This window comes from Pelodiscus sinensis, chromosome 1, assembly GCF_049634645.1.
Source record: "Pelodiscus sinensis isolate JC-2024 chromosome 1, ASM4963464v1, whole genome shotgun sequence".
Classification (NCBI taxonomy): domain Eukaryota; kingdom Metazoa; phylum Chordata; order Testudines; family Trionychidae; genus Pelodiscus; species Pelodiscus sinensis.
In genome coordinates this window covers 286700479-286830391 of record NC_134711.1, presented here as the reverse complement: position 1 = coordinate 286830391, position 129913 = coordinate 286700479, and the positions used below count along the sequence as shown (strand labels likewise).

At 45.2% G+C, this 129913-nt stretch overlaps 2 protein-coding genes and 2 long non-coding RNA genes across 9 annotated transcripts; 2 read left to right on the top strand and 2 right to left on the bottom strand.

Moving 5' to 3' along the window:
* Positions 1–19352: 19352 nt before the first annotated feature.
* LOC142827121 (uncharacterized) lies at positions 19353–24940 on the top strand. The gene is made up of 2 exons (XR_012901555.1): positions 19353–19688; positions 24758–24940. It is a non-coding gene; the product is annotated as an uncharacterized LOC142827121 (long non-coding RNA).
* Positions 24941–33897: 8957 nt separating this feature from the next.
* GPALPP1 (GPALPP motifs containing 1) lies at positions 33898–69042 on the bottom strand. 6 transcript variants are annotated; one of them, XM_075918993.1, is made up of 8 exons: positions 68875–69041; positions 62760–62902; positions 59753–59851; positions 49404–49512; positions 39793–39930; positions 39456–39620; positions 36164–36262; positions 33898–34228 (listed from the first exon to the last, which is right to left on the bottom strand). In XM_075918993.1, the coding sequence occupies exons 1-8, from the start codon at positions 68908–68910 to the stop codon at positions 34013–34015; spliced, it is 1005 nt and encodes a 334-aa protein (XP_075775108.1). In that variant the 5' UTR covers positions 68911–69041; the 3' UTR covers positions 33898–34012. The 6 variants fall into 6 exon arrangements, with proteins under 6 accessions (XP_075775108.1, XP_075775104.1, XP_006124468.3 ...); XM_075918989.1 differs by having other exon boundaries at positions 49404–49501; positions 62764–62902; XM_006124406.4 differs by having other exon boundaries at positions 62764–62902; positions 68875–69040.
* On the top strand, positions 69039–98244 carry NUFIP1 (nuclear FMR1 interacting protein 1). Its single transcript, XM_006124407.4, has 10 exons — positions 69039–69450; positions 70107–70195; positions 70766–70870; positions 74158–74220; positions 74545–74621; positions 83610–83702; positions 87403–87623; positions 89115–89249; positions 91388–91629; positions 94950–98244. Exons 1-10 carry the CDS (start codon positions 69213–69215, stop codon positions 95283–95285), a joined length of 1599 nt encoding a protein of 532 aa, XP_006124469.2. The 5' UTR covers positions 69039–69212; the 3' UTR covers positions 95286–98244.
* On the bottom strand, positions 76720–81029 carry LOC142826485 (uncharacterized). The gene is made up of 3 exons (XR_012900650.1): positions 80977–81029; positions 80267–80363; positions 76720–76854 (listed from the first exon to the last, which is right to left on the bottom strand). It is a non-coding gene; the product is annotated as an uncharacterized LOC142826485 (long non-coding RNA).
* Positions 98245–129913: the final 31669 nt, after the last annotated feature.

Here is a 129913-nt window from a genome sequence, read left to right as displayed (position 1 = left end):
TTGCCACAAAATTAAAAGGCAATTAAAGAGAAGCATGATCTATTATGTTGTTGGGGTAAATATGAAGCTACTACGCTGAATGAATAGGTTTTATATGCAATAATTTGAGAAAATATTGGTATCAGCAAGAATATATACCTGGGTAAAGATGGTACATGTAACAATAATAAAATATCTCTTTGCAAATATTTTTTCTGATTTTTCCCCCAGCTTGTAGATAATTTATTTCATCTCTCAAAGCAGCCTGAGGGTTTTCTTGGCATTAATACTATATTGGAAAAAGGAGTAATACCAGTAAACTACTCACAGACCGTATTAATTGCAATACAAAACCCAACCCACTATTGACAAAAATGGCTGCCTACAGACCAAGTACCTTTATCCTGTCTGTATGACATTATGGAGGGAATAGTGAAAGAAAGGAAACCAACGGCATTGCAGATAAGGTACAGAATGGTTTTAGGAGAGTTAAGTGGCACTATTGATCATGTTGCTAATTTAGAAACTGAAATACAAAAAAGGATGAGACACAAGGGTTTAAGACAGTTGTTTTTCTATATATCAAAAAGTAATAGAAATGTAGCCGTGTTAGTCTGGTGTAGCTGAAGCAAAATGCAGGACTATGTAGCACTTTAAAGACTAACAAGATGGTTTATTAGATGATGAGCTAACTCAAGCCATGCTAATCTTATTTAGTATTGTGATATATAAGGTCCCCAAATAAACAAATGCTCTGGTTAATATTACTCTATTTGTGGAAGATAGTGCTCTGTGGGTTAGGATCAGGAATACTCAGGTGGCAGAAAACAATCAATACAGTGTCATGAAAGACCTCTGAGGAAATGCATGAGGTTTTAAATTCTCCATTTCTAAAATCAAAGGACTGATTATTACAAAACAATTACAAAGGAATGTAAAACTATCTCTGTGGAGAATAGATATAATTAAAATTTCAAGGTCTTAGGCATAATATTTGATGTTAAATTACTTTGGAAAGATTATATCAATTATGTTAAAGATAAATATAGGGCTTATCCTGCTTAAAAATCTTGCTGGGACTAATTAGGGGGCAGATAAGAAAATATTACTAATGGTATACAGAGCTTTAACCAGACCAATTATTGACTACAGCTGTAGATTTAATACAAGTCAGGGTACTATAAATTGCACGTGAGACATTTATTACAATGCCTATGTGAGTTACAGATAGGCTATTAGTGAAACTACTGGACCAAACTTTCCAGGCCAAAGTTAATGGATATTGCAATGATGAAGTACCAAATAAATTGGAGGACTGTTGGAAATTCAATAGCTGAAATATAGCACACCAAGTTAGAATGCCACATGCTGTTTGAGTTAATGTGTGGCTGCAGAAGCAGAAAGACCAAAAAAAGCTGAACTAAATGGTTAGTCATTGGAATATTAATTATGGGTGGGAATTCACTTATCCAAACATGGATTTAGATTAAAAATAAAAGTATAGCATTATTTAAAATTTAGTATAAATGAAAATGGAGTTGCTTTTATCAAATATATAGATATCGGTCCAAAAAAAAAAGAGAGAGAGAGAGATTAAAAACAGGAAAACTAGGAGTTAGTACATCTAAAAGAATATCTTACTATGTAGCGGTCATGACAGCCAAGCTAGTAGCAATAATGATAGCATTAAATTGGCTTTGGGATGTGCACCCAGCATGAGCCATCATTTTCAGATTCAATCTCAGGCCATATGGCAATAAAAATGGGTGTTTCAATATGTAGAAGTGATTTAATCAACAAAGTTATATATCTAATAACAGAGTTAGTGCCATTGGGAATACAGTACATGTAGCCTTCACTTGAATCCCAGGGCATATTGGGATAGCAGAGAATGAAATGGCAGAAAAAGCAGCTAAAAATGCTGTATAAAATAGAAGAACAGACATAAAAATAGTATTGAGAAAACAGGAATTCAAAAGCCTACTACTGAAAAATTGAAAAAGAAATGATAATACTTGTGTTAATGGAAAAAAGATTTTTTAATTGTACCCTGGAATAGAGGATTATGACATATTAGAAGATTTACCTGGTATTGGTAAACCAACCAAACCCTTATCTTGTTTTAAGTTATGATAAAAGGTGGTCCTAGCACTGACCATCGAGGAGTTCATTAACAAACAAACTCTCTCAAATATATAGTAAACTATAGGACCTGAATAGGACTAACGAAGTGCTTTTGTTTAGAATACTAACGGGCCATTGTGGCTTAAATAAAAATCTTCAGCGCTGCAGTGAAGTTGTAATATTATCCCCCTTTTACAATTAGGGAACTGAAACATGGCCCTAACAGACAGAAGAGTGTACTGATTTTGACTGTCCAACATGAGACACTTGGGCCCAATGTTTTTTTTGTCATACTACTTAGCATTTTGAAGTATTTTATATCAATTGTAGGATCTTGAGATTTTAAGAGTCTATGCCAGGTCTATGTGGTAAACTAAGAAAGGTTCCTTTTCTACTAACAAATTATCTGCAAAGCCTGGCACAGTGGAACTGTTATGAGTGGCAGAGAGGTTAGTGAAGCCTCATTGTCTCTGAGTCGTTGCTAAATCAAATTTTTCCTGGCTGTGAAGAACTTTCATGTGACTTTACAGATACAATTGTTCAGATTCTGACTGAGCTATCTGCTGCCGTGGAAACAGAATGATAGCTTGACAAGCCAAATACTACGTATTCTCTGTTTGCTTTTCTGCCAGTATTGTTCACTATCACAATACAAGTGTAAGCAGGGGCTGAACTGCTGCTTGCTGTCAGCCAGCTGAAAGGAGGGGTGGGTGTGCCCACTACAGTTGTTTAGCTCTACAAGGTTGTTAACTGTTAACTGTTGACATGTAAATACTGCTCAGGAGAGAATCCAAGGTGTGGCTATGTAAATCCCATTCAGCCAGGGCTGATGGAGGGTCAGTGTTGGAATGGAATGTGGAGAATTGTATATAATTTGGGACTGTTGTGGGGGTCACTAATCATGCTACCCCTAAATGTGGGAACTGTCAAACATGCCACCAGTGCTTGCAGGAGAGACACCACCATCATGGTAAGAGGTCTCGGAAGAACAAGCCTCCCCCCTTCCAGAGTTGAGTGAACAGAGCTGGGGGAAAGGGTTAAAGGACTTGAGTCAGCCTGCTTCACACCTACCAGGTGTGAGCTATAAGACTGGCCCAGCCTGCACCTTTCCCCCTTTGTTTTAAGGACAGACCTAAAGCAGACTCCCTGAGGAGTCTTTTTGTTTGCTAGTCCAGTGAAAGCTGGATTCATTTGAGAGCTGAAATCACTGGTTTGGCTGAGAGTTGAAATCACTAAGCTGAAAGCCAGACCTACTGCAGCCAGTAGAGTGGCAGCAGGCAAGGAGCGGCGACTAGCGGCATGGCGTGGAGCGGCGGCAGGTGAGGAGCGGCCATCAGCGGCGTGGCGTGGAGCGGCGGCAGGCGAGGAGGGCCATTAGCAGCGTGGCGTGGAGCGGCGGCAGGCGAGGAGCGGCCATTAGCGGCGTGGCATGGAGCGGTGGCAGGTGAGGAGCGGCGACCAGTGGCGTGGCGTGGAGCGGCAGCAGGCGAGAAGCGGCGACAGGTGCCCAGCGGAGCGTCCAGAGGTGTGGGACGAGACAGCTGGTGAAGCGTAGCGGAGTTTCGTATAAGGTGCCCCCTACCTATCTCCCCACCCCCATTTCTACCCAGGTTGGGAGGTGAAACCCTGTGGGTGAACTTTGGGACTCTGGGTGGCACAGAGACTTGTGGGGACAGAGACTTTTGGGGAGTCGGTGGACTTCGAGCGAATCTTGGCCGGGGTGGGGGCTCATGTTTGGGTTATGAACTCTGTTTGTGGTGTTTTCCCCCAAGCTAATGCCGTATCAATTCTTCCTCTGTTTCATTAAATGTTCTTTTCCTACACTCAGACTCAGTGCTTGCGAGTGGGGAAGCATTGCCTCTCAGAGGCGCCCAGGGGTGCGTGAATTTCCCAGATCACTGGGTGGGGGCTCGAGCCGGTTCTTTGTGAGATTGACCCCAAGATATTGAACCCAGCCCTGGTTCCTGCCAGGCCTATCCGGCAGAAGGGCTACATTTTGGGGGCTCGTCCGGGATTTACTGGGTCAGTACCCCTCGCAAGCACATGTTGAGTGAGTTGCTGTTGTGGGAAATAATTGTGATTTGTATTTGAGGGCATTACTGTTTGTATCATGGCTTGTCTGTCAGGTTTGTTGGGCCCTGGCCCAGAAGCCTCTAGCTCAGAGGCAGCAACCTCAGCAGATGATTGGGCAAAAGCCCTGGGGCAAATCTTGGAGAAATGTGTGCTATCCCATGCTATGGCAAGTTCCTATTGTAAGTTAAGATTATTCCCTGGGGAAGAGGAGTTTGAACCCTGGCTGGAACACACCACTGAAATGCTAGAGCATTGGGCTGTGCCAGACAGAGAAAAACGAAGATGTTTAGTAGACAGTCTCCGGGGCCCAGCTTTAGATGTGATTCGCACCTTGAAGCTCACTAACCCTGAGGTCAGTGTAAAGGACTGCCTAGAGGCCCTCACACACACCTTTGGGAGCATGGAGGGTCCTGAAGACAGTTTTTGTAACTTTCTCAATGCTAAGCAGCACCGAGGAGAGAAGCTCTCAGCCTATGTACAGAGGTTGGAGAAGTTGCTGCAGAGAGCTGTCATTAGGGGAGCCGTGACTGCTGAGCAGATGGACCAGACCAGATTGGCTCAAATTGTAAGAGGAACTCCATATTACAGCCCGATTCTACTACACCTCCGGCTAAGAGAACGACTGGAACACCCCCCTGCGTACTCCCAACTGATAAAGGAGGTCAGAGAGGAGGAAGAAAGGCAGGCTACCAGTGGGCTTTGGGAGGCCCAGAGGCCTAAGCCAACCAGCGCTGCACCCCGACAAACAGCCGGTGTGCTCATGATGAACACCAGAGGAGACATTGCCCAGCAAGTTCAGGTCCTGACAGAACGGATTGCTGAGTTGCAGAGAGCCATTGACCAAGCGCGGATTTGCAGGGATGAGGAACCTCAGGCTGTGTTGATGGATAAGTCAGCGCCTGGAGCTGCCATCCCACCCAGCCAAAAGAGGAGAGGTTCATTCTTCTGCTACCGGTGTGGTCAAGATGGGCACAGGGCTGCACATTGCCCAAATGAGGAAAACCCCAGTTTAGTTTATGGAAAGCTGAGAATCAGTCATGAGACGGTCGGGGGACAGGGACCACCCAGGCCCCCAGGATTTGACGGATTCCCCAGAAAAGACCACTCAGCTAGGATCCCTTCAGGACTGATAGGGCCTCGAGCAGAGGTCACTGTAAGGATTGAAGGGGTGGAGTGCAAAGCAGTGCTTGATACCGGATCTCAGGTGACAATTATATTCCAGTCATTCTACCAACAGGTGCTCAGGCACCTGCCTATCCAGCCATTGACTGGCCTTGGCCTGTGTGGTCTCAGCATGAACGAATATCCCTACAAAGGGTATGTCATAGTGCATTTGGAATTCCCTGAGGAGGTGGCAGGGGTAAGAGAAGAGGTGGACACAGTAGCCTTGATATGCCCTGACCCTAAAGGGGTCCCTGATGTGTCAGTACTGATAGGGACCAACTCCAGTCTCTTCAAGGTGCTCGCAGAATACTGCAGACGACGGGCTGGGGACCAATATCTGGATACCCTGATGATCCATACCCTTTGTGCTGAAGCCTATAGGAAGATTGAAGATGCTAAACAGGAGATGTCTGAGCTACCAATGGGTACTCTAAGGTATGCAGGCGCAAACCCTTTAGTAGTGCCTGCAAGGACAGAGCAGGAAGTGCTCGTCATGAGCACCTGGCTGAAAGGCAATAAACGAGTGTTCGCCATGGTAGAACAACCAACTGAGGGAGAGCTTCCTGATGGGGTCCTGGTCCCCTGTGGAGTTATAACTTTACCAGCAGCATCCCAGGACACAGTCACAGTACTGATTGCGAATGAAACAAGTCGTGATATTATTGTGAATCAAGGGCAAAAGATAGCAGATCTTTTCGAGACTGAATCGATTGTGAGTCCCCAGTGTGAACCGCACGTTCAGACTATAGATCCATCAAGGTTTGACTTTGGAGATTCACCCTTGGACGAAGAGTGGAAGGATCGCCTGAGGAAGAAGCTCTCTGAAAGACCCAAGGTATTCTCACTGCATGAGTGGGATGTGGGGTGTGCCAAAGGGGTTGAGCATAACATCAGACTACATGATCCCCGACCTTTCAGGGAGAGATCTAGAAAAATTGCACTTTCAGAGATGGATGATGTGCGACATCACCTTCAGGAACTGGCTGCAACTGGCATCATTTCCGAGTCCCACAGCCCCTATGCTTCACCCATTGTGGTAGTCCGAAAAAAGAATGGGAAAATTCGGATGTGTATTGACTACCGCACCCTGAACCGCCGTACTGTGGTTGACCAGTACACAATGCCCCGAGTAGAAGATGCATTAGATTGTTTATTGGGAAGCCAGTGGTTCTCAGTATTGGATCTTCGAAGTGGATACTACCAGATCCCCTTGGGAGCAGAGGACAAGGAGAAGACCGCCTTCATCTGCCCATTGGGGTTTTATCAGTTTGAACGCATGCCTCAAGGGATCTCTGGGGCCCCCGCCACATTCCAGCGCCTCATGGAGAAAGTTGTAGGGGATATGAACTTACTGCAAGTCTTGGTCTATTTGGATGATCTGATTGTATTTGGAAGGACCTTGGAAGAGCATGAAGAGAGACTTCTTAAAGTACTTGACAGGTTGGAGGCCCATGGGCTGAAACTTTCCATTGATAAGTGTCAATTCTGCCGAACATCAGTGAAGTATGTTGGTCATATTGTGTCCCAAGAAGGTGTGAGTACCGATCCGGATAAAGTAGAAGCACTCACTACCTGGCCGCGCCCCAGAAACTACAGAGAGCTTAAGACTTTCCTTGGATTTAGTGGCTACTATCGGAGGTTTGTGAAGAATTATGCCACCATTGTAAAGCCTCTGAATGATCTTACCAGGGGATACCCGGCCATCAAGAGGAAAGCTAAGACCAAGAATAAGGGGAGATCCCCCCGACCTCCCGATCCAAGACAATATGGCCCCCTAGAGCCTTTTGGACCACGATGGGAGGAGGGATGTGAAAGGGCTTTCCGAGAGATCATTAGCTGTCTAACTCATGCTCCAGTCTTAGTTTTTGCTGACCCAAACAAACCATTCCTCCTACATACAGACGCCAGTTTGGATGGTTTGGGAGCAGTCTTGTACCAAGATGTGAACGGCAACCGTAAACCTGTGGCCTTTGCCAGCCGAGGGCTGTCTGACAGTGAAAGTCGTTACCCCATCCACAAGTTGGAGTTCCTGGCCTTGAAGTGGGCCATCACTGAGAAATTTCGGGACTATTTGTACGGTGCTAATTTCCAGGTATGGACAGACAACAACCCACTGACTTATGTACTGACAAGTGCTAAGCTGGATGCTACTGGACAACGATGGGTGGCCGCCCTGGCCAGCTATGAGTTCAGCATACAGTACCGATCAGGGAGAAACAATGTAGATGCAGATGCGTTGTCTCGGCGTCCACAGCCAACAGAAATTGGTGAGATTCCTGTAGACGGAGTGAGAGCTATCTGCAACGGTAGTTATCAGAAATCCAAGGCACATGAGAGTCCTCATGGGTGTGTTGCAGAAACACTGGGCCTACCCCCTGAGAGTGTACCCTCTGTCTCCGTGAACTACATTATGTTGGACCAGTCCCCCTTGCCCAGGCTCAATGCTTCTGACTGGCAGAGAGCACAGCTGCAAGATGTCGACATCCGTAACACACTACTTGCAAAAAGAGAAGGGAAAAGCCCTAGTGCAGTTGCCACATCCACCCCTGAGGGTAAGCTACTGTTGCGGGAGTGGTGCAAACTGGAACTAATACAGGGGGTGCTGCACCGGATCACCGTAGATCCTTTGCAAAATCGACGAACGCAACTAGTGCTACCAAAAGAGTACAGAGCCTTGGCCATGAGAGCCCTGCATGATGATTTTGGGCATTTGGGAATGGAGAAAACCCTGGAACTTATCCGTAGTAGGTTTTACTGGCCCCGAATGGCTGAAGATGTACGGAAAAAATGTGAGACCTGCGCCCGATGTGTTCATAGGAAAACTCTGCCTACCAGAGCTGCTTATCTGGAGAATATCACCACCAGCAGGCCTTTGGAGCTGGTGTGTATCGATTTCTTGTCTTTAGAAGTGGACAGGAAAAATATGGGGAACATTTTAGTAGTGACTGACCATTATACCCGATATGCACAGGCATATCCCACACGTGACCAGCGAGCCACTACTGTGGCACGAGTTTTGTGGGAAAGATATTTTTCAGTGTATGGTCTCCCAACTCGGATACATTCTGACCAGGGGAGGGACTTTGAGAGTCACCTCTTGAAGGAGGTGCTACGATTGTCCGGAGTTAAGAAGTCCAGAACAACACCTTACCACCCCCAAGGTGACCCTCAGCCTGAGCGGTTCAATCGGACTCTACTAAATATGCTGGGGACTTTACGCCCAGACCAGAAAGCATCCTGGAGCCAGCATGTCGCATTTTTGGTGCATGCCTACAATGCTACAAGAAATGATGCTATAGGGGTCACCCCATTCTTCATGATGTTTGGACGAGAGCCGATGCTGCCTATAGACATATGCTTTGGAGTATCAGGAGATGGCGAGAGTTATGAGACACACTTGCAATATGTCTCCCGATTACGAGAAAAACTGCAGAATGCCTATCGCTTGGCTACTGCAGCTGCCCGGAAAAATGCAGACCGTAATAAACACCGATATGATGCGCGAGTGCGCCCACAAGAGCTCCAACCTGGGGACAGAGTTCTGCTACGAAATATGGGTATTGCTGGCAAACACAAGATTGCCGACAGATGGAAGGCAATGCCTTACCGGGTGGTGGAAAAACTTAGAGATCTACCGGTCTACAAGATTAAACCAGAAAGTGGGCCAGGGCAAGTAAAAACAGTACATCGGAACCTTCTGCTGCCTGTGGGAGAATTGGTAGGCGCTCCTTACGAAATGGACCATGACATGGGGCCTCAGCGAAAAAGAAGTGTCCGGCCAAGTCAACCACCCATCATGTGTGGTGAGTCCAGTGAAGCTAATCTGCCTCTATCCAGCACCTTTGAGAGTGAATCTGAAGAGGAAGATGATCCCATTGAGTATACTGGGATGCAGACCAGATTCCGGACTCCATCAATGAGACATGGAGAGAGCTCCACTTCTTTGGCTCTGAATCCTATGGCTGAGGCATTTAGGCCTGTGGAAGGAGGTTCGGTGTACTCACCTAGACAAACCTCGGAGGATGAGTTTGTCCCATCTACATCTTCAGAACTTCTGGGAGAGGAACAGGCTTGTGATGACACACCTGTGTCAGTGGACAGAGAGTATGTTCCAGGGGAAGGTGTCCCCAGTGCCCTGGACATCCCAGCATCTCAACAAGAGGTGCAACGGCATGTATCTGAAGAGAGGGTACCTACACATAACCCCTTGTCAGCCCTACCCCCAGAAGAAGTCCCCACAGTTCCTGCTGTGCCTGTGCTCGATAGGCGTGACAGGGTTATAAAACCAGTGAACAGGCTAACTTACAATGCACCAGGAGTGGTTAGTGAGGATGTGATACACCTGGCACACAGGCTGGTAGAGGCCATAGTGGGGTTCCTTAGACCCTTTGAAGAGAACTCACGTTGCTGGTATAATCAGGAACATATTTTGCCGGGACGGCAAATTTTTGACTGGGGGGAGGATGTAAGCAGGGGCTGAACTGCTGCTTGCTGTCAGCCAGCTGAAAGGAGGGGTGGGTGTGCCCACTACAGTTGTTTAGCTCTACAAGGTTGTTAACTGTTAACTGTTGACATGTAAATACTGCTCAGGAGAGAATCCAAGGTGTGGCTATGTAAATCCCATTCAGCCAGGGCTGATGGAGGGTCAGTGTTGGAATGGAATGTGGAGAATTGTATATAATTTGGGACTGTTGTGGGGGTCACTAATCATGCTACCCCTAAATGTGGGAACTGTCAAACATGCCACCAGTGCTTGCAGGAGAGACACCACCATCATGGTAAGAGGTCTCGGAAGAACAAGCCTCCCCCCTTCCAGAGTTGAGTGAACAGAGCTGGGGGAAAGGGTTAAAGGACTTGAGTCAGCCTGCTTCACACCTACCAGGTGTGAGCTATAAGACTGGCCCAGCCTGCACCTTTCCCCCTTTGTTTTAAGGACAGACCTAAAGCAGACTCCCTGAGGAGTCTTTTTGTTTGCTAGTCCAGTGAAAGCTGGATTCATTTGAGAGCTGAAATCACTGGTTTGGCTGAGAGTTGAAATCACTAAGCTGAAAGCCAGACCTACTGCAGCCAGTAGAGTGGCAGCAGGCAAGGAGCGGCGACTAGCGGCATGGCGTGGAGCGGCGGCAGGTGAGGAGCGGCCATCAGCGGCGTGGCGTGGAGCGGCGGCAGGCGAGGAGGGCCATTAGCAGCGTGGCGTGGAGCGGCGGCAGGCGAGGAGCGGCCATTAGCGGCGTGGCATGGAGCGGTGGCAGGTGAGGAGCGGCGACCAGTGGCGTGGCGTGGAGCGGCAGCAGGCGAGAAGCGGCGACAGGTGCCCAGCGGAGCGTCCAGAGGTGTGGGACGAGACAGCTGGTGAAGCGTAGCGGAGTTTCGTATAAGGTGCCCCCTACCTATCTCCCCACCCCCATTTCTACCCAGGTTGGGAGGTGAAACCCTGTGGGTGAACTTTGGGACTCTGGGTGGCACAGAGACTTGTGGGGACAGAGACTTTTGGGGAGTCGGTGGACTTCGAGCGAATCTTGGCCGGGGTGGGGGCTCATGTTTGGGTTATGAACTCTGTTTGTGGTGTTTTCCCCCAAGCTAATGCCGTATCAATTCTTCCTCTGTTTCATTAAATGTTCTTTTCCTACACTCAGACTCAGTGCTTGCGAGTGGGGAAGCATTGCCTCTCAGAGGCGCCCAGGGGTGCGTGAATTTCCCAGATCACTGGGTGGGGGCTCGAGCCGGTTCTTTGTGAGATTGACCCCAAGATATTGAACCCAGCCCTGGTTCCTGCCAGGCCTATCCGGCAGAAGGGCTACACAAGTGCTGGAGCAGCTTTGTGGTACAACATGTCACATAGGCGCTGGTCCTTCTTGGCTAGTGAGGACCATCAGGAAAAGTATTGGGTAGACTTGTAGTTGAGAATGTCAGTGTTTCTGTATGAGTCTGATGGGGGCCCCCATTTACTGGTTGTCAGGTGCCTTCTCCTGGTTACATGAGGGATTAAATCTCAAGGCAGATGCCCCCCTTTACATGGTTGCATATTGTCACACCATCTCTCTCAGGTCTGCAGCTTCTCTCTCTTCCCATGAGCCACAGGGTTCTCTTCATGACTCAGCCCTCCAGCAAGTCACTCAGCATTCCCCCTTTCATGTATATCAAAGTCTCCCTCAGCAGTCCTAGGCATTCCCATTCACTGCCTCAGGTGCCACTCCTTCAGTCTGATAGGGGACCCCAGACCCACCCTGTACTCCAGGGCTCCAGGCTAGGGACCCTCAGCCTAGCAGCTCTGGGCTTTACTCTCCCAGTCCTAACTGCTTTTTTCATGAACAGCGTCCTACCACTCCTGGTTCCAGTGACAACTGCTGGGGAGGAACACAAGAGGGTCACGGGTCACATGACCACCCCCTACGACTTCTCCCCACACCAACACTAGCCCAGGGGAGGGCCCTGCCTTTTCCTACCCCATTCCCACCCGCTCAAGCCCCTTCCCACCCTATCCCCATTCCTTCCCCCAAGCCTCTGCTCTGTCCCTTCCCCATCCCTGCCCCCTGTCTCCCTCCCCCAAGTGGCCTGGGGGACTAGCTGGAAGGAGGCCTGGCACAGGTCACAGGAGTCAGGGCCCTCTGCACTCACTGGCACCGAGAAACAGAGTGATCCAGCCCAAGCCCGCTCCACTTCCCCCGCTCCCAGCCGCGTTACTCCATTTCCCGCTGCCAGTCAGTGATGTGGCTGGGAGCCAGGGCAGCTTGTTTGATCTGCTGCCCGGATGGCCCCAACCTCTGCAGCCTGTGCCAGGCCTTCCCCCAACTAGTCCCCTGGACCTCATAGAGCCACCCTGTGAACTTACTGGCAGCAGGAAACCTACTGATACAGCTGGGAGCCAGGGGAGCCCAGCAGGTTGCTCCTCTTCCTGCAGTTGCTTGTGAGTGCAGAAGGAGATGTGACCCCTGCTGTTAATACCAGGCCCCTGCTAATTGCCTTGGCCCCGGGGTGTTGAATGAACTGGGGTCTGTCTGCTAGCTGCTCCTCCCCTCAAGACATGCACTACTCTGCGCCGTTCCCCCATTTGTCAGGAAGTACTAACGCCAAACCCACCTCTTTCTTCCAAGGGAATGGCTGCTGTGTTTTCCAGCACCCCCTGTCTGTTGTCAGCTTCCTGGCTTTATAGCCGCACCTTGTTCCTGCCCAGCTGAGCCTGCTAGCAGTCAATTCCCTGCTCCCTGGGTCCTCCTCCACATGCAGCCTATGGGGTTAATAGGCCTAACTGGCCACCATTATCCTCTTCTCCTTCAGCACAATGGGAGGCAGGATTCGAACAGCTCTGAAAAAAAGCTGTCATGAGGCTTGTGCTTAACCTCCCCCCCACCCCAACTCTTGGCATTGAAAGCCTGACTATAAACTTGGGTCCCATCTCTCATGTTTAGGGAAGATTATAGAGCATGTTATGGCTAGGGTTGCCAGGTGTCCGGTATTCTACCGGACAGTCTGGTATTTGCGCTCTCTGTCCAGTAAAAAAAATCAGAAAATACACGTGCAATGTCCGGTATTTTCTGATTTTTCCGGCTGCGCACCAGAGAAAAGCCTGGCGTGGGCGGGGGGAGTGGCTGGAAGGTGGGGCCATGATCAGCGCTAGGAGCCTGTGATTGCACAGAAGCTTGGTGGGAGCAGGGGGAGTGGCTGGGACTCCCACCCATTCCCCCTGCCCCTGCCAGGCTTTGGTGCAATCACAGGCTCCCAGCGCCGAACGTGGCCCTGCCTCCCAGCCTGAGAGTCCCAGCTGGGAGGCGGGGCCACAATCGCCGCTCTGGGCACATGAGAAGCCTCGGCGAGTCAGAAAATAGCATGCACATTCACTTCTAAGCCTCTTTACATAGAGATGGTGTAGGATGAAGACTGTTTATAATAACACAGTTTATAATAAAGGTAAGTATTAAACATAGCATGTGTGTTAGCGGCAGTGGTTTTTTTTTTCTCGACTACAGGCAGTCCCCGGGTTACGTACAAGATAGGGACTGTAGGTTTGTTCTTAAGTTGAATTTGTATGTAAGTCGGAACTGGCGTCCAGATTCAGCCGCTGTTGAAACTGACCGCCAGTTCTGACTTACATACAGAATCAACTTAAGAACCCCAAGCGTCCCCAAGTCAGCTGCTGCTGAAACTGATCAGCAGCTGATTCCAGGAAGCCCGGGGCAGAGCAACTCTGCCTGGGGCTTCCTGTAGTCAGCCGCTGGTCAGTTTCAGCAGCGGCTAAATCAGGACGCCTGGGGCAGAGCAGCTGGGGTGCTGCTGGGTTGCTCCAGTAGCACCGCTCCTCGGCGCTACTGGACCAACCCAGCAGCACCCCATCTGCTCTGCCCCAGGCGTCCTGATTCAGCCGCTGCTGAAACTGACCAGCAACGGCTGAATCAGGACGAGAACAGCTGGGGTGCTGCTGGGTTGGACCAGTAGCGCCCAGAGCGGCGCTGCGGGACCAACTGGCAGCACCCCAGCTGCTCTGCCACAGGCGTCCGGAGAAAAGCCAAGTCTGCTGGGGGGGGGGGGGTACTAGCTGCGCCCCCCCCCCCCCCACCCCAGCAGACCAGGAAGACACGGGCGGCGGACCGAGACGCACCGCGGTCCTGCCGCCTGGGTCCTCCGCGGCTTTGCTCCCCGTCTCCCTGGTCTCCTGGGGTGGGGTGGAGACCAGCAGACCAGGGAGACGGGGAGCAAAGCCTCTGAGGACGCCGGCAGCGGGACAGCCGCGGGGCATCTGGGCTGTCTCGCTACCGGCTTCCCCCGCGGCTTTGCAAAGCCTCGGGGAAGCCGGCAGTGGAGCAGCCAAGGCGCGCCTGGGGTGCCCCGCTGCCCGAGCCCCCCCCCCCCTCGGCTTTGCAAAGCCTCGGGGAAGCCAGCAGCGGAGCAGCCCAGGCGCGCCTGGGCTGCCTCGCTGCCCGAGCCCCCCTGCGGCTTTGCAAAGCCGCGAGGGGGGGGGAGTGGGGCGGGGTGGGGGCTCGGGCAGCGGGGCAGCCCAGGCACCCCTGGGCTGCCCGAGCCCCTCCGCGGCTTTGCTCTGTGTCTTCCTGGTCTGCAGACCAGGGAGACGCAGAGAAAGCCCCAGAGTACACGGGCGGCAGGACCGCGAAGTCCAGCAGTCCGTGTACTCTGGGGCAGCCCCGTTCATAACTGCGGATCCGACATAAGTCGGATCCGCGTAAGTTGGGGACTGCCTGTATTTTTAGCCTGCGTGTTCGGTATTTTTTGGGAGACCATCTAGCAACCCTAGTTATGGCTAGGGTTGCCAAATGGTTTCAACAAAAATACCGGACATGCTTGACATTACATCACAGCCTACATGACATCTTAGTTAGAAAATACCAGACATTTACATTTTCTCAGTTATATTTTCTCAATTTGTTTCTCAAACAGAAAGCTCAAATACTGGACTGTCTGGTTCAAAACCAGATTCCTGGCAACCCTAATTGTGGCAAGGCAACTTTTGCTATTTCTTGACTTCCTGGACTCTGGGCAATCTAGTTACAAGCTCTGGCATATGTTAGAAACTGTACTGACTGATTCTCGTCTCCTAGCAATGGATTAGATGAAGCAGCCATGCTGAATTTGCAAACCTGGGACCTCTAGAGCCGTGGTCCCCAACCCGGTGCCCGTGGGCACCATGGCGCCCGCCGGGCCCTTTCCGTGCACCCGCGCAGCAATCTGGGCTGGCCCCGCCCCCGGGCGTGCGGCAGGTGGCAGCCTCGGGCGCATGGCCGGCCCCGGCCCCGGGTGCACCACGCGTGCCCTTGCCGGCCCTGGCCCTGCCCCCAGGTGCGCCACGCATGCCCTGGCCCCGGCCCCGGCCCCGGGTGCCCTTGCCGGCCCCAGCCCTGCGGGCGCCGCGCATGCCCGCACCGGCCCCGGCCGCGCGGAACCTGGGCAGCCCCTGCCGGGGATTGCAGCACATGCTGCTGCCAGCCTCGGGCGTGCGGCGCATGCTTGGCCCCGCCCCAGTCACGTGGCCGGTGAGCGGCCCCGCCCCCTTACGCACAGCGCGTGAGCGGCCCCGCCCCCAAGCGCCCGGAAGCCCCAAAAGGTTGGGGACCACTGCTCTAGAGCTTAGTATAGGAGCTTCTACCACTTGAGCTATAAAACCAGCTGACTCCCAGTTTAGGCTGTAGAGCTCACTGGTTCTTATCTCTCACTGTAAATGGTCTAAGTGCCACTACGTGGGACAGTGAACCACACCCACTAAGTGAGCCACAGGTGCCTACTTTGTCATTTCCCTAAGGGCAATAAACCTCTTAGCCTCAGGCCCCACTCCCCATTCCACTTCCATCAAAGTCCCACCCTACCCTGCCTCTTCCTGCTCCCACCCCAACCCCCTCATTCTGCCCCCTCCCTCAACCACACTCTGCCCTCACTCCTCCCCTCCCCACACCCCCTCCTCCCAGCATCAGCCCACCGCTAAAAAGCTTATCAACAGCGGATGGGAGGCACTGGAGGGGAGGGATAGGAGCTGACTGAGGGCTACCAGTGGGTGCTGATAACCCACTGTTTTGTTCCATGGGTGCTCCAGCCCTAGAGTATGCATGGAATCAGTGCTTATGAGAGCAAGGATGTTTTCCTTTTCATGCTCACTGGCAGCAACACCACTGAGAGCCCAGGAGAGAGTCTCCCAACTACATCCACACTGCAGCGCTATTTTGGGATTCCTCAGGTAACCCGAAATAGCTATTCTCTGTCATTTGAGCGCGTCCGTTATTTCAAAATATAACAGGCTCGCTGTTCTGACATCCCTGTAAATCTCATTCCACGAGGCATAAGGGACATTTTGGAATAAGTGGTTTACAGGCAGTCCCCAGGTTACGTACAAGATAGGGACTGTAGGTTTGTTCTTAAGTTGAATCTGTATGTAAGTCGGAACTGGCGTCCAGATTCAGCTGCTGCTGAAACTGATCAGTTTCAACAGCAGCTGAATCTGGACGCCAGTTCCGACTTACATACAGATTCAACTTAAGAACCCCAGGCATCCCCAAGTCAGCTGCTGCTGAAACTGATCAGCGGCTGATTCCAGGAAGCCCAGGGCAGAGCAACTCTGCCTCGGGCTTCCTGTAGTCAGCCACTGGTCAGTTTCAGCAGCGGCTGACTTGGGGACGCCTGGGGCAGAGCAGCTTGGGTGCTGCTGGGTTGCTCCAGTAGCGCCACTCCTCGGCGCTACTGGACCAACCCAGCAGCACCCAAGCTGCTCTGTCCCAGGCGTCCTGATTCAGACGCTGCTGAAACTGACCAGCAGTGGCTGAATCAGGACGCCTGCGGCAGAGCAGCTGGGGTGCTGCCGGGTTGGTCCAGTAGCGCCCAGAGCGGCGCTACGGGACCAACCGGCAGTGCCCCAGCTGCTGTACCACAGGCGTCTGGAGCAAAGCCGCGGAGCACGGGGGCAGCGGGACAGCCCAGACGCGCTGTGGCTGTCCTGCTGCCCTCGGGCTCCGCGTCTTTGCTCTGCTTTGCTCCCCGTCTCCCTGGTCTGCAGACCAGGGGGATGGGGAGCAAAGCAGCGGAACACGCGAGCAGCAGACATCCCAGATGCATCTGGGCTGTCCGCTGCCCGCGTCCTCCGCCGCTTTGCTTCCTCTCCCTGGTCTGCTGGAGACCAGGGAGACGGGCCCCGTTCGTAACTGCGGATCCGACATAAGTCGGATCCGCGTAACTCGGGGACTGCCTGTATTTAAAAAGAAGTGCTGTGTAGACAGCGCCAAATTTCAAAATAAGCTATTTTGAAATGACACCAAAATAAGATATGCAGTTTGTGTAGCTCAAATGGCATATCTTATTTCGACCTATGGTGCAGTGTAGTTGCACCCACTGAGAATATTGTAGAAAGGCAACTCTGGCTGTTGCACCACTTACCACTGTTCGGGCATCTCCTCTTGGTAACAAGGGGGATTAAATCTTGAGGCAAACTCCCCCCTTCACATGGTTGTCACATTAGTTGCCCGGTACTGCAGCATCTCCTGGTACTGCAGCATCTCCTGGGAGCAGCAGCCCTTCCCTCTGGACTGCAGTATGCCCCGTGGAGATGGAATCTAAAAAGAAGTTAGCTGACAAACTCTAACCAGTCTCTACGGAGCAGGTACAACCTTAGCTCTTCAGAGGCTCTTTATTTTGGCCAAATGCCGGTAGATTTTCACAAGGACAGCAAAAGGAGAGATTCCCTCCTCACCAAATCTGAAGTTTCTGCTCCAATGGATGGAGGTGCGAGAGCTTCTCAAAGAAAGGGGTATAAGAATTCTTTAACATGGGCAAAACAATACTGACTCTGTTCTCTGAGAAAATCTTTGGGAGAGAAAAAAATTTAGTCTGAGGCATTGAACATTTCAGACCAAACAGTTATTTGGCAAAGTTATATAGGCAACTGAAAACAGAGTCTTCAAATAGAAAGTGTTAGGCAACCTTAATTGCAGGCATGACTGTTAGTTCGTATAATTCATGAACTCATACAAACCCTATGCACCAGAGTATATCCTCCCATCTATTTTATGCAGAACTCTCCACTGAGTTCACTGACAAGTTCTGGAACAATGCCCAGAACACAGCCCATCATTTGCAACTTATGCCATTTCCAAAATGAAGTATCATTGCCTTGGTCTTGTTGCCTGGCTCCTCTTTTGCAAACCCAGACTGGTACTTAACTTGTGTACCTGCCACCCTTGTACAGTCAAGTCCCCAGGCTTTAGGAAAGCAATTAAATGACAACACTTGATTAGGAGACAGTGTAATTGCCAAACAACTCAGTGTACGTTCACAGCTCTGTCAGAAGCTTACATTCACATAATAAGCTCTGCTCGTGTATACAGCATAATAATGAATACAGGCATTGTATGAAGCTTGCAAAGCTTTTTGCATTTGTCTTGATTTCATTACCCTTGGGAGCATAGTACTGAGACATTTTATAATAATATGAACTTTAAAAAATCACACACAAAAAATTACATTCACTGTGTGCCTATGTGTGCCTACTTTTGTCTCTCTTGTTTTCCTCTTTCCTGCTGATTTTGAAGAAGCAATTAAAATCCCAGTGATTTTTGTAAAAGACAGGAAAGAGATAAACAACATCTGACCCATGTGATCTTATGAATAAATAGCTATCTAGATTTCATTTTATAGCAATGCGTTTTTTTGATGGTTGCTAGGGAGACGATGCCATCTGCATCACATTGCCTGACACAAAGTTTTGGTGGCCTTGACTTTTTTCCATTCCCTGAGACACCCCGTGGAATCTTCAGGCATTCAGTGTCTGCACACTCTCTCAGCTCCTTTCATATCCAAATGACAAGTTCTGCTCGTTCAAACCCTAGTATCATTCATGTTACTAAGGGGATAGGTGAGTCACATTATTCCTGTTACATTTTAGTGCTGTCTAGGCAATAGGATGTTTCATAGTTATCGGTTCTGGCAACTTAACCAGAATAGCACCTGATCACATGCATTTTGTTTGAAATGTATAGGTGCTCAACAGAATTCCCAGTGAATTCAGTGAGAGCACAGTTTGTAGCTTCAGGCCTTTTCATTTTAAGTAAAATCTTGAGCAAGAAGTGCCATGTTGTATGCAGGTTTACAACCTCTTTGAAAGTTTTTTCATGTCTGTGTCTGCACGTATTGGGAACAGATTTGTACTTACATGAAGATTACAGGCAATGCAATGTTTTATAGACAGTACACTCTCATGCAGTGTTAGGTTAGACATTAGGGAAAACTTCTTAACTGTCAGGGTAGTTAAGCACTGGTCTAAATTGCCTAGGGGGGTTGTGGAATCTCCATCAGTGGATGTATTTAAGAGCAGGTTAGACAGACATCTACCAGAGATGATCTAGACAGTACTTGGTCCTGCCATGAGGGCAGGGGACTGGAGTCAAAGACTTCTTGAGGTCCCTTCCAGTTCTAGAATTATATGATTCTGTGTATCTGATTGGCCTGAGAGAGGTGCAAAACTTTTAGATAACCAAGTGTTTGGATAAACGTAAGTGATTGTGACCGGGCAGCCCCGCCCCGCACTCAAGCCCAGAGAAACCACCTGGTGCCGGGGGTGGAGAGGGCCCCACCCACACAGCCCTACAGGGCATGCTCCAAGGGGAGCATAGGTATAAAAGGCTACTGGCCTGCTCAGAAGAGGGAGACTGTGGCCAGAGGTGGAGGGAGCACCCAACTGCCGAGGAGGGAGTCGACGGGATGGCTGAACGCACCGCTGCCAGGCCCAAGCCGGGCCCGACCCCGACCCCAACGAAGGAGCCGCTGGCCGACACCCCGGGACCCAGGCACCGAGCCGGACACTGCCGACCCCGATGCTGACTGGGGAAATGCCGCTACAGCCACCCGCCCAATGCCGACAGGTGGGACCGCTACGGGCCGGGGACAGGGGGTAGGAAGTGACCCAGGGCAGGGAGCTGGAAAAGCCCCTGAGGGCTCGGTGTGTTGTGGGGAGGAGCCCCCGCCGAGCCAGTGGTGGGAGCCACCCGCTGCTCATAGGTCCCTGGGCCGGGGCCGGTGGAGAGGGAGGGCCTGGGCCCCTCTACCCCTCCTGCCCTGAACCCCGGGGGGTGGGGAGCTCGGCCCGAGGACTAGGCTGCAGAGCCAGCATCTGGAGGACTAGGCCAGGAGGCCGAATTTCCCCTAAGAGAGGGGCATTGTACTTTGGGGGCTAGGCCCAGGTGGGCCGAACTATGCCCCGGATGGGGGTGGCAAACCCAAACCAGGGGGGAGCCCCCCGACAGTGATTAACAGGGTTAGAGGGACAGGGGGACACACATTCTGGATGCAGATAACTAGGATTTTGAAGAAATAAAATTTGGATACTGGAATCATACTGGATCAGGGCTGTGCAATAATTTTTGCCGGGGAGCTACTTAATGAATTTTGGTACTTGGTCACAGGCTGGACCTGAAGGGGCGGGGTTTGGGGCCGGGAAGGTGGGGCTGGGGACTAGCCTCCTCTCAGAATTGTCTGGGGCCAGAGGCTTTGAATTAAAAACATAGCAAAGGGCTTACAATTCCTGGCCCCACCGCTACCACATTGCCTGGCAGCTGCCCAGGATTGCTGTGACTATTTAGAGGGCTTGCAGCTCCAGCCAGGGTAGCGCCATGACCAGGAACCCTTTAAATAGCCACAGCAATCCTGGGCAGCTCCCAGTCATTTTGAAAGCAGCAGGTTCGCGAGCCACAAGCCCTTTAAATTGCTGCTATTTAAAGGGATCACGGCTCGTGGCCTTGCCACTTCTGTGTTGCCTGGCAGCCGCTCAGAGTTGCTGCGCCTATTTAAAGGGCACATGGCTCCGGCCTATACCGGGATAGCACCATGACTGAGAGCTGGGAGTCATTTAAATAAGATCCTGATGCCTGAGCCACCACCTGGAAATTTGATGGCACCGGTAGTAGGATATAAATAAAAAGCGGCTAGACACAGTCCGCAGGCTGGATCAAAGTGTTAGGTGGGCTGGATCCAGCCACAAGGCCGCATCGTGCCCAGCCCTGTACTGGACAGTTACATGCTCTCCTCTGAAAAACATTTTAAGGAAACAGAACTTCCTAGAAGCAAGGAGAGGTAGAAGAGCAGAAACATCACAACGACTTTGTTATTACAGTCTAGTCACCTGGGAGGCATTCAAATATTACCCTCATTTCAGTACAACACCCTAAAGCAGATAATCCATATAAAATCACACTCTTGCCATTCATTTCAGTCAAATTATTTGCATCCTGTACATGTGCTTTGAATGTCTGAGCCTCATCTGGCTCACAGAAGATACAAATTACCTTAGAAACGAGAATGAATCCTTGGCTGCAGGACCATTTCCTCCAGACTGAAATCATTTTGTAAAAATCAGGAAACAGGTTGTTAGACAAAGCTGCTGTTCCCTACTGTACTCTTTTTCTCCTGAAAAACTATACAAAATGGCTGTGCTAATTGGCAGTGGTGCTACCTTGCAATGCCTTTACCGTCCCCCGAGAAAGAAAGCATGCTACTGACCAAGGATGAGTGCCGCATTCCTGCACCAGATATGCCCCCAGTGCAGGGAAAGGTATTGAGAGGAACCAGGAACAGGTAGTATAGAATAGGCTATGCTATTTCAGTATCACCCAAGCACTGGCGGCAAATAGCATCCACAGCTGCCTCCAGCCGACATGCCATCTATGTGCGCAAAGCATGCACTGCAGGCCTGATTGGTTGTGTATTCCTCAACCGGTGGCCCACTGCACAATTCCATCTGCCCTCCAGAACAAAATGGCATCCTTCACACAGCATGACCTCACGTTCACCACACGAATGGGTCACACTGCATGGGAGACATCCTTTTGGACCCCCTACGGCAAGTGAGTTGTTGCATGCCTCACTAAAACTGCCATCACACGCCTCTGGCTCCCTCGTAAGGAGCAGTGCAAAGCAACTACAGCCCAGGAGAAATGAGGTGGGGAAAAGATCAGGCCTTTTAACTAGCAGAATGGTGTGAACGGCTTTAGTGTAAACAAGAACCAGACCCTCAGTTAGTCAAATCAGTTAGGTGAAATTCAGAATAAGACAGAAACGACAGGCCATATGTTCCCCTCTCTTTTTCAGGGGGATATAGAATAGCTGGACTTGCTCTGATGTTAATGATGCCAACAACTGAGCTTGCTCCTACAGGGACACACAACAGTGAAATGGGGCTGTGCATTCAACTCCCATTATACCTGAGCAGAACAACGAGAAGTCCAGTGGCATCTTATAGACTAATGCATCTGACGAAGTGGGTCTTTGCCCAATAAATCTGTTAGTCTATAAAGTGCCACAGGGTTTCTCGTTGTTCTGGTAGATTCAGTCTAACATGGCTCTCCCTCTGCTACTGGATACCTGAGCAGGTCCTTCTAACATATGGAGTGGCTATGCAGAGTTGCCAGCGATTCCTTCACTGTATTTACATGGTAAAGCCATTCTGCAGCAGGAGGAGGCTACAGTGAGACAGAAGGGGAAAGTGACAGGGAACTGCTGTTTGATGTTCCAGGAGCAAACTGTTGTGACTGATGTCAGAATCAGCAGTGCAAAACAGTGCTGCTGGCAACAACTCACACCCCACCTGTGCTGCCATCAACAGGGTTATGTGAGCACCTTGCCCAGGGAGTACAAGTGACAGCTGTGCTGCCAGAGCAGAGAGAGGAAGTGGGAGGCATATATACAGACACAGAGCAAGCTGACAGGTTTGGTCTAGAAATCAGGCCATGAATGTTTGGTGCGTGATTGTGCACAGCCCTGCTCCCTGCTACATTTATGGTCCTCCTGGGGAATGTATAGCAGAGTTTAAAGACAAGGTTCAGATTTCTCTCTGGGATACATGAGTTTGACATAGGGAGATGGAGGTGGCTAGTTTGACCACCCACTTCACTTCCTCTCTGTGCAGGATTGCTCCCTGCAGCACAGTCCCCCTTGTTCTTTATGAGGTGTTCTTTGCTACAAGCCAGAGATTTTAAAGGGACTATTTGACTCTAAAACCACAGGGGAAAAAGCATGCCCCTAACAAGAGGATCTCTGCATGACAGGCGGTCTCAGCCCCATGCTTTTCATGTGACCATTTAAAAGCAGTGCTGAATGTGCCATCAGGATGGCTTTACCAACACCACCGGCAGCCAGCTGTTTGCTCTTTGGTCACCCTTGTCCTACGACAGTGGAATCCATCGCACTTGACTCTGATACTGTGAAATTGAACATCCATGTTGTTTTTGGAACTTAGATGCTTTTAAACAAATTGTCAAAAGTTTATGCTAATTCTATGTCTACAATTGAACTTCAGAGGGGGGCGCAACTGTTACCTTGTCACCTAATAGGGTAGATCAGTGTTCTTTAGTAGACATCTCAAAGCAAAGGAAAGGGTTCCGCAGGCAAATGATTATGGAAAACTGTCTCTGAACTCCAAGTGATGGCCAGCTCCTGAGAGGTATCTGCAGTAGCTGCACCTCTCCTCGACACTCCACCTCTCAGGAGCAGGCTAAATGAGCATGTTAAAATCCAGGCTCACGTTCTGAGCTGGTGCAATTCCATGTGATCTAGAGTGCTGGGAGCGCCAGAGTTATGCTGATTGACGCCAGCTGGGAGTCTGGATCATAACTGCTTTCTCAAAGTCCACTTATTAGAGTTGTACTTGGAATATTTATAAATTTGGTTGCTCATTTCTAAAAAAATTACAGCAGCAGCTGCTCTTGGTAGCATGATTGCATTCTCTGCTGCTATCTAGCTGAGAAACTTTAAAATTCAATGGTAAAAGACTGGTGGGGGAAAGTAAAAAAGTCTTCACTACTGTTACACTGATTAAACCACTGCATTTTCCGGGACTGAAACAATATATTCTGGATTTAAAACCAGACTCAAAGAGTGGAGAATCAGGCTCTCTAATGTATAGCAAAGGATGAGATCTCTTTTTTGGAGACAGGGCTTTAGCAATTCACTTGGAGAGTTGTATGACACTGTGCCCCCATATTTTGTATGGAAATGTGTTTTAAATATAAGTATGCATAACTCAAGTATGCTTTATGCATGAGGCAAGTGACCTATTATTCAAGAGCTTGTAAGTCCCTAAATATGTATATTCTGTTTGCATGTATCTTTCTTGTATGTGAAGTTAAAAATATAAAGTGTAAACCTGTTTGTTAATCTAGGTTTTCTAATGAAAGCCACTGGTGGTACTTATGGGACTTAATGGCCCAGTGCTGAAGACAAGGATCTGAATAGTCTTGTTTTTCCTCTAAGCCTAAACTGTGGTTGGCCCTACAGTGACATGTGACCAAACCACCTCATACTGGAATCCATCTTGAATTTGATATTTTTCCTTCTGGGATGGGAAAAAATGGAACAAAGACTTCCTGCCCTGGGGAAATTCTATTTTAAAAGGAGCTAAAACCATAGAAAAAGCATGTCCCTAACAAGAGGATCTCTCCAGTACAGGCGCTCTCAGCCCCATGAGTCTCATGTGACCATTTAAAAGCAGTGCTGAATACCCTACCAGAATGGTTTTACCAATACCACAGGCAGCCAGCAGCCTGCCCTTTCATCACTCTTGTCCTCAGGGGCGGCCCATGCGTATAGGGCGACTAGGCCGTTGCCTAGGGTGCCACGTTAAACAGTGCACCCAATGATGATGTCACGCCATTGAGGGCTGTGGAAGCGGGGGCGCCGATCGCGCAATCTGCCTGGGGTTCGGTGGCGCCGATTGCACATTCCACCTGGGGTGCCAGCTGCCGACAGCCAGCTCAGGCCTCCCCTGCTTGTTCTATAACAGCAGAATCCATCTCACTTGGGTCTGATGCTGTGAGATTGAACATCAATTTCGTTTACGTAACTTTTAAATTGTCAAAAGTGTATGCTAATTTTGCATACATGACTGAACTCTGGGAAGGGATGGGAAATAAACAATGATTGTCTTCGGTTGGCTTCACAGACGGCGCCCCATCACAAGAGGACACAAGAAGAGACCTGGAAACAAAGGCCTCTAATGAGAAGGAGAAGCAGTTGGGCAGAGGTCAGAAAAGAGATAAGCTCTGGCCTGAAGAACTTCACCTTGAAATAAAAATAAGGAGAGAAATTATAATTTGTAACAATTTCTCTTACTTTACTAGGCGCAGCTGGTGTGTTTTGTTTATTTTATCTTAGTAATTTACTTTGATCTGTCTGTCACCACTTGCATCCACTTAAATCCCACTTTTTACACTTAATGAAATCACTTTTGTTTATCATCAAACCTAGGGTAAATTATTGTTGCATTTGTGTGCATGGAACAACATCTGTGCATCTCTCTCATTAGTCAAGAGGGCAAACTTATAAGCTTTCTTTATGTAAAACTTTTATACAGAGCAAGATGGATTCATGTGGGTTTGTTAGCCCATTGGGGCTATGCTCTTGGGTGCTGTCAAGTCCCTGTAACTGAGCCCTCCCAAAGCTGAGCTGTCACCAGTGTCTGTTATACTCTGCCAAGGGGCTGTGACCCAATCTCTGTGCCAACATCAGAGCATCTATCTCAGCAGGACAGGGCAGTAGGGAACCCCAGAAGGCAGCTAGGTGATCTCAGTAATATGATCAGCCCATCAGGTGACAGTCTCAAGAGGATCTCTGTGATCCAAACCATCACACGTTGGTTACAACTCACAAGAGAATATCAGAAAAATAACTCAACTATGATTAAATAAAGTAAATGCTGAAGCTCCGTGTCAGGGGAAAAAAAAATCAACCCTAGACATCTGGAATTTCTGTGCTTTTCCCAGAACCACCGTTCCATTTGGTTAATGAGACTGAGAGCTTAAGAGGAGATTCTAGTGCATTTAATAGGAATGTAACTTTAGGGCAGGTTTAGAGTAGTGAATTCAGGGCTGAATGACCTCGGATACAAAGGCACCATCTGCACTGGCAGAATCACACAGGAAAACTTTACAAGTGCCTGTCTAAACAATGCCAAGCCTTAGCCAGAAGCACTAGTTTTATTATTAGACTGCATTCTCCACATTTTTCAAACAAAAAACCGCTTTGCAATCTTTTCTGATAAATAGCTGGGAAAAGAAAGATGACATTGAGACATGCTTTCCATTGTTCCTGTGAAAAATGGTGTAGATTCGACTGAGCTTGGAGACTTTGAAAACTGAATGTGAAATATGAGGCCACCAGGAAAATTAAAATAATGTAAGCATACAAGCACATTACATCCAGAGTAATAAAAAACATATATACTCTATTTTATTTGAGAACAACATATAATTATGTAATTGAAGACTCATAATGCATACGCACAAGGGGTAGAGTTAAGGCTGCATATGCCCGACTTGAACTTTGGTAAATTCTGATTTTAAGTGCTATATTCTCATGTTCAGTCTTAGTGTACAGTTGATACAGTTGTATACAGGCAGTCCCCGAGTTACGCGGATCCGACTTATGTCGGATCCGCAGTTACGAACGAGGCCCTTCTCCCTGGTCTCCAGCAGACCAGGGAGAGGAAGCAAAGCGGCGGAGCACGCGGGCAGCGGACAGCCCAGACGCGTCTGGGCTGTCCACTGCCCGCGTGCTCCGCCGCTTTGCTCCCTGTCCCCCTGGTCTGCAGACCAGGGAGACGGGGAGCAAAGCAGAGCAAAGCCAAGGAGCCCGAGGGCAGCAGGACAGCCACAGCGTGTCTGGGCTGTCCCGCTGCCCCCGTGCTCCGCGGCTTTGCTCCGGACGCCTGTGGTACAGCAGCTGGGGCGCTGCTGGTTGGTCTCGTAGCGCCGCTCTGGGCACTACTGGACCAACCCGGCAGCACCCCAGCTGCTCTGCCGCAGGCGTCCTGATTCAGCCACTGCTGGTCAGTTTCAGCAGCGGCTGAATCAGGACGCCTGGGGCAGAGCAGCTTGGGTGCTGCTGGGTTGGTCCAGTAGCGCCGAGGAGCGGCGGCGCCACTGGACCAACCCAGCAGCACCCCAGCTGCTCTGCCCCAGGCGTCCCCAAGTCAGCCGCTGCTGAAACTGACCAGTGGCTGACTACAGGAAGCCCCTGCCCCGGGCTTCCTGGAATCAGCCGCTGATCAGTTTCAGCAGCAGCTGACTTGGGGATGCCTGGGGTTCTTAAGTTGAATCTGTATGTAAGTCAGAACTGGTGTCCAGATTCAGCCGCTGTTGAAACTGATCAGTTTCAGCAGCGGCTGAATCTGGATGCCAGTTCCGACTTACATACAGATTCAACTTAAGAACAAACCTACAGTCCCTATCTTGTACGTAACCCGGGGACTGCCTGTACTTATTATTTTATATTTAGTTAGTATTAAAATTTACACTTACAGAAAGAAGTTCCACATAGTATAAATACATCTAAAAGTAATTCCTGGAATAATCTTTTATTTCGAGAGGAAAAAATTCTATGGAACAGAAGAAGTACATAATTGAAAAACAAAACACTATGACACTGCTAACCTAAAAAATTTAAATTAACCTTTATTTCCAGACAAAAATGCACTCTCAGAGCCCAAAATCTGCATTTCCTCACTAGCTCTTTATTATTTGTAAAGTTCACATGAGCAGGTAAAACTGACATGAGTAGTACATACATTGTAACGACATGCAAGAGATGTCATATTTATAACTGGAAATGCAGAGCAACACCTCAGACTACTTGAGTCTATTTTTCATGGGATCTCACTGGCTTCTAGTGAAGATGATGCAAACAAATTACTTAAAGTCTCTGAGATGTCTTTTTTTCTCCTTCATTGTGTCCTGGTAACACTGTAGACCCACCAATTAAGGCTTCTGATAGAAACAATGTTCTTATTTTATTTGTGTATCCAGACAGTCATCTTTAATATTGCTTCTTAACCCTCTTCATTTACATCATACCTGCCATAGTGTATGCTATTTGCTATTGGCTTCACTATAGTTAGATTTCCAGGTCTTTAAAAACAGTTCACAATAGTGAGAGTTTGCTTTTGTGAACTATTTTTTTATTAAGACATTTACAAATACACTCTGCAGCTCCACAAAACCAACATAAGCATTTTAAACTCTGGGTAAGTCCATTTTAACCCATCTTTCACATTTTCTGACCAGTCGTAGATTGATATGCCACCATACAGCCTGGCAACATACCACAGAATAGGAATAGAGGCTATTACATATGTTTTAAGAGCTGGTTACTACAATGTTACACAGAAATTATGCTGGGAGTATTTTGTGACCTGTTAGTTTTTAAATGAGATTCTAAATATCACCCAGTAGAGTTTTAGCACAAATGCTATTTGGCTTGTCCAAATGGTAGATAACAGCTCATCTCTTGACATAAAAGCTTTCAAAGCTTTTAATTTAGTGAGTTACTGTTTATTTTAATGAGTGTCCTAGGAGATAATTTGGCATTACTAGGAGGTGATTAATTTGTGTACTAACTCAACACGAAAGTTCACTCAATTTACACAAAGAAATGAAAAGCTTAAATTAAACTAAATACAAATTCAGCTATTTTCCCCCACCGTGGCTTACAGCATGTGCTTCATCAGAGCCAAGATAAGTGAGGCATCAGAAAAAAAATGAAATCAGAGAAAATGACTTCCTAAATTTATATCAAGGCTTTGATAATTACAATTGTGTACCCCAGCCCTCACAGCACACTGGCTGAAGCAGTGCAAAATGGCTGTGATGCTCTCTCTATTTGTGCCGCTGTAGACTCGGGTCTGTCTGTTTTTTGTATAACCTTCCACTTCAAAACCAAATTAAATGCAGTCCCCACAGAAATCACTTCAGCATCAAGAGACTTTTTATGGTGAAGGACCTGATCCTGCAAATCTTACTCATATGAGAAATCCTTACTCAAGGAGCCCTCAGTCAAGTAACTTAGGGTATGTCTACACAGCAACATTATTTCAAAATAACCAGCGTAATTCAAAATAACAGTCCGCAGCTCCACAACAGGCAGTTATATTGAAATACGGTCAAGTTGGAGGACTTCTTACTCCAACTCCTGTAATCCTCATTGTACGAGGAGTAAGAGAAGTTGGAGGAAGAGTGCTCTATTTCAAAATAAGTGCTGTGTAGATGCTCCCAATTTCAAAATAACCCCTACAGGATGCAGGACCAAGTAAACCTAACAACTCCAACCAATTGTGCAATTGGTTTTTAAAAACCATTTATGATGAGGATTCAACAATCTCCCTTGGTAACTTATTCCAGCCATCAATTATCCTTATAATTAGAAAGGATTTCCTAATTAAAGCATAGCTTCTGTGGTACAGCTTAAGCCAATTACTTCTTGTCCTACTTTTAGCGCACACAGAACAATTGATGGCTGTCCTCCATGTAACAGTCCTTAACATATTTGAAAACTTATCAGGTCCTCTGAGTCTTCTTCTCTCAAGACTAAACATGCCTGTTTTTTTAACCTTTCCTTGCATGTCATGTTTTCGAAAAATTTCTTCATTTTTGTTGCTCTTCTCGGGACTTTCTCCAGTTTGCCCACATCTTTCATAAAGAGTGGCACCTAAAATTGGACCCAGAGCTCCTGCTATGGCCTCATCATTGTGTGTCACAGACCACATACCACCTGGACCTTACATTCAACACTCTGGTTAATACACTTCAGAATATTAGTCCTTCTTCACAGCTGCATCACATTGGTGGCTCATATTCAATTTGTCTTTTGCTTCTTTTTCAACAGTCCTACTGGCCTAGCCAGTTATTCCACAATTAGCATTTGTGCATTTGATTTTCCCTTCGCAAGTGAAGTACTTTGCACCTGTCTTCACTGAATTTCATCTTACTGATTTCAGACCAGTTCTTCAACTTATCAAAGTCACTTTGAAACCTTATCTCCTGTCCTCCAAAGTGAGTGCAGCCCTTCCTAGGTTGGTCTCGTGCTCAGATTTTATAAGCATACTATTCCCTCCGTTATCCAAGTCATTCATGAAAATATTGACTAGCACCAGACCAGGTACATGTATACAATCCAGACCAATGAGTAGCTGTGTCACCCGTCCTGTGCCCTGAGGTGGCCATTACAATGGCTTTCTGATGTGGCAAGCAACTTGGATTGTTCACAACCAGCCTCCAGCATGCAAGTCACGCCCAGTTATGTCTGTGTGTGCTGCTGCCAGTCAGCTTTAAAGATTATCAGAGGCTAACTCATACAAAGCCCCAGTTCCAGATTTCCCCTCAAAAATATATGTCCTGTACTTCCCAGCCCTGTTCTGGATAGTGCAAATATATTACATCCATTATTTCTTTAAGGGAATAATGTGTACTCATTTTGTTATCCCAAATGGAGTTATCTGGACACTTACACACATTGGATTAAATGAAACAAAAAATCAAGTTTATTAACTACAAAGAGATCAATGGTGAGTACAAGTAATGAGGTTTAAGAGTCAAAAATGGTTACAAGAATACAAGCTGCAATGGGGGCACAGAAGTTTTTCCTGTCTTGGAGCTACAGGTGGGAAGGAAAAAGCAAGGGAGGAGCCACAAAGGGAGAGAGGTGGAAACCAAACATGGGGGGGTGGGTTGGGGAGAATTATAGGGGATGGGATGGAATGTGGTGGGGCCAGAGGCAGAGCAACTGACAGAAAGGAGAGTAGGGTACCTCCAGACTCAGAGCTCCAGTCAGGGCAGAGAACTGCCCCAGCTGACTCTGAGAGCTTGACCCCAGCCAGGGCAGAACTCTCAGTCCTCCCATCCCGGCTGGAGCCATTGGGGGACAGGGAACTGTGAGCAGAAAGTAGGGCTGAGGCCTTGGCCAAAAAAGGCAGGGCAGGGGGCTAGTCTCCGCAAGGGAAAGCTTCACCCACAGCCCATGGCTTGATCAATACGAACTCAAAATAGGCTTGGAGTTAAACGCACTTCTTTCCTTCTCATAGATCACAACACTCTGGCTACGCCTAGACTACATCTCTTTGTCGGCAGAGGGATGTAAATGAAGCACTTCGAAAGTGCAGATGAAGCCGGGATTTAAATATTCCACACTTCATTTGCATAATCACGCAATGGCGCTTTTTCAAAAAAGCGCTATTTTGAAATTGAAACCGCAGTCTAGAAGCGGTTCTTTCGAAAACAGGGTGCTTTTCTGAAAGAACCATGTCTAGACTGCGGTTTCAATTTCGAAATAGCACATTTTTGAAGGAGCGCTATTGCGTGATTATGCAAATGAAGCGCAGGATATTTAAATCCCTCAGGTTTACAGGATCTTTCAAAAAAGCGCCCTGTTTTCAAAAGAACCGCGCCTGATATTTAAATCCCGGCTTCATTTGCACTTCCGAAGTGCTTCATTTACATCCCTTTGCTGACAGAGGGATGTAACCTAGATGTAGCCTCAGATTTGCAGAGCAAATGATGCCTTGTCACATCTAGGCAAGCCAACTGAAGGCTAACAAAACCACACTTCAGCATCTGCCTTGAATACTTGAAGAAAAATTATGACAAATTACATACAATACTTCATGATTTACACACACACACACACACTTTTCAGAAAACTTCAGAAAACAATACCTTTTCATTAGGTGAAAGCTATTGAATGAATGCCTCTCAGCAGCAGCTCCAGTTAGGTGATACAGAGCCTGGGGCTTTCAGGGACCATCAAGACCTATCAGGCACACCATGACTCTTTAAACGATCTTGGAAACTGGCAGGTATTACAGGTGGTGGCTTGTTAGCCAATTAGCAAGAGAGAAGCTGAGTTCTATATAAAGATTGCCTGCACAACATAAATAGGAGACTGTGCAGGTAGGGAGAGAGATCCCAGATGTGAGGAAGAAGGAAAGTGGTGTGCCTACCAGTTAGGGAGAACCGGTGCTGGCTTATGTAGGAAGTAGCCCTGAGTTATGGTTTAGAGGTAAAAAGGAAAGCCTCACAGGAAGATAACCAAGCCCAAGGGCGACAGTCGTTGATGCTTGCTGTCAGGTGCTTTTAGAGAGGCTCACCAGTTTGGGGCTGGAGAGTTGAACAACAGAAATAGAGCTGGGAGGAGATCCTGAGGGTTGTGAGCCAAGAAGGGAACAGAAGAGGCCCACAGTAAGCAGGGTAGACTTCTGTGGGGAGCTCTGAGTTAGGGCTTTAAAGAAACAGGGAACAGAAAAGCACCCCAAAAGAGGCAGTGCACCACTTTGCTGTATTTGGGCTGACAGCAGGGAGAAGCAAGGGGTGCTGGCATTCTGACAAGAGAAAAAAATGAGTTAAGCCAAGAGGGTTGAAGAGCTTTTTGTCGATTGGGACTCTGAGTACTCAGAAAGGGTTTGAATTCTGGAACTTGACTGGATGGCTGAGCCATGGAAAACCTGGGGAGAGGCAGGAATCCTGCAGGAGGTGCTGGAATTAAGGATATTGGTAACATCAGGTACTATGCAAAGGGGTACTCCAAGGAAGAGTGTACCCTACAATAGCCTGATTGAAAGCCCACTGGAATCAATGGGAGTCTTTCCATGGACTTCATGTCAGACCCAGAGTTTCAGAACCCTTGTAAGGGTTCCCTGGAGTTCCCTGCTATGGGGCAATGAATCTCAGTTGGCCTGACCAACTCAGTGCACCTCATGCTGTTGTGACACTTATTGAAGGGGGGCATTTAATATCGCAAAACTAGTAAATCACCGGTTATATGAGGGGGGATATGATAGAGGTCTATAAAATCATGAGTGGTGTGGAGAGGGCGAATAAAGAAAAGTTCTTTATTAGTTCCCATAGTAGTAGAACTAGATGACACCAAATGAAATTAATGGGTAGCAGGTTTAAAACTAATAAAAGAAAGTTCTTCTTCACACAGTTTGTAGTCAACCTGTGGAACTCCTTGCCAGAGGAGGCTGTGAATGCTAGGACTACAACAGAGTTTAATGAGAAGCTAGATAATTTCATGGAGGTTAGGTCCATAAAAGGCTATTAGCCAGGGGATAGAAATGGTGTCCCTGGCCTCTGTTTGTCAGAGGCTGGAGAAGGATGACAGGAGACAAATCGCTTGATCATTGTCTTGAGTCTACCCTCTCTGGGGCACCTGGTGTTGGCCACTGTCGGCAGACAGGCTACTGGGCTAGATGGACTTTTGGTCTGACCCAGTACAGCCGTTCTTATGTTATGTTCATAATACGATGTACAATTAACCTGTAAAGATTTATACCAATGTACCAGAACGCCAGGAATATTAGGGTAAGCTGAGAAACAGGTTTTTCCAGATAAAGGAAAGGAGCTGACACCTGAAGCCAGATGTGGTGAAGGAAAGTGGGCCAGCCATTTGTATTGGAGACTGCAAGAGGATCACAAGCAGGGGAGGAACTAGCAGGGGAAAGAAACTTTAACTGGGGATACATTTCAGATTTATACATTTCAAATGTTTACTGGACTATAAAGCAGGAGATGGGGGAGGGGGGGAGAAATTTCACCAGTTGGATCCTGGGCAAAGACTAGCCAATCAGCTGGAAGAATAACTATGTTGAGAACTCTTCGGAACAAAAACTCTCTTATTTGTTGCATTTGAGTTTTGGCATAATTTGAAAACAATTTCCATCACTATTTCTGTTGTTAAACTTTTTATTTTACCATAAAACAACTCAGCACTGTGATTGAAGGAAAGGTAAGATAACCCCAGTTAAGTTAATCAGCTGCTGTGAGCTGCCTTGTTAAAGGAGCAGCAATCTTGATAGTGTTTTGTGGGTGCTACAATAAGAGGGGCCAAACACTGCAGAAGGACAACTTTTGGGGAGAACGTGGGGCTGGCAGGCTGTGGAGGTCCCTCTGTAAGGAGTAACTGGGTGGTGGAAGCCAAAGTGAGAGCTGCATGCTTGTAGGCTGGCTGGTGTCTGGGCTATGAGCCACAGCAGCACAGCATTCAAGGCTCCCAGAGTTGCAAGGCTCCCAGAGTTGCGGTGATGAACCCTTTCTTGGCCTAGCTAAATTTCAGTGTCACAATAACCACACTTAAAGTTAGCCTTTTTGAAATGTTAAGTTGGGAAACAACACTTAAATAAGTTGATTTATTTAGAAACAATTCTGAACTAAATATCTTTTCTGATTTTTACACACTACAGATAAGAAATATGCACAACAAAAAATTACAAAATAGAATATTTACATATAAAGAAAAATAATTCTCATATCAACATGCTTTTTAAGCATAAGGAAATTTATTTTGCAAACAAATATTTACAAAAAATGTACTAGTTTTGGAAATCACTGAAGTTTTGATTGATTTTTCCTAAAAGAAACTTCACATCTTTGTATTATAAAAACATATTGCTTTTGCTATGTGAAAACCTGGTGCTTAACTCTCTGGATTTCTTTATTAGAGCCTTTTTTTGAGCTTCATCAAATCGATTGACTTGGAGGTCCTGATCTCGGTCAAATGGCCTTCTTTCTTGAGGCTTCTTATCTTCAGTTGCTTTGATCTTTAATTTTTTCTGATGCATGTCCATAAGAGATTCTGATCTTTGAGAGTCCTGGAAATAGGGGAAGAAGGAGGATGAATATTGCAGAATAATGGTGAAATAGAGAAAAAAGAAAAATGACTTAAGCTGTGCCAAGAATTAGGATGGTTGAGGAAAGACAAGGTTAAGTAAGCAACATGGAAGTAAATGAAAATCAGTGTAGACAAGTGCAGGATAATACAAATTAGAAAAAATACACTTTTTTATGCACAGTTTAAAAATGGATTTTTCAGCCTCAAACTGTCACTGTATGTAGTTACAGGAAAATAGTACTAAATCTTGGTTTTAATGCAGCAAAACACTTAAGCATGTGCTTTAAGTTTACGCATTTGACTAGTTTGCTATAGTCAAAATTTCACATGCTTGAAATTAAGCAAAGGCTTAGAGGCTTTGCTGAATGAGAACCTAACTGTGCTGACAGTCAATGGTAAAACTCCCACTGATTTTAAATAGGGGCAGTATCAGGCTTAAGTAGAAAATGTTGCACCATCCTCTGAGAGCAAAGTGTGCCTCTCCTACTATGGCTAGCCAGTTCTTTGTACTCCCATCCCATCCCATGGGTTTGCAAAGGCCTGGCACAAACTAGTCTAAATATACGCAGACTTGCTTATATCTCGGTCTGTATTTTTAATGACCTCTACATGAAAACGAGCTCTTTGTTAAACTCTACTTTTCCTTCTGTGTATTCCCCGTCTGTAGTCACCATCTTCCAGTAATATCAGGAACTGGATATCTGAAAAAACATCAGATCACAGGCCAGATTCATTCCACTAATTTTAATAGTTACACCAGAGGATTGGTTACTTGGTACTATCACTGCAGATGCTAAAATTAAGAAACCATTTATAGATATAAAGCACTTTCAATGAAAATGTCCCTGGTAGGAAGTCAATGGAGAAAGGAAGAAAAACCATCTGAAAATGACCAAGGTCTTGTTTTTACACAGAATATTTTTCAAAACATGTGAAGAGACATCAAATAACCATGCAGAGTAATAGTATGTTTCTCCCTGGTAGGGGAGAGAACAGAATACAAAATATAGCTTATTAGCAGAATTGCATTTATGTAATGTCCACAACTGAACAAGGAGCAGGAAATACAGAGAAATTCAAGACTGAACACTAATAGATCTGGATCTGTAAGCCCTATAAATATAAAAAGAGACGTCACCTAATGAACTGCAAATAAATTAAGAGTGCCCCATATACTCAATTATTCTAATATAAACCAAGGTTGCTGTTCTCTAAGTTAATTGTTTTCTCTCAGGAGATTTGACTGTCTTCCAGCTAATGTCTGTAGACAAAATCGAAGAGAAAGGAGCAGCTGTAGGACAGACAATAACCCATGCTCTGAGACATAAGTGGATGGGGGAAGCAAAGTAATTGTGAGGCTCAGATTTTTAATTACCAATATTTATCCATGAAAACTGAAACTACTTTTGCAAAAACTAAGTATTATTTCAAACTAGAAACATTACCCAAAAGACAGACATTATGGTACTGATCTCTTAGGCACATCTAAGCCTCCTTTGGATGAATCTGTATTTTAACCTTTTAATTAAACCTTAAATGTTGTTTTCTTCCAGGGATGCCTGTGATTCAGTGAAATCTTTTACTGTTTGAATTGAAACTGTTTATTCCCAGCAATGGAAGTTCTACCCTGGGAATCATTGAAGTAAAACACAAACTGAAACTGATCTAAGAAACTGTATATAAACACCCCCACACCAAAGCAGACACTTTTTCAGCAGCAGTGGAAGGATCCAATATGCTCTTGTTGAAGTCTAGGGCAAATTCTCTAATGGCTTAAATGGTTGCAGATTTGGGCCCTAGAAGCGAAGGATGTAGTGATATTACCATGGAAACCAACAGTGCTAGGAATGAGAAACTCAAAGAGTGAAGAACTAAAGGAAACCTAGAAGAAAAAGCATTTTGTACTTATACTTGCATTATATGAAGACAGCTGCTCAGCCAGTATCTTGTCTCTTGCCGATAATACAATTTCTTCATCACCTTTACTGGTTGACTTCTTTGCCTCTTGCGTTTCCTAATGAATGGAAGCAGACAGCAATTAGCAGTAGGCAGCATGCTTAAAAATGATGGCAAATCTATACTTCTTAAATATTAGAGAAGCAGGTCAAGATAGAACCTTTGTACCTGTGTCCCGTAGCATCCCAGGCATTTTTGTTCTGCTTGATAAGAAACAATCTGGCCACATGGTAACTGATTGATCGAGAACAGTGGACTTCCCAGGCAATAAAAGACAGATGTTATATAATGTAAGCATCAGAGGGGTAGCCGTGTTAGTCTGGATCTGCAAAAGCAACAAGGAGTCCTGTGGCACCTTGTAGACTAACAGTTGTATTGGAGCATAAGCTTTCGTGGGCAAAGATGCATGTAGTGGAAATTTCCTGAGGCAGGTATAAATATGTAGTCCAGAATAATGTTAGGGTGTGTCTAGACTACCTAGTTTTGTCGACAAAAGTGGACTTTTGTCGACAAAACAATACCAGCGTCCACACTATCGCGGAGTTCTGTCGACATAACGTCGACAGAACTCCGCGGTTTTGTCGACGCTGGTATACCTCATTTTACGAGGCAAAACACCTTCTGTCGACAGACTTCTGTTGACAGAAGGCGTTATTGCCTGTAACGTTGCGTCCAGACTATGGAGTTCTGTCGACAAAGCGGCTTGCTTTGTCGACAGAACTCCATGTGTCTGGACGCAAATTGTCGACGGAAGTTTTGTCGACAGTATCTGTCGACAAAACTTCCGTCGACAAAACGCGGTAGTCTAGACCTACCCATAGAGATAACAAGCTTAATGGAGTCAGGGAGTGTGAGGCCCACTTCTTGCAGCTGATCTGGAGGTGTGAACACCAAGAGTGGAGAAGCTCCTTTTGTAGTTGGCTAGCCATTCACAGTCTTCGTTTCATCCTAAACTGATGATGTCAAATTTGTAGATGAACTATAGCTCATCAGTTTCTCTTTGAAGTCTGGTTTTGAAGGTTTTTTGCTGCAGGATGACTACCTTTAAATCTGCTACTGTGTGTGCATATAATGTAAGGAAGACAATAACTACCTTAGGTTGAAATTTTTGTGTTGGGTAACCAAATGAGCAGGGCTCGACAAATGTACTCGCCCGCGGTGAGTAGATTTTGCCAGCTGGCAAGTGCAGGGGCAGACTGGCCCGGTGGGCCATTGTGACGGGCTGGCTGAAGCCCGCACTACAGGCAGCACGGCCCCATCCAATCTGTCAGCCCGCGGAGGAGCAGAGCGCTGCCAGGGAGAAGGAACTGTGGCGATACTCAGTGCCGAGCTGCCCGTGTGCAGCTCCGGCGCGAGGAGGCAGGGCGCCAGCAGACGCCAGGACGCTGGCGTGACGTGGCCCACTGATTGTAAAGGGCCGCAGCAGCTCGGCTCTGGCTGCATGTCCCCGGCAGCTTGCTGCGGCGCACGGCGGAGCCAGTCCTCGTCCCACCAACTCCAGTCCTGCCACAGCCCCGACCCTAGCCCCAGCCCCTCGCCAGCGAGAGACCACTCCCTGCCGACCGCTTGGCTCGCTGCGCCCGCCCTGCGCCCCGTCTGGCTCCCACTGCCCATTCACCATGCCACCCCTGCACCCCGGATCCCCTGCTCTCCCTCTGGCTCTGCGCTGCCCTTGCACCCTGATCCCTGCTCCCCCCCCAGCTCTGTACTGCCCGTTCCCTGCACTACCCCTAGACCCCGATCCCTCTGCCCCTCCCGTTCCCCGCGTCCCATTCTCCGTGCCTTTACTGCACCCCGCTCCCCACGATCCCTGCATCCCTCTGCGCCTCCTGTCCTCCCCCCCCCACACACTGTTCCTTGTACCCGTCTGGCTCTGTGCTGTCCCAGCACCCTGTTTCCCCTGTGGGTTGGGAGTGAGGGGTGCTTGCCCATAGGGAGGGGCTGGACAGGGCAGGGAAAAGGCTTCTGTGACCCAGCAGCAGTGAAAGGGGGAGTTCACTTGAAACGCCTTTGCCTTTATGGAAAAAAATGAATGAAAATGCTATTTGCTATTTATAGCGCTAAAAGGCTGGGACAAAAATGAAAACAAACAAACAAAAAACCCATTGCAAAATGCAACTGTGTAAAAGACAACAAAAAAAGGGGGGGGGATGTTTTGCTTGGCCCTGGGGGAGGGGAAGCAGCTGGGCTGGGCTGTGGGGAGGTGAGGGGGGAGGGGAAAAATATGGGGAAGGGGCTTGTGCTGAGAGGAGGGGCAGGGAGGAGGTCAGGAGGAGAAGAAGAAAGGGGAAGGCACCAAGCGACAGGGGTACGGAGAGACAAATCCCAGGGGACCAAGAGCAGACAATGAGGAAAAGGGCAGGAGGGGAGGTGTCAGTGGGGGGGGGGGGGAACAGGATGATGCTGGGAGAGGAGAGGGGAAGGGCACTGGAGGCTAGAGGGAGGAGGGGGAGGTGCTGGGAGAAGGCTTGAAAGAAGGGGTGGGCATGAGGAAGGTGGGGATGGAGCAAGGTATGTGTGAAGGCACAGGGGCATGAGAGGGATGGGGGCTGAGGGATGGGTATCAAGGAAAAAGAGGGCAAATGGGGCAGGGGCATTGAGGGAAGGGGGAGGAACCAGGAGGGTGCAGGTGCCAGGAGATTCTGGGGGTGAAGCAGAAGGGCAGACACCTGTAGGGGAGGGACCAGCCTCAGAGGAGAGAGGCAGGGCAGGTGTGTAGAGGTAGATATTAGGAGAGGGGATGAGGAGGGGTAGCTCACTTGATCAGAATGGGGCTACTGGAGGAGTGGGCACAGGAGGGAGAGAAGGGCTGGTGGAAGGGGGCAGGTCTCAGGAAGGCTGAGGGCAGCAAGAAGGGCAGGAGTCAGGACAGCAGAGGAGGGTGAGGGGTTGGGGGGCAGCAGGCACCAGGGGAGCTGATGTAGCAAGGGGAGGAGACATGGCAGCAGAGAGAAAAGTAGAAATTTATAAGATATTTATTAATAACTTGGGTGATATTTATTAAGAACGTATTAGTAATTACTGTTCTTATTCTTATTAGGAATTTATGCCATTAAAAAAACCACTGGGGGGCGGGGAGAGAGGGTGGTGAGTCCCTTTTTTGTCTGGCCATTAGGGTTTTCCATAATTTGTCGAGCCCTGCAAATGAGAGTACTTTTATTAGGCTTGCCCTGGATGGCAGAGATGAACTTTAAGAAGACTGAGAAAATAAACAACATATAGACTGTCTGCATGTTTATACGAAGGCTCACTTTAGCTTTCCTCTCTCTGTCAGCTGGAGTATCTGTCCAAATTGACTTATCTCCTGATTTCTCATCTGTTCTTCTCTTGAAAGTTCTTGGGCCCAAGCCAAAGCCTTTCAATTCTGGTGGAAGCTCAGTCATCCAAGACTCCCTCGTAACTTGTGTGGACCCATCCTTTAAGGAAAGAAAAATATGCAAAAGTTTAAAAAAATGTCGATTTTTCTAGACAACATTTTCTTATGCAAGACAGACATTTAGCACCTTCAGTTCATATGGCTGGACTCATCTAAAGGTTTGTGTAAATTTTAGCCACAAAAACAGTGTACAGTCAAAATTAACAACTTACATGGTCTGAGGAAGTAAGTTTTTCTTTCATTCGCTGAGCTCTGCGTTCAAAGTCTTTAGCTACATTAGATTCTATTGGTCCTTTAACAGGCATTGGACCTATAAGGGTGTCGTCCTCGTCCTCACTACTATCTGTTGCCTTTCAAAAATAAAGAGACATCAACAAACCATAAAAGATCACTACAGACATTTTCATAGCTACATATATTTTATACTACTGTCTGTCTAATGTTTCATATCAATCTCAATAGTCTTGTCAAGCAGGCCAAAACCAATAATTTCTCTGAATGCTTAGTTATTAAACATATTGAACTGTAAAGACACACAACTTATGTATCCAAGCATTTAAAAGTTGTGTAATCCCAGCTCTACTTCCCTTTGCCTTTATCAAAAATTAAATTATTTCTAACCTCTACACTTCTGAAAGTGTGAGCAGAATTCATGCCCGTGAGATATTAATAATACACTTTTTTGTTAAAGATATGTAGGATATTCAACATCAAGGATCTCATCTTTTGATCCTCTGCTCATGCTCCTGTAGCTCCAGTAATAGAAGATTAAGATCAGAAATAAATGAAGGGTACATGCACTAGGGATGTTAAAATTAGATTAACTGGCTAATCGAATAGTCAGTCAATGCAATTTGCATGGACTATCTGATTAGTTGATAAGGGTACCTGTGCCTTTATCAGAGCACCTTTATCGCCTCAGCCTCCCTGGGGCTATTGCTACACTTCATAGGCAAAAGCGCTGCATGGAGCAGGGACCAGCGGGGGACTCAAGCAGTGCCCTGCTGGCCCTATGCTCTCTGTGGAGTTTCAAGTGGCAGTGCTGCATGGAGCCTAGGGTCAGCAGGGGACTCAGAGATTGCATGCAAAGTGCATGCAAATAGTATCTGGAGGGGTTATAGAGTATTACAAACTTGACTGTCTAATCCAGTTTAAGACCAATTTGGAGAATCTCGAGGCCAGTATAGCTGAGCCCATGGATCTCTCTACGACGACAAGAAAAAGTCCAGGAGACATTCTAAAAACCTTTGTCCTATCCAGATAGAAGGCTGGGGCTCTCCTGATATCTACTGTGTGTAATACCTGTAGACTTGGTGAAGGTTGGTGTAGGAGGCTGAAAGGTAAATCAGTTGGCTCATGAGAAACAAAGAGGTTACCTTGGAAATGAATTGTGGATGAAGCCTGAGCATAAACTTGGCTTCAAAGAACACCATGTGGGGGGGGGATGTGCCATGAGAGCTGCAGTTTCCCCTATTCTTCTAGCAGAGATAATTGCTATTTGAAAGGCCATTTACACTGAGAAGTAAGTAAGCAAACAGGTGGCCCTAGATTTGGCCACATTGAGAAGGGAGCTGGGGTAGCAGGCAGGTGGTGGCCTACTGGCAGAGCATGAGTCCAGTCACACCAGCCTGTTTGGGGAAGCACAACCTTCCCTTGTCTATGCTACCTATTGCCCATGTTGGCATAGTAATCTCTCATGAAAAGAGTCCTAAAAAAGGTAGGAGGGAAGGGTGTTGTGAAGGAAGCAGAGAGGTAAAATGGAGAGAATACCCATTGTGAATGATCTCTAGGACACACTGGTCTGCTATTATGCTTTCCCAGGTGCTATTCCACCACCAGGTGGCCAAATAGGTGGTTAGTGGTCGTTGGCTGTAGCAGTTGTGGGAAGTGGTCTATCAATACCTCAACCAACTAGGGATGTTAAAATGAGTTTATTTAGGTAAACATGTAACTGCTGAAAATTTCAGCGGTTACACATTTACATGCAGGGGAAGGGGAGGTGGCTCCCGTACAGCCACTTGCCACCCTCCACCTGCAGTCTTGGATAAGAGAGGCAGCAGAGGGGGTAGTGGAGAGGGGCAGCCTGGGCTGGACTGCACAACTGCTCTGGCCTTGGATGGCCCACAGGCTGTGAGTTTGAGACCCTTGCACTAAGACCGTAGTGCATTCAACTACCTCTTTGGAAAGCCTGACAGACGGGGTCATGCCGCATGTAGCATCACCACTGCCATAGAGATGGAGTTGGCCACTGTGTCAGCTATGTAAAGGACCAACTGTGGTTTTGTCTTTGCTACTAAATGTCCCTCCTGGTAATGGCCTTAAATGGGTTGCAATGTAACTCAGGCAGATAATCAATAACATTGTTCAGTTTACATAGTCGTGTTTCGCCATCAGGCTCAGTAATTAGCAATTCAAAACTGAAGCATGGCCACGCAGTGCACCTTCCTCCCAAAAATGTTAGTTCCTGCCTCTATCAGCACCAGATGAGGTGTACTGCTCAGCTGTGCTTCAGGTTTGAATGCTGGTGATATGCATCCCAAGAATCCTAGTATGGCCCCTGAGGTGGTTGGGCCAACGGGTGACTGTATCAAAATGATGATGGTGGGACCAGCTGAGAGCATGATCGAAGGGCCTGTTGCTATTGGACACTGTAAGGAGCCGAGGAGGAATACTATGATGCTGCTATCTCCTTGGGTGCACTATCCAAGCCCTCACTACAAAGTGGGGCAATGTGGCAGGGCAGCGGGGAAGACTCCTGTGCTAAGCAAAGTTTTGGCACAGATGTCCCAGGACCAAGAAGAGGAGACTCTGGTATATCAGATACATGGAGGTCCCTAGAGAGATGGAATTCTGATAGGACCACCTGACATGGTGCAGCTGGCAGTAATGGAGGAAACAGAGATCTTGTCTGTACTGGCTGCTCTGGTGCTGGGTGAGATGCTGATACTGATATTAACTTGTGTACTAGCAGTTCTCTTAACAAAATGCTTTTTTTCTGTCCTTATCCCTTGGTGCTGTTGATCCTGCGCCCCTGCCCATTGGGCCCACAGGCCTGCAAACTTCTGTGAGCCATGGGTAATGGACTGGAATGCTATCTTGGGGCTCCTTGTGGGGACTTCCTGCTTCAACAATTTGGGAGAGAGGGTTGTGGCTTGTTTCTTTGACCTGCAGTGTTTAGACATTGAGGGTTGTAGGTAAGACTCACATCTGTCAGGAGACTTATGGTGAAGGGCTGGAGAGGGCCAGAGGGCTACCTCCATGAAGATAATTATCTATCTGAGCATTCTATTCTTGTGAGACTGAGGCCTGAGATAACTGAGACCACGTTGTCATTCGATGTTGCTTTCCCAGAGGCAATAAATACACTGGACGTTCTTGTCTAAGAAAGGGATTGTTTCTTGAATGCCAGTGTATCATGCATACCCCATTGGGAGAAAGGTCTCCAACAAAGGGAAAAAGTGGGGGAAGAAGTATTTCATTTTAAAGAGAAAAATAAAAGGGAACTATACTAAGTACTCTAGAAATGCACAATGGAAAGTAATGGTCATAATGGTCTACACCCAGAGGCTCTGCCTCCATCCAGGGACAGTTGAGAAGGAACTGTGGGGGTTTAGCCCAGGTACACTAACTAGCCTTGTGGTTGGGAACAAGGAGAGACAGAACATGTGTGGGCCTAACAGACACTGCTACTGAAGTTCTCTGATTGACAGCACAAGGATGCAAGCACTTCTACAGTGGCGCTCTACTTGAAGAATAATGCAATTGGAGACCACTAGTGTGGCTAGGGTCTCCCTGGGCTACAGTTCAGAGGGAGGAAAGAAAGGCCAAGGACCGAACCTTGTTGGAAACTGACCACGAGTGGGAACAGACAGAGGTGGAAAAACTGAAGCAACAGTCTAAAAGTTAGCCATCCAGAAAGAGAGAGAGAGAGAGAGAGAGAGAGAGAGAGAAAAATCAGGTATAGCAGTGTTTCTTAAACTTTTTAAGACCAAGGAACACCAAACAATTTTTTTTAAATGAGGAACATCAAGGATTTTTTTGTTGAGGAAAAAAAAGTTGGGGGGGGGGGGGGAAGGGTTGAGGGGGAAGTTATTGAGGAAAAAAAAGGACAGAGGGAAAGTTATTAAGGAAAAAAAGGTCCCCTGCCCCGTTAAGGGTGGCCATTTTGAATTCTGTTGTTCTCCACGGCACACCGCTGACTGCCTTGCGGTACACCAGTGTGCCGCGGAACACAGTTTAAGAAACACTGAGATACAGGGTCATGAAAATGGAGAAAACGTTGAGAGAGACATCATGACTGCCTGCATCCAATGGAGTTGAAAGGCTGAGGAAGACAAGAATGATTATCCTTTCATAACCCAAACAGTGCAGCTATCTAATGGCATTATTGCCTGTTTTTTTGCCTTACAGCTTTTTCACTGATTTATACTGAGAGTAGTGACTTAACAGACGTGGCAATATACAGTAAAACTCCATTGGTCCAGCATCTGATGGTCTGGCATTCCTGATGGTCTGGCACCATCAGGAACCCGGAAGTGCTCCAGGCAGCCGGACCATTGGAGCTACTCTGCTCCCGGCTTCCCCGATTCAGCTACTGCTGAAACTGACCAGTGGCTGAATCGGGGAAGCCGGGGGCAGAGCAGCTGGGGTGCTGCCTGGTAGGTCCCGTAGCGCTGCCCCTGGGGGCTGTGGGACCAACCCGGCAGCACCCCAGCTGCCCCCATTCAGCTGTCCCCATTCAGCAGCTCTGCCTCGGACTTCCTGGAATCAGTCGCTGATCAGTTTCAGCAGTAGCTGACTTGGGGACACCTGGGGCAGAGCAGCTGGGGTGCTGCCGGGTTGGTCCCGCAGCGCCGAGGGGCGGCGCTACAGGACCAACCCGGCAACCACCCCTGCTGCTCTGCTCCAGCTGACCCCAATTCAGCCACTGCTGAAATTGACCAGCGGCTGACTCCCGGAAGCCTGAGGACTGCCTCGGGCTTCCCGGAGTCAGCCGCTGGTCAATTTCAGCAGCGGCTGAATTGGGGACAGCTGGAGCAGAGCAGCTGGGGTGGTCTTGCAGTGCCAAGGAGCGGCGCTACCAGACCAACCCAGCTGCTCTGCCCCATGCATCCCCAAGAGTAGCTGGGGTGCTGCCAAGTTGGTCTCGCAGCGCCAAGGGGCGGCGCTACTGGACCAACCCAGCAACACCCCAGCTGCTCTGCCACAGGCGTCCCGATTCAGATGCTGCTGAAGCTGACCAGCAGTGGCTGAATCGGGGATGCCCGGGGCAGAGCCGGACTATCGGAAGGGGGGCTATGAGGGGTCTGTGGTGGCATCCCCCCCACGCCACCCCAGACCCCTCATAGCCCCCTCTTCCAATAGTCTGGCATATCTGATAATCCAGCACCCCCTGGGTCCGAAAGGTGCCGGATTATCGGAAGTTTACTGTATTGTTATTTGTCAACAGTTGGCCAGAGAGACTAGAAAAAAATCTGGAACAAAATTTTAAAAGATTTCATAGGTTATCGCAAGATGGTTGAAGTTGAAAGAGATAGAAACTCCATACTTGGTTTCTATTGAAGTCCATCTCATTTCCAAACTGCTTAAACATTATTTGTAGTGAGGAGTATTTTTAAACATTACACTATCATTCTTCATTATGACTACACCTGTTGAAGGAGGTGGGAGACTGGTAAATGCACAAAGTGCTGATAAAAAAAGCTTTGTTTCTGAACTGTACTTATAGTCCAGCATGCTAGGACCTTACATTGCAAATTGACATGCTTCAGAAAAATAACAGAGTAAGGAAAAGTTGGTAGAAACAAGTACTAATGATTACATTAAATGATTACTTGGGTTGTGATGCTACACACATCGTGGAACGAGGTGTACAGCTAGTTCGGATTAGGAAGCCTAATCCGAACTAGCTAGTCCATGCCGCGTGTAGCCGCGTGGCACGGGGTCCGACCTAGCCGGCATTTAAAAATGGCGCCGGCCGGCTTTATGCAAATGAACCCCGGGAAATTCAAATCCCGGGCTTCATTTGCAACTCCGTATGACTACATTACCCCCCCTAGTTCGAACTAGGGGGGTAGTGTAGACATACCCTTATGTACTGGTATAGGCAGGGCATTCAGAGGAATTAGTGAGAGAAAGGATAGAGAGAGTAATAAAAAGCAAAGTGTTGAAAGAAATGGCATATATGGAAGTGAGTAAATGGGAAGAAAAGTGACCATTTCTGATCCAGCAGCACACCGTAATCGGGCAAGTAACTGAAGACAACATGCAAGTGGCTTGTGCCCAATTTTTGCTTCCTTGTGATGGATAAAGGGAGCATGTAAAGGTATATCAATTTTTTGTACTTTTTTTAAAACATACATTTCAGGCCCCATCTACCCTCCAAGACTACAGCAAAAGACAAGAGCAAGCATGAGATTTTTAGACAGGCTGTTTAAAGCTTTGAGTTTAACAAACAAACCTTAACACAAATGGAACACTTCGGGAGAAAATGACATTGTTAAATATTCAACACCCCTGCTCCTTCAAAATAAGTGTGAGATCTCACACCACCTACTCTAATAGCTAGTATCAGAATCTTCTAAGCCTAGCACTAACCAACTTTCAAGGTTTCTCTCCAACCACCAAAGGTGTTCAGAGACAAGGTGGTAGTTTGGGAAGCAACCCCAGATTACTGTCTCTTCTCATGGTGCACTAGTGAACTTCCTAGGTATGGGTGGTTAGGAATTCACCATAACCCTCAGTACTCAAATACTGGGAGGCATTATCCTAGGGCAGTGGTCTCCAACCTTTTCACACCCAAGATCACTTTTTAAATGACAGAACAAGCCAAGATCTACTGCCCTGCCCCTTCCTTGAAGCTCCGCCCTTTCTATTCTCCTTCTCTCCATCACTTGCTATCCCCAACCCTTATACTGTTGCTTTTTTCCCCAATTCTTCTGTAGGAAGAGGTTTTTCCAACATTTGGCCTGTCTAGACTGGACCAAATGTCAGAAAAACTCCTTTTTTTGGAAGCTCACTTATTCCTTGCGGAAAGAGGAATATAGAGGTGATGGAAAGATCATGTTGGCTCTTTCACTAAAAGAAGTGGAAGAACAAATACATCCCTGGATGCAGAAGAGTTTTTCTGGGATATCTCCGGAATCCTGAAAAACTCCTGCAGTCTAGCTGTAACCTTGCTGGATTGAGACAGGATGTGTAGGCTCTGGGGTGGGAATGAGGGATGTGTGTTTGGGAAGGGGTGAGAGGTGCAAGCTCTGGGAGGAAATATGGATGCAGGAGAAGGTGGATAAAGGGACACTGGCTTGGGGAGAGGGCGCCAGGCTGGGCAGTGTTAGGGTCAGATGTAGGGTTAGGGTACTAAACAAGCCACAGACTTCTGGATGTGAGGGTTCAGGAATTTGGGTTGGGGTATGTGAGGGGCTCAGGGCAGGGGGTTCCAGCGTATGACAGGCTCAGATGTAGGAGAAAGGGGAGCGCAGGAGTGTTATGATGCTGTGGCCAGACGGGGGCTTGGTCCCAATTTGGGGTTTGTTGGCCAGGCTTCATTTTTAAATAAAATACTGTGTCAAACAAAAAGCTTCTGCATTGTCTTTATTTCTGAGAAGGGCAGGGAACCTGTCTTGAGTCAGGGGTCACCGACCCAAGAAAAGTCAGTTGGGGCCACACAAGTGAGATGCAAAAAAACCCTCCTCCACCCTAAGCTTCACTAATGTGGCCCCAACTGTGTTGGTGGGAGCAGGGGACATAGTACGGGGGAAGGGTGCTAGTGGGTGCTTTGGCAGGGGACAGGGTGCCAGTGGGGACAGAGTTCTGTGGCTCAGGACAGGGGAATGAGGACAGAGTTCAGAGAGTGGGGATGGGAATGGGGACAGAGTTCTGTAGCTGGGGAGAGGGAACTGGGCAGTGGGGAGTGGGAATGGGGCAGTGGAGACAGGCAGGCAGTGGAGGCAGAGAGTCCCCTGCATCTGCCTCCTCCCAGGAAGCCAGCGCGTGCCTCCTCTGGGCCCAACTCCCTCCCCTCTCCCCGCGGGGAAACCCCGCGCGCGCCTGTCCCGGGGCCGACCCACCCCGGCGCAGGGAAGCCCCGCGTGCGCCTGCCCCAGGTCTGACTCCCCCCATCCTGTGCGGTGCAGGTAAGTTGCTGTGCTCTTCTTCCGGAGCCGATGCTCACTCCCGCAGTACGCCCAGCAGAGCAGCTAGCGCACTTCTGGAATTGCTGGAAATGGCGCTAAGCTGCAGGACTTCTGTCCATCCCCGGGAAGCCAACACTACCTCCATTTTCACTTGAGGTAGGTAGTGGGGTTTTTCGGGGGTGGAGGGGCAAATGCGGGGGGGGGGGGGGGGGGACCGGGCAGGACGCCTCGCGATCGACTGGTCGATCGCGATCGACCTGTTGGTGACCACAGTCCTAGGGCTACCAATAATGAAATTTAGAGACAATAATGTTGAGCTATTCTGACAAAAGGATGGATGTTCAATTCCCTCCTTTCTTCCTAAGTACAAAGAAAGATTTGGAGCCATGAAAAATATCTGTCGCTCTCTCAGAGACAGGGAAGCAAATACCATATACTTGAGATTTGTTTACATTTTGAGTCCTGGGAAGGGAAGCTTTAACTACACAATACCCTCAGAGGGGAAGACTTCATGACACCAGGAGAGAAAGTGAGAAAGTGAGGGGATACTTGCTTAACCACTACTCCATAGACATAGCCCTTTTAATTCAGTCCACAATATTGTGGAGGCAGGAAAAGGGAATAAGGGAATTTGTGTGCAGCCATCTTGGTCTTGTTAACAAGAGAGCAAGAGTCAGGCTAAGTCTGTGGCCTGACAATGCGAGATCTGTAATTAGACGCTGCCTTTGCCTCTCGCCTCCATACGGAGATAAGGATAGAATGCTGACTCTGGCAGGGACCTTGAGATAAGGAGCATCTGGGTGGAACTAAATAACTGTTAACCATTGATGTTTGTAATGGGAAGGAGACTAATTGTTATTGTTATTATATTAAATAGACAGTATATAAACTGCTTCATAATTGCTTGTATTTGAAGATCTGCCTTGAAGGGGGGGGGGGCTCCCCCCCGTCCGAACCAGTTTTTCCCTCGCTGCAGCTCGTAATAAAACTGCCTCTGGCTACTTGTTGCTTACAAACGCAGAGTGAGGACAATGTTTTCTTCCACAATATGCATGCTCCAGCAAAACAAGAAAGAACACACTATGTGGTACATAACAAGACATTTGGCACTGTTACCTCATAGCACCTGATGCTTGCAACTTCCTCCCACCTCCTCCCAAACCTCATAACGTTTTGCCTGTTTTTTCCAGCTCCTTACTTCTATCCTCTTACTCCTCACCAACTCCCCATCTTGATTTTTGCTGTTCCCAAATCAACTGTTAGATTACTCAGCTTGGATTCTAAGATCTACAGGTCAAGGATTACATCTTTTCTAAATTCCTTGAAGTGCCTAGCATGCTCAAGCACAGTTTAAATAAAAAGGCGGCAATCAGAGAAATGCAATTTTCCCCCAAACAACCCATTTCAGAATCGCTGGAAGTGGTGCTAAGATATTCTGTAGATACAGTTGTAAGGTTATTTACTTAAAACTGATTGTTTATATTTCATGGCACTTAAAATAAGACAGATGCTTTCTACCTACAGAGCAAGACAAATCCCTGCACTATAGAGATTACAATCTAAACCAAGATCTACTGAACTAGAATTTATTTCAGTGGGCTTTGGAACAGGCCATCAGTTTGTTAAAATCCTTCATGCAAAGCACTATAAATACAAGATGAACTGGTGCCATTTCAGTTTTTACAAACCTGTGTACGGCATGCTGAAGAAATTGAAGGTCCTATGGAACAGCTATTATCTTCAGTATATTGTGTAGGTTTCCTAAAACCAGGTGGTAAAGCAGGACCTATAACAGGCCTCAAAGAAAAAGAAGAATTCTTATTACCTTCCCCTAATTTAAAAACATCAGTAAGAAAAGCATTTAAGTTACAACTTTTTACTGTCTGCAGCAAGAATCAATATTTGCACAGTTCAATAAGCAAGAACTGGTAAAGTTGAAAGTGTTTTCTCTTATGACAGTCACATTTTCATTGATATGCATAAATTTTCAGTGAGGATATTATCAACTTGAAAAAAATCACACTTTACACCTCCACACCACAGGAGATTTTTAAAGTTATCACTTTTTTTTTTTTTTTTTTTTTTAAAAAGCAGGCACTGTCTCTATTAAATATCTCCCATCTGTTTATCAATATGATCTCCACTATCCAAGCTTTTTGTGCAATCAAAACCATCTCATCAGAGTTTAAAGTCGGAATCGGCCAGCCAATCATCCTGAGAATTATTAGACTATCATGTACCTCAGGCAGAGAACCAGAGGGACCGAGGTGCATCACTGCTTGAGACCCCTTTAGTGTCAGGGAAATGATTGAAGTGAGATACATCCAGGTAATCCTGACAAGTGACCCACATGAATACTCTACAGGGGAAGGTAACTCCTCACCACCACACACACAACACTACCACTCTAACCTGGGAGAAAATTTTCTTTCTGACCCTGCATTATGGTGATTCATTACAACCTAAACATGCTAGGAAGAACCAGGCAGCCAAGCACCTGAGAGAAAGAGAATACTCAGTGCCATCTCAGAACACTGGTCTTCCCCATCCAGTATCCCAACTCTAGCTGTGACCATTCCTAATGCTGAACGTGCAACTTTAGGAACAGAGGAAGTGAGCTCCAGGGTTGCTGAATTATGGTTTTATTAAATCTGGGATAATCTGATCAATCCAGCCTGGCAGTAACATCACTACAGCAAAGACCTCAACCAAAGCAAACAAACCTTACCGAACTCCTATAGTCAGAGGATTACACCTACAGTACTGATACCAGGGAGTCAGACAAGGGGTGTAGGCGTAAACAGGGAGCACCCACATAGTTCAGAGGCAATCATAGTTGAGAAGCCAACCTGCTGTAACACCAATACTAGGAAAGGGGGGAAGGGAATGCTGATAATTCTACTGTGGTGCTGCCTCTAGCTAGAGAGCTCTTTCATTGCAGCTTCTGGGTTACAAGTGGCTGCTAAATGCGAAGCTCCACCCCCATCTAGCTGCTGGAACAGAGAAACAGCTTTTTGTTTTCTCTTCTGTTTTCTGACTACTACTGCAGTGTCCACACAGGAGGCTTTTTGGTATAACTTACATGTGAATTTAAATATATCCTGGTGGGACCCCTTATTTTGATCCAAGAGTGCTTTTTTTATTTCACTCATGTTGCTTAGAAGAGGTTTAAGCCAAACAAACAAAAAGAAAAGAAGCTGCTCTAGTATGTCACTGCAGCTGGAGAGTGTAATTGGGAGTGTGGGTAGACAGACCTATGCTAAATCTGAGCTAGCACACTAGTGTGGATGTTACCACAGCCCACCTGAAGCCCTTGGTTCAAGCTTGGGTAGTTAACACACTGCAGCATGGATGGCGGATTGGATGTGCTATTTTTAGTGCTCTAGCTCAGGCAGAGCTAGCACATGTCTGTCTACCTCTGTGGGGGATCACACCCAGCTGCAGCACAAATATTCCCTTACACTCCAAAGTACAGCATCTATGCTGAGGGTTATATTTGTATAACTCATTAAACGTTCCTATGTAGACAAAGCCTGAGAGAGAGGCAGACCTCAGCTATTCTACCCCTCTCCCACCTTGTAGACCGTTCCAGTGAGGGATTATGGTTTTCAATCCTCTATACATCCTGCTGCCTCCATTTCAGTGGTGTCTTCTGCATGAATAACTCTTCCGCAGCTGCTGCTGCTGCTCAGGGCATTCCTCAGCAGCATGGAACTGACATGATTTCTGACAGCTTCCTGGCTGCCCAGAGGATCTCAGAACAGCAAGGGGAGTGAAATCTTGTTAATATGCTCTGCAGTTTGGCACAGCTTTGATGTTTATCTAAGGGTGCAGGCAGAAAACAGGGCAGCTGTTTACTTTTGGCTTATATGCAGAAGACTATTTCAGAAACCTAAGGGCAGGATAAAATTTCATTTAAAAAATATTGTAAGTTACACAAAAATTGATGCATCATGAACCTCACATGTACCTGAAAGTTTCCAATTAGCTGCTGCATTTTTCAAATCAAAGCTAGTATTATGGATGAAGATGCACTCATCTCCGTAATCCTATTTTTCTGATGCTTATTTTTTTCAATAATATTCACAAGTTGAATTTTTATATTTTAACATTATTAGTGACACTTTTCAAAAGTAAAGAGTTCATTTATAATTTACACTTGGCTAACTAAAAAAAATGTTTTAAAAGCTGAAAATGGCATATATACAGTGTTCAATTAAGAATAGATGCTTTGACAAGTTTGAAAGATGTGTCTGAGAAATAAAGATGTTCAAAAGAGTGGATACATTATACAAAGCATAAACAATGTATCCTCACCTACTTAGAAGCCAACCATATACTGGGATATCTGTGCGCTGAAATCAACATGCATCATTTTGTTTCAATAATTATGGATTACATTAAGCAGACTGTAAACTGACCAGAATAGGGACACTGATGTTTTGCTGCCCCTGTTAACAGTCAATCTCCTTCCCACTCTCATCACTACTCTGGGGAGGGAGTAAATGAAATCCCATCTATACCAGTCATATCAGGTGTTGTCCAAGGTGACAGCACAGCAATGCTGTGTTTGCACTGGGGAGCCATGAAAGAGAGACAAGGCTCTGCATGGTCCCTATCCTTTTCACACATTTGCTTGAGAAGGGCAGATAACTCTGCAAAGCCTGTTTCTCTCCAGGTGCAAGGGGATAACCTAATGCCGCTTTACTCCCTTGTGCCAGCACACAGTATGGGGCACATTCTGGCCTGTATGTTCACTTAATGCACATTAGCCCTAATTGTGCTTTGTTTAACTGGACCATAGGAGCAAATCACTAAGCAGAAAAAAAATCTGGGAGGGGACCAAAAGACTTTTAAACACCTTTAATATAGTAGTTCCGCTTAACAGCAATCTTGGTATTAACAACCTCCTGTTTCTGACACTGTTTTGCTGGGAACCAACCCCATCCCATTAACATCAATGTTAATGGCATTTGGATATTAGCAACAGCATGCTGCTTATTGGTAACTTTTTAAAATAAAGACACCCCCCTACTGCATACAGGTTTATTGGGCTGCAGATGGGGAAGAAAGTGCTAGGATGTGCTGTTCATGCCATGCACATGGCTTTGTAGGGCTGTAGCCAGAGAAGGAAGTGGTTGGATGTACACTTTCCCGCCCCAAGGCCTGGAAAACTCTGTGGCTAGTGCTCAGCCCATCCCAATACTTCCTTCTGGGGCTGCAGCCAGGCAAATCAGTCCCTGTACAGGGATCACAAGTGGCTGCAGGATGACACAGGAAGCTGTGGTCAAGGGAACAGTGGTGAGAGGAGCTGCAAAGTACTGCTCCATATATTAGGCTGTGCCCTGCTGGCGGCCTGCACTGCTGAAGGAAGGACGTACTGGAATGTGCTAAGCCCTGGCCCCTGTAAAGTGCAGGGAGCAGTATGGTGCAACCCCATAAGTCTCCAGCATCCCTGATCCCCTGAGAAAGCCCCAGCATCCAGACTGCAGCTTTCATCCCTGCTGCTGCCTTCCCTGCAGCCAGGTTTACAGAGCTGCAGCTGGGAAAGATATGTTTCAGTGCTTCTTTCCCTGCGTGCTGGCTCACAAACCTAACTTTTGCTTATTAGCAACTGATGTAATACCAACTTTTTGCTGGCAACTGAGGAACTGCCAATAAGCAGAATCTACTCTACATCAGGGAGTGGAAGTGAAACGTGCATAGTTCTTTGCTCTCTAATTACCTTTAAATGGCTGTCTCTCTCCCATGGACCCAATCCTGCTAGCCATGTTCACCATCAACATCAAGAGGACTAAGAGTGTAATGCTTTCAGGATTACACCCTTTGGCTGTGTCTACATTGGCAAGATTTTGCGCAAAAGTGCCTGCTTTTGCGCAAAAACATGCTGCCTGTCTACACTGGCCGCGAGTTCTTGCGCAAGAACACTGACGTTCTAATGTAAGAAATCAGTGCTTCTTGTGCAACAACTAGGACGCTCCCGCTCAGAATAAGCCCTCTTGCGCAAGAGAGTGTCTACACTGGCACGGATGCTTTTGCGCAAAAGCACATCGCTTGCGCAAAAGCACATGCCAGTGTAGAATATTTGCGCAAGAGAACGTCTAACGCAAAAACTCTTGCGTTAAAGAGTATTTGTGCAAAATCTTGCCAATGTAGACGTAGCCTTTGGCTATTTTATTGGTGATCCTATTTTTATATGGCTGAAAGAACATCTCTTCTCTACATGAAACATGTTTTCAATATTGTTTGTGCTGTGGTAGCAGGCCCCTGAAGCACAGGGTGCTGCTTCATCTTTACTTGCATTTGTACAATGAGAAGGGAGAGAGGAAAGACATCAGTCACAGAATTGTTACAGATGTGCACAATTAGATGGTCCCAAATAATCTAAAGATTTTAATATATATATATATAAATTAATAAATAATAAAATCAACGTTCCCTCTCTGCTGCCCTAGTTAGCCATTGTTTGGCTGAGTTCCTTTATGTATCACAGCACAAATGGCTCCTTGAGGAGGGATTTCTAAGACAAGCGGGCAATGGCCTTTATAATGAAAGTAAGGGCTAAGGTGTCATATTATTGTTATATTATCCTGAAACAATTATACCCGCTATTTACACTATTTTTAACTACACATTTGGAGACAGTTTTATATTTCAGATGTCACAGTCCTGTTATAACTCCATCTGCTGGACACTCACCAAGCTGTTGCTTTGGGACTATGTGCTTTTAAGCTGCCTGATTAGAATCCAGGCGCTGCATTTGCGTCACTGGCCACACTCTGGAGATGCCAGCTAGCAACCCCTGTGATGTTATCTGATTGAAATATGACCATGTAGATCACTGTTGCAACCGCGGATATATTTGCAACCAATCTTGTACAAAGTGGGCCGAGGGAGATGTCTATGTAAAGCTTATGGCTTTCAGGTTATGATTATGCTATTTGTATGCATATATCATTTTTGTATTTGAAATTATGAGAATTGGCTTTGTGCTTGCATATCCAATGTTTTCTTCTGGGAAACACCAATAAGAGATTTGACCAATGTATTGTGAAAGGACTATTCAAGTTGAACAGAAGTATTTGAGTGACAATCAGACTTGGAAGGTGCCAATCTACATTTGATGAGCCTCCTGTGAACGTTCAGACTAGCACGGGAACAATGGCTTCTACCTGTAAAGAACTGAGTCATGCATGGACAGGTGACTTGCCCATACAGTTCCAAATTCCGTATTGTTGTACTTTTCCACAACAAGAACAAGGTGATTCCCTCCACATGGCAGAAGATATAAAAGGACCTGTCTTCAATCTTGCTTCTTACCTCTGGAGAATCTTTGCTAGAAACTGAAGTGCTAAACAATAGGACTGAATTACCTATTCAAACTTCAGATATACTTCAGAGACTTGTTTTAAGACAATTTATTCAATCGCTACTAAAAGCCTGAATCAAGAACTTTGCAATTATTGTATGTATTTGATTCTTTGAACAATTCTGTCCTTCCTTTCCTTCCTATGAATAAACCTTTAGATTTTGAATTTTAAACAATGGGAGATAGAACCTTAACCCACAATTATGCTAAATTATAAACTGACCTGACAATGTGGCCAGTCCTTTGGGATTTTATTTGATAAGAATATAAGAATGGCCGTACTGGGTCAGGCCAAAGGTCCATCCAGCCCAGCAGTCGGTCTGCTGACAGTGGCCAGCACCAAGTGCCCCGGAAGGGGTGGACCAAAGACAAATCAAGCGATTTGTCTCGTACAATCCATCTCCAGCATCTGACAAACAGAGGCCAGGGAAACCATTTCTACCCCCTGGCTAATAGCCTTTTATGGACCTAACCTCCATGAATTTATCTAGCTTCTCTTTAAATTCTGTTATAGTTCTAGCCTTCACAGCCTCCTCTGGCAAGGAGTTCCACAGGTTGACTATGCGCTGTGTGAAGAAGAACTTTCACTTATTAGTTTTAAACCTGCTACCCATTAATTTCATTTGGTGTCCTCTAGTCCTTATATTATGGGAACTAATGAGTAACTTTCCTTTATTCACCCTCTCCACACCACTCATGATTTTATATACCTCTATCATATCCCCCCTCAGTCTCTTCTTTTCCAAACTGAAAAGTCCCAGTCGCTTTAGCCTCTCTTCATATGTGACCTGTTCCAAACCCCTAATCATTTTAGTTGCCCTTTTCTGAACCCTTTCCAAGGCCAAAATATCTTTTTTGAGGTGAGGAGACCACAGCTGTACACAGTACACAGTGGTTTTCATAACCACTCATCTGTAGAAGGAGTGCAACTGGTGGTAACACAGGGGAACTGGAGTGTCTGAGGCAATTGCTTGCATGACTTTTTCTGAGCCAGTGTGGTGAACCAAAAGTCCTCGTTTTGACTGATTTGGTGTACCTTACAATGGAGAAACCCCAGTACTAAGCTGTTGAATTGATACTCTCAGTAGTATCCCCCCAGAGTACTCCTTGTAATACCGCCCCACCTGAAAGTTCAACTGTCTGTGCCCTGTGTTTTGCGCTAGCTACCCCAGGCTCCACAATATCTTATGCACAGTCTTGCCCAGAGTGCCAACTTTGTGGGAAGTCTAGTTTACATCCTTCTCTCTAGGGACACAATAGTTGAAGCACACAATGGGCTTTGAAAAAGTTCCCCAACGGTTAATCTTTTCTAGAGAAAGCACAATAAATATACATATCTAGATAAAACACTGTAACACCTGCATCTCATCCCTGCCTCAGTTTCCTTACCCCTTTAGAGCATTTTTTTGTGATCTGGCTCAGTGTCTACATAAGGAGTTTGGGATCCTTCCTCTCCCCTTGCTCTCCTGCCCAAGGGTTCTCCTCTGGAACATGACATTTCTCTGGTCTTTTCTCCAGCCAGCCTCCTTTAACCTGGGTTGGTAACACAGTTAAAGTCACCTCTGTTACAAAAACAAGATGTTTGTGCCTCTCTTCTGCCCAAGCCTCTCCTTGTGTCTGAGTCCCTCTGAGTTTTTAAAGGTACTATAGGCTTCTTTAGTTTCCTGTTAAGGGATTTTTCCATTCTACAAACTCTCTTCCCTTCGGCAACCTAGGCAGAATTAGTTCTCACAACTCACACACTGTTGGGCACCACAGATCTCACAGCCAGGTCGGTAGGGCTGCCAAGAATCAGCCTTATCTTCTGCGCCACTGAACTACAAGGGCACACAATGGAACTACTGCTAATACCTCACCACATCAGCTATACCCACTGACTCAGCATGGCCAGATGATTGACAGCTGATTCGACATCACCAGGTACAATACTTCCGGTTCCTGTTGATGGATGGGGGCCCAAAACCCCTACCAAATCAATTCCAGACACCCTTTTTAAGCAACCAGCTTTATTCAGGAATGCATTCCAGGGCAAAAATCTCCAGGATACTCAGGAAAAGTTTCTGCAACTGCCCAAACAAAAGGCAAGGTCTTTTGTACTACCTTACATGGTAATTACCCCTTTTTCACTGACCACTTACAATTGCATGCATATACAGGTCATGCCCATTTGCACGAAATTCCCTCCAATCATTATTTGTCCCCTCACAGTCCCTTTGCAGGCCTTACAACAGGTTCAAACCAGTTTCACCTATCCCAGGCATGTCCAAAGTCCAGCCCGCGGGCCAATTGCGGCCGTGTTCCGGTTTAATACGGCCCCCCAGGTAATTTGGCAATATCTATCTTGTATGGCCCCCAACGAATCCATATGTATTGAGATGAATACATTGTAAAATCTCAGTTAAAGTCAGTTGGTCTAAATCAGTTATAAATATATTTGGACACAACATGTATACTTGGTGTTATGTTCCTGTTCATATTTTTTTAACTTAAAAGTTGACAGACAATCTTTATTACCAATAATATGTAATGTACTTTACAATGTTCCTGACATATTTCAGGTTCCTGGATTTTTTTTTCATCTGGCCTTCAGATATGAAAGGCAGAGTGATTTAACACCTGTTTAGATTGGTCATCCATGTGACGAAATGAAAAGTATGCCGTTTGCAATAAACTTTGCATAAAATAGTTAATTTGCATTATATTTAATGGTTCAAAGAATGTCAGGCAAAATGGTCGGCCCTCACGCATGTTCACTTCATCAAATCTGGCCCTCTTTGAAAAAAGTTTGGACACCCCTGACCTATCCCCTCCTTTTGTATACCTGTGTTCAAGCACGTACCTCTTTACAAAGACCAGACTTAACATCCAGGTCACACAGAGGTCATAATGACAACAAATTAAGTTTATCCTTCACTGTCCCATTCCTTGTCTGACCAATGAGTCATTAGGCCAGCTGATGCCCAGACCTCTCAGACCAGGTCCTTTTTTCTCCCCTCACCTGGTTCTCTGCTGTCTACCAGGCCTTGCTCTTGTTGCCCGCTTCCTTGCCCAGTTGCTGATTCCAACTTAGAACTTTGGTGTGACCCCTGGTGTGACCACAACCCTGAGTCTTCTGCTTACTCCAACCACTAGATCACACAGCTCATGTTTTGGAACTTGCCAAACACCCATTGTTCAGCCAGAGTTCAGTTGTTACAGTTAATGATATATTTTACTGATTTATATGCTCATATTGCAATCAAATAACATCATGGGAGGTGCTAGCTGGAAGAGTTGCATCTCTATAATGTGGCCAATGACCCAAAGGCAGTGCTTGGATTCTGTTCAGGCTCAAGCCAGCATGTAGTCCCAAAGCAACAGCTTGGTGAGAGTCTGGCAAATGACGTTATACCAGGATTGTAACATCTGAAATACAATAAAATTGTCTCCAAATGTGTTGTTCAACATCTTCATTAACGATGAGGATGATGGGTTGGTTTGCACCCTGAGCAAATTCACATATGACACTATGCTTGGGGGAGAGGTAGATAAGCTAGAGTGTAGGGTCATAAAATTAGGCAGAAGTTTACACAAATAGACCCCCCAAATCAACTCAACAGTTTTAAACCTAGAAGATACTCAGCTGTATTTCCTGATACACAGAAATTCTCTGAATAAAATTCTCAGATTTGAGACACACTGTCAACTATCAAATTTCTTGCAGACAGTAATGCTATAACCAGAACTGTTCAGCAACAGACTGGCTCATTTTCCTAACAATGACATTATTTCTGACAGGTAAATATTGGATCAGTCTATCTACTGACTTCTTACAGTTCTGAGGAAGCAAACAGCAGAGATGTCAAAAGCAAATATGCAAGGAAGTTTCTGCTGAATATTTTATCTCTGAATGTTTTCTTGAAAATAGTGATTTCCGTACAGCACATCATTTTGAATTACACTGGAAATAGCTGAGATTGATGTGAAGATTAGGAGGTTGTCAGATGCAGTTAAATTCTGAACAGAAAATTAACAACTAGCTTTCTTCAAGAGGTATTTTACAATTGTGTGTGGTTGAATGGACTTAGTTTCTGACAAAGACGCTATAATCAATGATGGTTTGTTAAAATCATATTTTACCAAACATACACCATTCTGCATTACTTACATGTAGAAAACTTATGATCCCAATGTATTAACAGAACAGCCACTGCAGTAATATAGATTACATAGAAAACAATTAATGTCTCAGTTATGCAATGAGTTCCATGCAGGTGGGCCCCTACATTTGACAAAATTATTGCACAATTTGGGCCTAAGGAGGCCACTATGAAAATAGACAATGCCTATAAAATCTTCAAAATAAATACTAAAAAACATAAGCGTATATTATACCAGACTGTCTGTCTGACATTTGTACTCTTTTTGAGATTTATCTTAGAAGGTGGGAGAAATCTGATATTCAAAATAGGATCAGAAAGTTCATACACAGTTTTCCTCTCCTTTCAGACTTTCCACATGAAATTCTTTACTCAATTTACACAGGAACACTGCTATGTGGAAAAAGGAATTCTAATCACATAAATCTGAAGAACAATGAAGGTGTTTACTGATACAGCCACAAAATATTTTATTGAAAATAATTACATTTTAATTAGAGGAGCCTGAACACTATTCTCTTTTAATTACCTCTCTGGAGAATCATCTTGCTTTTTAAATCCAGGAGGAAGAGCAGGTCCAAAAAAGCCATCATCGTCATCATCATCTTTCTGAGCTCTTTTCTGTTTTCTACAAATACAGTGATTTAACTTAATAATTACCCTGACATAGATGATAGTTATCTACACTTTACAGGGGGGGAAAACCCACATAAATCATTTCCAACAGACTTTCACTATGTGGTATCTTGCTGTTACCATGGAAACACAGGATAAGAATCTGAAATAATTTGGAGCAATTAAAAATGTGTTAGCATAAACCTCATTCTTAAATCACTCTGACATTTAAAAAAAAAGTTAAAAAACATTATTGGTGCAGAAAGAAAAAAATCAAATAGTAAAAAACTGTAATGCTGTTTTGTGTGTATAAGGTAATTTTCAAAACAGCATATTTCTTACTACATTTTTACCATCATTGTATACATTTTGATTAGTACTTTTCCAAATCAAATTTTAGATGGAACAATAAAAACTAAAACCATGGGATAAATTTGGGGATTATTTATACTAACCATTTTTACATGGAAATAATGTAATGTCCTTTAAAATGCCAATCCTGCAAACACTTACATGTTTGTTTACTTTGCACATGTGACTAGTCTCATGGAATATGTGACTAGTTGGATGGAGTATGTGCAGTTTGCTGTGATTTGCTATTAAAAAAATATTCCACCCTTCAAATCAAAATAAATCATAGATCCATACTCAGGGCTGTCCTTATGAATTCTGGTGCCCTATGTAGCCCGAGCACCTGTACCCAGTCATTGCCCGCCAGGGAGCAAAGCAGCAGCTCTGTGAGGGAGGGGGACAGAGGTCTATACTCAGGGCTATGCAGGCAAAAACAGGGCAGGAAGGCTGGCAGGGAAACAGGTAGAAGGGGGAATGGTGCAGCCCACCCAGAGCTGTGGGCTGGGAGGTGGAGCGGGGGATGGGAGACTGGGACCACAGGTGCCAGTAGGTTAGGCAGGGGGCCAGGGAATGGGAGAGGGTCAGAGCAGGGAACAGGGCGCTGGGGGATTTAGCCCCTGGAGCTAGAAGGCAGAGCAGGGGCTGAGGGATTTGGCCACTGGGACCAGGAGGTGGAGCAGTGGCCAAGGGATTGGACTACCGGGAGGCAGAGCAAGGACCTGGGGATTGGACCAGGTAGAGAAAGGGCTGGGGATTGGGGCTGCTTAAGCCAGCACTGCTCTCGGCTGGCACTAGGCATATGCAGCATAGGGCAATACTCCATTTGGGGTACAGTGGAGCTCTACACAGCCGCATATTCTAAGAATGGCCCTGCCCACACTTGATTAAGGCTTGATCACACACAGGATCTGTAAGACTGGCCCCTTTATACGGTATTATGAAATAGGCATTTGTAACAACCCTAAGTGAAATAGATAAGAGTTATCTCCTTTTGAGACTATTATCTGTTTCTCTCAGTCATTTTTAACATGAACACAGTATCTGGGCAGAAGCCCAAACCAGTTCCCAGTGAAATCAATAGAAAGACTACTATTAACTTGCCAGAGAATGAGAGTTGAATCAAACCTACTGGGAATTGAAAATTGTTCACTATGTCACGGATAAACGAATTTTCCCTGAGACAGTCTATTTGATCTATAATTTTGAAGTCTTGAGACTGTGTTTTCTTATCATATACCTGCTCCTAAAATAGGTGTAGTATTTCACATTATTATGTTTATATTCATGTAGAATCAAAGGCCAATTTTTTCAAGACTTTCTGCCTAAAGTTAGAAGTGGATTAATTTTCAAGATGCTAAGCAATGCTACTCATCTCAGTGACATTTATAGATGTTTAGAACTTCTGAAAATCATGCTACTTTTAGGTTAGGCAGGGGGCCAGGGAATGGGAGCCATCAGACCCAGGGAAGTGGTCAGAGCAGGGCGGGGGTGTATTTGGCTGCTGGAGCTAGGAATCCAAATTTAGGGATTGCAAGTCCTTGGCTTTTTTTCCTTTCTTTTTTTTAAACCTCAAAATTTCATTTCCACCTCCAATATGATTCTTAATTTACATTAGGAAATACTCATTTCAAAATTCACAGTCCACCCAAAGCCTAATACAGATCCCAAACATACCTTATTGCTAGCAAAGATATAGTTTATCAAAATCCACTTCCATGAACAGGCCAATTCCAGCAACTTTAATATTAGCTACATAAACCAGCTGCTTATTAATTCATGTGGGGAGACTTGTTGTACTTTGGAAACAGAATTCACTAATATTAAGTTTCAGATTTCTAATGAAGTGCTCATCATGCACATCTGTTGTGTACAGATACAAATTAAAAGTACAGTCTAAAGGTTAACATGTATCAAGATACAAAATCAAAATGAAACAATTTAGATTGCGTGGAAAAGCCAATAGCAATCTAAGACGAGACACATATCAGCTAACCTCATGGAAAGAATGGGGAAGACAATCTTAGTAGATTTTATCTTGGGGCAGGGCCGGCCCAAGCCATTTTGGCATCCCGAGCCTGGGCGCGCGGTGCTGCCCCATGGCGCACGGCGCATGCGTGGGTCTGCCCCCCCCCAGGGAGCATAAGCCCGGCCCTAGGGCGCACGGCGCATGCGCTGCCCAGCCCGGCCCAACCACTGCTGCTGGCGCACAGAGCCTGGCCATGCAGAGCCCTGTGGCCGTGGGGGGAAGGGCGCTGCTGGCCGGCAGCGTGGGGATGGGTGGGTGGGGGGCCCTGGATGGGGCGGGCCGGCGCTGTGGGAGCCGGGTGCGCGGTGCCTGATGGCAGCTATAAGGGATGCCACGCGCCCCTTACAGTCGCCATCAGGCGCGTTGGGCAGCTGTCCGGCTCGTCCACCCTTTAGTCCGGCCCTGTCTTGGGGTGGCATTTAACTTCTGGAGTTGCATAATTTATCCCCTTTCCTGCATCTGGGTTAATTCAGTCAACTTGTCATATGAAGTGGTCCAATTTTTGCTTATTTTACTAGTGTAAATATATGAATGACACACAGACTGACTTTGGTACTGGTTCAGTGTCCTGCTCCTCTTCAGAATCTCTATTTGTTTCTCTAAGTAGAGGAGGTGACTCAGAGCCTTCATTACTGTCAGGCATTTCGGAGCCTTTTTTGTAACCAGGAGGCAATACTGGACCTGCAACTAAACATCAAGATTTAGTGTGGATATTTTATTAAATACTTTATATATTACCAGACTTATCAAAATATGTACTTTGCTGAATTTAGTTTTATTCAAACAGTCCTGCTGCTACAGAAGAATTAAGAGAAAATGTTTAAAACTATGACTTAAGGTACTGACATAGCAAAGCATGTAAGCACAAGCTTAAATGATATGCTGAATAAAAATTGATTTAAGTGTGTGATTTAAATGCTCAGTTCAATCAGAGCATAAATAAATAATTGAAATCACAGGATTGAATGGCTCTGACATTACTGGGCTTTTTATGCCTGAGAATGCATTGTGAAACATATAAACTCGATAGGGTGTTTTGAAATTTTAACACTGGTTTTAAGGTAGATAGGAAGAGAAACTTATTTGGATGGGAAGAAGTATAGTGAACTTTTGCTAGAGCCACTGATAAGGAGCTTGGTGCAGGAGAGAATGGGGACTGGCTAGGCTAAGAGACTGAATCAAGGAGCCACAGAGGGAAAAGGAGAAATCTGGGAAGGTGGAATTTAGATCCAAGAAAAAGTCTGAAAAGGTAAGACTGGGAGCCATCAGGGGAGGGAGAACAGAAGAGACAGTCTGAATGAAAATCCAGGATGGGGGAATTGAGACTGGTTGGGCATGGAGACTGGGAACAAGGACTTGGGACAGGGGCTGGGTGTGGAGAAGAGCGGGGCGGGGGGGAGGGAGGGGCAAGAGAAGGAGGAGGAGAAACTGGGACCTGGGAAGCAAAAGTGAGCCTGGAAGGGGAGATTAGTATTGACTGGGTGGGGAGATTAGAACCGGGATGAAAAGCCTGAGGTGTGGATAATGGAAATGACAAGAAAAAGAGCGGGACTAAAATAAAGAACCCCAAATGGGAAAGACAAGATTGGGATAGGCTGGAGACCACAGAGCAGAAAGGGCTAATCTTGAGTAGGAAGGTGGTATGGGTAGAAGAGTTTGTGCCGACTATAGAAGGCTCCTTTCCAAAACCCGGAATGGAACCCACGATTCGTTCAATCTCAACATTCTTTTGTTGTCCACAAATGTGTGTGTGTGAAAGCTGCTAGCAAAGTATCTCTGTCTCACTCCCCTCTAGTGCTGGTCCATATCTATCAGGTACTCTGTGAGCTTGTGGGAGAGGTCTGCACAGTGGACGAACCCTTTCGATGATGCATGTATCAATATGTTGTCATATCATGGAACTTGTTTCTCACTTTGCCTTTTTTGTTAAATGCTAGGAAATTACACACAAATATGTTAAAAGAATATTAAGATTGCAAAATTAGGCACTTAAAAGTTAGAAATGCCATAATTAAGGTTGCTTGTGCAACCTTACTTCAGCCCCTTTGAACACACATATCACACATTAATTCAATGACCACATACTATTTTTTCAAAGGATGCCAGCCTTTCAGCACACAGGATGGATCTACTCTGGGGATGAATCAGGATTGTGCAAAGAAGGAAACTATTGTTAGTAGCCCCCCTGCCTCACCTGTTGCACATAGTAAAGGAGGCAAGTGGCTGCAAGAGGGTTTAGCTATGAATGCTGCCCTGGAGAGCTAGATATTGTCTCTGCTAGTGAGTTTCTTTGTCATGCTAGTCAAGTCATTTAAACCAATCTTTTCATAGATGTCAGAAACATGATGTCTGACAGAAAACCCAGGGGTCTAACTTGCAGAAGTCAGAAGCTTCAATAGAAGCTATGATTTTACTATCTAAATGCCATATAATTCTGAGTATCATGAAAAAATAAGCATAAGTCTTCTGTATGTGAGCACCGAGATTCTGTGAAAACGTTAGCCCATGAACTCTCTCTCACCTTCCCAGATGTTAAAACAGGATAAAACTATTCTCTCAGCTCACATGAGTGTTACAAAGATAAATGAATATTTGTGAAGTCCTCAGACACTTTAGGAAAGTCCATGAGGAAATTAATAATTCTGTTTTCAGGGAAGGGTTTGAATAGTGTGCAGCAAACAAGGCATCGGGATACACACTGAACAATGAGGATAAAACAAAATACTGAACTGCTGAGTAACTGTGCACTATCCATCCTGTGCATTGAATAAGGCAGGGAGTCTATGGAAAAAAATAGTATGTGATAGGTAACTGGGATGTGTACAGATTACTTAGTAAGCATCATAAAGGTAATGCTTATCAGGTAACAGTTAACCATGATCCGGAAGCTGCTCCAGCCCAGCTGATTTAGGTCCTGCGCTGTTGGTTCCCAGCCTGCACAGCAGTAGCCCTCTGGCAGCAGCCGCCACCTGCGCCCCTGCACTGTTGCCTCTGATACAGAGGCAGCAGCGCACAGGGAGGCTGGAGGGCAGCAGCTCCACCGAAGCTGGAACATGCAAGGAGCCGGTCTAAAACCTGGCTCCCCACATACACTGGCTCCCGTAGAGGTTCCCTCGCACCCACGTAAACTTAACTACTAAAAATTTTCACGGTTATACATATACCAAAAAAAAACCCAAACAAATTTTAACATAGTTGAAAACAACGAGCAGTCCTGTGGCACTTTAGAGACTAATAAATATTAATGCTAATGAATGAAACTAGGTCCAACCTAGACATGAAAACTATTTTTAACAGGATGGATTGATTTTAATCAAGGAGGTTCAAATCATGCAATTAAATCATGATTTAAATCACCAAATGGAAAGCCTTGATTTAAATTATCAATTTTAATCAACTTCCAGTTGTACTTCAGTTATTTTCTTAAAAAAATTCACGTTGCTTAATATAAGTTAAAACATGTTGATACACAACTAAATACAGCTTTTATTCTAGTTTTACTACTTTTTTTGGCTACCTAGGAGGGTACACGATAACTTTATTTAAGCAATTACAGCAGCTTCATATTTTCAGATTCTTATTAACTGTACATTCTTAATTTGTTAGACAACATTCCTAGTATGGTCACTTTTTTTTCTTTACTAGATAATGAACATTTTGTTCATGATTTGTTTCATGCTGTATCAGGATGTTAACTGGAATTTAGCTGAACACATAAAACAGCATATAGAATTGTTTTTATTAAACAATACAAGCTCATAGTACAGTTTATGACCTGTTAGGTCAACATTTAATAATGTGGCCTAAGAAATTAGTTATCCCTTCAATTCTTTCCATACTAAGGATGTTGGGGGCAGGAAGGGGAAAAGAGGGGAAGTAACTGGGTAATCATGAAGTTGATACTATTTGATATTACATGATTAGTTAAAAAGAGAAGGCTCTATCCCCGCGGCTCTGCAGTTTAAATGTAGTAAGAGCCGGGCGCGCAGGCAGCACAGCTCTTACTTCATGTAAACTGCAGAGCCACAGCAGGGGTAGCTCCTGGACTTGGCATGAGCCGGGCTTCCTCAGTCCCAGCTGGGACTCCCAAGCTGCTGTGGTGAAGCAGCCCCTGTCCTTGGCGGTTGGCCGCAGACAGGGGCTGCTTTGCCACAGCAGTCTCCCTGGCCCCTTGCCGCACGGCTGCCTCAGAGACAACAGCACAGGGAGGGGGGAACAGCACCACGGAGATGGTACTGCAGGGAACCGGCTTTTAAGCCGGCTTCCCCCAGCACCAGCTCCTGCTTCTCTGCCCTTTGCTGTCTGATATAGAGGCAGGAAGGGGAGGGGGAAATGTGAGTTGTCGACACATCTACCTGATAAGCCCAGGCTTCACAAGCAGTCAACTAATCGACTAAGTAGTCGACTAATCAACTACTCTTACATCCCTATTCCTTACACAGAAAAGCAGTCTTTAACTCAAAAGTTTTTGGTAGATGCTTGTGGATTTCAGCATATTTCTATTTAAGTGTTTTAAGATTAATATAGGAAGGAATATTGCAAAAAAGGATCTAGGGGTCATAGTGGATCATAAGCTAAATATAAGTCAACAGTGTAACACGGTTGCAAAAAAAAAAGCCAACATGATTCTGGGATGCATTAACAGCAGTGTTGTGAGCAAGACACAAGAAGTCATCCACTTTACTCCACGCTGATTAGGCCTCAATTGGAGTACTGTGTCCAGTTCTAGGCAACACATTTCAAGGAAGATGTGGAGAAATTGGAGAACGTCCAGAGAAGAGCAACAAAAACGATGAAAGGTCTAGAAAACATGACCTCTGATGGAAGACTGAAAGAATTGTGCTTGTTTAGCTTACAAAAGAGAAGACTGAGAGGGGACATGATAGCAGTTTTCAAATATCTAAAAGGATGTTACAAGGAGGAGGGAGAACAAGTGTTCTCCTTGGCCTTTGCTGATAGGACAAGAAATAATGGGTTTCAACTGCAGCAAGGGAGGTTTAGGTTGGACATTAGGAAAAACTTCCTATCAGGGTGGTTAAACTCTGGAATAAATTGCCTAGGAGGCTGTGGAATCTCTATCACTGGAGATATTTAAGAGCAGGTTAGATAGACATCTATCAGGGATGATATAGACTCTGCTTGGTCCCACCATGATGGCAAGGGACTGGACAGGATGATCTCTCAAGGTCCCTTCCAGTTCTAGTATTCTAGTAAGTTCACACTAACAAATTTGGTATTAAATTCAGATTTCATTTAAAGCAGGTTTATTTTTGCAAAGAAAGCATTATAATTTAAATATGTTTTAAAAGCCAATTTAAACAAAAATTCATTTAAAATTTGTTATCCATTCTGAATTTTAATAAAAAGTGAAATATAACATAACATAATAAACCTTTTATAGAGAAAACATGTCTGGTTACATGAGCTGTCCCATTGATTCCAGTAGTACTGATTATGTGAATAAAATAAATGAAGGCTCTGCTGTCTACCACAAATGACAATATTCAGGTAATGATCAAGTAAATGTTGATCTGATATATAGACAATGTGTAAGGCCAGCAAAAGTAATGTGTAAGTAGCATTAACAATGCTTCCCCTGAAGAGAGAAAACAGTATATCACACAACAGACATATGTATGTAAAATATCTTAGGTACCACAACACAACTACATGAAAAAACCTTAGGGCCATGTCTATGCTAGGAACCTATTTTGAAATTACTAAATTTGATTTAAGAACTCTTGATTTAACAAATCTGTATCCTCACTACGAGGAGGCATTGAAATTAGTCTGAGGCAGGCTCCATTAACGTGATCACGTTACCTGAGACTTAGAGCCCCGAAAAGCACTCTGGGGAGCTGCAGGAGGCATCCCAGAGGCCAATAAGTGTGAATTAGTGTCACTGGAGAGTCCTGAAATTACTATTTCAGGATTAGCATTACTCCTTTTGAAAAGCAGGAGCGCAGAGTTCAAATTCCACAGCTTGTTGTTTCAAAGTAACGGGCATGGTAGTGTGGACGCACGGCTTATAAATTCGAAGTTGGGGGAGGAATTATTTCAGAATAAGGTCCCAGTGTAGATCAGGGCTAGATGTACATGCTTCTCTCTCATCTAATGTATGGAAATATATAAAAACTGAGTGCAGCCTTGTAGCATCGGGCAAGTTGCAAGTGTGCTCCTCAGCTGTCACAAAGAAACAATGCCCCTGATTTACAGCACACAGAAAACTAACTTGTTAAACAGGAAGCTTGCCTGAGGCGGAGCAGGGCAACAGCGCTGAACAAAGGGGAGTGACATGTGTGGACCCCTAGAAATGTCCACGGGAGGTGCGGAGCCCTTTGGAAATCTTAGACGCAGACCGCAGCCTGAACACCCTGGCAGGGCGGTAAGTGCTCAGCGAGCCCCCAGGCGGGTCCCTCGCTAACAGGCCAGTGCAGATCAGCCTGGCAGCAGCACATGGGCCTGCGGGGGGGGGGGGCAGCACTGAGCCCCAGCTGGGGCGAGACCGACTCCCCCTGAGAAGCCCCCGCCTCCCGTAGCCTGCGCGGAAGTCCCAGGCCGCGCCCCCTCGGGGAACCCGGACACAGCACGTCCCCTGCAGGCAGCTCCGGGCTGGGGCCCGGGCCTGAGGGGCATTTAGTTCTCTAACGCGTCCTCACCCTGGCTGAAGTCTTCATCCGGGTCCGCCTCGGCATAGCGGGCAAAGCCTGGGGGCAGCGCCGGCCCCATCAGCTCTCGGGCCATGGCACAAGCCCCTCGGCCGGCCCAGCGATGGGCGCGCTTGCGTATTGCGTCGCGACCCCGTGTTGCACGGGCGGTTGAGAATCCCCCATAACCCTTCCGGCGCTGTATGATGACGTTTCTCGGCGGCATGCCCGGCAGCAAAGTTCCCTCACTCTGCCTTTGGGGGCGTGGTGTTTACAGTGGTGCCGGAAGTGACGCGTAATGCAGCGGCCTCCTGTGTTCCCATGTGGAGGCGGCTGCTGACAGGGGCCATATGAGTGACCCGAGTAGCACCGGCGGGGTCTTTGCGGGGCCCGACATGAACCCCTTCGCCTGGTACCCGCCGCCGCCTCCCCCCATGCTCAGGCCCCCCGTGTTCTGCCCGCCCCCGGGACCCGCAGCCTGGGACCCCAGCTTCTGGGCACCGCCGCCTGGGGATTATCTGCCGCCTGGCGCCTGGTACCAGCCATCGCCGGTGTACGGGGAGCCGCCGCCGACAGCCCCGTACCCAGGTAGGGGAGGCCCTCCACCTCCGTGCGGGCAGAACGGACACCAGTATCCCTGCCTCCCCCCATATCCCTTCTCCAGCGGGCAGAGTGGGGTTTTTCCTCCTCTGCATCTAGAGTCTTGCTCCTCACGTGCACCCTGGTTTGTGCATCTGTGTAGGTGGTTGTTGCTGCCCCCAGTTTTTGGCTGCTACTTGCATAGGACTAAACGAAGGGCGAGATTTCTCATGCTCCTTCCCACACTACTCAACCCTGAAACTTAAGACCAGGTTTTTGCCTTTTATTTGTCAAAAATTTTGGTGACATGGTAACATATCTCCAAGGAGGCTGTGTCTCTTTGGGATTTGCCATGTTGATTATGTCATTAGAAAACAGAAACCAAAAAAATCGACGTTTATCTTCCTTTTAAAATAATAAATCAGTATTTTAAAAGGTTTTTTAAGTGGCCACGTTAATTTCCAGGCAATATTGTGATTACACAGATGATATAAGGAATATCAGATGGATAAAAAAAGCTTCTGAATTTCTGTTTTTCATTAAAAGAATTTTTATAAGATTATTCCAGTTAAGTGCACTGCTTGCTTTTCAAACATAATATGGAAGAAAGTGTTTTAACAGTTCTATGTAACTTAATTTTTCTTATACATTTTTTTTTATTAAAGGTGGAGATTGCTATTTTACTGAAGAATGGCAAGCTGAAGAAACACCTTCATTTTTTAAATATTCGCCAGGTAGAAACTACAAGCAAAAGGTACTTGTAACAGCTATTCTGTGGGCCCTAGTACTTCAGTTGTGCTTCCGGAATACAATACTCTCAGTTCTTCCATACAAGTTACGTTTATAACATAATCCTGTATTGTAATATATGTTAACCCATTGTTATAATGAAGACCATTCCATGATGAGATGAGTACAAGTTCTGGATCCATTCAATAGAGGGATACTCTAATTAACTCACTTAAATTGTACACTATGCACATGATTTTATTATTGGGATGTACTAACGTTACAAGAACCTTTATTTCTTGCAAAATAAAGGTAATGGGTCTGCTTTGTCAGTTGGGTTGTTGGCAGTGATGATGCTTAGTAAAAAAAAATTATATGTAAACTTGAGCACATTTAAGTTGGAAACTGAGAAATGGAATATAAACATTTGATTACTTTTAGTCATTTTTCTGAATAGATTATGTATCAAGTGTTTTGACTATTGAAACTCCAGTTTTATAAACTCATTTCAATATTTTAATGAAAGCAAGTTCTGGCATATTGGTTTCTGTTTTAAAAAAAGAAATACGCATAACAGTGTCACTCTTTTTAACAGAACAAGAGGAAAAAAGAACCGGTTTTCTCTAATTATTGTGATACTTGTGATCGTGGCTATAAAAACAAAGAAAAATATGACGAACATGTTGCACAGCACGCACAGGTTAGTTTAATTAGGTGGGAGTGTTTGTTATAAAAAAGATTTTTAAAATAATTTGTAGCCACACAATTTTGGCCTGTAATTTCATAATCTAAGCAGGTTTTAGGCCCAGTCAGTACTTGAGTGGGAGATCACCAACGGAGAATCACTTGCTACAGGAACCATTGGTAGGTGGCACTTTCATTGGAGTCATCTCCTTCACTGACTGCAGGTTGGCCCTCCCTGATTTGGCACCCTAGGACCTAAACTGTCCTGAGCCAGGGAGTTTGTTGGACCAGATGAGGTTAGTGCTCCCCTGCTGGCTGCCTGCTCCCAGGCTCCTCTCCCCAGAAAGGCCATCCACCTCCACCATCTTTGCTTCATTTGGGGTGTTCTTGGCTGGTGGTGGCTGGTCACCCTGGCCACACTGCCATTAGGAGTTCCCTGCCACTAGTGCTGCTTCTGCTGAAGGCTCTCTGGCCAGGCCTCCCACCACTGGCAGCCCCTCTGCAGCCAGCGGTTCCTTGGCTGGGGCCAGGATTCCCCAGACATCTGGCCCAGCTGATGCCGAGGGTTCCCCTGCTAGGACGGGGGCTCCCCAACCACACCTGGCCCTGTTGAAATGGGGGGGGGAGGCGATTCCTTGGCTAGGTCAGGGGCCCCCCAGCTGCTGTCTCGTGCGGGTGCTTCTGGTCCAGCCTGAGCTCCCCAACTCCCATGTTGTCTCCCACTGCCGCCTCCGGTGCAAGCAACATCCGTGGCCTGCTGGACTATGGATGTTACTGGACCAGAGAGTCCTGGATTTGGGAGGTTCAACTTGTACAAATAGTGCAAGGAGTCACTGTTTTGCTATGCGTGTGCTTTTTTGATTAAGGTATAAAACTGAGGCCCTAATTCAGTGGTGGGGAACCTTTTCTGGTTCAGGGAAAATTGACAGAAAAATCAGTCGGGAGCCATACACAAGTGAGAAGCAAAGGAAAAAAAAGACATTTCCTCACTGATGTGGCCCCCAACTGAGGAGGAAGACACTCTCCACATACCTCTTGCACACCAGAGCCTAGGGGACCCAGGCTAGTAAATGTTGTGTGCGCCATCTCCTTGGAGGGGCAGCGGGGTGGCTGGAGTGCCAGTGTGGATTCCCCAGTGTTGGGGGGAGTCCTGAGCCTTAGGTGGCCAGATCCAGGCAAGCTGAGGGATGGCATCTGGCCACTGGGCCTGAGGTTCCCCATTCCTGCCCTAATTGAATACATAGGTTCTGTCTTACAGGCATTGGGTTGCTGATCATGTTGGTCTTTTGATTCATAATGGTAAATGTAAAATTGGTATTTAGCAGTTGAAATTATTCATGATTTATGAACAAGCAATAACATTTTGTGTGAATTACTGAAGTGTTCAGGGGTGACACTGCTGGTGGGGTTTGCCTTGTTTTGACCAACTATAGATAGCAGTACAGCTTGAAGCTCTTCCCCCATGCTCTGTGAACAGAAATATGCATAACTCAAAGATGCTTTAGACAAAGTCCCTCATATAACCTATCAATTTTAATGTTACAGTCTGTTGCCTCTGTATACCCTGTTTTGGTACGTGTATTATTTAGGGATATGGTAGTGTGAACATGTTTACCTTTATGGTTACATGCAGTGCCCTCCTCCGCTGCTGCCTCTGATACAGAAGCAGCAGTGGGAGGGAAGAAAGGGAGAAGAGGTAGGTGGGAGCCAGTGCTTGCAGGGAGCCAGCTCCTCCTACCACCAAGTGAAAATTTCAGTGGTTACATGTTTACCTGAATACATGTATTTTAACATCCCTAGTATCATTCTTGTATGTAAAGTTAGAGATATTAATTATTATACTCTTTATAATTTTAAATGTGCCAATGAGAGCAATTGCTGGTGTGACCTTCCCCCCCAGCTTTAATGACTTGGTCATCAACTGAACGAGTTGTAAACAGCCTTCTTTATCCTGTAAGTCCAAAGGTGTTTGGCCTCTTGAGACATGTGACCCTACCACCTGGTACTGGGGCCCATCTTAAACCTGGTAAATTTCTAAGGAAGAGGGGATGTAAACCAAGACTCTGAGCCTGGGGAGGGGAGTCTATTTAAGCAATGGGGCACTATATGCCCTTTGTCTTTGGTCCATCTGAGAAATGGTCGGGCACGCTCTAAAAGGATATAAAGAGGGTTGGAGACCCAAGTTACAGTAAAAGAGGGTCTCTGACTTATTATGCCCGAAATAAGAAAAGCTCTTTAAGATAATGTCTTAGTGAAATAGAACTAGCTATGTGTTTCTTTTCATTTTAATTTAGTAACTTACTTTGATCTGTTTTCATTTGCAACCACTTAAATCCTACTGTTTGTATTTAATAAAAACAATTGTTTCTCATCAGGCCCAGTGTAAAAAGTTATATGTGCATATCTCTTTTTCCTTGATAAAGAGGGTGAACATCCTCATGAGCTTTCCCTGTGTAATATTTTTACACAGAGAAAGATTTATTTACTGGGTTTTTTTGCTTTATTTGGGGTTTTGATCTCTTTTGGGGGTTGGTTTCTTGGGTGTTGTGCTCTAGAAATTCATCCTTCCAGAGCTGAAGTGGTCCAGTGTCTGTACTGCTCTGCAAGGCCAGTTACCCCAGCTCTGTGCCTAGTCTTGGGGAGACCAGAGGATCTATCCCAACAGGTAGACTGGTGGGGAGCCCCAGAGAGCAAGAAGTTGGATGTCAATGGCATGATCAGCACACCAGGGATCAATCCCATGTGGACTTCTGTGACTGCACCCCGTCAAAGTGTTGGAAGTGTGGTGCTGTTGTTTACACCCAATCTGAAATGTGTGTGTGTGTGTGTGTGGGGGGTCCCCTGCCCTAGAACAGGGCTGAATATAGTGTGTACAATTTGAGCACATCCTCTGATGGAGCTCAGACTTTTTTTTTATATCCACTATGATAGAAGATCTTCACTGGTATTAACTCTTGAATGCATTCTGAATCCTAAGTTGATGTCATAAATGAGTACTGTGGAGAGTGGATATTTAAAAACATAGTGAAAATAATGTAGTATTCCTTGGAAACTTAGTACTGTAACTTAATGGGTTTTTTAAGTGTTCATGCTGTAGTATTGGTACTTAGTTACTTGCAGAACTTTGAAGACCTAAAAGGCTGAGACTGCATTAGCAGTTGTTAATTTGTTTTGCTATTCAAGACAGTGATCTAATATGAAGTGGTATGCAATGTAGTTAAAAAATAAGTGAGCTATATTTTGATTGTTCTTAGCTGCATAATTCCATTCACATAGTATTGAGGGCTTTTCTTTCTCTTGCAGTGTGCAGAAGATGGTTGCAGTTTCAGTGCACATGAGAAGTTGGTTCAGATTCACTGGAAGAATGTAGGTATTCTAGACTGCTTCAAACATTGAGTCCATTGAAATTGCTGAATTGATTATTAGCTTCTGCTCTGGTTATTTTTAGGCAAAGTCCAGTGTCAGCCCAAACTGACCCTCAATCCCATATTAAACGTAAAAAAGCATGTAAAAAACAATATTATAGAACTGAAAATCACCATTTATCATTTTTGTCATCTCATTTTCTGTATGCTACACCTGACTTCAACAATGTCTGGCTTTTTAAAGTTGCAGAGTTTTATGTAATTGAATAAAGGGAATATTTTTCAATCGCTTTTTGTAACGCTTCTGAAAACTTGTCCTCCCTAGATGCATGGTCCTGGTGCTAAAAGAATACAGCTAGATACTCCAGAGGAGATTGCTAAATGGAGAGAGGAAAGAAAAAAGTGAGTAAGCCTTAGAGATTGTATAGCTTAAGTTGCAAGAGCCTTTCTATTCCAAAACTTCTCATCATCCCCTTGCAATTTTCTCTTGGGGCTTCTAGCTCTTAACTGAAATATTTTTTAACACTTAGGTGGAAAAAATTCAAACCCTCAAGTTATGCCAGCAAGAACAAGTATGCCTCAATCTTTAGATCCTTTTAATCTTGAAGATCTTTGTCTTTAGATAGCTCATACTTTGTGTATATGCCACGTTTAAAGCTCAAATTACTGATCTGAGAAATGTGTGCTGGATAAAGTTGGAAATAGTGTGGGTCTAAAATAATGAAGATGCGAACATCTGAAAATGGTGTACTTACCACTTCTATAGTGTACTTCATGGGGTGCATGCAGACTTCCAGAATTTGACAAGTAATTTCAGTAAATTTTAAAGTTGTACCTTCCATTAATTCCTGTTTCCCTGGATTATCAGACAGCAAGCTCTGCTAATACATAAACAGGTGTGTGCACAGGAATTGAGATTTGTTTGTGTCTGTCGACCATGGTCCTCCCAAAGCAATCAAAAGGTTTGCATGCTCACATTCCCATCCCCAAGCCCCTCTGATTTCTCTGGCAGGGATGCCCAGCAGTGAGGAGGCAGTGGGACTCCTGACAACAGCACACTCTGTGTCCCTGTATCCTGGGGTTGGAGGAAGCAGTCGAGTGGCTGGCTGTAGGCTAAGCTCCTCATTTGTCCCTTCACCTCTGAAGCAGCTGCTGCTTCTTTTGGAGTCCCAGCACTGCTGTCTGCTGAAATGAGTTGGCGGGGGTAGGTTGGAGCTAGCAGGGAAGAAGATGCAGCAGTTGTTGTAGAGAGGGGAGAAGGAGGTTAGCTGACAGCCAGCCACCCTGCTACTTCCTCCCCTGGGGCTGCAGAGATGTATGGTGATTTCAGTGGGGGGGGGGAGGAGTAGGAAGAAGGGTGTGCCCTTGCTTGCTCCCCTTGTGCATGTCCCTATTTGTAAAGAACATTTATTGAAAGATGAGTTGTGCTCAGGACCCCTCTCTACCACAAAAAACATTTTTCATTTAAAACAGTGTAAAACAGGAGCTGGTATGTGCTGTGAGCTGGCTTAAAAGCCCATTTCCGGCGTGCACCGGCTCCCAGGGAGCCGACTGCCGCCCTGTGTTGCAGACTATGCAGTATAAAGTGTAAACTGCAGAGTCCATAGCACAGATGGTTACCAGCATGCACTGGCTGCCTACTCAGCTCCCGGGGAGCTGGCTGCACTATGGGTTCTGCAGAATAAGCTTTATAGTGCAGCCCTCAGCGTGTAACCCTGTAACTGCTGAGATTTTCATTGGTTACGTGGTTACTTAACTGCTTTTTAACATCCTTAACTGATACTGACAGGTAAACTGAAGGAAAAACAGTTAGATATTTGAAAATAGACACTACTGTTCTGGATCTGAGCCCACTTCACTTTCAAATATAAGCAGGTTGCACCTGATTAATAGTTCATGCTGTCACAGATGTTCTAGATATTTCTGACTGCAATTGTGGGTTAACGTTTTTATATATGTAAAAAACTATATATATAGCTGTGTAACGCGTCTCTACCACTACTTTTTTTTTATTCATTATTGCATATATGAGAGAGAAATTTAGTGATAATGTTTTATAGCAGGAGTGGGGAACCTTTTTTTGGGTCGGGAGCCACTGACTCTCAGAAAAAAACAGTTGGGGGAGCCACACACAGGTGAGAAGTGATGCCTAATTGAGAAGGTGAAAGACACTCCCCACTTTCCTCTCCCACACTAGAGTTTAGGAATACTCAGCCTAATAGATTTTGTGTGTCCCAGCCCTGTGGTGAGGCAGTGGGAAGGCTAGAGAGCCAGCACAGGTTCCCCAATGCTGAGGGTCCCCACTCCATTTTATAGTATTCTATGAGAGAGGTGGGTTTTCTCACTGGCTGTCTTTGTAATAACTTCAGAAACAAAGCCTGGCTATAGCTTACAGCAATAATACAATGGACTATAATCTTTAATAGATTGTATAAGAAAGGCCTGGCCATTGCTTGCATGGGAGATGCCCAAAAGCGCCCATGGAAGAGATCTCTTCTTTGTGGAACTGTAGTTCTTTCTTGTTCTGTTGAACTTCTTGTGTGTCCAGAACTGTTTCTCCCTTTCCCATTCTTGAGAACAACATCTGATATTTACACGGAGGACTGTTTTATTCACCTTTACTAACATTGACATCCTGCAATAAAACAAAGTAAGCATGAACAACAATTCTTCAGGGAATGAGTCAGTGACTTTGGTGTAGGATGAAAGCAGAACCATGGAACTGGGGAGATAAGGTGGGCATTGGGACTGAGTTACTGAGCTGGGAACCTGTGGGTAAAATGGCTAGGAGGTGCTAGGAAACCCACTTTTCTGACTGTGTCTCCTATTCTCTCAAATGGCTCTAGTTTCTTTTTCTGGAAACATACCAAGAATTGCTTGCATATTTTCTTAGGAAACCTGCTAAGGTCTGTCAGTTTGGGACTCATCCCTAGATAATCAAAGGAGGTTTGCAGATGGAGGACTTGCCTTCTCTGGTAGATCTACAAGCTCTACTTGTCTGGATACTACCATCAATCATGTCCTCAGTCATAACTGGAAAGGAAACAGCAGAGAGAGAGGGAGGCTTGCCTCAGAAAGGGAACTGTATATCTCTGCCACAAAGGGACCAAATTTTCTAGGTAAATGTAGACTTTCTGAAAAGCTAAGGAGTCAGGATGTCACGAGAGGGCAGCGAAAGAGGCAGAGACTGGTAAGGACTCCTGCCAGAGACGCACAGAATAGCAGGGTTTAGGTGCTAGGGAAGCAGGCTGCCTGCAGAGAGGAGCTGAAGAACCAAGGTGGGTAGCAGAGCCAGGGAGAAGGCACTGAAGAATGGAAGTTCTTTACAAAGATGCAGAACTCTTCTTGAAACTAAACAGTTAGGCTAAGTTTTTCCGTTAAAAGCATTTGCGGAAAAGAGCGTCTAAATTGGCACGGACGCTTTTCCGCAAAACCACTTTTTGCGGAAAAGCGTCCGTGCCAATCCAGACGCGGTTTTGCACAAGAAAGCCCCGATCGCCATTTTTGCCATCGGGGCTTTTTTGCGCAAAACAGTTCTTAGCTGTCTACGCTGGCCCTTTTGCACAAAAGCATTTCCGGAAAAGGGCTTTTGCCCAAACGGGAATGTCAAAGCATTTGCGCAAGAAGCACTGATTTCGGAGAGTAGAACGTCAGTGCTTTTGCGCAAAATCAAGTGGCCAGCGTAGACAGCTGGCAAGTTTTTGCAAAAAATTGCGGAAAAACTTGCCACTCTAGACGCAGCCTTATAGTGAAGAGTATTATATTTTCCGAAATTGCCCAGTGTTGTGACCTGTTATTTGTAGAGTGCTACAACAAGTCCCACTAACTCAGGGTTAGGCGTCTTGCAGAACTCAAAGTGCTGTGTAGACATACCCTTTTAGTTTGTTGTCATTTTGCGTGTGACAAGGTCCAGATTATCTTTGTTTTTTTGGTTGGAAAATTGACATTTTTCCTCCTTAATGATCTGGGGGGACAATCAGTGTAAGATTTCCTGTTCACATTAAGCATTTAAACCTTTCATTAAGCAGAAAAAGCAATATAAATTTAACTGTGGAGCCACTAAGGTGCCTCCATAAGGCTTGACTTGACTGTGCATTAATGACTTTTGTATGGAAATGTACGTACACTGGTTTATAGCTCTTCAGTGAACTCTTGGATTATAATCCTGTTATGCATTTGTTGTAGGGAGTGGGAGTTGTGTCTTTCTTCATAGCTATCACTATGAATACAGTTGTCACAAGAAAACAAATTGAGTACACATTAAGAAATAGATGTTTTTGTCTTAAGAGTCCTCCTGTAGTGAAGTGCTATTAGAGTACAGTAGAGTCTGGATTATCCAACCTTCAGTAATCCAACATTCTGCTTTATCCGACCCGCAGGAGCGGCATCAGCGGCTCCAAGAGAGTGACAGGGCAGCGAGCGGGGCCGTTCTCCCGGCCCGTGCCCTGGAGCCGCTTCATCCCCAGGAGCTGCAGGCATCAGCAGCTCCAGGAGAGCAACGGGGCAGCGAGCAGGACTGGGCACCCGGGAGCTGCAGGGAGGGAAGGGGCCAGGGCCAGGCAGGAATGGGGACTAAGCGGCCCCAGTTACAGTAGAGTCCCTAGCATCTGACATTTTTGGTAATCTGACCACCTGTTGGTCCTGTTTAGGTTGGATGCTAGGGACTCTACTGTAATGGAAAAAGGCAAATCACTGCTACGGTATAAGATTTTTCCCTCAATGATTGTAGCAGTTTTTAGCATAAATTGTGGAAATGTTCTGCTACATCAACAGCACTGCACAGTCAATTGGACTGTTCTGTTACCAGTTCAGTTTTTTTAATCTATGGTAATCTGAAGATTGCTGTTTAAAATAGAAAACTAGTTGTGCTGACCCCACCTGTGTTTCATCTTCTATAATTAATGGAGAAAATAAGATTGACTTCAGCTTGATAACTTCAGTAACTATTAGCTGCTATAGATACCAAAGCTGCTTCTGTATCCTAAAGTGATTCCAAAAAAGTTTCTTGGCCCTATTACATATTACCTGGAATTTGGTGTCATAGCAACTTTCTTTTTCAGCAAATCTCCTAAAACCTTTCCCCTCCTTAGGGTAGAGTCCAAGTGTAGTTCTGTGGCACAGGCACCTTATTGATAGTCATTTTGTTGCACCTATTTACTACCTGGTGTTGTTTCTTACTCCTTTTATAAAATGAGGATGCTCTATTAATACATTTTAAGATCGGTAGCTTTTGTGGAACAGTAATTGGGCCTCTCATAAAGTAACAAGTTTGAACTGATGTCACAGTAAATATTGCGTTAGAATGAAAAGGAAGGGGAGTCTGAGCCATTGTGCAGTTTGGGTTTGTGATATTAGAAAAATAATTTTCTTCTTTCTGAAAGCTCCTGTGGTTATTCAGGAGGATTTTTATTTAAGTGAATCATTGGTAAGCTCCTAATTAGATGAGAGTTGTGTTCATTTCTGTGCTAAGATTTCACTAGCCCTTTTTAATTTCTCTTCTGTTGCTTGTTTCTTCAACTATGAAGAGTTACTTTGAAAGATATTTTATTTTTTATTTGTTGTTCTGTCTTCCAAGTATGTGTCCTCCTAAAACCTATTAGTAAGAATGCACGGACACCAAGGATGCAGGCCCTTCTGCAGTAGAAAAAATCAACACTTTCCTCCTTTCTTAGCCTGCCTATATAGAATGTATTAAATCTAGGAAATGTTCTTTTAATTGTGGTGTTAACTATGGACTTTGCCCATTTTGGGTAGTCTTAAGGCCTGGTAGGCTCCTCTGCAGCCCCAGAGGGTCAGAAACCTAAAGTAGGGAAGCTGTGGTTAGGTACATTTTGAGGGCCTCTGTACTCAGACAATTCAGGCAGCCAGTAGAGGGCTCTAATGTCAAATCTATTGATAAAGCAAGTAAATCTCTTTTGTGTATTTCCCTCAAGCGTATGGAAAAGTCTCTTTAAGTTTTCCCTGGTGCTGCTTGTTTTGGCAGTTGTTTGCAGGGAGAGAGGCAGGGTAAGAAGTAATATTCACCATGAATATTCACGTTTGCCTACCTTAGTATCTCAGAGCGCGTTGTTCTCAACATGCTTCCTTTATGTGGTACTCCTGGAGGAATTATAGTCATGTCTCCCTGCAGATTTCTTCATTTCCCTGCAGAAAATTCAGGAGAAACAAAGGGACTTTGTGTAGAAGGGGTGGGGAGGCCAATGGACCTAGTTTGGGGGGAAAAGCAGTGGGATAGTACCTCTCCCAAACAGAGGCAAAGTCTAGTACTACTGCCCGTCCCCCCACCCCGCTTTCTGTGAGTACAGAGCTGCCTGGGTGAGGGAGAAGCCCTGTGACTCTGCAACTGGATGCTGTCTCCTGGATCCTAGTGCTGTTTGAGTTCCCCTTCTGTGTGCTGAGAGCCATCTTGCTTTCTGTTTAGTGGTGAGTTGTTGTGGTGGGGCAGGGCAAGTGGAGAGGAGGGGGCAGTGGAAATAGGAGAAGGGGGAGAGGTAATGAGGGAGGAAGGAAGAGGAGGTGGAATAGGGAAAGGAGTAGAGGACAGTGGGGAGAAGAAGGTGAAGGGTTTTGAGAAGAGAATGACAAATCCTTTTGCAGCAACTGGGGCCCACCCATTATGACGACCCATAAAAACTCTCCTCCATGAGCTTCACCCCTCTGCATCTGGACCACACCTGAATTCCCCTATAGAGTCCCATTGCCCGTACACCCACAACAACACCTCTCACGAGCCCCTCTGTATCCAGATTCCCCATACCTTCCTCCTGAGCTGCTTGCATTCATAGTGTCTGACACAGAACCCTTTCACCCCACACCTGGATCCAACCCTGTACACTTGTGCAGGGCTCAGCATGCCTGTCCACACCCAGTGTGCCTGGCAGAGAGGAGCAAGACCTCAGGTTGTTCCTGGGGCAGGCCTAGCCCTTGTGCTGTGTCAGGATCAGGTGCTACCTCATGGCTGAGTCCCTGTCCTGGGGGGAGGAGGAGGAGTTGCGGGGTGATTTCCCACGTTCATGCAGCCAGTGGCCTGTGATCTTCACTGCCATGCTGGAGCCTCCACATTTATTTGACAAAAATTTTGCAGGATTTTAAAATATCATGTGCAGAATTTTTATTTTGGGGGGCAGAATTCCCTTGAGAGCAATATGGGAAATATTCCTTCAGAATGACCCTGTGTGATCCATTAGTCCATTAAGAGTTGAACTATCCTTTCTCTAGCAATCTCTTCTTGGGGAAAGGTCGTGAAAGTTGTAGTAAGGCAACTCTGGAGTACTCCATTCTGAAATCTTTGCATTTCAGTTGTGCTTCAGGCCTAGGTATAGTAAAAATTGCAGTGGCTGACCATTCTGTTTTTCCATGTTTCTAGCTGTTCAGGTTAGGGAGAGGCTTCAATGTTTCTTTGTGGTGCACACTTGGATGCTTCTGTGAACGAGTATTAATGCTGACCAAAAGATCGGGTTGGTTTGCCTGTGGTCCTTTAGCTGAAGTAAACTCTTCTGCTAGCCTGGTTTTGTTTCCCTTCTGCAACTGTAACCACACTAGAGAGAAATTTTTTTTTAAATCCCCTGTTTTCTAACACATGGCAAAAGTCTAGCAGAGATGAGGCAGTTCATATTTTAATGTGTTAGTAGGTTGAAGTAAATACTAGTGAAGTACGAACGGCACACCATATCTTGCTAACATGCTAGCAAGTGTTTGAACTACAACAGTTGCTAACATGGTAAACATGCTTAGTTAACATGGTAAAATCCTAGTTAACACAACATGTACAAAGAGAAGGCCTCAGAGGTCTCAAGAGTTGGGTTAGGGCAATTGCTCATCTGCCCTGAAAGGCCAACTTCTACGGGCTTTGTTTCGCCCCCCCACCCGCCCATTTTGAAACTGTATGTGAGGCCATCAGGGGAGTTACTAAGGCAGTATGGACTGCTGTGTCATTGCCCTGTAGGGAAAAAAGAGGCAAATACCATTCTGATTTTTGTCCAAAATTTTGGACATATGTCCTGAGAGAGGTTAACAGTCTATAAATAAAAAACTAAGTTCAGCTTGGGAGGAGAGAAGTGTTATCTGCATTATGGAGACATCTCTGCTTAGAAGAATGTTTCTCCCTGCCCTCCGTCCAATCTATCCTTTTCTTGAGTTGATAGGGCTCATTTTTAGGCATATATGCATATATAGGAAGCAGCCTTCCTTAACTTGAGTTTGTTTACCAAGATTATTTTTAGGTGACAAATCTGAGGAAATGACCCAAATTGAGATCAGCAGAGGAGGTTGTGAGGAAAAAATGATAAATGGGACAATAATAATTCACTAGGTCTTGATGGTATTTATCCAAGAGTTCTGACAGACCTAAGATATTAAATTACATACCACACTTAGTAGTGTTGCAATCTATTGCTTAAATTAGCATCTATACCAGTTGGTTGGTGGATAGCTGTGGAAGTGCCAGGTTTTTTAAAAAAAGCTCTGTAGGCTTACTGACCTTTAGTTGCCAGGATTGCCAACTTCAGTGCCAGACAAATTGGATGAAATTATAGGAAAGAACGCAATTATCAGACACATAAATGAACACAGTATGGTGGAGAAGAGTTTAATGGGAAATCATACCTCACCAATTGATTAGAATTCTCTGAGGAGGTCAACAAACATGGACAAGGATGGTCTAGTGGATATAGTGTACGTGGACTTTCAGAAAGCCTTTGGCAAGGTTCCATAGCAAAGCAAGGCTCTTAAGCAAACTAAGTAGTCATGGGATCAGAGGGAAGGTCCTTTCCTGGATCAGTAACTGGTTAAAAGATAGGAAACAAAGAGTAGCAATGAATGGTCAGTTTTCACAGTGAAAAGGGATAAATAGTGCGGTCCCTCTGGGATCCCCCAGTTCTATTAAATATATTTATAAATGATCTAAAGAAAGGGATAGGCAGTAAGGTGGCCAGTAGAGGGATTTTATAAAACTCAGTGACTGGCATCAAAACAGCAGATGAACTTCAATATTGATTAATGCATATTGGAAAACCTAATTCCAACTATACATATACAATTATGGGGTTTATATTAGCTGTTACCACTTGAGAAATGTTGGAGGATGAGACTATCTTGCTAAAATATATGTTGCACCTTTTTAAGAGAGTTTAAACTAAATTGGATGAAGCACTTTAAAATAAAAAATTGTAGGGCATAATCCTATGCTGTCATAGAGGTATGTTTGGAAAAAGCTTGCACATACCTATGTAGAGGTAGAGGTGAAATATATATTTTGTACCGATGCAATTTGATTTGAATATTTCACTTTTCTGTGTCCAACTAAAACTTTCCTGTGCTTTTCAACCTGTAAATGTGGTTTAGAGTAGGAATATGTAAAACATTTTAAAAACAAATCTATATTTGCTCTAGAAACTTTCCTACGTTGGCAAACATTGAAAAGAAGAAAGCATTACAGGCAGAAAAAGAGAAGAGAGGAGAAGTGTTGACAACTCCACAGTTTGGGTAAGCTTTCTCAGACAATTTTATTTATTCTAGTAGTCAAAAAATACCATCTTAGATTCTTTGTACCTATTCTGCAAATACTTTAAACTGTTACAAGTGCACTTTGATTACATACATGTATGGTGTTTTTCATTTAACTCACCAACATGTTACAAATCTAATACATTGTTCATAGTTCTGTAGGGAGTCTGATCCAGTTGAAACAATAAGTTTGCAATTTTGATGTGCTTATGGAGTTCCACTCTCTGGATTGTTTAAGAAAACTAAGTTGCACAATAGTCATTAGGTTAAAGTACAGACCCTTAGTCTCTGAAAAAGCAGATACATTGTCTGGCTTTACCTCCTGCCTAATTCTGATGGGTCTAACACACTCTCTATCCTACCTTCCAAGAGAGGAGGTGGAGCTGGGGGGAGGGAGGGGACAAAAAAAGTGAGTTGTTTTATGATTAGAGATTGTATCTCTCCTCCCTCCCCCCCGCATTCTTTCAGATGGGTGGGGTCAGAGCAGCAGCAATAAGCTTAAGGAATGATGTTTCTAAGCTGTCTAATTAGCACTGTAAATTGCTTTGAAGGTACTTTCAGTCAGCAGTACTCTTCCATCCTGACTCATCTTGACTACTCTTTTGCCTGGGGCTCTTTTTTTTCCCTCTTCGGATTTTATTTGCTCCCCTCATGTACTCTGCACTATTTTTTCCCTCCAGACCTTTATATGAGTGGCCTTTGCTCCCTCTCTCCTTTTACATACTGTCTGCCTCGTGTCAAGCTTTATCAGTGGCTTCATAGGGAGGGATTTTTAAAAAGTATTATAGTCTTCAAACATTTAGGGTACGTCTAGATTACAGGCTTTTGTCAACAGAAGCTTTGTTGACTGATACTGTTGACAAAGCTTCTGTCGACAAAGAGTGTCTAGACTACATACAGTTCTGTCGACAAAGGAAGCTGCTTTGTCGACATGAGTGTAGACGCAAAGGACAGTGTAGATTCAATAAAGCCGTCTGTCAACAGAACTCTGTCAACAAAAGGCGTTATTCTTCATAGAATTAGGTTTACCACCGTCGACAAAACTGGTGAGTTCTGTCGACGTTATGTCGACCAAACTCAGCGGTAGCGTAGACGCAGGTATAGTTTTGTCGACAAAGCCCTGTAGTCTAGACACACCCATAGGGTCTGGTTTAATGGACCAGAGGGAGGGAGTGGGAGCATCAAGAATGGCCCCAACTTGTATTGGCAGACTCCTTCCTTCCTCTTTGTGAGTCTCTCTTTCAGCTGTGGGGAAGTTGTCTTGAGCCCTGAAATTATCCACATTGATTTGCTTACCCAAGTGCAAATAGATCCTATAGATGGGCTGCACAAATGCAAAGTAGGGGTGAAAAATCCTGTTTAATTGGTTAGCCAATTAAATGGGGCGAGTGGAGGATTGTCCCTCCCAGCTGGGCTTGAGCAGTCCCCTTGCCCGTTGTGGCAGGCCAGTTTGCCCCTTCTTGCAGAGTGCTTGGGCTAAGCCTGCCACAGAGGGGGCTGCTCAAGCTGGGCTGGAGCACCCCCACTATTCCTCCCCTCATCTGCAGCAGGCACCATGGGGCTTCTCCAGCCCCCACTAGTTAACTATAACCAGTAAGCCTCACCTGTTAAGGGTGAGTCTTACCAGTTAACTGGTTAAATATTCACATCTCTAATGCAATATGGAGCTTATACCCATGTAATCTAATTTGATAATGTCCACTATTGCAAATATCATTGTAGATGATGGTTCAGAAGTTACTCTTGTCACTTTCTCTGGTAACATCTTCGATTGCCTTTACACATGTCTCCTGGCCCATAGCAAAGCCTCTTGTTTTTAAAGGAATAAGATGAGATTCTCCTTATGTGAATGTATCTCTAATTTTAGGGCTACCCTTTACAAGTGTTTGATTCTCGGTACTAGTTGTGAATTTCAAGTACTGAATGTGTGAAAGAGTGGCACTTCAAATAATAGTCAGTGGTATTCAATCATTTTTGTTATAACACGTAGCTTCACTAGTGAGCTGTGATAGATCAGTAGCACTTAGCAGTCTTTCTGCGATTACACTTAAATCTTCTGGTTGGAGGCATGATCAAAAAAATGGCCTTAGCTATTTCCTATTTGTTCTCACTCTGTGACCTCTCTTATCCTGGCTTTCTTAAAAAGTTTCTTTCCAAACTGTTAGCACTATACATTGAATCTGCTGTCCAAAAATCTGCAATCTCTAATATGAATATCAACAACACTAGAACTGGTGCTTAAACTTTCAAATTTACTGATGTGACATACAGAAAGAATTCAGCTTGCTCGCTGAAAGTTTTCCTATTGAGGAAAATAGCTAAGTAAGATTTTTAAAAAGCAGTTGATACTTAATTCTTCTATAACACTCCTGAATTCTGGCCCTTTGAAGTGCTTTACAAATGTTAATTCTCACCATCCTTATGAAGGGCCATTTCACCTATCACTTTAAATGCAGCTCTCTGCAGGCTGAAATGTAACTTCTGGTTAATACTGCACAATAATGTTGTAATTCTGAACAAGAAGTGAAGAATAAATTTTTACTAATAGAACCAGCTGGTGAAGAGAGAATGCAGTTTCCAAATTGGAATTTGACTAGAATATCCAATTTTGATTCTTGAGAAGTGCCCTGGATTTTTAGTGACCATAACTGGTCAGGACCTTGGTTTTATGTCTTGGTGTTAAAAGACAGCACCTCCAGCATCAAAGCATCCCTTAAACTGTGCAACATTAATTAAGTATTGCTCTTAGGAACCATTGATTAAGTATTGCTGGCAGGCTCTTAATACATTTAAAAAGCAGAGTTGCAGCATCTGGGACTGGGTATGGGTTGGGAATCAGCTAAATCCCAGCTCATGCCCGATCCCTCTACTTCCCTGCGAAGATGGTGCTGGGGGGGAACTGGCTTTTAAGCCAGCTCCCGCCAGCTCCTGCTCCCTCCCTCTTGCTACCTCTGTTAGCGGCAGCAAGGATGGTGGCGGGGGTAAACAACTAGTTGATGAACTAGTCAACTATCCTGATAAGCAAAAGCTTGATAAGTGATTAGTTGACTATATCCCTAGTTATATGCTGGTCTGATGCATCTAAGGCTTTAGTATTCTGCACAATGCTGTAGCTATGTATGCTAAAACTAAGGCGTAATGGATGTGTGCTAATGACAGATATTGTCCTTTCTATTTTTCTACCTTTGATGGCCTTATTTGTCTGAATAAAGAGAATGTCGACTTTGTAATGTGAAAGGGAGAATCTAGGAATCTTTCCAACCATGGTGTTGGAGATCAATTAACTTTCTTAGTTCATAATTTGTCCTATCTCCATGAATGTGTGTGTTTCTCCATTTCTCTGTCTCACTTTCTTTCTAGTCTTCTTATCATGTTTGTGTCCAGCCTAGCTTTCTCCTCCTTCCATTATGTCAAGTAAAGCATTTGAAGATAGCTGTTCTAGTCATCTACATGTCCCGACTAATATGCTGAAATTGGTGAATTAAAGTATTGAAGCAGGGCAGACGCAGTGTAAGACAGGGAAAGTTGAAAAATGTTGCACGGACAGCAAAATATTCTTCTAATCTCTTGGCTGCCTTAGGGCACAGAGTTTGTTTTAAAAAGGGGGTGTTAACCTTGATTAGTTTCATTTACTTTGTGTGCTTTTGTTTGTGTAAATTTTACATTTTCTTTTCTCCAGCAAAATGATAGGAATGTGGAAAGCTCCACAAGATGAAGAGACTTCTGGGCAACATGGAAGGCAGAAGAAGAAGCGTCCATTCTGGAAGAAGTTTAAGAAAAATGATGGAAGTAGTGCATCTTCGCTGAAAGCTCAAACTGCAGCCAGTGGACCAGTTGCAGATGCACAGACCTGTATGAAGGATGTCGACCCACTTGGCATTCTGGCAGATAGCGACGCTGGTAAGATAAGGGAAGGAGCTTGGAGAAATCCTTTACTTCAGTGGGAAAAAGTTAGGTAACAGCTTTTTAATAGCACTGGTGATTTGATAAGAGCTTGTCTTTCAAAGACTTTACACTTGGTTTAGAGGATGCCATTGGTGAGTGTGTTATACTTGACAACTCTTCTGTCTGCCCCTCAAAATGTTATTGGGACTTTTCTTGCATGATGGTCAAGGCAATTCAAAGGTCAGTAGGTCATAAATTTGTTGCTGCCATCTCTGGCTGTAGGACTTTTGTACAGTATTACAGCTCCACAATAAATAGATTAAAGGGACAGTGTTAAATTTGACCTGGAATTAACTTTGATTTTAAAAACAAAGATTTAGTAACATTTTCATCAAAAAAAGCTTTTTTTTTTTTTTAAATCCCTCTTATTGAAACCAAATTCTGCAATATTGAGAACTTAAAAGTGAAACTGATTTCATGATCTGAAATGTAAAAAGTATAATACACATAGTGGCAAAGTGCATTTTGCAAATTTTCATTTTAATAATCAGTATAGGGTTTGAGCACTAAATTTTTTTTTATAAATCCTGATTTCAGGTAATGTTTCTTTTAATTCTTGTAATTGAACCAGACTTGCACAAAAAGTTTCAACAGATACCTTTCTAATTCCTAATAGAGGGGTTGAATTTCTTTCTTCCTCCCCCCCCCCCCCCCCCCCCCCCGCCCTCCAAATTTCCATGTAGGTTCACAGTAAAAGCACTGAAATGTATTGTATTCAAATGCTGGCATTTAACCATAAGGAATCTGTGATATCTCCAAAGGATGTGGTGTCATGGTAATATAGCCTTTTGCATCTGTGATTTGAATTGTTTACTTTGGGATGCTTTTAGTAGAGTTTTCCTACTGCCCAACTGCAGCTATTCATAAGTCATTGATCCCTTTAGCTCCCTAGCATTCTATGTTATCATGAACAACTTTGATTATAAGATCTTAAATCAGTAAAGCGGCATCCATATAGATGGTATTGTAAGTAGCCGTGTTCTCAGAGATCTCATTGCCATCATCTTTTTGATTTGAATGTCTCATAAAGTGGTTTCATGATCTCAAAATTTCTTCACCTTTTGGAAGGTGTAAATTTAAATATAACTCTTCCCCCTGTAAAAGATGAATTTCTGGATATACTTATCACCCAACTACATCCAGAAAACTAAAGTTTTTCTATTTACAATTAATAGCAAAACCTGTAATTAAATTCACTGTGTGAAGATGGAGCTAACTCCTTATTCAGAGAAGTCACACTATTTTTTCCCTTGGGGTCTTTGTCAGGGCTATAAATCCAGTGTTTAGACCGCTCCTGCTGCCTTTTCTGGAAAGAAGAAAATATCAGGCAATGGGGTTGAATAACCTCGTCCAGTATCAGATACATATTCTCTGAGAGAAGATCTAGTAACAAAGCTGGCTGTCGATATATAGGAGTGGTGAAAAGTCTTTGTTCTCTCTTCACAGAGTCGGACAAAGATGGAGCAACTGTGGAGGATGGGCAGTCGGGGGTGACTGTCATTCCAAAGCAGGTAACCTCTGCCCTGAGTTTACTGGTGGCCAACTATGGCAGCGCATCAGATACCGAGAGCGAGCCAGAGGGTGAGTTGCGGCCTAACAAGCTTTTTTTCTTGTCTTGTGAATATCAAAGGAATCCACTGTATACCAGAAAAGGCCATTTCATCTCTGTGTAAAGGGCAGTCTGAGAAGGAAGGTGGCATGTGATGTGGGCACTTGCTCTCTCTTGCCCCTCTTTCTTTTCCCCCTCCTTCCCTGTTGTCCTATCTATATTCTCGCCTTCACTTATGAATATGTAAATGTGAAGCTTTTTATGTTCTCAGATTTATTCTTAAATCTAACAGACATTAATGGCTTTACTTCTAGGATAGTCATCTTGGTTTCTGGCACCTCAGGTTGCTGGTGGAGTATTTGAGAGCAGCCGTAGCTCTTCGCTTTGGCTTATTAGGAGATGAGGGAGTACATGTGTTACAGGTAGCATATGTTGTATGTCAAGGAGGAAGGTTTTCTGCTGTTAGGCTTGGAGTTCTGTCTGCTTTCAGTGTACTTCATATGAACATAGTCACAAATGGAGGATGATGAAGGTAACAGGATGAATGGAAATGATGGAAGGGTAGGGAAAACCTAGCAGACTTCATTAAGCCTACCCTGAGAGCAATTGTTTCTCCCTGGAAGAAAGACCACTCATTATTTATGTCACAGTAGCACCCACAATGTACCATTTGTACACTCAGGAGTCAGAGTGAGAACATCAGAAGTGTCTACCAGATCAGTCCTGTGATTGAGTTCATCAACTGTCTATTAATAATCTTTTTTTTTTAAATACTATATTCCAGAGTTTCCTCCAAAGGTGACAGGTTCACAGTGTTGTGTTTTTCTTATTTTGCCTCTTCTCTCCATCCCCAAAAGATTATATGCTCTGTCCTACCCCTTTGGACTGATATAAATGTGGGGATAAGTGCTTTTTTGGGGATAGGATGTATAATTTTTGGAAAAAATGTACTTGAGGGGGAAAACAGCCTTAGAATTCTTATCCTAAAATTGTGTTGGGTGAAGAGGGCCAGGAAGATGCTGTCATTCACCCCATGAGCTAATCTCCAAGCGACTAGCAATTTCCACATAGGGAAGCTACCACTAGAGATTCTTATAGTGCTTGAAGATTGAGTACACATTCTTATATGTGGAGATCATGCCTTACATGGTCCTCATTACAATACTATCTGAGCACATCACAGTCTTTAATATAGTTATCTTCATAGCACCCTGCCGAGAAAGTTCTGTCACCACCCATTTTGCATACAGGCAACTGAAACACGGAGACTGAGTAACTTGCCCAAGGTAATCAAGGAAGCCTGTGGCAGAGCAGGGAATTGTTTGGATTTTGCAAGTCTCAGGATATACCTAACCTTAAGGCTATTTTTCTTGTCCGTGTATTTCACTCCAGACTGGGTTATAAAATGGAAGCAGAGTGCTCTAATGCAGGCCTGGGCAAAATGCAGCCCGGGGCGGGATCTGGTCCGCCTAACACTTTGATCCGGCCTGCGGACTGCATCTGTTCACTTTCTATTTATCTCCCGATATCCATGATACTGAATTTCCAGGCAGTGGCTCAGGCAGCAGGATCCTATTAAAATGGCTCCTGGCTCCCGATCACGGCACCTTTTAAATAGCGGTAGCAATCCCAGGCGGCTGCCAGGCAACATGGTAGCAGCAGGGCTGGGAGCCGGGAACCATGAGCCCTTTGCTGTGTATTTAATTCAAAACCTCTGGCCCACACAACTCTTGGTGGGGAGGGGCTAGTCCTCAGCCCTGTCCCTTCCATCCCAGGTCCTTCCCCTTCCAGGGGTGGAGCCAGCCTGTGACCACATACCAAAATTCATTAAGTGGCCCCCCTGTAAAAATTATTGCCCACCCCTGCTCTAATATATAGCGCATGGGACTGATTGCAAGGCAGAGGGACCTGAATTCTGTCCCAGAGTCTCACTGCTGATTCTTTGTTACTGGGCAAGTCACTTAAGTTTGGCGGGCTTGTTTTCTCATATGGGAATGGTGATAAGATTTCCTCCTCTGTGGAATTCCTTGATCATTAGAGCAGGGCATGCTACTCCCAGTAGTAACTAGGTGAGCCGTCAGCTTTGACAGATGATTGTTATTGAGATTGTTAGGACTTTGAGAGTTTACAGCTTTGTTCTTGTTCGGTTTATTTTGTTTTTGTTTTTTAGAAATTCCTGCCAAAGTTGTAACAACAGCTCTCAAGGAAAATCAGACTGTCCTCCGAGATATCCCTCCGGCTTCAAATATCCCTCAAAGGCCAAATAGCGTAAACCGCAAGGAACCTGCAGAATTTACAAGTGCAACATTAGTGAACTCAAATACGAACACAGGGAATTGTAGAGGCTCTAACAGATGGAGGAAGAAGTCGCTCCCTGTACTGCCCAAACGTCGCCCAACGCTGTTGGAAATGGTAAAGGACTTTTCTCTCTCAAATAATGGTCGCCTACCACAGAGGGGTCTGTCTTTAACTATGCGTGAATCATATTGCTGTATAAATATGTCTAAATCAGCTCTTTTAATATGGTGACTGGATGAAATTCAGTTCAGCAGAAATGTAGCACAAATATGTAAACAGATGACTCCATGGTACTGTTCGGATAGTGGCTTGCTTTGGCAAGCCAGAATTGAAAACTTAGTCACATAGGGTATATTCACACAGCAGCATTATTTTGGAATAACGTCAGTTATTCTGAAATAACAAAGAGCATGCCTATACAGTGATAGAAATGTAGCCGTGTTAGTCTGGGGTAGTTGAAGCAAAATGCAGGACAATGTAGCACTTTAAAGACTAACAAGATGGTTTATTAGATGATGAGCTTTCGTGGGCCAGACCCACTTCCTCAGATCAAATAGTGGAAGAAAGTATGGTTGTGACTACTTTCTTCCACTATTTGATCTGAGGAAGTGGGTCTGGCCCACGAAAGCTCATCATCTAATAAACCATCTTGTTAGTCTTTAAAGTGCTACATTGTCCTGCATTTTGCTTCACATGCCTATACAGTAACTCGTTATTTCAAAATAATGTCAAGCTGGAGGACTTCTTACTCCAACTCCTGTAACCCTCATTTTATGAGGAGTAAGGGAAGTCGGCGAAAGAATGCTCTTCCTCCAACTCCCTGCTGTGTGGCTAGCACCTAAAGCCGAATTAAGCTATTTCAACTTTAACTACACAGTTAACATAGCTGAAGTTGCATGGCTTATTTGACGTTAGCCCTGCTGTGTAGACGTACTCATAATTAGGAAGCTACATTGGGGGCATTTTTTTCTGTAAACAAGAGCCGCATTCTAAATCTTGCTTGCTTTTATGTGGTCCAGCACTTATTCTGAGTCTCCTCTTCTTTTCTCCTGTAGTCCTCTTCATGTGAGGCCCCATGTTGAGGGAGGGTGTGATTATATTGTGTCTGGCTGAGACAGACTAGATGGTGATCTTGTGCCCCATCAGCACCTGTTTCCTATCAGCTAGAATAGCTACCAGGCCTCCCATGCAACTCTCTTCTGTCCTTCTTCCCCATCCTCTCCCACATACACAAGTCTCTGCTATGTAGAAATATAACTTTCAGTGGCTCACAAATTGACCTGAATAACCACTAGTGTTCTGAAGATTTAGGTGAAACCTCCCTGGCCAAAGCAATGAGTCTTCATATTGTGATTTTTTTTTTTTTTTTTTTCCTAGCTGAAGACAGGTATAGATTACTCTGACCAACTACACTTAAGCCGGGCGGGAAGTGAAACCTGTCTTCATCCAACACAGTTGCCTTTTATATTTTTGGCAGATTCAGCTGTGAGCGAACTGTCATTTCATAAAGCTTAAGGCCAGGAGAGACCATTATATCATCTAGTCTGTCTTCCTGTGTATCAAATTATTAAATTGTTGTGTGCCAGAGACTGAGAGAAGTAGGAAAGACTGAGGTGCCACCAATGTCCAAGGCCTCAGTAACGGCAGGAAATAGATTGTGAGAGATGTGCAGATGGTTCTTAGAGGCAATCATGCTGCACACAAAGCTTGGGGGTTAAGAAAACAAAACCTTGGTTCCTTTCAAGCAGTACTGAAATCAGAAGTGTAGCAATGTTGAGGAGGGAACCAATCTATAAAGCAACTTGAGGGATCAGACCAGTAAAAACTGAAAAAAGACTTGGCTACTAATGTGAAGTCCTACAGCCAGAGAGAGGGAATAAACTGCATAGATACGATATGTGGGCTGGGGATCTTAGTTGTCTGGAACAGATGTTTAATTGTAAAGCACATTTATTTTTGTCTTCTCACTTTCATATTGTCCTAACGTTACTTGTTCATACATCCATCACTATGGCTATAGCAGGAAAAGTGTAGATTTAGAGTGGGCATTTGTGATGGAATCTTTCCAGAAGAGGATTGTCATTGTGGAAAGTGGTCTATGCGGTGAAAATGCTGAGAAACCAAGTCAGGAAGCCTGTAGAAAACCTATCCACCTCCCTTCCTCCCCCCAAGGGATTTTCTTGTTGAAAGAAAATGCTTTGTGAGGGAAAATGCTTTTTAAAAAAAAGCAGAGCAGGTAGTAGTACTGCAGAGCTTTCTGTTGGCATTCATTAAATCACCTTCCGTATTTCCAAGATGTTTAGCATAGTCCCATGTATGAAAATGAAGGTTTAGTTACATGTTGTATACTGTAGTATACAGACTGACCGAGAATAACAAAACGTGTACGTCATATTTCATCAAATATTTGTCAGTACATACAGAAGAATAAAAAGATGTGGTGTATCCAGTTGTTCATGATTTGAATATAATGTGTTCAAGGATGTGCATCACATCTGCTTGTTCCTGCTACTTGTGAATTCTGCAACTACAGTAACAAAAATGTTGTTACACTGTCCCCACACTGTGTGTTCAATATATTGAGTATAGCACGTTTCACTAGCTGAACTGTCTTCGGTCATACCAAAAATGTTAGATATTGGTAAATATCAAAGAAGTGTAACTAGTTCATCTTATGGACTAAGTGCCTGCAATTCTTTAAAAAAGCTATTCTCAATAAGCAGATTCCCTTCTAAATGGCTACTTTGCTGGAAATAAATTTTAACAAAAAACTGCTTCCCATCACATATTTACTTTCCAAGTTCAGCTGAGTGCAACTTTTTACAACTGGTTTCTTATAAATAAGATCGTTACAGGTTTAACTTCCTACTTTATATTCCCAGCTTACTGAAAATCTATTTACTCCTAGTGTTCACAACACTAAAAACATGCTACAGTCTTCAAACTGTTGTAAATATTAGGCTAACTTTCTCTAAGCATTAGTAGGAATTCAAAGAAAATAATGTCTTGAGCAGTCTACTGAAGAAGCTTTGCGTGTTTTTTTTTTTTTTTTAATGAAAACTAGGGGGCTGTGGCTCCTCCCTCAGTGCACTCCCCAACACCCCTCTCTTGGGGGTCACTTGTAACTGTGTCACTGTTACAAGCCTGGCAGAATCCTTGGAAAGTAATCCCAGTTTACAGATGAGTCTATGACTTTGCCAGCGCTCCCTGTAAATTGGTGCTAGTACTGAGATTGAGTTCAGTACTTTGATCCAATCTACAGTAATAGGTTTGTTTCTCCTGCCTCTTGGGTTCCAGGTCTTGCGTGCAAACCTATTACATAATTTAAATAAGTTTGCACATTTAATTAACTACGCCATCATATCTTGTTTAGTTTGTATCTGTTACTGACGAGAAGACAGAACCTGCATCACTTTCTCTTTTTTTTCTTCTAGTTATTAGCCCAGGACATACGGCATGAAAGGAATGTGATTCTGCAGTGTGTTCGATACATCATCCGAAATGACATGTTTGGACTTCACTTAAAAACAGAGCCAGCAGCTGAAACTGAGAGTGGATCAGCTTCTAGAGCTGCAGCGGAGTTTTTGACAGACAGACTTGATGGATCTAATGTTTCTTGTAGCTCTGACCTTCAATTAGCGGAAGAAGAACAGGATGCATTATTTATAGATCCAAGTGAAAAAGCAGCCGTAGGTCAGGCATCACAGGTGATTCACTATGTAGATGAGGAGACATGGGAAACACCAGCAAATCAATGTGAAGACATTTGATGTTTGCTATGGTATGTCTGTGTCATGAAAGGTGAACCAAAGGCTCAGCTTTTGTACTTCACTCAAATATTTTTTGAAAGACAGTAGAATAGAAAAAAAAATAAATCCTATATTTTGTATTTTAACCATTAAAACCACATTTCTGAACCCTGCCGAAAGTGACCCTTTCCTTGTGAAAACTGTATCAATTTCAGGTGGCTCTTTCCCTTGCTACTTGAAAAGCTTGTTAGTGGAGCATAGTTGCATCTTTTTTCAGAAGCCATATTTCTTTGCTCCTGGTTTTGAATTGCCAGTGTTTAAACACACAATATGCCAGTGTTTAAAACCACCATCAGATAATGATGCTGTTGGTAATTTGCTTTGATGAGCAATTTTCACTGGTGAGTTAGTAGGCCCCTGAATGTTTTTTGAAATAAATGTTTAATACATCTCATAGCTGTTCTTGGTTTAAAATATAAAATGTAATCGAAGTAGGTTTGGCTCTAAAACTTAAACACTGAAATCTATCACTAGTAAATAAACCAATTCAGCAAAGAGAATGGAAGCACAGTGAAGGTGGTGGTGGCTTTAGATAGTGAATTAAGTAGAAAATAGAAAGTTGTTTGAAATTCTTCTTTAAGTGACAAACCAAGAGCTACTGCTACCTTTATTCATCCTTTAATAGTGGCCTGTGACTTTAGACATAGCTTTATCTCAAGCCTTAAATTCTGTAACTGGTCATTGATCACCTGAAGCTGCTCTTGAGATGAATCCATATTGCCTGTAGGAATGAGTGCTTTGTTTTACTCTGTATTTAAATAATTATACATAATTTATAATTTTGGAGTTAAGGAAACTTTCTAAGATAAGTTTCTGTTAATTTCCCCTAATTAGTATAAAATTAAGATTATTAACTTTCTCTAACCTGTTTTTCTGATTCATTTTTAAAATGCTAGTTACGCATCTGTGGACATCCTTGGAATTATGCTATTAACATCACTCATGGAAAAGATTAATTCATCTCCATGGTGCCTGATGTTGTAAATCTCAGGCAAGCTTTTTATGAGCTTTAAAGTTGCATTAGTTGAGAATTTAAAAATAAGTTCACCACCTTTTGATGAAATTCTGTATACATTTATAAATAGTTCTCCATATTCAGTATTTTATCCACAATTCTATTGTAGGTTCAGTTTCTAAATTAAATTACCTTCTCAGGAAATGCATTTATTTTTTTCTTTGCTTTACTAATTCTGTTACTAGTACACCCCTCCATGTAACCTGCAAAATTCTAAGAACTATAGAGTGGTGGGAGGTTTTTGAGGGGGGAAAGGGAATGTTTGTTTTTTGTTTGTTTTGTGCATTCTCCATTAGTTGTATGTATTAAGTTCTTGTTGAGTTTTTAATAACACTTGTCAGCTCTGTGGAAATTCATCTTGCTCATGTAATACAGGAGGTAGGAAATAGCTGAAAATACCATCTTCACTGGTCTAATAATAATATACAGTGTATACTATGTTTGTAAGATATTGTGTACATTTATGGAATTATATAAATATTGGTGGTGTAAGAGGGTGGTGAGGCCTAGGAATGTGTATATGTAATAGACTAATACAGCAATCATAAACTTATGTTTGTGCTTGCATGCCAGATGACTCATGTTTCCCATGGTGGTCCCACATACCATCGTTCATTTTATTACCATGAGAGTGTTTTTTAAACAGTTTTTTGCTGTGAAAAATCAACAGCAGAAATTTAGCTAAGGAGATTGGAACTTTTACAAAACTTGGCTTCTGGGTGCACTTATATTCTTTCTGAGTGTGTGTATGGAGAGGGGTGTCCAATCAATAGTTGCATCAGTGCAGAAAACAAAAATGAACAAGTTAGGATTACTATACAACTGTCCTTTTTTTTTTTTTTTTTTTTTTGGGTAACTAATGCACCACTTAAGGACTTGTATTGAAGCTGATTAGCATAACTCCTTTTGTAGCACCTGACCCAGCCTGAGGAAGGCTTGCATCTCCGTTCCCAGACCTAAGAAAATTAAACTTCTACAAAACATAGCTCCATTAGAAGTTTTTATATTTTCCATATTGTGGTGGAGTTAAGGACCATTCCAGGAAAGACTTCTAACATAGAAGGGCTACATGTCTTAAGTCAGTCATTCATTTTGCTTTTCTAGTGTTTGTACTGCATATATTGAAAGATGCCTCTGTGCTTTGGGAGTGAAACTGTTTCTGCTTAATCTAAGGGGAGACCTATGCAGGTTGCATTAATCCAGAAATAGCAGCTTTGGTCCATGTACAGAAAACCTGAAGCTGTACATCAATAAGGAGTTTCACCTGACATTCCAGAATTAGATTTCTAATACTTTTATCTAGCCTTCACATTGGAATGTTAATGCTGTGGTTTCCTGTCTTGCTTACCTTGAGCAGCTACAGTTTTGCTTCTGCTGCTTTGCTTTTTTGTTTTTGTATCGGAGTACAACTGGGTTCCCCACTCCCACCCCTTCCATTAAGTTTCCATTCTCTGGCTATGTAAGAAACAACTATTTACATTTTGAATCTTCAGCAGTTGGTTTCTTTATTATGCTATGCATGACCTTTGATTTTTCTCATTATTGATTTTTGGTTGGATTATAGGAGGACTGTTTAAAAAATGGTGTTTCAGCCTTTGAGACTTGCTTTGGATAAAAATACTCAACATTTCACAATTTTTTTTTCCTTTCAGCTTTGGTAACCTAGCTACAGAAGCTGTAATTATGGGTATCCGATGTAAATTATTTACCCTTCTTTTAAAATTCCATGTCTCACTTATTAATCCAGGAAAACTGAAGTCCGTTTTTATACCTGCCTAAACCTAAGTCAAAGTTGTGAATGGTGATGTGACTTAAATAACCCTCTTTATGTTTGAACAATGCTTCTCATTTATGGAATGTCTTAAGGGAATAAAGAAACGAATTTTGTGGCCTTGTATTACTGAACTGTAAGCATCTCCTTGTGATTGTGTTTACATTAAAGTTCTTGCAGCGGATCTGTACTTAAATTGTAGCAATTCTACAGTTGCAGACTTCAGAATTTAAAAATAGGACAAAAATGGTGCAGAACTAAAATGTTCTGGTATAATTCAGACACTTGGACTTAAAAACAGGCATCAGCTGACCCCACCTAAAAAGATGTATGCCAAGATCTTTTCATCACCACTGCGTTGCCGATCCTCGATGTATGCATGCTTGTCATTGTTCACTATCTAAACCCCATTGTACACAAGCTGTCCATAGAATTACAGTTAGACTTCTATGAACAAAAAAAGTAGGTCTTGTAATCCAATTTTTTTTAAAAACAGTGTAGAATATGTTGGTGGTTCATCCTGTTACACATGTAGAAACCCAGCCTTCAGTGAGTCTTACACAGACAACTAATAACAGTACAGTGTTTAAGTGGGCAACCTAGGATGAGCTGCATTGACTACTATTAGCTGAAGTGTGACTGTCATTTATTTTTAAAGATAGATATTTATTAGGGTAGAAGAATATTTTGTAGTTCTCTGCAAGTTCCAGTTCCTCTTGAAATATTTAGAACAGCATAAAGAAAAAACAGAGGGTGTCCCAGGACTCCATCAGTACCCAAGCAAATCTAAAACCAGGTATTGCAATTGATGTTGTAGAGCTGGAGAAAAGCTAACACTAAAGAAAGAAGATATTAGTAAGAAGCTACATGTTTAAAATTCCATATCTGCCTGCGTTTGAAAGGGAAATCAGCAGGATCCAAACTCTGAGTCAGAGTTGTGTTGATTACCAATTTTTTGGCTTTATATGATCTTGAGCTATTGATTTAACCTTGCAGCTGCAGTTTCCCCATCTGTAAATGAAGGAGAATACTTAATTGCCCTTCTAATTTTGAGAGAGATGGATGAAAAGCACCTACGTGTTAAGCATTGTTCCTTGGCAGGGCACTGGGGCTACTGAACCAGAGTGCTATCAGTTTTCAATATTCCTTTATTGATACAATCTAGAAAATTTAACTTTTAAATGTTACCTCATATCCCTGCTTTCTTTGCTTGGGTGATTTGCCCCTTTCCAACTGCTGCTCCTGTCCCTAAATGGATTCTTCAGACAGAGCCTCTTGTCTGTAATTGATAAGATGTCATGATTCTTGGCAGAGTACAATTTTTCCATCTTGTCTCTATTGTACATACTATATAGACTTTTATACAGTCTCTCTATATGGGTTCCTGTTATTTAAAACAAATGCCAGCACAGTGAAATAAAACTAACCTCCAGAAGAATGTGACACACTGAAATATTTAAGACCTTCCAAAGCACACTAGTAGGGTTTTAAAATGTTTATTACAGATTAACAGGAAAAACTGTTTCTATGGGGACTGATTTAATTTGTAAAGGTCTGAACTAAGGACTCCTCACTGAAAATGGAGATGAAATAATCGAAAGAAAAGCATGCAATATCAAAGAAAAGAAAAATAAAGTAAGATGAATGTGCAGCCTACAACCCCGTTCGCCACAGAGTCTTTTGGAAATGTGCTTCCACTTGAAAAGATGTACTGTATAATTACTTGGTATGTGCACAGTTGTGATTGTGTATGCAAGTTGAATATGAAGGTAACCTGTCAGTGCTGACTTTAATTGGCCATATGTGGTACTGTGCATGCAAACAATGCCAACTATGCTCCCTCTAATTTTTTCCTTTTATGTGCAGAATAAATTATGTGCACCAAAGCATGTGTGGATGTGCACCATCAATAGAAACACATGGTGGTGGCTGCGAGCGCTCTAGTAATCAGCTGGGTGACATTTGAATCTATTCTGTGTGGCTACCCAAATGCCCTTACAGGGAACACTGTGTGCAAACCTAATTTGCAGTTGCATGTGTCAATATGGACTAATGGTTAGGTTAAAAAGGGGATGGGTGAGATCATCTTTCTTCTCAGGTTGTGGCAATGTTACCTGTCATCAAAAGAACTCACAAAAATAGCTATATCTATGTTGGTAATGGGACTTCAGGGTAAAAATATGCACTTTTCATGTATTTTTCAAACCTTTTTCAAGTGTGCTCCACTGATCTATCTGAATTAGTTAACTACTAAGTTAAGATCTTGGTTTTGGACAGGACCATAATGTATTTTGTTAGCAATGTCAGCATTTACTTGTCTGTGTTAATCTACTTAGTGTGATTGGAGAACAACCTCTTTGCCCTATATGTGTGTTAGGTGTATTTTTAACTCTGCTTCCTATGCCAACTTATTGTGGTGAATTAACAAGCTCTCCCATTGTAAAGATTTGGCAGCATGACTGGTCAAAAGACCAAATGAAATGAAGAAGGTTAAGGCTGAGAAGGGGAGGTTGCCGGTACATTCATGGTCCAAGGCAATTTTGTAGTTAAGGTTATTTCCTAATGTTGAGAGAGAGATCAGGTCCACATTTAGGAACCTTTTTGGTCTCTCAAACTCCATGCCTCAGTTTTCAATTAAGTCAAGTTTTAAATTTTATTTTTCTTTTAATCACTAGGTAGGTATTGTCTCTCTAGATCTATTCAAAATAGGTCCTGAAACTTGCCTGCCATATATTGGGAAGTCCCAGTAAATCTTAACATTTAAAAAAACAACCCTATTTTTCACTTATTTTTTCTGATTCCCATTTAACTTCAGTTTCTAATGAAGATTTGTGAGAGCTACCATGACTAATAGCAATGCCATTTACCCATTCAGTTAAGGTGTGAGAACTTCTTCTAATCCATGTCTGAGACTGCCTTGGCATTGTCTAGCAAAATCAAGGAAATATTACAATTGACATTTGTTTTTCAGTAAAAGAAATACCTTAGATTAGCTGGGATCGGGCTGAAGCAGCAATATTTTAGGCTTTCTTTTTCAAGAAGAAAGAGCATAAATGAGTTTCAAAAAACTCTTTGCTTTTTAGATAGAACTGAGTAAATGTAATGGTTCCATAAAGTTGTAAGTGCCTGATATTTAAAGGAATTAAAGTAGAAAATTGGTGTGACAGGATTCTCCCTTTTCTTTTGAACACCCTAGGCCAAGTGCATATGTCTGCACTCTTCTTGCTTCTGAGGCTATGTCTACACTATAGGGTTTTTTTTTTTGTGCAAAAGCCCGTGAAGCGTCCACACCTCAAGCACGTTTTTGCGCAAGGAAATCTACAGTCAATCGACAGACAAGAAGGCTTTTTGCGGTGTAGATATACCTCCTTCTATGAGGCATAACTCCTTTTGGTGCAAGAATTCTTGTGCAAAAAGGTGTGTATGGGCGTTCAACAGGGGATTCTTGTGCAAAAAGAGCCTCTCACAAAAAGCACTGGTGCTCTGATGGCCATTCTATGAATGGTGATCAGAATTTTCTTGCGCAAGAGTGTCAATGCAGCGTGGATGCGCTCTTGTGTAAAAGCACATCACTTTTGCAATGTGCTTTTGAGGTCTGGATACACTTTTGCGAAAGACGTTTTTGCGAAAGATCTCTTATGTAAAAAGCTTCTTGCGCAAAAACCCGACAATGTAGACAAATCCTGATAGAGCAATGTCCCAGAGCGCTCTCCTCAGATAATGTCCTCCCTTCTTGCTACAACTTTGTAGCAAGGCCACTGTGCTTCAGTTATCTCCTCTGGGGTGCGTCAATGCGCAGTGGTTAATGGGAGGTTGGAGAGGGACCCACACCCACCGCCAGCCACTACATTAGGTCTCAGCCCAGAATTCCTATAGAGAGCAGCTATCTGCTGTGTCAAATTCCATTGCTGTTCTAATTGCCTGGGTCAGTTCCCCACAGCCCTGTGCCATTTTCATCTTTATCTCGGGGATTTGTCCAAAATGGAGTGCCAGCCCCCAACTCAGGGCTGCTGCTGCTTCTCTCTGGCTCCTGGGAGTAGCACCTTGTCCAGGGATCTGTCAGCATCCACACTCTTACAGCCCCAGCAAGGAACTGAGTAGCTCTGGCCCAGCAGTTCTCTTTAAACTGGCTTGCTGGCCCTGACTGGCTACTTCTCATACAGCAGCTTCAGGGGGCTTGGAGGACTTCTCTACTGCTCTTTTCTGGGGCAGACTGTGGCAGATGCACAAAGCCTCCACCAGGGGGCCTCAGGCCCTAGTCCATGCCATAGCACATGGTGTTTCATTATGGTAGTGTGATTTGGTATATAAAAGAGGATAAGAAGCAAAGCACATCTATCAACAAGGAGTTCTGTTTTAAATTTTTGTTTTTAATGAGAGGTTGTGAAGTAACAGTGGTACACCAAATTCATCTCTGGAGTATTTCCATTGCCTCTAATAGTTACACCAGCGATTAAACTGGAACTATATTTAATAGATTCTTACATGTGCTAGTCAGATTGAAGAGAGTTCTGTCCCTTTTTGAAGGATGTCTGATTTTCCCCTCAAGAAGCATCTAAGGTCTCGGGGCTGCAATCCTGAAGTTAGAATATTAATCATACCTTCAGAGGAAAGTCCATAGCCTAAAATTAATTCTCAGCATTGCCAGGTAGAAGCTTTTGGTTGCATTTTCTAACTCTGGAATAAACTTAAGAAACAACAAATTGTGTGGTAGCACTTTATAGACTAACAAAACATGTAGATGGTATCATGAGCTTTCGTGGGCACAGTTGTTTGCAAGGTCCTCAAGTGAAGGTCATGTTAGGGAAAGGTAACACCTTTCTGAGGAATTCAGGCCATGCTAATGGATTTTAAAGGAAGTCAAGTCCAGTCCTTGTCAGTAAGTGGGATGGTGGCTGAGGAGCCATTGAAATTTAGCTGTACACACAGATTCTGTAGGATTTTATGAATCAGAATTCCAAGGAACGCTTAAAATATGACCAATTTGTCTTTTGATGTGAGAAAACGGGTAAAATAAAGTTGTCGCTCTCATTTTATTGTAAACAATGTAATCCTTGTCTTTTTCAAACTTAACGAGTGGATGAGCTACAAACTGTTCCCACCCCAGAATTAGAAAATTCAATTGGAGTTCAGTAAGTAAATGCATTTAGGATTTTCTTTTATAACTAATGTTTATGTAGCAGATTCTGTGTTTAAAAGTGAGATTCACAAGCAAGTGGGTCATTTGTCACTTCTTTTCTTTTTCTGTGATCTACTTTTTATTTGTATCAGAGGGGTAGCCATGTTAGTCTGAATCTGCAAAAGCGGTGAGGAGTCCCGTGGCACCTTATAGACTAACTGAAGTGTTGGAGCATAAGCTTTCGTGGGCAAAGACCCACTTCGTCAGATGCATGTAGTGGAAATTTCCAGAGGCAGGTATAAATATGCAGGCCAGAATCAGGCTGGAGATGACGAGGTGGATCCAATCAGGGAGGATGAGGCTCACTTCTAGTAGCTGATCTGGAGGTGTGAATTCTAAGAGAGGAGAAGCTGCTTTTGTAGTTAGCGAGTCATTCACAGTCTTTGTTTAATCCTGAGTTAATTGTGTCAAACTTGAAGATGAACTGTAGCTCAGCAGTTTCTCTTTGAAGTCTGGTCCTGAAGTTTTTTTGCTGCAGGATGGCTACCTTGAGATCTGCAATTGTGTGTCCAGGGAGATTGAAGTGTTCCCCTACAGGTTTTTGTATGTTGCCATTCCTAATATCTGATTTGTGTCCATTGATTCTTTTACATAGGACTGTCCAGTTTGGCCGATGTATATAGCAGTGGGGCATTGTTGGCACATGATGGCATATATTACGTTAGTAGATGTGCAGGAGAATGAACCAGTGACAGTATGGCTGATCTGGTTAGGTCCTGTGATGGTGTTGCTGGTGTATATATGTGGGCAGAGTTGGCACTGAGGTTTGTTGCATGGATTGGTTCCTAAGTTAGAGTTATTATGGTGCAGTGTGTAGTTGCTGGTGAGAATATGCTTCAGGTTGGCGGGTTGTCTGTGGGCAAGGACTGGCCTGCCTCCCAAGCTCTGTGAAAGCGAGGGATCATTGTCCAGGATGGGTTGTAGATCACTAATGATGCGTTGGAGAGGTTTTAGCTGAGGACTGTAGGTGATGGCCAGTCGTGTTCTGTTGGTTTCTTTCTTGGGCTTGTCCCATAGCAGGAGGCTGGAGGTGACTAACAGAAGTTTCCTTCCTAAAGATTAACTGGTGACTTTAAGAGCAGGTTGATTGTGCTCCCAGTGCAGTTCTCGCTGACGGAATTCACTGCTTCATTGGATACAGACTTATCTTTTATAAGATGGGAAAAGTGGAAAATCTGTCGTTCCCACTGTAAGTTGTCGCCACTAAATTATGGGTGGAGGAAAGGTTAGAGCTGATAGGGGAGACAAAGACAACTTCTGAAGGGAGCAAGGAAATGGAGGGAAAGAAAGAGAGGAGAGCAGCAAAGAAGGCTGAAAAATAAAAGAATCACAGAGGAGAGGCAACATAGTGATGTTGCCTTTTGTACTTCTTCCGTTTATGTATCCTCTTTGTAAAGAGATTGCACAACTTTACTTTGGCAACATAGCCTGTCACTACCTTCATTATTAACATGGAGAGATATCTCACTACAGGGCTGTAGAGAGACAAGGTGGGCGAGGTAATATTTTTTTATTGTACCAACTTCTGTTGGTGAGAGAGGCAAGCATTCAAGACACAGAGAACGCTGTACACTATAGATCACTGTTCCATCTTGAAATGAGAACCTAGGATTTGTAGTCTCTGGATCAGAGCTCCATAAATTGAGGGGTGGTTTCTGTCTCTTCATGGAAAATTAGGATTGGAAGAGACCCCAGAAAGTCATCTACTCTAACTTCCTGCTCAAAGCTGGACCAACCCAACTAAGTCATTCCAGCTAAAACTTTGTCAAGGATGGAGATTCCACCACCTCCCTAAGCAACCCATTACAGTGCTTCACCACCTTTCTAGTGAAATAGTTGTACTCAAATCCAACTTAGATCCCCTCCCTGCAACTTGAGAACATTGTTCCTTGTTCTGTCATCTGCCACCACTGAGAATAACCTGGCTCCATCCTATTTGGAACCCTACTTCAGGTATCCAAAGGCTGCTATCAAATTCCTGCTCCATTTGCAGATTTAATAAGCCAGGTTCACTCAGCCTCTCTTCTTGTGCCTCACCCCCCCTAATAATTTTCATTGCCTTCCACTGGACTCTCTCCAATTTGTTCACATCTTTTCTGTAGTGGGAGGCCCCAAACAGGACGCGCTACTCCAGATGTGGCCTCACCAGTGCCAGATAGAGGGGAATAATCGCTTCACTCAATCTGCTGGCAATGCTACTACTAGTGCAGACCACTGTGCTGTTAGCCATCTTAGCAACAAGAGCACATTTTTGACTCCTGTCCAGCTTCTCATCCACTGTAATCCCCAGATTCGTTTCCGCAGAACTGCTGCTTAGCCAGCTGGTCCCTGGCCTGTAGCAGCGCTTGGAACTCTGCACTTGTCCTTGCTAAACATCATCAGATTTCTTTTGGCCCAATCCTCCAGTTTGTCTAGGTTATTCTGATGCTGTCCCTATCCTTCAGCATCTCTCTTTCTCTCTCCCATGCTTTGTGTCCTCTGTGAACTTGCTGAGGGTGCAGTCTGTTCTTGCATCGAGATCATTAATGAAAATGTTGAACAAAACTGGCCCCAGGACTAACCCCTGGATCACTCCACTTGATACCAATTGCCATCTGGACATCAAATCTATCCTAGTCTGACGATTTAGCCAGCTTTCTATCCACCTTATAGTTCATTCAGAAGCCCGCCAACAGAAGAGGGCAGTAAGGCAGCTACGTGGAGGCCTGGTGATTAAAAAAGTCCTGGGTCTCCCTGCCACTTCTACCATGAAACAGTAGCAGACAGAACTCCAGGTCTTCTAAATTGCTGCTGGAGCCTTGGATGGCATGCCCTGAGTGGAACTGAAAGGCTCTTGGAGGAGGCTAGGATAGTCTTGGTTTTTGGTAACCTTGTCATTGTAACCATAAAGAAAAACAGACAAAATGCACTAGAAGAAGGCCTGCAACCTACAGTGGTGCTTTAAGCTGTGATGCAATTATATCTTTAAATGCTTGAGAGACTCCGCAGTAAGGCCAAGAGATGTATCCACACAGTTAATGTGTTTGTCTCTTCCCTGTCAAACCTGAGTCTGCTCAGGCTTCTGGAAACTTCTATGCTGCACTGGACATGCTCCAAGGCTTAATGCAGGCAGCAATAAAGCCACTTCCATATTAACTCTTAATGTCACATATATGTTTTTTGCAATTACAGTAACAGCTAACCATATATATCCCTCCAGGGAATTCCATAGTTTAACATCTCTACTTCACTGCATTGCTCTGACTACCTGAACAGTTAAAGATAAATAAATAAAAATAAAAGCAGGTTTTCTAGGGAAGTATAGATGTATAGAGTTGTTACCCATTTGGGTCCCTCTAACACACAAACAGTGAGTGCTTTTTACTGCAGGTACATAGGGAGACTAGTTTTTCAGTCTGGCTATTAAACTCACTCAAAGGACAAGACCATTAACACAAGCTGAGTCACAAGGCTGAAGAGACATTTGTTTGACCCAGTTTGGGTTCTGCACTTAGATTCATCTTTTTCAAACTCTATAAATAACTCAGCCAAGTGGTGGTAAATAGGACAACAAACTTCATACCATAACAAAGAATACAAAGAGGAAGATGCTTTCTAATACAGTGGTCTCCAACACAGTGCCCGCGGGCGCCATGGCGCCCACAGGGGCATTTGTGTGCGCCCACCACGTGCTTGGGGCTGGCCTGGCCCTGGGCACGTGGCGCACGCATGGTGCCAGAGCCGGCCCCGGGCGAATTGGCCACCCGCGCTCTGGGCACGCAGCGCTTGGAGGAGGCGCCGGCCCCGGGCGCACGGCACTTGGGGTGGAGCTCTGGCCCCGGGCGCGCGGCGCTTGGAGGGGGGGGAGCTCCGGCCCCGGGCGCGCGGCACTTGGAGGGGGGGGAGCTCCGGCCCCGGGCGTGTGGCGCTTGGGGGGAGGGACACCGGCCCTGGGCGCGCAGCTATGGGGGGCTATGCCCCCTGGCGCCCGGCGGGTGAACGGCCATGCCCCCTGGCGCCCGGCAACCTCCAAAGGTTGGGGACCACTGTTCTAATGGGTTGCTGCATTCTAAATAGGAAAAAGAAAATTCACTTTTATTGTGATGCACAAAAGTCAACAGCCAAGTTATTTTGTTTGTGGATAGAAAAACACTCATTTACCTTTCATAAAACTACTGTGAGGTAGGGAAGTGTTATCCTGATTTTATACACCAAAAATTGGGGCACAGACATTCTTCCTTCATTTGGAAAGCAGAGATAGAATACTCTCTTCCTCCCACCATTTTGCATATTATTTATTTAGACTGTAAACCTCTCGGGGTGAAGAATGTCACTGTGACTTCATCAGTTCCTGGGACAATGGGTCCTTCTGTTGGAGACTGTAGATGCTACCGTGATTTTGGAATGAAATTTCTGGCCTCGCTGAAACCCAGAAATAGTGGAAATAGCTATCACGAGTATTCTTTCAGGATTCCATGACTAGTGCTTCTCCAGAGAGAATGTGATAAGTGCCTGTTGTGTCCTGGCCTGTATCAGGCATCATTGGAGGATGAGGCATCCCCTTTGGGATATGTGGGAGCTTCATCCCTTCCTTAGTGGTGCCCCCATTCTAATCAAGGCTCCTGATGATTCTTTTCATGCCTCCCCGCTCTTTGCCAATTGCAGTATGTCCCGGAGATCTGCTTGTTCTGCTGTTTATTCCTGAGTTTCCCTGTTGCTGCTTTGGGAGAGTGTAGTAGTTCCTTTCCGACAACCTAGTGCTAGCTTATATCTGGTGTAAAGTCAGGACTTCTGGAAAGAACTGTAAATACTCCACCCCCACAAAATTATACCCTTACTAGATGATTTGCTAATCCTGCCCCTCAAGGGCCAGGTATAATCTGAGGAGAGCCATTGGTTAAGTGAGTTGGAGTCCAGCCCACAGCTAGAATCGCTGTTTAGAGCTGGGATTTCAACTTCGTAGTAGTCCCTCCACGTCCTGTGCTCAAACCACCAGGCCATGCCTGTGTCTCTCTTGTCTATTGTATGTGTGGATATTGAGTTATTAGAATTGTTACTAAGCCAGAACTTCTGCTCAGTTATATGCTAAGCAGGTGCAACTCCACTGGCTTCATAAAGCTGGATATGAGATTTGTCTAGCCATACTGCGCTGTAGCCTTACAGCTGTTTGGATGTAGCAGCATTAGTGCAGCACCTCTGGTGCAGATTCTGCGTCTCAATTGGTGAGAGCTCTTACATGGCATAAAAAGCCCACTTCCACGAATGGCAGTCACTATATGGGCAGAATTAGCTCACCTGCCAACATCAAGCTGTGCACTCAAGTGCTTATGTCACCCCCAAGAGACATAAATTATGCCGAGATGAGCTGTAGTGTAGACATAGGCTAAGTTCTAATGGTAGAATTCAGGCTCTACAATAGGATGACCAATATTAACATTGTCTAGAATTCCAAGGTGACCTGTTTTAGTTGTGAGCATCACTGTAGGATTTCTGTTTTTAATGCACCTCGTTAGGCTGCCTGAGCCATCCAATCACCAGCATTTCTATGTATAGTTATTGCTGATTGCGCATACTGGTTGCATGTAACTGCTGAATCACAGGGAGTTTACTCTATCCAGTCACGATGGAGAAGTATGTGAGAATTATTGTAATGCATGAGCACACACATTCACAGCTTGTAGGCATCCCACACAATCCCTCCTTTATGTATGATGCATGTCTTGGTCTTGGGGGAAGAAATGCATATGCTTCTTTTCAAGTCTGCGGAGCAAGTCTAGAAACTAGGGATGAGCCAGAGGAGATCCGATATACAGGCAGTCCCCAGGTTACATGGATCCGACTTACATCGGATCCCTACTTACAAACGGGGTGAGGCAACCCTGCACTAGCTGCTTCCCCCCAGCAGACCAGGGAGATGCGAAGCTAGCGCCCTCCCCCCCCCCCCCCAGCAGACCAGGGAGACGCGGAGTGGCTTTTCTCAGCAGACACCTCAGTTTGAGAATAAAGGACTGAGGGAAGTGAGGTGTGGGAGAATAAAACTGAGCTCCGGAGAAATGTTTGGCTAGAGTTTCCCCTACAATATGTACCAGTTCCGACTTACATACAGATTCAACTTAAGAACAAACCTACAGTCCCTATCTTGTACGTAACCCGGGGACTGCCTGTAGTAGAACATAACTGGGTTTCTGTGTGGACTCATGCATTCTGGGTACATAAAATAACCAGGCTTACAGTTGGTGTAAGTTTTTTTTGTTTTTGTTTTTGTTTTGACAATATGCTTTAACTCGGAATATGGAAACACTTAATTGCAGCATAAGTGTGTATAAGAGAGAGCTTTGATCTCTAACTTCAATAGAACTGTACTTTTGTCTGAAGGATGTTGCATGCATTAAAATTACTGTAGTTTGTTGAAGAGCTGGACTTATGCCCTCAGAATTACCATGTTATTTTTGTATTAAAAAGATCATCTAGGTTTCTCTGTAATTTAGCTAAGGAGGAAAAGGTCAGTGTGTTACTGTATTGCATCAGTGTCCCATGCAGCCTGATCCACACCTGCCAGTGACCAGGAACTAGAGAATCATGTGCACTCTGACCCTGAGTGTTTATAGGCTTTATGCTGTGTTATTTAAAGAAAAATCATGACCTTCTTCTCTACTCATGAATCCTATTCAAGCCTTAGGTCCAAAGGTCATTCATTTGAACTGTTCACTTACGTTTATGGGGGATGGAATTTCTGCAGCAGGGTTATAGTTAGCAGTGTGAGAAACGGGAGGAGTTGTGATCCAGCAAAGCATCTCGTTTGTTAGCTGCTGCACTGACAAGCTAAAAGAAGTGCAACTCTTCTCCAGCCAGCTTCTTTGCTCCTGAGGGAGTGAGCATTGCTGAGTACACCTGCAAATCAAGCCACTGCTAGTCAGGGACCTAATTGTGGCTTTAGTAACCCAATTCTTTCAGGAAAAGGCTGGTCTTTATCAAACCTGCATTTGTCGTTAATCATAAGCTATTTGGAAGCCTTGTTGTGTGTGTGCCAAATGGGAAGCAAATTTGGGTTCATTGGCTCTCCCTTAATAAATTACAGATAACCAATTAAAGCCTAGAGAAGCAGCATGTTCTGTTTTTAAAGAGGTACATTTCAGAAATGGTGTGGACGATCAGCCTGCGTCTTCATCTATGACAGAATCTGTGTTTCTGTTGCCCTTTACAAGGCGTATCGCTGTCCAGTTTTACTGGGGGCAAGGGATTTGTACTGTTTCTCATTCTATAATCATTCAGTAACCCCCATTTCTGTGGCATTTAAGAGGGAAGTGTTCAATGGCACAATGGGCAGAGAGCTGCCTGCCTCTCACATGTGTCTTTTGAGTGAGAATAATTGAGGAGGAGATTTTCAGTCTGTTTTATATTATGCTTTATACAGTTCTGCTCCAATCACTTTCGTGCTTTTTGGATCTCTGCCAGCATTGTCCTGGGTGTATGCTGAGTTTCTTGTTGTTTTTGCAAATACGGATGAAAATGGCTGTTCTTTAAAACACTGTGATCAGTTTAGTTTATCCTTATAGTGTTGCTAGAGAACAGTGTCTCTTTCAAAGTCCATTTTAGTGAGTGTGGCATCCTCTTCCCAAGCTATGTGGCACGTATCCCATGCCCAATAACATTACTTGTTGTGGTCAGTATGATCTACTTTCCCAAAACATCTTGTGTGGAGTGGGGAATGTTCCTTTTGCTGCACACTAGAGTTAGGAATTTAAACTCAGTCTCCCAAACTGAAGACATCTCCAATTTAGTGTATGGATGATGCTCTTCTAATTCTGACATAGTCATCTGATGTGTGAGGACAACAGTTCAGATGCTCCTGGAAGTAATTCTCTAGATGGGGAATACAATTCAGCATCGTGCGGGACAGGCATGAGTTTAACATGGCCACATTACCCACAAGTAGTCAAACTATGTGCTAGGCAAATCATTCAAGGGGCATTGATGGTCCTTACACTTTACCATCATCTATTTGTCTTTACCCTTTACCTTCATCTATTTGCCACAGATACTAGGTAAGCCTTTCTTGGAAGGGGTTAGCTTGGTTTTTTGTTTTAAAATTAAATGACCGGAACTATTTTTTGTGTCCTGTATCTTCAGTGGCTGCTCTCTTAGTTACCAGCAGCTTAACTATGCTGGGTTCCTGGGGACCGAGAACCCTAAAATGTTTTTTTTAATAATCTAAAAATCACTTTTTTTAACAAGACCTAACAGTAAAGGTTGTTTTTAAGGTCCAATACTTTGATTCTTTCTGGTCTAGAAGTGAGTGCTGCTGGGTCCTGTTTGAAGCATGACTCAGTGAGACGGGCAGTGGGTGCTGGCTTATTTACAAAGCTACAGTACAGTGCGGTTCACTTCCTAGAAACAGATTGGATCTTTGGGGCCACAAACAAGCCAGTTGTGGCTCCCAGTTGGTTGCCAGACGTCAGTCCATTGAGATGATAGACTCGTTGGATAAAACTCTGGTTTTCTTGAAGTCGCTTGCAACGTTGTTATTGACTTCAGCGGGGCCAGGATTTCACTCCTTGGGCTAGCAGGGCCAAGGAACAGCGATGTCAGTGGTTCCCAACCTTTCGCGGCTGCTACATGTCCGGGGTGGCACCGTGTATGTGCTGCGTGCCCGAGGTAGGGGCCGCCCATGCGCCATGTGCTTGGGACTGGTACTGCGCATTGCCACGTGCCCGGGGCAGGGGCCGCCCATGCACCACGCACCCGGGGCTGGCACCGCACATGTGCCATGCACCTGGGGGCGGGGCCGGCCCAGATCTTTCCGCGGGTGCACATAAATGCGCAGGCGGGTGCCATGGCGCCCACGGGCACTGCATTGGGGACCACTGAGCTATGGTGTGAGCCACTGCTCAGAACTTTTAAGAATTCAACTACTCATGTCTGACTACTGCAACTTGCATTTCCCGGCTGACTGTACTGTGGTTTCTCACAGCAGCATCCACACACACAATAGCACGGTAGCGCTGAAAATTGGACTACAGTACTTTCATTATGTATATGTGGATTTTAAGTGCCTAATGTGGAACAGCAGAATCTGAAATGTTGACCCCAGGCCTTTCTTTCTACAGAAGTTTACAAATCCCCTGAAGGGAGTGAGTGAATATGCAGAAAACTATTTCAGTAAGAACAATTGATCTAATCACTTTGCCTTTACTGGTGATTTACTCTTGTAAGTTGTGCTCTCCTCTCCATTGTAGTTCATTATGATCCTTTTTTTTCTTTAGTTGCTCAGTGGATAACCATAAACTCCGGTCATCTGAAGAAGTGGGTTGCGTCCACAAAAGCTCATGATACCATCTACATGTTTTGTTAGTCTTCAAGGTCCTACTAGTCTATTTGTCACTGTGTAAGTTTTTCTATAAACTCAGAGTGGAGCTCATCCTTTTCTCTCTCCTTCTATAAAACAGTTGTGAAATTAAACTACAGGGCAAAACTCTGATTTTTCTTTTGGTTCTCTGACATGTTTACAAATCAGCACCCTGATATAAAAGTGCTGAGATTTAGTGGCATATGAGTCCTCTTCCATTACGGTTCAGACTGTGCTTTCAGACTTATAGTCATCAATACACAGAGCTATTATATACCCTTTCTGGATGTGTTCTCTGTTCTGCAGTGAAGTTGTTTGTTACCATGGATATTGCTATGTCTCTGGAGGCAATCAGAGAGGATTTAAACAGAAACTTATGGGTCAATATTTCCATAAGAGCAAACCTATATCTTAGGAATTCGATTCATTTTACAGAGCTTTGCTGTAATGAGAGTGAGTAACCCTGAGCTTTCAGTTAGAGAGATGAAAAACTGGCACCTCCATTCTCTCTTCCTTTTTATTTTATTTTTTAAAAGTTTTTTTTTTTTTTTTTTTTTTTTTAAAGCTATGCCTGGAAAGATAGCACAGATAAATGAAGGGATGATCACAGCAAATTAAAAATCAGGTTGAAGTTTCACTATTGTGCATTTTGGAGAATCTGAAATGACTCTTTCCTGCCAGTAATGGATTTTGTAGAAGTGCTTTTCAGTGAGGGGTTTCCAAGATGTGTCATATTGCAGCTTATAAATGGACCTGTGTTCTAGGCAAACAATAGTTGTTACTGTTTTGACACAAGGATTCAATAAAATTTGCTAATGACTGCTACAGAAAATGGGCCGATCGAGCTGAGAGAAGTTTTTAGTTTCTGCCCAGGAGCAAAACTCCCACTTTACAATATACAAATTTCATTATGTGAAACTAATTAAAGAGATGTTTCTTATTACAAACATGAGGAGCTGTCTGAGAAGAGTCACTCAGCTGAGTTAATTTGTATGTTGCAGTGCAATGATTGTCCTGCTCTGAAATACTGCAAAGGAAGGGGCTTTGTCCTATTAATTTTCACATTTCTTCTGTTTTGTTTTTCTTCCTGACTCATATAGCACAACACTGGCAGCAGGCCTAGGAAGTAGGTTATGGGATTTAGTTTAGGAACATTGGTTGACTGTATTCCAAGTTTTGTACTTACATTGCTCCATTCGCCATGACCGCATTCAGCTAAATTCAGTTTGTACTAACACAACAAGCTGGTGACTTCAAAAATTAGGATAATAGCTGAAATGAGGCACCAAAAAAGTTGTAATATCTATATTTACATAGCTTGCAGGGAGGTTGCTATATGAATTTTTTAAAAACCCTCAAAATATGAACTGATAATTCGTTGTCCATCTCTTTGCTTTGTGGTTTGAACAATAGCTTAATCCATTTCAGCTTCTTGCCCGTGCTAACACTGCAGTCCCATACCCCTGACTGGGTTACTGCACAACAATTGTTAGACCTTAACAAAGCTGGGATTAGCAAATAGTTGTTCACAGAACTAGTATAAAGCAAAGCTGTTGCTTATCAGTGGGAGGTAAATGCAACCACTGGCAGTCAAATTGAAGGGACTTGCTGGCCTGTTACTACAGCAGCTGGTGGTGGTAGAGCTCTGTGGGTATGTCTACACAGCAAAGTTAATTCGAAATAACAGCCCTTATTTCAAATTAACTTTAATAGTGTCTATACAGGCAGACAGCTATTTCGAAATAAAATCAAAATAGCGGGGCGCTTAATTCAAATTAGTTAAACCTCATTCTATGAGGAATAATGCCAAATTCGAAATAGCTAATTTGAAATAAGTGCTGTGTAGATGCCCTGGATCCCTTAAAGGGGTAGAGTCTGTTTGGCCACAGGGCCTGTGCCAGCTCCAGGTCTGCCAGCCCAGAGCCTGCAGGCGCTGCCCCGACCCAGTTGCCAGCATGAGCGAGCAAGCCAGCCAGTGCCAGCCAGCACTCCACTGCTCCCCAGGAGCAGTCTGGCAGCTCCCAGGAGCCTGACGGGGGCTGGAAAAGGCAGATGCCTTCCTGGTCCAGTGCGGAGATCGTGGACCTCATTGAGGTTTGGGGGGAGGCCTCCAACGTCCATGATTTCCACACTAGACCCAGGAATGTGGCCGTCTACAGATGGATGGCTGACAGCCTGGCCACCAAAGGCCACATGCACACCCAAGAGCAGGTGCGCCTGAAGATAAAAGAGCTGAGGCAGGCTTATGCCAGGGCCACAGAGAGCAGCTCCCAACCAGGGGCAGACCCAGACCCCTTCCCCTACTTTGAGGCCCTGGACTGCATCTTGGGAGGCCGGACAATCTGTGCCCGCCAGGTGGTCGTCAATCCTGGGGCAGAGACCCTGACCAGGGCACAGAACAGGAGGAGGAGGAGGAGGAGGACCATGACGGCCAGGAGTCGCAGGAGCCTGGAGGGAGCGTGGCATTCACCCTGGACCCCCGAAGCATACCAACAGCAATTTCACTGCTGTCTTCTGAGGCTGAGGAGGCCTCAACATGTGAGTGCCATCACTGTCTCCTTATGCGGGGGGGGGGGGGGGAAGGGGGATGGAGGGAGCCCAGGGACAGCGTGTGTGGACCTTGCTGACCATGGATCATGCAGCAATCATGTGCATGTGCCGTGCCAGCCGGGTCATGTGGCCCCGGCTGGCTGCCACACAGGGGCCCTGGCCCGTTACCCACACACGTAGGTATGAAGGCACATGACATGCTCCGTACCCCAGGGAGAGACATTGCACAATGCCCTCCCTCCACAAGCCCCCTCTACGCAAAGGCAGGCCACAGCCTCTCTCTCCCCTCCCTCCCACCGTACATACCCACACTATATACAGCACAGGGGCATAAGTACAGTCCCAGGCCAGCGCTCACTCCTAGGGATAGCAGGACATGATGATGCGGAGACCTGCTGTCCTCACCTTGCAGAGGGGGGCTGGGTTTCACCTGTCTGGTTTCTCCACAGCTGCACCAGCTGCGAGTGCAGGGTGCACCACTCCGCCCAGGACATTCTCCCGCACCCGGGCCAGCAGATGCACACGGAACCAGGAGGGATATCAGCGGCAGCACCTGGGGTTACTGCAAAGGCAGGTCCACAGCCAGGAGCACTGGGTGCAGGAAGACCTCCAGCTGCGGCGAGAGAGCTTGCAGGAGCGGCGTGACCAGGGCCGTGCCATCCGCGACCACCTGCAGACCATGGCGCAGAGATTGCTGTCTGCTGCTGCTCCAGTTATCGCTCCTCCTCCCACTCCTGCTCCCCTACCCGCTCCCCGCCTGGGGACACCAAGGCCCCCCAATGGGTCTCCCGGCTGGCAGCCATGTCGGGCTACGTGTACAGGCCAGCCAAGTGGTCGGCCTCTGCCATCCAGGCTGGCAGGAAAGCCTCCCCCTTCCACTCACGCAAATTGTGCAGCACACAGCATGCCACCACCACGTGCAGAATATTCCTCTTGGAGAGGTTGAGGTGGGTGAGGAGGCATCAAAATCGGGCCTTCAGCCAGCTGAAATGCATTTTATGTGTAGACGCGTTATTTCGAAATAAGCTATTTCGAATTAACTATTTTGAAATAAGGTATTTCGAAATAACGCTGTAGTGTAGACATACCCTGTGTCTATCCTTCTTAGTATGCAGGTGAGTTCCTATCTGTTTCCATTGTCTGGACTAATTAAATGGAAACAAAATATGACCTAAGAGGAGATGAGGTGATGGCCCTGGAAGTAGAGAATTACGGGCAGTATGTCCAGCTAACTCATCAAGCACTACTTTTGTTTGTGGACACATAGCCAATGTTGTGGTCCAAGAGAGAGAACCTGTGACAAAGCAAATAAGGAGCTCAGGGATGTAAGAGACTAGTCAACTATCAGATAAGCAGAAGCTGAGCAAAATATTTCTGAGTTCCAGACTGCTCTGCAGATCATCAAATATCCTCAGACAAGACAGACACTGGACCACAGTTATTGCAACATCTAAAAGTGCGCCGCTGTCAGATACCTGGATTTGGGACTGACATGATAGAGGGCTGACCTAACAGGTAGTCAGAGAAAGGCTTTGTCACTGGTTATGTTAAATGACCAAAAAAAGGTACATGGAATCCTCTAATGGATGGCTATGTGTATATTTAAATAATATAAAAGAATATGCTTAAATGTATTTAGTACAACTTGTCCTTAGCATTTTTGAGCTTATAATTTCTGTTGTTTATATAAAACTATCAGTCATTTGCTAATTTGAGACTTGTATAGTTATTTATGAAAGGAGTGTGGTATCCACTGTTGGGTGGATTACCTTTTATTTCCTACTAGGATAGCAGTTTGAGAACCAGATTACTGACAGGCAGGTGCGTGGGGAGAGACGCGTTCAGCAGGGAGATCCACATTGAGAGACTGACTTGGGACCTGAGGAGATAGAATTTGTATCTTTGGAAGTGACAGAGGGTTAAACTAGTCTGGACGATAGGAAAGATGTTGGTAAAGTACAGGCAGAAGTTAGTGAGGAAGCCAAACGCAAGAGAGTCCGATTTAATCATAACACAGAAAGGCAAGCAACTAAATATTGACAAAATGTGCAACTTTTTACTGAGAGAGGTGAATAAGAGTGTGTGGCATTAAATGGGGATATTGATATAATTGGCATTGTGGAAAGTTGTTGGAATGAAGATAATGAATAGGACACATGACAGTAAGGTACAAAATACATAGGAATGACAGTAGGTTACACTGGTATAAGAGTGGCACTCTATGTCAAAAGAAGCATTGAGTCTTAAGATTTTCATTGTTTTGTATTTAACTGGACAATAGTCACCTTGGATAGAAATTCCATATTGTGTTGCTGAAATAAAATTGCTAGATACCATAAATGACTTCCTGAAGCAGCTAGTCCTGGAATCCACAAAAGAAGAGAGAATTCTTGATTTACCCCCAAGAGGACCATAGGATCTGGTCCAAGAGATGAACCATTAGCTAATAGCTGACAATAAAGTAATTACATTTAGCATTCTTGGGGAGGAGGACCAAAAAACCAACCGCAGTAATATTTTATTTTTAAAAAGGGGAACAACACAAGAATAAGGACTCTAGTTAGATGGCAATTTAAAAAAGTACTCTCAAAGGTAAAATACCTGCAAGCAGTATGGAGGCTATTTAAAAATACCATAATAGAGGCTCAGAGTAAATGAATACCTCCAAGGTGTGTGTGTGTGGGGGGGGGAGGGGGGGGGGAGCTAGTTGGGGCACTAAAAGCATGCCACTGTGGCTAAGCAGCATATTAATGGAGGCTGTTAGAAGCAAAAAGACATAATTTAAATTCTGAAAGACAAATTCTAAAGAAGGAAATAGAAAGGAGCACAAACTCTGCCAAATAACATGTCAAAGAAGGAATTTGAGAAGTAGCTTGCTAAAAATGCAAAAATGAACAGTAAATTGTTTTAAATATATCAGAAGCAGGAAATCTGCCAAATAGGTAGCAGGCCCACAAACCAACGGTGGTGTCAAAGGAAGACAAGGATATTGCAGAGAAGCTAACTTAATTCTTTGAATCAGTCTTCACTGCAGAGGGTGTGGAGGACACACCCACATCTGCACTAGTCTTTTTGGGTGACATATCTAAAGTCCCAAATTAATGTGTCAATAGAGAGGTTTTAGAGCAAATTGATAAACTAAACAGTAATAAGCCACCAGAACTAAACGGCATTCAGCCGGGAGTTAATTAAAAAATGAAATGGCAGAACTACTCCCTGTAAGAGGGAACCGATTCATTGCAATCAGACTCTATACCAGATGATGGAAAATAGTTAATGTAAGTCCAGTGTTTAAAGATGGTGCCAGAGGAAATCCTGGTAATTGTAGGCTGATGAGCATAACTTCAGTACCTGGCAAATTTGTTGAAATTATCATAAAGAATAGTATGATCAGGTACATAGATAGACATGATATGTTGGGGAAGAGTCAACATGGCTTTTGTAAAAGGAAGTCATGCCTCATCAATCTATTAGATTTCTTGAGAAGATCAAAATGTAAGTGGATTAAGGATTGTCCATTGGATATTATATATTTGGACTTTCACAAAGCCTTTGACAAGGTCCCTCACCAAAAGCTCTTAAGGTGTCTAGGTAGCAATGGCTACTTCTATACTGCAGCCTTCTTCTGCAAAAGCTTATGCAAATGAAGTGAGCAGTAGAATATTGCTGTGCTTCATTTGCATAATTAATTAGCCGTTTTTGCGCAAGAGGCTTTTGCACAAAAAGGAGCTGTGCAGACGGCTCCTTTTTGCGTAAATGCCCCCTCATGCGCAAGAGCCATTCTTCCTGAAAAAATGAGGAAGAAAAAAAATGCACATTGGAAAAAGAGTCCTCAAAACTATATATATGCAATAATGGGGTCTAAATTAGAAAGATTTTGGATCACTGTGGATAGTTCTCTGAAAACTTCTATTCAATGTGCAACAGCAGTCAGAAAGGCAAACAGTATGGTAGGAGCTATTAAGAAAAATATAGAAAATAAGACATTACGTACACCCTGGTGTGCCCATACCTCGAACACTGTGTCCTGTTTTGGTCACCCCATCTCAAAAATAACATAGTGGAACTGGGGAAAAAAGAGTAAGGGAAGGACAACAAAGTGTGGAACTGCTTCAACAAAAATAGAGGCTAAGCAGTTAGGGCTGTTGAGCTTAGAAAAGAGACAGCGAAGGGGGCATTTTCCTGGATCACAGCTCACCCAATTAAATGATTAGGTAGCAGATTTCATACAAAGAAAAGGAAGTTTTTTCACAACACACAACTAACCTGTGAAACCCATTGCCAGGGGATGCTGTGATGGCCAAAAGAGTAAATGGTTTTTAAAAACCTGGATGAGTTCATCAGTTGCTATTGGTCAGTATGGTCAGGCATATGCGCCCATGATCAGGATGATCCTAAACATCTGGTCACCAGCTGCCAGGAGTAGAGCATGGGGTGAGTCACTCCATAATCCACCTGGGCTACATACTCTCTCTGAAGTCCTAGTACAGACCACTGTTAGAGACAGGATATTGGCAAAATTGACTAGGGTCTGGGTCAATATGATAGCTTTTGTATTCTTAAGTACAAAATACTGTTATCAGCTCCTTTAGGAATGTTAAATTAAGATTAATTAACTATTGAATAGTCGATATTTCCATTGACTATTCAATTAGTGTATAAGGGCACCTCCATTTTTTGGATTGTAGCAAGAGTCTTGCTGGGCTCTTGCTACAGTTCAAAAGCGGAAGCCCAGCAGGGAGCATGGGCCTTCCTTTTGAAATGTTCAAAAACCCTTTTAGGGCTCTTGTACATTTCAAAGGCTGAGGCACTGCAGGGAGCACGGGCTAGCAAGGGACCCCTCTGGCCCTGTGCTCTCTGCAGTACCTAAGTCTTTGAAATACACAAGCTCTTGTACTTTTCAAAGGCAGAAGACCTGCAGGGAGTGCGGGGCCAGTGGGGACTTCCCTGCTGGTCCCGTGCTCCCTGTGGTGCCTCAGTCTTTGAAATGTACAAGAGCCCTAAAGTGGCTTTTGTGTATTTCAAATGGAAGCCCTGCAAGAGTCCCCCACTGGCCCTGCACTCCCTGCAGGGCTTCTGCTTTTGAAATGTACAAGAGCCCTGCTGGTGCTCTTGTACATTTCAAAAGCAGAATCACAGCAGAAGCGGTGCAAGCAGAGACTGCTTCAGTCCTCGCTCACACCGTTTCCACTGTGCTTCTACCTCCCCTGTCCCCCATAGAGAAAGTGCTAGAGGGACCTGGTTTCCCTTCCTCCTGCCTCCTCTCTGTGTCATGGAGGGTTGCAATGCTTTTAGTGTAGTCTTTGGCCCTGACTATAGAGTTCCCCCTTCAATGCATTCATCCCCAAGGAATGTCTCCATCCAAACTGTGTGCTCCTCTGCAACTGTTGGATTTTCCCCGCCCTTCAGTTTAAAAATTCTCTACAACCTTTTTAATTCCATGTGCCATCAGTATGATTTAATTTTGGATAAGGTGCAGCTGATTCCTTCTATATAGGCTACTTCTTCCCCCAAAAGGTTCCCCAGTTTCTGATAAATCTGTGTTCCTCTTTCTTACACCATGGTCTCATCCAAACGTTGGATGCTATAGCGCTTTAATGAAGACGCTCCAAGCTGACAGCAAAGAGCTTCCCATCATTTTAGTTAATCTGCACCTAAGAGACACTCTAGTTATGTCAGCAGAAGCAGCTCTCCTGCCAGCATAGGGCTGTCTACACCAGCCCGTGGCTCAGTATAACTAAGTCTCATAGGGGCTTTATTTTTTTGCCGCCCGAGCCACATAATGTTGTGTAGAGCAGGGCTAAGTTTAGGTACATTTTTTTTTTCTTTGTCAGTTACTTTGTTTGAGGAAATGGTGTCTTTTTCAAGTGTTACAATCCCTCAGTTTTCTTTGTCTGCAGTCAAATCATCTCCCGTTAGCAGCTTGCTCAGTTGTGCTCTCTGCTTCTGCAACCACTACTGGGCAGATTTGAACCTGGGACTTCTGGAGTTTAGTTGTAGGAGCCTCTACAGCGTGAGCTATAAAGCAAGCTGCTGCTCAGCTTAGGCTGTAGAGCTCCCTTGTTTGTATCTCTTGCTGTAAGTGGTTGAAGTGTCACTACATGGGCCAATGAACAGTCACTACACTAGGGCTTTGTCTACACTGGCAGGTTCTTGCGCAAGAATATCTTGCGCAAGCAGGGCCGGATGGAGGCATGGGCGAACCGGGCAGCTGGGTGCCAACCAATGCGGGGCGCCTGATGGCAGCTGTAAGGGGCACGTGGCATCCCTTACAGCTGCCATCAGGTGCTGCGTGCCCGGCTCCCATGGTGCCGGCCAGAAGCGCCCTTCCCCCCCATGCCCACGAGGCCCTGCACGGCCCGGCTCATGCACCAGCAGCGCTGGCTGGGCTGGACTAGGAAGTGCATGCGTGGTGCGCCCCGGAGTCGGGCCCCGGGCTGCGCACCAGCAGCTGTGGCTGGCCCGCGCATGCGCCATGCGCCCCAGAGGCGGACCCCAGGCTGCGTGCGAGTGGCCATGGCCAGCCCGCACATGCACCGTGAGCCCTGGGGGCAGCACCACATGCCCGGGCCCAAGGTGCCAAAAGGGCTTGGGCCGGCCCTGTGCGCAAGTATACTTGCGCAAGATCTCCTGTGCAAGTAAACTTCCACGCTGGCCAAAACTGCATTGTAAGAATGCTGAGCTCTTGCACAAGAAAGCATCCACACTGGCGGGAAGCCCCTGCACAAGAACGTGTCTCCGGAAGAAATTCGGCCATGTCAAGAGGTCACCAGCAGCGTCTGTGGGCATGTGCCGGACCCCCACTGGGAAACGTACTGAAAGGGACTCCTGGACGGCCGTTTCCCTGTGGCAGCGTGCTCAGGCACCCTTTTCGAGGGAGCGAGAGCCACAACAGCGCCTGTCACCTCTGTTCCTGGCAAGTGCCCCTGGGTACCCTCGCTGCCACCTGCACAGCCGTGGAGCCACAGGAGGACCCCAGCCAGCAACGTCCCCTCATGGCCATTACAGAGGCAATGGAGCTCCAACACCAGGGAGCCACATTGCTCCAGCAGGAGCTGGAGACTGGGCAGCAGGTGCAGGACCTCACCATGGCTGCAGCTGGGCTCAGGCACCCACACCCCACCACTGACAGGCGCCTCTGGAGCTACAACGCCAGTGGGGACTGGTGGGAGCGCCTGGTGCTGGGACAATGGGGCGACCAGCAATGGGTGCAGAACTTCTGGATGCGCAGGGGGACATTCCATGAGCTCTGCACCTGGCTCACCCCTGTGCTCCGGAGGCAGGACACCCGCCTGCGCCCCGGCATCCCCGTGGAGAAGAGGGTCGTGATTGCCATATGGAAACTGGCCACTCCGGACAAATACCGCTCCGTGGGGAACCAGTTTGGGGTGGGCAGGTCCACCGTCAGCGTGGTCGTCCAGCAGGTAAGGCCCTCCATGGACCATGGGCTTGTCCTGAGGGAGGGAAAGGGCCAGACCAAGCGGGGGGAGGCTGTAGGGGCAGGGGGAAGCCCCGCACCCAGGAGGTCATGCTGTCCCTCCTGCACACAGCCCTGCTGGTTGCGGGGGGGAGAGGGGAATCGCGGGGGACAGAGGGCCCTGGCCTGCGAGGGGGGAGGGGCCATCAAAGAGAGGGTGAGCACACCCCAGGGGCCCATGTATGCACTGTATCTCATTCCATGCATCCCTGTGCTCCCATGTGCCCCTCTACAGGTTGTCCACATCATCAATGACGTGCTGCTCCATAGGGTGATCCGCCCCCGGGAGGTGGACACCACCATTGCCAGCTTCGTCAGCCTCAGGTTCCCGAACTGTGGGGGAGCCGTAGACGGGACCCACATTCCCATCCAGGCGCCAGAGCACTGAGTGGCCCGGTTCATAAACCGGAAGGGCTACTGCTCAGTGGTGCTCCAGGTGCTAGTGGACCACCAGGGCCAGTTCCAGGACATTTATGTGGGGTGGCCTGGCATGGCCCACGACACTCGCATCTTCAGACATTCAGGCCTGTGCCACAGGCTGGAGGTGGGCACCTACTTCCCCCAGCGGGAATTCACCATTGGGGATGTCAGGATGCCGGTCTGCATCTTGGGGGATGTGGCCTACCCCCTGATGGCCTGGCTGCTGCGGCCATACACCGGCCGACTGGACCACAGCCAGGCCACCTTCAACACCCACCTGGACTGGGCCCACAACCCCCTGGAGTGCGCCTTTGGGCATCTGAAGGCACGGTTCAGGTGTCTCCTGACTCGCCTGGACATGGGGGTGCAGCGCATCCCGGAGGTCATCTCAGCATGCTGCGTGCTCCATAATATTATTGAGGGGAAGGGGGAAGCCTTCCTCCTGGGGTGGATGGCAGGTGAGGGCCAGGCCTACCAGTAGCCCCAAACGGCCGTCATCTGGCAGACCAGCTGCCACGGGGTACGGGTCCAGGAAGCCCTCTGGGTGATGCTGGATCAGGCCCCACAATAGGCCGCCCCTACACCTCTGGCCACAGGGATGCCCTTCCCTCACCTCTCAATAAATGAAATGCACTTGCTTGATATAAGGCACTTTTATTTACATGGAGAAGGGGGTGCACTGTGGGGAGGAGGGAAAAGGGGGCACTGAACTGGGAGGAGGGGGGAGGAAGGGGCCCTGAACTGGGAGGGCCTCATGGATGTGAAGGGAGGCCTCTCCCACCCCCATGGGTGTGGGGGTGCCTCTGCCCCTCGTGCCAGGTTGGGGCAGGCTGCACCAGGAGGTGCTGAGGGTGTGGGACCTCAGGATGGGGTATGGGAAAGGCAGGGGGAGAAGCAGGGGGCGAGCTGAGGGTAACAGAGTGGGGCCTGGAAGCATTGGGCTGCTGCACAGGGCCCATTTGGTCTGCAATCATGCCCAGGATATTGCACACACAGTCACAGCGCTCCAGGTACTGGCCCCACACCTGCTCCCGCCACTCCGCATCTGCGCGGATCTTCTGGGTAAAAGCAGGCTCCATGCGCTCAATCGTGCAGATGTAGCGGCAGAGCAGGTGGTGGCAGTCCCAGGAGCGCTGCGATGGGCCCTGGATCCTTTGCGCCGGCGGGATGGGGCTGGAAGGTCCCTCGCTGGCAGGGGGTTCCACTGCAGGAGAAGCAGAGGAGAGCAACATGGTCAGTGAGCCCTGCCCCATAGTGTTCTGGCATCCCGTGCCCTCCTCCCAGCACATCACGATGCCCAGGGACAGGTGTGGCTGGTGAGGGGGAATTCCCCTGGGGCAGCGGGAGGGGGTCCCAGGGTGGCCCAGGAGCCCCAAGGGGGGCCGCATGTGCTTGGGCGGGGGTCTGATGTGCCTTCTCCAGGGGAAGCTACAGTGTCCCAGAGGTGGGCATGGATGTGTGCTGTGTGCAGCATCCTTTAGGTTGTGTGGGGTCAGGCCTGCAACCTTGGGGCTGGCCTACTTCTGGCCAGACCTGCCCCCTCCCTCCAGGTCGGGTCGAGCAGAATCCCTGGGGTCCCAGGCGTGTGCTGGGGCTAGCTGCCGCTTCCCTGTGCCACTTGGTTTGGCTGCACATAGGGTTGCCAGATGGTTTCAAAAAAATACCAGACACACTTGACATTACATGACAGTCTACATTACATCTTAGTTAGAAAATACCAGATATTTATATTTTCTCATTTATATCCTCTCAATTTGTTTCCCGAACAGAAAGCTCAAAGACTAGACTGTCCCATTCAAAACGGGACACCTGGCAACCCTAGCTGCATGAGGTTGCACGTGCCTCATGCCTCTGCAAAGCATGTGGGCAGGCTGTGCCATGTGCCGCTACTTCTCCCCCACCCAGTTGCCCCCCCCCCCCCCCCCCCGTCTCCAGCACACTTGCGAATGGTAGCCACTGCACTCACCAGACAATCCCTCGCCAGCTTCTGAGGATGCCCGGGACACGTCCTGACTGTTGCTGGGCCAGGATGGTGGAGTCTGGCTGCTGTCCTCTGCCACCTCTTCCTCCTCCTCCTCGTCCATGGACTGGTCTCCCTCCTCCGGTTCCCTGGGTCGGACCACTGGGGTGGCCACCTCTGTGTCCACCTGGGCCAGCAGGGGACTGGCCCCTTTGTCCCCCAAGATGTGTTGCAGGCGGTGGTAATGGGGACAGGAAGTGGCTCCTCCGCCCCCACGGTCACTGGCCCGCACATAGGTGAGGCGAAGGTCCTTCACCTTGGCCCGGATCTGTTCCAGGGTCCGGGCCAGGTGTCCCAGCGCAGCCAGTGCCTGGGCCATCTGGGAGAAAATGTGGGCATTCCTCCTCCTGGACTCGGGGTCCCAGAGGGCCTCCTCCTTTCCCCAGAAGTCCAGGAGGGCTGTCACCTCAGCGATGCTCCAGCATGGAGCTCGCCCCTGTGGGCCTGCTGGGTGCTCTGGGCTGGCTCCTTGGTGGAGTTTGAGGGACCTGGCTGAGGCTGGGCAGCTGCCATTGCTCCCCCCCGGCTGCTACCCAGGCCACACATGGCAAACGGCTGTGCTGCGTGCCTGTACCTTTAAGGGGGGGGCAACTAGGGGGAACCAACGAGTGGTGATTGCCTGTACGGAGTGTTGGAGAGGTCACCTGTGTTTCTGACTGGAGGCCAATTCTTGGGCGAGTACACGTTTGCCGAACGTCCACATTGCCCTCTTGCGCAAGAGCACCTGTGCAAGAGGGCTTACACCTGATAGAAAACAGCGTAGCTCTTGCGCAAGGAGCCGTCTCTTACCACGCCGGACTGTACAATTACTTGCACAAGAGCAGGTGGGCAGTGTAGACGCTCTGCGGATTCTTGCGCAAGAATGGCTGTTCTTGTGCAAGAAGCCGCGAGTGTAGACATAGCCTAGGTGTTTGGGTTTACACTAGCTTTCACACAAGGATCTCTAAGCACTTTACCAAGATGAATTCACTAAGCTTCCCAAGCAGGCATAATAAAGAGAAGCAGGGCACAAAGCGCTGTTGACTAGTAAGATGCTCTACTGCTTTCTCAGCTGCTCACCTGTCTAAACAGAACTATAGTGACAGTTGATGTCAATGTGTCTTTTTGTTGTTCATGGTGATTTGTTTAAAAAAATTGCTAATTACAACTGAGCACAAATTTCTCATGTTGCTGTTCCCAGCAGGCCGGTGGACAGGAAATTCAAAGGCAGCATTTGCTAGCAGTTTCCACAGAATGGTATCAGTGGCTACCATTTTTCAGTCTGGATTGTATCTTCATTTATAACGTGCAGGTCTAAAATAGCACATCATTATTGATTCTAGTGGAGTCACTCCGGGGCTTCTCAAACTGCTTCAGCATATGGGTCTCTTCTTGGCAGAGAGATGATCTTGTGGCCTCCTCCTCTTCTGCTCATCATTCCGTTGGGTATCACCTCTGGAGCAATGATAGTAGCAGTGTACTTGGAAAGTAACATTGTGTTGTGCTGCAAGCAGAGGCAAGCCAGAACCATATGAGCAACCCAGGTACCATGGTTTGGGAACCACTTATTTACGTTTTATGACATTTTTTAACGTTCTAAAACAGCTGCCTGGATTCTCTGTTGGCACAGAGAGGATCAAACCCATTATAAAGATTTTTAAAAGATTTTTGTGGTGTGTGGGGGTTTTTTTTGGGAGATGACAACCCCCCCACTCACAAAGCCTGTTTGGAACAAAAATGAGCTTTCAGAGCATTGACAATGGCCACAATGGATTCAGCTACAGCAACCATCCTGGATTAGCATTGCTGGAGGACAGGCTCCAACTAAGGGCTTCCTTCAATTAACAAGCTTCCTTTTCCCACTAGGAGCTGTGATAGTGATATTTTCTGAGGTGTGTAAGTTGCTAAATCTAAAGCTTTTTGATTTGTGTCTCATCCCTAATTGGTCAACAGTAAGACTATTTTTGTTAGAGGTGTGGATTGAATTCCATTGATGCTATTGCTTAATTGCTGTTCGCACACTGTTCAGTATTTTGTAAAGCATCACCTTCGCAGCAAAAAAACAGTATGTCTTTCCATTCATTATTGCCAGCCCTTCCATGGGCTGTATTTCTCTGCAAAAGTGAGACTTTGTACAAAGCTGTGATTTTTATAACAAGGAAGATCTCCCAAAGGTATGATTTATAATTAATCTGATTAAATGTATCAGGGTGTCTAGAGCAAGCTGACAGTTTTATTTTTAATGGCTTATTGCCCAGTGTTCATGTAATAAAACACTGAGCAATGGTAGATTCCTTTCCCTTTGGTTCTTTTCATGTGTATATTAAACTAACTCATTTATTTTAGCATAAAGGGGAATTATTTCTCTTCCCATCCATCTATTACCTCTTTCTTCAAATCCTGATTATCTCAGAGGGCAGCAGTGACATGTCAGCAAGACACATACAAAAAATGTAAATACATTGCAAGTTGTAATTTTAACAAAAGGCCAGTAGAATCCGTGAAACAATCTGATTGCTGTATTATCAACTGTAGTGTCACTAGATGAGATGCACAGTTCAGTGCAGGCAGAAAACCTACTGCAGAAAAACAGGATTTGGCAACCTTCCTTTAACTAGACAACACAACATAATTGTCCTCTTTTTGTTTTAATAAGTCCTTTAAAGGATCAGTGATGCTCATAAAATTTTGAGAAAGTTTAGTGACTGTATTTTATGTTTCTCTTGATTTTCTTAAGGTAACTAGAAAACCTTTCTACTTAGATGTGGTATTGTAGACCAGTCTTACACTGGTCCCTCACTCCTGAATTTTATTTATTATTTTTGCATGAAAACGCGATCTGCTTTGCTCAGCACTTCCTGAGACATCACCAGACGTTATAATCTTTTATTTGTGACATCACAACTCATTACCTCTAGAGAGGATTATGACTCCAGGTGAGAAATATATAGGAGGGAGGAACTTTGTCAGCAGATATGCTTCTAATTAGAACGTTTTCCCAATAGGGTGTCAGCATCACACTTTAAAGATTATGCTGGGAAAGCAAAATACATGTCTTGTGTGATTTTTTTTGTTTTTGTTTAGTATGATGAGAAATCATCAGTGATTAGTTGTCTGTGATTTAATATACTGGAAGTAAAAATTACTAGCACTGTGGTATATATTATAGACTGCTTGCTAGTAAAATTGCTTTCTTGCTGCTAGCGTCGCTTTTGGATAAGGCAATGCAGGCTTAAGCGAAGCTTGGATTCCACTCATGGCTCTCGCTGACATTCTGCCTGTGGTTAACAAAGATTCAACTCAATAAGGCTATTCTGGCATTATCTACACAGTGGCCATAGGGACCTTTTATAGGGTATTTTTACTTTCTCAGATGTGTACAGTCAGCTGCAGTCAGAGTTTGGCTCATGTTTTTGATTACAGACTCAAACTAGACCTTATGGCTTGGCTCCATCCTCCAACACTTCGACAGACCAAGGTCTAACTGTAATGCTGTTCCTCAAGGAAATGGGACGTGGAAAATCTTGAGTCTGTTTTCACCCCCTCTGCCTGCTCACATTTGACAGCGCCTTTCAGCATGCTGGGAATTGCAAGGGAAAAGGCCAAATAAAAATTTGTGAGACAAGTGGAGTTCTGCAACCACAAATTTGCCTTTGATTTTTTTTTGGGGGGGGGGAAGGGAGGCAGAATATCTTTTTATATTGTTACAGGTCAGAATGCCTGGCTCCCTAACATTTATACAGCATCTATATGCAGGTCTGGTATGGAACCTGATCTCTTACCAGTGTACTTGTAATTGAGCGCTGGATTCTGTCGGAGGAATCAATGTTCATGAAAAGGGTGGGTTTGAATCTTGCTTTTGAGAGGAACTTTCCAAAGTGCAGGAAAGGGGGTGTCAAATGTCTCTCTTGACAGCTGAGCATTAAGTAAGTTGTCAATATTTTCCTGGTATTTCCCTTATCTGTGCCTGTGCCTCATAACAAGTGGTGACGTGTCCTAATCCTGGCTCACAGCTGTGCTGTCTCATCCCCTCTATCATCTCTTCCCATCCTTCATGTACTCTGTGTTTTGGTCTTCGTACATAGGTTAAACTTAGCAGTTGAGAGGAGTCTGGCTACTTCTTGGCTCTGCTTCCTTTGATCACTGTAGGGAATTGTGTGGATTCAAAGGGGAAGATGGGGACTGGGGAAAGAATAAAGGGAAAGAATGTGTGGGAGGAACCTCTAAAACAAATCCAAAGAAACTTTAAAGAAAAAAACCTCTACTCTAAAAAGTGTGAAATGAAAAATTTCCACTCATTCTAAGCAAGAAGGGCTCCCTTCCCCGGGTCCTGCTAATTCACCATTCCCCACACACTCCCCTCTTTTCATGTTGTATTAGTTACCTCCATGAGGGATGAAGCTTTGAGGGTTTTGCTCTTATTTACTCAACCCCAAATCCTGGATCTGGAGTACATAATGCTCTTTCCTCAGTTGTAGATAAGAACTGCCTTGCTGTTTCTGTCTTTTAGCAAGGGACGTTTTATACTGAAGGGCTGTGTCTACACTGGGCCACTTATTCCGGAAAAGCAGCCGCTTTCCCGGAATAACTTGCCAGCTGTCTACACTGGCCGCTTGCTTTTCCGGAAAAGCACTGACGATCTACTGTAAAATTGTCAGTGTTTTTCTGGAAAAACTATGCTGCTCCCGTTCGGGCAAAAGTCCTTTTCCGGAAAAACTATTCCGGGAAAAGGGCCAGTGTAGACAGCACAGTAGTCTTTTCCGCAAAAAAGCCCCGATCACGAAAATGATGATCGGGGCTTTTTTCCAGAAAAGTGCATCTACATTGGCCACGGTCGCTTTTCCGGAAAAAGT

Bases quoted from the DNA above. Each gene is read 5' to 3' on its own strand.
- GPALPP1 (XM_006124406.4), bottom strand. From the start codon at position 68,959: ATGGCCCGAGAGCTGATGGGGCCGGCGCTGCCCCCAGGCTTTGCCCGC. The intron at 49,513-59,752 runs GTAATTAAAAGA...TTTTTCTTTGAG, and splicing joins CAAGATGATTCTCCAGAGAG to GCCTGTTATAGGTCCTGCTT. The intron at 39,621-39,792 runs GTAAGTTGTTAA...CTTTCCTTAAAG, and splicing joins AACTTACTTCCTCAGACCAT to GATGGGTCCACACAAGTTAC.
- NUFIP1 (XM_006124407.4), top strand. From the start codon at position 69,213: ATGAGTGACCCGAGTAGCACCGGCGGGGTCTTTGCGGGGCCCGACATG. The intron at 69,451-70,106 runs GTAGGGGAGGCC...TTTTTATTAAAG, and splicing joins GCCGACAGCCCCGTACCCAG to GTGGAGATTGCTATTTTACT. The intron at 83,703-87,402 runs GTAAGCTTTCTC...TCTTTTCTCCAG, and splicing joins TTGACAACTCCACAGTTTGG to CAAAATGATAGGAATGTGGA.